This window comes from Corapipo altera, unplaced genomic scaffold (genome assembly GCF_003945725.1).
Source record: "Corapipo altera isolate COAL_440 unplaced genomic scaffold, ASM394572v1 61411, whole genome shotgun sequence".
Classification (NCBI taxonomy): Eukaryota; Metazoa; Chordata; class Aves; order Passeriformes; family Pipridae; genus Corapipo; species Corapipo altera.
Window position 1 is genome coordinate 11,702,691 of NW_020884875.1, and position 113,051 is coordinate 11,815,741.

General features: G+C 40.8%; 3 protein-coding genes, 2 long non-coding RNA genes and 1 other non-coding gene across 7 annotated transcripts; 3 read left to right on the forward strand and 3 right to left on the reverse strand.

Annotated features, from left to right (window-relative positions):
• Positions 1-88: 88 nt before the first annotated feature.
• On the forward strand, positions 89-3,775 carry LOC113943077. The gene is made up of 2 exons (XR_003526189.1): positions 89-268; positions 2,204-3,775. It is a non-coding gene; the product is annotated as an uncharacterized LOC113943077 (long non-coding RNA).
• A 19,198-nt stretch (positions 3,776-22,973) lies between these two features.
• Positions 22,974-25,083, forward strand: LOC113943104. The gene is made up of 2 exons (XR_003526199.1): positions 22,974-23,274; positions 24,297-25,083. It is a non-coding gene; the product is annotated as an uncharacterized LOC113943104 (long non-coding RNA).
• LOC113943541 lies at positions 23,955-24,083 on the forward strand. The gene has a single exon (XR_003526378.1). It is a non-coding gene; the product is annotated as a small nucleolar RNA SNORA47 (small nucleolar RNA).
• Positions 25,084-25,461: 378 nt separating the features above from the next.
• Positions 25,462-48,960, reverse strand: AGGF1 (angiogenic factor with G-patch and FHA domains 1). Of its 2 annotated transcripts, none has more exons than XM_027634429.1 (14): positions 48,622-48,960; positions 47,547-47,643; positions 46,898-47,103; positions 46,023-46,169; positions 44,096-44,284; positions 40,027-40,096; positions 33,690-33,801; positions 32,421-32,472; positions 30,180-30,281; positions 29,662-29,827; positions 29,340-29,422; positions 28,200-28,327; positions 27,186-27,285; positions 25,462-26,369 (listed from the first exon to the last, which is right to left on the reverse strand). In XM_027634429.1, the coding sequence occupies exons 1-14, from the start codon at positions 48,793-48,795 to the stop codon at positions 26,169-26,171; spliced, it is 1,827 nt and encodes a 608-aa protein (XP_027490230.1). In that variant the 5' UTR covers positions 48,796-48,960; the 3' UTR covers positions 25,462-26,168. The 2 variants fall into 2 exon arrangements, with proteins under 2 accessions (XP_027490230.1, XP_027490229.1); XM_027634428.1 differs by lacking the exon at positions 40,027-40,096 and adding an exon at positions 35,338-35,689 and having other exon boundaries at positions 48,622-48,958.
• Positions 48,961-81,838: 32,878 nt separating this feature from the next.
• Positions 81,839-90,690, reverse strand: CRHBP (corticotropin releasing hormone binding protein). The gene is made up of 7 exons (XM_027635340.1): positions 90,507-90,690; positions 89,975-90,068; positions 89,199-89,356; positions 86,955-87,165; positions 85,365-85,513; positions 83,978-84,095; positions 81,839-82,562 (listed from the first exon to the last, which is right to left on the reverse strand). The coding sequence occupies exons 1-7, from the start codon at positions 90,585-90,587 to the stop codon at positions 82,405-82,407; spliced, it is 969 nt and encodes a 322-aa protein (XP_027491141.1). The 5' UTR covers positions 90,588-90,690; the 3' UTR covers positions 81,839-82,404.
• Positions 90,691-103,137: 12,447 nt separating this feature from the next.
• On the reverse strand, positions 103,138-104,739 carry S100Z (S100 calcium binding protein Z). The gene is made up of 2 exons (XM_027635072.1): positions 104,590-104,739; positions 103,138-103,450 (listed from the first exon to the last, which is right to left on the reverse strand). Exons 1-2 carry the CDS (start codon positions 104,728-104,730, stop codon positions 103,292-103,294), a joined length of 300 nt encoding a protein of 99 aa, XP_027490873.1. The 5' UTR covers positions 104,731-104,739; the 3' UTR covers positions 103,138-103,291.
• Between the last annotated feature and the right edge of the window lie 8,312 nt (positions 104,740-113,051).

The window sequence follows — 113,051 nt, forward strand, 5'->3', positions numbered from 1 at the left end:
CCCCCCGCCAGCGCTGCCCCGGCCGCTCCCGCCCCTCCGGCGCCTCCCCGGCACCCCCGCCCGGCTCTCCGCGCCGCCTCTGGGGATCCCAGACCCACTAAGCCCCTTCCCCTCCTCGGCAGCGTCTTACGAAGCGCTGGCGGCCACCGAGTCTGCACCCAGTCAGGAGGGAAGAGGAGGGGGAGGAGGAGGGGGAGGAGGAGAAGCATCACCATCGGCGATGCAGCTTTCTCGCGACCCGGGCAGAGAGTCTACTTTCAAGCCTTGGGTATGTACGACATTTCTCTCTCTCTCTCTCTCTCTCTCTCTCTCTCTCTCTCTCTCTCTCTCTCAACTTATTTTGACAGTCAAAATGTGCCTTAGTCATGGGTGAGCAAATGTCAGTTGGTTGGGGGTATTGCAGGGAGCAGTTTGGAGCCACATAGCACTCACTGCAAGTTAGGAAAAAAGGCCACAATTGTTCTACAACTCTTAATGCTGGTTTTCAATTAAGCCAATATTCAATGACACAAGTTGCCATTTTACCCTAGATGTCTGATAGCTGCCAATCCCTGTTTTCAGTCCCTGGGGAGATAATCAAGCAAAATATTTAATGCTGCAGAGATTTACACACCTTCTTAGCTTTCCACAGTGAATAGTTTCATTGACCTCAGTGAAACTATGTAGGAGGTGTAAAACTAAACATGTGGGTTTTAAGTCTTTGCAAGATTTTAGTTTAAATCTCTCTGTTTTCAATGGCACATAATAAATCCTTCAGGAATTGGTAATGTCATCCAAGCAGTATGCTGCCTGCCTAAGAAAGTATTTTATCTGACACTCAGTTACCAATGAACACTAGTGTATACACCTTTTCTTCCTCTTGGAGTGTTAGTGATGTGTGATTGCTTTTTCTCCACCTCGTTTTTAATGAGTGATGTAAAAATACTAGAAATGTGAAGCATGGTTGGTGCAAAGTTTGTAATGTTGAATGATAAAGTGGTTTGAACATGTTATTTGTGCTCTTAATGCTCCTGAAGTGCTTTCATGGATTAGATATCAGTTTATTCAGAAGTTTATTCAGAAGTTTCACAGCTAAAATGCCTCAGTTTAGAGAGACTTTACGCATTTAGACTCTGTCTCTGCTGATCTAGTTCATGGTTCATTGCAATTATGGAAATATAGACTGGCACTCAGCCATTAGAAACTAGACTGAGATCACCAACATGTTTGACATAGTATTTTACCTTTTCCAGTTACCACAGAGAGCCCCTGTTGCCCTGGTAATCAAATTTTTCTAGGTAATTGTTTTCCCTGCTAGTTGTCAATGTTCACAAATCAAGTTGTGGCTCACATCCTGCACGTGTTTGCATGTTTGCCTGCTGCCACACTGCTCTGCTGGTGGCTGTCTTTGAGGACCACTTTGAAGACAGGCTCAGTGTAAGTAAAATGAAGCAGACTGTGCTTCATCACCCAACCATGCAGCCTTTCTTGCTGCTCAGTCTGCAGTTCTGCATGAGACCTTACAGTCTCTCAGAGCATAATGCACCTAGTTGGAGATGAATGTGTCCTAAAAGCTCATTTAATAACAAAAGAGCAGCCACTTATGTCTCTCTTCTTTTCTACTATTGGTTGGGAAATTAAAGTTGGGGATTTGCTGAAGACTACATCTGAGATTTGCACTAGAGTAGGAGCTCAAGAATGCCACTCAAACCCCATATACTAGTGTAAACAATGTTCCCCAAAAGATATCTAAGAGTTGTTGACTATATAGTTTGAGACTTTGTTCATGGGAATTTAACCACCCCAGGAATCAACAGCATTTAGAATTTTAGTAAAGGATGTGAACATAAAACATATTTTGACTTTGCAGACAGAGCTTGGTGAAAATGTTGTCACACCCTAAACTGTGTTGCTGGCTATTCACAGTCCATTTTTCTGAACTGATATCAGTTATCAATATTTCATCAGTCACTCCATATCCAGGTTTCCTTAACATCTCAGTATTCCAGTTTCTGCCCTGTTCCTACTGAATTCTGTGACAACTTTGCAATTGATTTCAGATAGCATTGCAGGTACCTGCCCATTCTCACATGCATTTCCCTTGCTTAGGTATAACATTTGAGTTTATGTCAGAAAATAAGTTGTAGGAATAAGAAGTCACAACTCTTGAGAAGCTTTGCTAAATGCAGTCCTCAAGTAGCTCTCCCTGTACTGTTTATTTTAGGGTAATGGGCATCACTAAAGAAGATGAGCTTGCCTGTGCAAAGTGCCAGAGCGCTCGAGAGGAGTGAAGGCTGCAGGATGGGGAACTGTGCGGACTGCTGAAAAGCAACAGAAGAGTGGGTAGAGTAACAATGCTTTGCCTGACATCAGAATCACAGGATGGCTGAGTTTGGAAGAGTCATCCAGCCCAACTCTCACAGCACAAGAAGGGCCACCTCAATTGTTTTGCTCGGGATGGGCATATCTGGATGTTTCTTAATATCTCCAAGGATGAAGACCACCCCTCTGGACTAATTATTCCAGTACTCAGTCACCTTCACAGTTCCCTGATGATGTTCAGAGAAAACCTCCCATGTTCTAAATTGTTCCATGTCCATTGCCTTTGGACCTCTCACTTGGCACCACTGAAAAGAGCCTGGCTTTGTCCTCTTTGCACATTTCCTTCAGTTAAACATGGATGAGATATGCTCTGAGTCTTCTCTTCTCCAGGCTGAGCAATCCCAACTCTCCCAGTCTCTCCTCAGAAACACGGGGCTCAGAAGGAACTTAGAGAGACAAACAAGTGAACAAACTTAGAGAACAAACAAGCAACAATTAGTGTGAGCAGAAACAGAAGTGGAACTGAGCGAGTGGGTGCAGAGGAGAAGGATGACTGTCTCTTGCTGAAGTAGGAACTGAAGAAATGGAAAGTTAAAGATTATTTTTCCTAACATTAGTACTCTTCCTGGATCTTGCCTGTGAGAAGACAACCATGAATTTACTGAACAAGGAGAAAGAGGAAATACTTAAAACACATGCATGCACACTTGCACCACCTCTTGTAGCACACTCAAGTCATGCTCCTGCAGTCATCTTGCTGCAGGATGCTTTGACAGATGTCCACTAAAGCAGAAGGCTTTACTGTGAGCAGCACGTGCTAATTCAACCAACGACTTATACAAGGAACAGCTGATGTAGTACCCTCAGAAATGCATATTTAGTATGGCCCTAGAATGAAGTCAGTACATCCAGACACTGGAAAATATTCATATGTATCAGTTTTTTCACTACTAAAGAGTGTTCACTGGCTTTAACTGCAATTTTATAAATCCTAACAAATTTTATGCTCACAGAAAACCAATTTCTTACACATGACTAATTTCAGCATGATGAATTTAAGCATATGATGGAATGTGGCAGTGGAACCCTGAAATATCTTGTATGTTTTTTTCTAGCAGAAAACAGTGGGTATACATTCTCTATGGTGTTTATACCTGCAAATCCCTCCAAAACGAGGAATATATGCTCCTCCAAACTTTATATCCCTTCCAAAGCCAGGCATAGGTTTCTCTCTGACCTCAATATTAAGTCTTTATGCTACGAGGAGATTGCTAAGTTTATATTGGCATTATTGGAAGTAACATCTCTAAATCTCAGTTCATTGCAGTTAAGAATATACTACTTCAGAGGTTGCATTTTACAGAGACATGAAAATCTGGTACTTGACAACCAGCTATAGACGACAGTTACCTCTATTCATGGTTCATTTACTGTAAAACCAGTTTAAGAATGTATAAATAAGCCTGTACCAAAAGAAAAAAAAAATAAAAATCACTAGGCTCTTAGGAAGCTCAACAGTTAGGAGGCTCAGTCCTTTTGTATTGGTCCAAAAAATTTCTAAACTACAGTAAAAACTAACATGCTGCATACCCAGATTAGAGCAAAGTAAATTATCCAGACTACATGCTGTGTTTTAAGTAAAACTAGATATGAGAAAAATAATAGCCACAACAGCTAGAATAGAATTCTTTTCTGCATACCTCTGTTTTGTTAAAAAATCCCCACCTTTACAGTATTTGATAATCTATATTATACAATGTTAATCTCATGTTTTACTCATCAAAAATACAATAAATGATAGCACTTGCAAAACAAAAAGATGGTGAAGGTTATTTCTTTTGCCTGAGAAAGAGCAAAATGTGTTTTTCAGTTCACAAATCCAATGACTCTCTAAACAATGAAATAAAGAGCAACATCACTGAAAGCAATGACCTTTCTCCAGCTCAACAAAACCATCCTATTTTTTTAATTCCTACCCAAAACTTTAATTTCATAACTTTGAAAAATTACTTGTTGCAGCAAAACTGTTTTAATTTACCATGGGTTTGTTACACTGTGTCTGTGACTGCTACAAATAACAGCTTCCTATTAGCAACATCCTACAATAAGATACCATCAGGTAGGAATTGTTCAGTCAGAATGAGTTTGCTGGGATTGGTTGCCAAACTCACTATAGGACTTGCCTTTGGCCTTCCTTTGTCACTCAGATTATGACTGGCTTGGACAATGCCAGTTATTTCAGTTTTCCCCAGAAGTTTATAAAATCCTTTACATTATTTTGCAAGTGGGGAAACTGACTCATGGAGAAGTTTGTTTCAAGGGAGCAAAGCTGAAGAGGGAACTCAGTCTGGTTCCCTTTCCATGAGCAGCCCTTGCCACTGAAAATGTTGTGAGGCACAAACTGTGCTGAGAGTGCACAGAGAGGCAGGAGGCCTTCCTTCACTCTCTACCTTCTCCACCCCTTTGTGTGTGAGCAAGGAAGAGCATTGGTTCCTGCTCTCCTCTGTCGACAGCTATTTCTCCCTCTCTAAGGATAGGGAAAGACGCAGTCTTGGGCTTTTGCTCCTCACTGCTGACAAGTGATGAGCTGCCCCAGGGATGAAGATTCCCTCCTGGGGATGGACATCTGCAGTCATTTTCTTTAGAATGAGCCAAGCTGGTGTTGTTCTTAGTATCAGTGTTATATTGAGAGACACAGTATACCTTTACTACACTGCTTAGAAGAAGAAGAGTAACATATAGAAACACATAGCAACGACAGTCTTCAGCCACCAGCAGTAGCAATTGGTATTAGCATTATTACCCTGGAGGAGCTTAACTTTTCCCAGCACAGTGGTCAGATACTTCTAGTTACAAGCAAATTTTCTAGGACAATAGTGATTACATTTAAAAGGCTGAGGCTGCTGCTCTCCAGCAAACCCTTTGGTTTGGATGGAATCAAGTACTTCACAGTGCTCAAAGTTAAGAAAAGCAACTGTAGCTCTCCTGCAAGCACTGAACAGTCCCCATAGCAGCACTTCAGTGGTCGCTTCCTTACTCTTCACTCTTTATTACTTTAACAACACAACTCTGCTCCCTTGATTGATTCTGCTCCGGGAATATTTGAATATCTACACAGCAAATCCCTCTCGAGTGGTCACCGCACCAACGGGAACGATGACCCTCAGGCTCTGGGGCTCCGGCCACCGCTGAGCACAGCTCTTGCCAAGCCGAGCCGCGCTGAGCGGGGCCGGGCAGACGCCGCGGCGGCACTGGCCATAGGACACATCCCCTCCGACCCCGCCGCGCCGCCCGCAGCGTGCCAGCACCCGACGCCACCGTGTCCCGGCTTCGGGCGCCCCGGAGCAGGGGTCAGCCCCGGGGATCGCCCCTCCACCCCCTGACCCACCTGGCTTCCCCTTACCTTCCTCCCCGGCCCGTTCATCCTCCGAGGAGCGGAAGGGAGCAGAGCCGGCGCTCCGTCCCGGCTGCCCAGGTGAGAGGGGCGGGCGTCGCCGCCACCGCCTTCCCCGGGGCTGACCCGCCTTCCGGAGCTCCTGCGCCCGCCCGACCCTGCTTTGCTGGAAGCGCTCCAGGAAGATGAGTTTCGCCACCGAGGCTCCAGTGGGGAAGGAGCGCCAAAGGGCTTTCCCGAGTTATCCTGACCACCCGGCGCATCCCTTCGCCCTGTACATATCAATGTTTATCCTGATCGGGAACATTTAGTAACGGGGAAAAGCTCTCGGGAAAGTCTGGCGAACAAAGTGCTCTGAGCCTGGCATGGTTCTGTATGCTAAGAGTTACATAGCCTTTGGGAGATAGCAGAGTTGATAGCCCGTTGCTAGTGCTTTGCAGGATCCTCCTGTAAACTCCAACCCCTCGGTCGAGGAAAGGGGAGACAAACTGCCTGGCGTTGAGAGAGAGCAGCATGACCATGATCTGGAGCAAATCTCAACTGCCAGAGGTGGGACCAAAAACATACTTCAAGCAGCTTATTTTCATCTTTGAGATATTGTATTTTACAGCAAGTACCATGTAGGTGGAAAACATCATCTTGGGAATGACATCTTTGCACTTGTCTTGATGCTCTCACTTCGGTACTCTTTTCCCTCATGTCTTAAAAACAGCTAATGGCTGTTTTCCCTTTTGCAGTATTGCTATTTCTGCAATATTGTCATTAATATTGTCAATGCTCTGTAGTGGTATGCAAGGCCTCAGTCAGGGAACTCCAAAGGATATTCAGATAACACCACAAAAAGCAATCTCTACTCAGAAAAAGTCAAAGGCTTGCACGTGAGGCAGTGGAGAGCACGTGAATGTCACAAAAGCAAAGCAACATTAAAGATGACTAGGAGCTGTGGGATAAGTAGTGGTCAAGTCACAACAACTGTCTAGCCAAAACCACAAAAAATCCCCCCCTGACCACAACACAGAATAAACTCAACACACTGAACCTGTGCAGAAAATTGGTTCTAGAGAGGAGAAGCAGAACCAGTGTGGGTTAGCAAGTTATGTCAGATTGAGGTTAGGGACTGTGAAGAGCTGCCCTACTTCTAGGGGAAAAGACACACAGTCAGCAAATACAATCCTTGAGCTCCCCAGAAACCCTAGACAATGCATATATGGAAATGTCCTCAAAAGCAGGTCAGAACGCCACCCCCCCCTTCTGTGGCTGTACCTCTGCAAGATCTATTGTCAGGGAGCTCATGTCCTTGGCCCTCTCTCAAAGGTCCTAGTCCTGCACGGATGAGGTGGACGAGAGGTTTGCTACAGCCTCAGCTGCACACACCCATGTTCTTGGATACATGGGACTGCAGCCCCGATATGGTCTCAGAGGAGGTATAACCTTTCTTCTTCAGCACCCCTGTACAAGCACCAGGTGTCAACCAGCCAGCTGGAAATCTCAGAATCAGCTTTGCCCAGTAATTTCAAATGACTGTCAGAGAGGTAAGCATCACAGTCTGCTCTGGGACCCTGCTTTCCCCAGGTGGACAAATTAGGTACTATTTACTACTTCTGCCATGCTGTGCAGCCATGCTGTCTTTGCAACAGAGACTCAGGAGAAGGAAGAAGGATCTTACCCAAAAACAGCATCACAATCAGGGCAGGGTGCTCATCTGGACACAGGGGCTCAACATTGTCCACAACACTACATTTTGGATACAGCAAGGTAGAATTTTTGTAGTTTCCTCACAGTCCTTTCCCTGCATTTCTCATTCATTAATTTTTTTTAATCTAGTCCTTACATGCTAGATTGGATTTAATCTCTCTTCAGGTTTTCAGGTCATCACAAGGACAAACAGAAAAAAAAATCATTGACAGGTGATGTTAGAGGCTGAGGCAAATACCTATCTAACAACAGTCTCTGGTAGAGCACAGCTGGATGAACAGACACTGCCTGACAGAGATTTGTCATGTGATATGTAATCAAAAAAGTATTGCTTGTGGCACTGGCTAAGAAACAATAATTTTTCAGAGAGGAAGTATCATTCGATAATAGTAATAATAATAACGTTAATAAATAATAGTAACAATAGTAATAGATTTTCATTCCTGAACAATTCACTGCCATTTTATATAAAAGATAAAGCTGACAAAGCTGTGGGCTTTATAGCTGCATTTCAGTGCCTGATTCTTGGACACACATTGTACTGCCAAGCTTTTCCACTGCTTAGTGCTGTCTCAAAAGCTTTCAGAGGAAATGAAGGGCTGATTTGATCCCATACTGCTACATCTCCATAGACTTTCTGACCAAAAACAACAACAACAAAAAAAGGCATGAATTGTTGAATCACTCTGAGTCCTACTTCTTGAGCCTGACCTGCAGAAACAAAGGGATGGAATGGAATGGTCGCACTTCAGAGCAAGGGGTCTCAGTTCAAAGTTTTTCCAGCAGACTTCAGAGAGTGCTGATAGCATTTGACTTTGATGGCACTGCTAGCATGAGTAAAAGACTCCAGGAGCCTTCATCAGTCCTCTTATCTATAGGTTTCAGAGTGTATCAATTATTTAATTTACCCTAGTTAATCTTTTACAGTGTAATCTTTGTATGCAGTCAATGCCATAATATTTTAAGTACATATCAGCTGATGGTAAAAATTGCATCAGTTGATATGTACAGTAGCTTCTTGTCTTGCCTTGGAGTGGTTCATTGGCTGACAGACAAACAATTTATTGTTGATGTGCCCTCAACTGACGGTCTGATCGGATTATTTTATGTTCTTATGAAGTAAATAAAAAGTAATTAAATATAAAATTAGGATAAAAATAGCACAGCAAAATTTGTAAACTACAAGCCAGAAAGCCTCAAACATCACACGAGGCAAATACTCACATGGGGTATCACTTCTCTCTAGACTTACTGCAAATCAGAAGAGAACACTACACAACACTATGAAGAAGAGCTATAGATATTGAAAACCCAATTCAAGGAGCCAGTCTAGCAGAATTAAGCATTCTAAGCTATTTTTGTCTAGAATAGGGAACATACACTTCACCATGTATTTCAGATGAGATTTGCTTGCTCTCAAGTATATTTAGGACACGTAATGACAGGTCTTTTTCTCAGTGAAGTTCACATGAAGACAATGTTTTGTTCTACCACTATCCAGCACAAAGCTTTTGTGGACCATATGGTCCACTCCTGGCTCTGTAATAAACTGTGCCACTAGGAGAATCAGAGGAAGGAAACATTCTCTAATTCAGAAAATTAATTTCAGAAAATCTAATTTCAGTTGAAAGAAACTCAGTAAATTCCTCAGTAAATTCAGTAAACTCAGTAAATTACTGCTGTGTTCTTCAAAAAATAAGGCATTGCAGAGCAAACTCATGTTAAAAGTAGCATCAAATAAACATTTTCTCTAGCTCAAGCAAAGTTCTTGACACTTTTTACTGTCTCCCATGAACAAACAGTAACTAATAACTTTGGGAATTTGCTGTTGAGTATTCACTGACATAAATTTTGCTATGAAATAGTATTAGCAATATTCATCTTAGCCATTGTAGGGAAATTCTTCTTCTCATCTTGGCAGGCTGCATACTTACTGAAGATACTTCTGTCCTGGAAAGACATGAGCATGGCTTTCAAGAACTACAAATACTTGGCAGAATCCTGTTACTTGGATGGAGCACAAAAAAAGAAAGCAGCATGAATCATTCTGTGCCTATAATCTCTCAGGGTAATGCTTCAAACACACAAATGCGAATTCCACTATTTTAGAGCATTCCACAGCAGGACTGTGTTGTAAGAAATCCTTTGTCAAAGATGATGATTACGTCACAGATTGTGTACTTGTGTGACATCCATGCATGGATGGACAGGCACAGGGCTCATGCCAAGATAACTATGATGAATACAAACTTCATGTGAGTCACTGACATTTTTAAAACTCATTAGTTCTGGGACAAAAGACAATATACCTGTGCAAAACATGTTAATGCAATGTTTACAAAGGAACGCTTTGGCACCTGCTAGAATACAAATATTTTAACAGGTGCATTTGAAACCTCTCCAGTATTATTGCTCTAAGAAATCACTACCCAGCCCATTGTACAGAAATAATCTGATTTTTTGATCTCTTTGCAATAATGCAACGATCTTGCACAAACACAATCACTTCTGAACAACTACTGAGACAAACGCAGCAGAAGAATCCTTCCTTTGCATGTTATAATGTCTAACCCAGAGCCATTCCACCAAAAAATGGTATTCAGATGTGAAAGTCATGGCTATCTACAAACAGACTCAATTTAGAAAGTTCAACCCTCTTCTTGGCATTTTGCTTTCTATTATACATATGGATGAACTAGTGTAAACACACACAAGAAAGAGTTACTCTAGGAATGGCTGAAGTGAATTAATTTTAGAAATATCATGAAGATTTTCTAGTCCAGCAGTTGGCAGAAAAAAAAGTCACCGAACCATTCTACTTCATGTCACATTAAAATTGTATATCCTTTATATATATTTGTCTCAATGGTTTCTACAAAGTCAGCTGTAGTTACGTCAGGCTTGGAGAAAAACAATTTCCAGAGTAGAGGAATTGAAGAGCAGCAACACTTCAAAAAATCATAAAGAGCATAATAAAATATACTGGTTTTTGAAGGATCTGGTGGCAGAACTATACATTCTTCTCTGAGCTGCATGGTGCTGTCTTTAGTACAACAGCTGCAATCCGTTTATTTCCACAAGCACCAAAGATAATTTGTGTTGTCCTCCAAGAAGCATCCAAGAGTCTTCGCTACAGCTTAGTCTCTCTTTCCAGCTGTGGTAGCAGGTGTGCTAAAATTATATCTGCACAAAGGGCAGAGAAGTCTTTTGCACATGGCAAAACCACCACAGGCTGTGGTGGGTTCAACACATAATGCTGGGAGGGCAGCAACAAAGAGGTGCAGTGACCCCATGCACAGCACCTTGGTGCCTCTGTCCTGAAAGCAGTCTGAAACTGATAAAACTGCGGGACATGAGTCATTGAACGGCTTGCTGCATATCAACAGTTCTACTCACAAAGTGGCAACATGATTATCTACAAGCCAAGGACTCCCAGTCTGGTTGCAGCCTGCAGCTCATCCAGACTGTAGACTTCAGAGGGGTATGGATGAATTGCTGGAGTGGTGGTAACCAGCTCCTCCCTATCTTCCCGTGTTCTGCCATGGTGCTGGGTTGCTGTACATGCTTGGCATGGCTGTGTAGTAGGGGTATGTATCTGCTTCCTTCTTGGGAAGATGTCTGAGCACCCTGGGCTCAGCACCTAGGAGGCACAGACTGACTGATTGATTTGCTTACAGGCCCCTGAGGATGAAAAATCACACCACACAGACTATGAGGTCTCCAAAAGCAAGGCACTATCTGCAAAAGTCACAAAGGCAAAGGCACTACTCAATTGAGTGACAACTTCTGATGCAAGGACAAAGAGTGTGAAAGCTGCCACTCTTCCTCAACTCGTTTCTGGTAATAGAATGAGCACATGAGATTGCAGGTCAGAGGGCAGTCCTACCTACTTGAGAACAACATCTTCTAGAAAAATCTAGGATGCAAGACCATTTGCAACCGCATACAACTATTTGCAACTTGTTTGCTGACCCAGGCCATTTTCACCCACAACTCAGGTAAAATATTCTTTATTTGCAGTCAGAAATCACTGTGTGCAATGTTTTCAGGCTCATATCAATAAACCAAATTCGAATCCATTTTCAAATCTGACCTTTAAAATGACATAATGGATTTCTCAGTGCCTTCTATGAGAGTGATTATTTTTCCATAGTGGGTAATTTCAGATAATAATGAATACCACAACTTCAGCTAAAGAAAGAAACAAACTCCAGGAAAAAAATTGTGCTGCCTTAGACTTATGACAGTACCTGTTAATTTTCATTAAAATGTGCTTTTGCAGAGACTATTCTGCCTCAGTTTCCCTTCAAATTTCTAAATTCATCTCATTACTTCTCTCTTCCCTGTATCTTTTTCCTCTTCTCTCTTTGAGTATTTTCTCTCTTGCAGTTTTTGCCCTTTTGCCCTACCTGTCTACAGGGACACACCTTGGCTTTCCATTCCAAATAATAATTTTCCTGAGCAATAACAGTTTTTCAAACTACTGCCTTCCGTCTCTATCTTTCTCTCACCTCCAAGATTGTGGACTATGCTGTTTGCTTTGTCTACCTAATTTTCCTGTAATTAAGTGGTGATCCCTTAAATCAGGTTTCTGCTTTATGCTTTTTCCTTATTCCATCAAACAGTTCTTTTAAAGGCTGATGATGTTCCCTTCTCTCCGAGTCACCCATACTGCTGGAACAGTAAATCATGACAGTGATCTTTCACTCACAGGGCAATCACAATTGCTCAGTTGACTGAGCTCAACCAGTATATGATTCCTGGAGAGTATGAAAGAGTCTACACACAAAGTTCTCAACAGGCTCCCACCTGTTGGAGGTTTTTAACACAGGATGGTGACATTACATAGCGCAGTGAAATGTACTTACAGGAAGAACTGCAACACTCATCATGCATGAGGCTTATGCGAGTTCTGTATATTTGCTTAGGCTTTTTAGTATGGGTGACAATGTGAATAGTTTTAGGACATGGAATATCTCCTTGCACGGGAAATAGAAGTCGGCAAGTTTGGAGAAGACAAATATGCTTATGTCTGGTAGTGGACAGAGGAGGGCATGAACCAAGTACTACAAGTTTCCCTACCCTGAAGTGGTCCTCGATTCTACCACATCTATTTTAATCACCTGGAAGCTGTTGTTTAATGCTGAATTTACATTTGTGGAGTAGTAAGTCATGTTTGGCCATGATGTGAGGAGCTACACAGTGAGACTATTTGTGCTGTGCTGACAAACGTCATTAAAATAACGTCAAGGTGATGAAGCATTAACTCGTTCAGCAAGAATCTCTCACCTTGAAGAAGCTCTAAATAAAGAGACAAAGGGAAAACAAGCAAGCAAACAAACCAGCCAAAACAAGCAGGAACTTGAGAATTAAAGCCACGGCTAGCTCCACAGAAGCCAAAAATCCCTGAAACGATTATTCATAAATTCTCGGTAATATTGCTATCAGGGCACCCTCTGGTGGCTGAGAATAAACAGTTCCAGAGATGGAAATGCGATCCTACAGGGAAAAACTGAGCAGAAGACGTACTGTCTCATTGACTTTGTTCGGACAATTAATCACTATATGCCTGTTTTCATTTGGAAGACAGGGAAATAACTCAACATTCAAACCCAATTTCATTATTTATCTTTTGGCACTGTGTTCCCAGCATTTCCTTAATTTTCATGTCATCTGACTGGTTACAGACTTCTGTTCATTTAAAACCATTCTACCAATTTGTTGTAAATTACTTTTCTTTGGAATGGGAGATTAGAATCAAATGAAAAATAATAAGAGAGAATAGTGGTACAGAGGAAGATATGATGGGGACAGAAGTAAAATCTGAACTGATTTCCAATACCTGTGGCATCAAGGTATATTTTAACTTAATTGCAGAAACATACTGGGGTTTTTTGGTTTAAAGACCAGACCATTCACTATTTTGCACTTGTATTTAACCTGTAAAAAGAATTGAGTCTGGTCTAACCTGTAGTGATCATATATCACAGCTTTAGAGTACCATATTTTTCAGGAAAAATGTAATTTTACATATGTACAGAATATGCTTCATGTTGTCTCTTTTCCACAATTATTTTACTTACAGTCTGTTATCAGCTGCGTTCAATGTGTAAGAAGTGCACACTACTAAGAATATGGTTCTACAATTATTAATTATTCTTACTGTTAAAAAAAAGAATTAAATTCATCCCAGATAGCATGAGAACTCTTATTCATATGGAAATCTCCTATAGAAATTTCTAGATCCACCAGACACTACTTCTGGAGACTTTGTCTTAGTAAAGGCACTTGTAGTTAGGAAGAGTTGAACTGGTTCTGCCAGACAGAAGTTCAGCTCTTGTATTCTTTTATCTCACTACAGCTTACATAACTGAGCTTCCCACACCAGGGAGAAAATTAAAGAGTATATTGTTGTTGGTTCCTATGGAAAATAAATATGTTCTCAGGCTTATGAATGGAGAAGAGAAAATGCAAAATATGTGGATGAAAACCATGGAAGACAATAACTCTCCCAAATAATTAAAAAATCCAACCTGGAAGGTGGAGATCTAAATTCTAGAGTATTTCAGACAGTTCACAATATCTTTTGACCTGTCCTTGCTGAATACAACCATGATAGTCCACTAAAAATACATATTCCATCTTAACCAGACAACTACTGAGGAAAAAATCAAAGTCAGAATCCCAGCAAATATGTCTAGTTACCAATTATCCTATTACTCTCCTTATATACATGAGAGAAATAATTTCTACCTTGATCATGATATGTAGTCAGAGGGGTCATTTAAAATCTTTGGTGAAGCACCTATTTGAGGAATACAAGTAGGAAAAAAAATCTTCATTACAGTTAATTACAGTTAAAATGGATTTGGAGGAGAAACCACTCATATTTTAGAGGCAGCCATGAAAAATGTAATGAGAGTCAGACCCTGATCTGCACTTACCACAGTTGCATTGGTGTAACTCTGCTACCCTTGAAAGACTTTATACTTCTCCCAGTGAGATGAGAATCAGGTCTGCAGCCTACTTGCCCACCCTTGCCATGATGATGATGATAACGATAATGAAAAAATTAATGGACCTGGAGTCAGTATTAAAAATTGCTTGTACCTAATACTAATTTTCCTCATGGCTGTGAAGCCCTCTTTTTGTTGAGAAGAAAAACAGAACAGTTACCAGCTGTTCACATAATGGCTAACACCAATAAGGGAAGACATGCATGTTAATGAGCTGGGGGAAGGGAATCAGAAGGGGCACTCATCAGTGTGCAGCTGTAAGTGCAAATCCTTCCTCCGAGTATTTTTGAAATCTGACATCACGTTATGCTGGCAAATAGATATGAGACAGAAATCAGCCCCAAACAAGGAAAACAGCACTTGCAGAGTCTACTTTCAGCCCTGACCAGGTGAACAGCCTGTCTTTCACCATGCTGTTAACAGTATTAGTACAGGTATTTTCACCACATGTGGCATCTTCTAAAAAATTATTATTGCAGTCACAAATGACCAGTCAAACTGAGATGACCTCACAGGTCCAGCAGAGAATAACAAGTGAAGAAAGAGATGTGTGGATTAGAGCTGGTGAGAGAATAATGATGTCCTTTGTTCTGCCTAGTCTGTACATCACACAAACAAGTTGAAGCTTAAAGGCTTGCCTGCATGTAGAGTTGGTCTTCTTTCCAAGTTGATTTAAAATGTGATGTAGTTGTTTCAAGTTCAAAAGCCAGCAAAAACCAGTTCTCCCTTATTTTAAACCCTGCTTATTGTCATCAGGTTTGGGTCAGAGAAGCACAGACTTTTGCTGAAATATGCCATTCAGCACAAAGTATTGTCTGCATCTAGGTTTACAGTACTCTTAACTAAGCCACCTCAATTTTGTGAAAACAGGACAGGAACTGCTCCCAGGTCTCGTAGATGCAACAGACATCAGGTAAATTCCCTGCTTGTAATTCGCTTCCTCTGAATTTTCTGCAAGCAGTCTGAAGAGGCTTTAGGTCCTTGGAGGACCTCAGCAACATGAGTCCTAGCAGCTTTATCAGAAGGTACGTTTGTTCAGCTTATTCACACTTAATGATCTTGGGAGGCTAAATCATCAGAACTGAGCAATGTGGTCTGCTTGAAAGAAAAGCCACATCCACAGGTGCCAATCTACAGATCTATGGATCAGACGTAAAATTGCCAATATGAAAGGCAGTTTTGCAGGTGATGCAAAACTGCATAGATAGGAGTGTCTGATTTACATCTAAATCTACATTTACACACTAAAAATGCCTTTGAGTTTTTAGATGTGTAAACAGGTCTTTACAAAAGGGTTAAGATTTTATGGAGGGATGCTCACTTACTAGGTTTTTATTTCTCAGTAACAGATGTGGTACCTAAATCAGTACTGCAAGTTTTTATATCAACTTCCATATCGGGCTGATTGAACAGGGGCTGCCAGGGACACGTTCTCTCCTGATTAATATGAAGATAGTATTTTTCTTTTTTTCTTTTTTTTCTACTATTCTAGCTGTGTTTCTACAAGAAAAATGTATGCTGCACAGCAGTCAGCACTTCTCAGCAGGAAAAACTAAGACCAAGAACACAGAGATATATGAAATCAGAGAAGAAATGGAAAACATGAACAAGAGACATAAATTAGAAAAATAATTTAGAAAAAATCAATTTTCTAATAAGTTCTACTTAGTCTCACAGAACACACTGAAATGAAATACAAAACAGGGAGTCCAACTTCATCAAGATGCAAAGGTTGCACTGTATGAAAGCCAGTGGCATTGCATGAATTCATTTAATTCTGAAAAAGTGTTCAGAAAAATAATTTCAGAAAAGTAAAGGTTTCTGTTGCTTTTGCAAATGTCTGTAGCAGCTGAGTCTGAGAGATGGACCATTAACAGGATGAGGTGTATGCTTAAAAAAAGCCCACCCAAACACAAGTGCTCTAAAACTTACAGTTAAAGGCAGAGAGCACTTCAAGAGGCAAACTGATCTGACCTGATCTGACTGACTAGCTGATCCCTACCTAAGTGTTTCAACAACATAACTAGGTTGCTCCTGTACATGCTTCTTGCAGCACACAACAGCAGCTAGAACAGGGCAGGAAGAAGCTCCCGAACATCTATCCTGGATGCCTTCTTGGAGGTAGGACCTTGCACAAAGCAAGAACTCACTGCGAACAGCTGTCCAACTTGCTGTTATAAACGTGCACTCAGCCTGGAGGTTTCATGACATTGACCCATGGAGGGGGAAAGTTTTTCAAATCCAGTTATCTTATGTTGTACATTAGGCTGATTTATACTTGTTTCTCCCGTCATAGATTTCATAGATAACCGCTTACCATCCTCTTCAACATCATGCCTGCAAACACTGTCCATGTAGTCTTCTTTTTTTTAAGGACTAACAAATCAAATTCTTTAGCTTGACATCCCAGCCATGTTTTCCAGTCCTCCAGTCATTCTTGCTATGGTCCTCCAGACTACTTTCAGCTTCTGTCACACTCCAAGTTGGTGGTGGGGATAAACAGAAAAAGAGGTTTCTAAAGGCCAAACGAATGCTCAGGCTGTTTAGACGAAGCTGTAAATAATCAGGAAAACCATGGCCATTTACTTGAGGAAATCAACCTTTGCAGAATTTCTAGCACTCTTCCTACATGCAGATCAAGGACTTTCATTCTGCAGAGGCATGAGGGCAGAGGTGTGTAATTCACTCTTCCAATCTGAGGAAACCCAGTCCTCTTGTTCCTCTGATCATCAGCCAGATAGGCAACCGAATTTTCAGCTGTGACTTCAGTTATAAAGGGAGTTGAAGCCACCAGCTTGGTAATAACAGATTCTCTGCACACCTTCATCTTCTTCTGCCTCAGCTCCCAGTAACAGCCCATGCCGGGCCAGAGCAGAAATATTTTCTGCACCTGGGAGATGTTGTGCATGTGTGCTCCTCTGTGCCATTACTCTGATCATAATCCCCACTGATGTGGAAATAAAAGTCTCCACCTTTTCCACTCCTGGTGATAGTGTTGGTGCCCTATAGGAATGAAGCAATTGTGTGCCAGTGCATAGCTGCTGCATGATCCCTTTTGACATGAAGCAACAAGGAAAAGCACAGAGAACATTCAGTGCAGGGGAAATCTATCCAATGGGAGTTGCATTTCTCAAGTTTGGAATTTGGTCAAAATATATCCATGTGTCCTGAAAACCTTATGGAAACTTTAACAGCCCAAAGAAGTTAAAATCTTGGATTTTCACCTCTTCTGGAAAGACTACAGCACAGTAAGACACTGGTCATTTATTGATCAGAGCCTTCAAAGATTGGTTTTGTACATCAAAGCACTAAATTGAGTTCACTGATTTTAAACACATGAAGAACTAACAGGATGGTCAACTGGGCTTCATTAAGGGCATATCATGCCTGGCAGATTTGATGGCCTCCTATGATGAGTTTACAGCATCGGTGGGTAAAGGAACATCACTGGACTTGTGCAAAGCATTTCATATTTTCCTACACATCCTTGACTCTGAAATGGAGAGACCTGGATTTGACAGATGGACCACTCAGTGGATAAGGAATTGACTGAATGGTCCCACTGAAAGAGTTGTGGTCAATGGCTCAGTGTCCATATGGAGAGGAGTGAGGAGTGGTGCCCCTCAGGGGTCTGTATTAGGACCAGTATTATTTAACATCTTTGTCAGGGACATGGACAGTGGGATCAGGTGCATCATCAGCAAGCTGGCTGATGACACCAAGATTTGTGGGGTGGTTGACACGCTGGACGGGCCCCAGCATAAGAAAGACATGAACCTGTTGGAGGAGGGCCAGAGGAGGGCACAGAGATGACCAGAGGGCTGCAGCACCTCTCCCATGTGGAAAAGATGAGAGAGCTGAGGTTGTTCAGCCTGGAGGAGAGAAGGCTGTGGATACAGTTCCAGTTCCTAATGGAGGCCTCCAGGAGAGATAGGGAGGTTTTTTTAATCAGGGAGTATAGTGACAGCACAAGGGGGAATGGCTTTGAACTGAAAGAGGGTAGGTTTATACCAGATATAAGAAAGAAATTTTTTTACTGTGAGGGTGGGGAGGCACTGGCATAGGTTGTGAAGTTGTGGCTGCCCCATCCCTGGAAGTGTTCAAGGCCAGGTTGGATGAGGCTTTAAGCAACCTAGTCTAGTGGAATGTGTCTTTGCCTATGGCAGAGGCAATGGAACTAGGTGATCTTTAAGGTCCCTTCAACCCAAATGTTGTCACCAATTGCTGCAGCTTCTTCAGCCTCACGTTCGCACACTAGTTGTAACTGTAGCAAGGGTGATGCAGTGCAAATAGCATGGGAATCCCAGTCAAGAAAAGGGCTGGTCCAAGGAACAGCATGGGAGTTTTGATGCAGGCCAGAAGATGTGAATAGGAGTTGTGAGTGGGAAAAGTGAAGACAAAGAATCTGATCCAGTTGCTTGCTAGCTGAGGACATTCCCTCCTGTGAAAGGAGGGAAAAGCTAGGGACTGGAAATAAAGAGGGTACGAGAATATTATGATACATTAAATCAGGAAGCATGAAAACTTCACTGAAACAACACCGTTAGCATCACACAGTTAAGCATTCAACAACTGGAAACTATAGTTCTTGCACTTCTGCAGCACTTGAGAGCCTTATTGTAATGTTAACAACATACTCTTCATGTTGATTTTGTACGTGATGTAGCAGTGTGCTCAGCCACGTTTTGGTCTTGGTTACTATATCCCATTCTGAGAATCTAGGGCTGGGGACTTATTTCTTTTCTTCTTAATGCTACCATAAATTCCATAGCATTAAACTCAAAGAGGAGTCATCATAAAAAATGCCAAAAACCAAAACCAAACAGATACAAGCATCAATGAAATAATATCCCGTTCTTATAAAATTGGGAGAAACTTAAAAGTGGCAAGTAGCTGGGAAAGCTTAAAGTGAAGACTGCTATCTTCACTTTGAAGAAAATGATTTTTTTATTCTAAATAAGCCTTGTGGATTCCAAAATATACTTTGTAAAATCATTGCTAACTGTCAGACGATTGAGTCATTCCAACTGAATCCAGTCAAATAATAATTGTGGCACTGCAGCTGATGACAAGAGTCAGGTATTTCAAGGCTCCAGACTATTTTTAACAGTATGTAAAAGAATGTAAAACACGTAATTATTCAAATGAAAAATACACAATCCGAAATACGCAGTGTTTTGAAAATAAGCAAGTAACCTGACACCTGTAACATTGCTGCAATTTGGTTGGTACTATGATTATGCCAAGTATTAGTGCAGCTGTCACCTGAAATGCTGAATACAAACAGTGGGTAAATGCTTAGTTTAGGTGAGCAAACATAGTGGGGCTTCTAAATCAATGACAACAGAAAGATCTTCCTTGGCTAGTTGCTGCGGTGTCACACAAATAGTTTGGCAGGAGGATGGTGCTGTGAAGGAGGAACACATTTCTCAGTTTGGGATCATGTTGTTCCTGGAAAATCTGACACAACCATTTTAATTTCTCCTCCAGCTTGAAGAGTTAGGGAACGTGTATATGTGTGTAGACTTCTGTACCAACACCCATGCCATTATCTATTTAGTAACACTGGCCTATGAGCATCAGAGGCCGCAGGCACTCATTGAAATCATGGTGACATCCCAGTTGAGACTCCTATCCTTACATTCCAAAATTTGTAGGCTGCTCCTTCAAGCTGTCAAACTGAGGCACACTGTCTATATCCACGTCTCAATAACAGAAGCTTCTTTCTTTCAAAGAAAAACAAATAAAAACTATGGTGAACCAAATGACATGACTCATTAGTTAAAATCCCCCAAGAAAACACACTCTACCTAAATCAGTTGTGACAGCTATTAATAATCCTGCCAGCTGCTACAGGAGGCCTTTGAAATGTACTGAGATCTCAACTTAAAGGTCTCCTGATAATGCATCCACTGCAGCATTTTAGAAATGAGCCTTACACTCAGTTAAGCCTTTTTAATCTTTATTTGTAATGACTAAAGTGATTTATCTAGGCTTCAACAGTTCATTAGTTTTAATGGTGGATATTGGGAACTGGCATATTACCACAGCCAGGTGTCAGCAGTATCTAGGGGAAAGAAAATACTTTACTGAATGCAAGTCACAGGACAGTGAGGAAAGAGATGAGTATCATGTCACTTGTTGTAGACAGTTGTTGAAACATTTTTGCAATGTTCCACCACCACTTGAATAACTCCAAATAAACAGTTTTGGAGGAACCAGCTAACCTTGGTTTTTTCAGAAGACCTGAGGAAGAACAAGTGGCGGCTTGTTTGCACTTTCAAAGTGTGAAGATTACATGCTTAAAACCAGGTTCAGTTTTCACTCAGCTCTGGCTATGGCAAAATTCAATGTAAATGGGCATTCAAACAAGCAAGGTGCAGATTTCAATCATCATCCCAGTGGCAGGGTCTCTGCAGGGTGTCACATGTAGACGAGTGAAAGAAGATAAAGCTGAAACTCACAGTCATCTTTCACATGTACTTCTCTATCAAGTCAAAACATACAGAGAACCTCTCAGTTTGTAATAAAGCCCCACATATTGCAAATTCACCAGAAAATATATCCTTCTTTAAATATCTCCCAAGTCTGACACTAAAGACATGCAGTGGATAAAGCTATTTTAAGGAACTTGTGATTTTTCTCCTCACGGGTACTGTGAGCACATTCTAAGTCGAGTCTTTACTGTATAAAGGCACGTCTCAAATGATGCATTTATATGGCAAAATGAAAAATGGAGCTACTGTGCAAAAAAAAAAAAAAAAAAAATCATTCTTTTCAAGAACATTCCAGTTGTAGTCTCCTTCTTGTCAAGCACTTTAAACAAGCTCTAAAATGTTGGGAAACATACCTCAGATACACCTCAGAGTTTTTCCTGCCACTGTCTTTGTGGAGGATCAGTGTACCTACAACACACTAAGCAATTGCCTATGTTGCATGCAAACCTGTTTCTGAGCAAGAATTTGGGGACATCAGGACTTTGTACAACAGAGAATACCTCTTTAAAAATCATGTGACAAGATGTCAAAAAGCCAAAATGGTCCACTGCTGTGCCACTTACTGACTGTATCACTTTTCTTTTTAACCTATTGTTTCTTTGTTATGCTCCATAAAGAAATGCTGGACTTGTAAGATTGCCACCATGCCAAGTTTCCAAAACTCTTGTTTAATATTTACCATTCAGACTCATCACATGTTTGCAGTTTTCCTTGCAACTTAACCTCTGTTGGGTCACGATTCCCAGCCTCAAGGATAGCTGGTGGAGGGTAGAGTAGATTTGGACAGCAGATTTTTCCTTGCTGGCAAGTCTTAAACTGCCCACTGTTCTTGGGCTTTTTGTTGGTTTTCTTGCTATTGTGAGTTCAAGACTTCTTTCTGCCTGCCTAGATGTGCCTATGGCCTCCATCCCTGTAACATCCAAATGTCAATCAGTTCTTCACCACACCTTCTGTGGTTTGCAGAGCAGCCGAGGTTGTAAAGAACCTCTTGAACTCATCTTGTCCAGTACCCTGCTCAAGCAGAGCCACATAGAGCTAGTCGTTTTTTGAATATTTCTAAACAGGGAGAGAAAATAAATATTATTATTTCCATTGTGTAGCTAAAGAATCAAACAGAAATATAAGGGATTTGCCAAGGAAGTTACAGAACTGAAATTCTACAATTTTGATTCACAATAAGCCTTATTCAACATCACTGGGCACTTATGACTATTCTTGCCTACTGGTGGTATGGCCTGAATAAAAAGGATAAAAGGCTGATAAAACAAACAAACCCAAAACAACAACCACCAGTGAGCAGTGTGATAACTCAGATACACATCACAGTTTTACTTAACTAGCACTTTGTTTGTTTGCTTTTTGATGGGTATAAAGTAGCCAGGGAAAACAAAAAAAGGCAAATAAGGTGAAGAACTGTAGGGGAAAATACTGAAGATGCACAGGTGTTAGCGCAAGACTCAAGGTGCTACAAAATCTAGGCTGACAGTCTGTGCAGGCTTTTTAATCTCACAAAGTCCAGCAGTTGAGGGTTGGCCAAAGCACAGGGTTTGCAGAACCAACCAGGCTAGTCTGAAGACTGCCAAGACAAGGCCAGTCCACCACTGTCCTTGGATAGGAAAGGGAGTGCAGAGGAAGGGGGTGAAAAGGAAGGGAGAGCAGGGGGAGGCTGAGGAGCAGGGTCTGTAGGGCATTTCCAACAGTTTAGTAGGAGTCAGTTCTTCGTGGGATGAGGTCCTCTGAGGCTACTGCTGGGCAGGCTCCTCCTGGCATGCCTTTCTCGGCGTCACTCTCGAGACGCCACTCGTTCATTCTTAGGATCATTTCTGACCCTAAACGTTAAAAAGTCATGTGGGTGTATTTTTAAGCTAGTATCTATGGCTCTCGTTTTCTTTTGTGTCTCCTGAGCCTCTGGTCACTGATGGACTGCCTACTTCTTCCGCTCCTCCTGAGCTGCAGCGTAATTACATCCGCAGCCACCTCCGGGCCACACGCCCATTCCGTGCCCTCTTCCAGCCCGCGAGCCGAGGGCACAGCGGGGCGGCCCGGGGGAGGCGGTGCCGGGCTGCGCGGGCCCCACTCCTCCCTCACCGCCCCCGCGCCGTGAGACGACACAAGATGGCGGCGGTCGGGCCCAGGCCGGGGGAGCGGCAGCGGGCTGGGCTGCCCGGTGTCGCGCAGGGAGCCGTAACCCGCATGTCTTCCCTGCTTTATTAACCACGGAGCTCGAGGAGCAGCAGAAGAGGCAGCGTGCGCCCTGTTTTCAGCCCTGAAATGACACCGAGATACTTGAACGCGGGCGGACGGGAGAGAATGGTGCCCTGATGCGCTGAAGGGCTGTACCAGGATCAGTGCTACAGAAAGCAGCACGCAGGTATGTGCATCAACAGAGAGGCAGTGTTGGATTAAAGTAAGACGCAGATGAAACTCGTTTATAAAGCAGAAACTTGATGAGAAGAAACACCCACATTCAGTGGTCATGGCACTTAGAAATACAGAGAAGAAAAAGAAAGTCCGTTGGTAGACACCTTTCAGTACCTCTTGTTCGTAACAGGATTCTGTTTTTGTCATCTCTTCCTGCTGCTGTGGATTTGTTACTAGTTGGCAGAAAGCCCCAGTCGGGTACCCTTCTTACAACCACCTACAGCAGCAAAGGGCCTGTTCTTGCTCAGACAAACTCCAGTTTCATGTACAGTGTTTTGTAGTAGTTCCCATGTATATAGTTCAGCGCCCCCACAGGCATACGTTTAGTCAAATGGCTGTCATACAACAATAACTGTGCTCCCTGTTTGTATGTGCCAGCTGGATTTTTCAGCACTTAAGATAAGAATGTGCCTACTCTTCTTAGTTTACTTTAAACTTCAGAAAAATGTTTGGTAAGTTGGCAAAATTGACTGTTAGGACTACAGCAAACTGTTTATATAAACTTCAGAACTGTTAAGATTATATACATTAGTAATATTTATATATAAAGCAAACTGCTAAAACTTTTGACTTTGGATGTATCAAAAAGCAAGTCTAAGTATCGTAAGTTAGAAAAAACAACAGGACGGTTGGAGGACTGAGAAGGTAAGACAGCTAAACTTCATGCTGTATTTTACTGGTTATAGCCTCCAAAATTAAAATAGTGCAATGGCAACTCATGTTCCCCTCCTGACATGAGGGAAAGCAGTACTGCATTTGCACATAAGGCTTGTGCACAACACTGGTAGATTTCACCTCACTTGTTTAAAACTTTCTAAGAGGTCACTAAGGTAAGAGATGAAAAACCTGTTTAGCTCAATACATGTCTTCCTACTCAGTAAAGGCAACAAGTCATTGATTACGGTTAGTAAAATTTTCAGTTGTTTTGTTAACAATCTGTGTATTAATGGCACTGCTTTTTCCACTTTCTAGGCAGCAGCAGGAGAGAAAGGGATTTATCATAGCAACACTGAACCAAGACTACGCCTCAGCTCTTCATATGGAACTGATGACAGAGGAAGCTGCAGAACTGAAAGCAGTCAGTCCTTGACTGCATGAGACCATGCTTCTCACAGAAGGCAAATGATGTCTTACTTAAAAAATTTTATGAAATGCAAACTTAATGATTCACTTTTCTTAGAGCTGTTACACTTGAATAACTGCGCAAGGTTAAGGTTCCTACTCACTTCAAATTAAGATTTATAGTTTGATTTGCTGTGAAGACTATGGAGGTCAAATTAAAAAAAAAAACAGCAAAAACTCTTCTTTTAGCATACAGGGTTTTTCTTTCTCCTACTACAGGAGAGCCTTTTTAGATACATGGTGAACTAAAACTTAACAAGTACAGAACAAAACATACACAACAACATTTTTTCACAGAAAAAAGTAGCCTCTGAAAACGTGAAGTTGTCAGTAAAAAGGAATACAACAGCAAAGTACATAATATAGCAATACTTTTATATTATTGCAACAGCAATAATACTATCAGTAAGTACTATCACTAAATCAGTAGAAAAGTAACTGCTTACAAATGCAAATACTGACCTAATATTAATTAATCAATACTGCTGCAGGCATTGAGTGTGGATAACTGTATTTTCAGCTTTGTAGTGCAGAACTTCTGGTTGTAAACTTGTGTGCTTTAATGATTTAAATAACAGTTTGGACCTTTTGCTTTATACTGTTTGTGTCTAGCTTAAAGATAAATGTCTGGTAACTTATCCTGGGTTTACTCCACAGTGCTTGAGAGTTGCCTGTGTGATCCAGTAAGATAGTGGGACTACCAAGTTTCCTTTATTTGAACAAGTATTGGAATTTTTGACCAAAGTGAGATTAAGTTCTACTCACGTTAGAAGAGCACTCCTGTCCAATATACGCACAAGAAACTATCAAGAAGCACACTTCTTAAATTGACACTGGTTTATTGTGTTTAGGAACATTTAATAAATACCAATCTTTTGGCTTCAGTTTGGCAATCCTTTCCCACCAAAAATCCATTGTGTTGGGGTTTTTTTCTGGCATAAACTCCATTGCCAGCAATGGATGTATCAGAAAAAGAAGTTAATAAATACAGACAGCAGTTCTCTAGACATACGTCTTCGTTTAAAGGCATGATACAGATTTACTGAACAAATGTCAAACAAGTTCTTCACAGAAGAAAATTTTACTACAAGCTGTCTCTGAACATTGTTTTCTTCACTAATGCTGGTAGTTTATTTCATTGAGTACAATATTTTTGAACAGTACTGTTGAATCATTTAAAAACAAGCTTTTTCCCCCTTTTCCTCAGCTTAAGGTAAGATGAGACATGTAATTAGTACTGAACTGTATGAATTTAAGACTGGTGTACCTCTTCCTGAGCATTTCATGACAATCATGAAGAAACAGCAATATAAGACTTTGTTAGTATGGGCCTGGGGAATTTTTTTCAGTTGTTTCAGCTTGCTTTTAAACCACTGTTCAAATGTTAAAAGTATCATATTTAAATTTAACAGATGTTTTGTGTAAATTTTTGTGAAGTTTAAAAACATGATGGAAGATTCCTGCTTGTGATGAGAATCACTTTCAAGTACTTAAATTTGAATATCCCACAAAACTCCATTGCTTATTAAAAATGTGTTTTTATAAAAGCATGAAGACTACAGAAAACCAATTAACATAACAGAGTTAATCTTGAATAAATTTTTTCACAACTGTATTTTACATATAACCAAACTCCTGCTTTAGCAAAAGCAAAAAGAATAAAAATAAATTCTCTTCCAACTATTTACACTCAGGAATTACCTTTCTGAGGGACTACATACTTTACTCTACAGTCCCTCTAACCCAAGATGTATTCTTAGGTGTATCCCCTTGTAATTTTGGGTCTTGGAAGTTTTCAGCAAACCTCTCTCTTGCTTTGTCCCAGTTCTTTTTATTCTTGCTCTGGATGAGTTGAACATCTTCAATTGAGACTGGTCTCCTAATACCGAAACCTGCATGCTTCTGATGTAACTCAAGTTGGATCTGTCAAATGCATTAAATGTTTTGTAACTGCAAGTTAGGTATTTTAAATACTTCATATTTTTCTAATACAAATTCCATCCCCCACTCCCAAGCACTTCTCTCTCAGTTTCTAATACACCTAGACCATACATGAACAGTACCATGGAAATGATGTGTCAAATCACCACCTCTAGAACCATGATTTAGAGTGCTGATAGATGTCACCTGCCCCTAACATTACTGTGAAATACACCTGAGTGAGCAGCATATGATCCTGTGCTGGCTAGTTTGACAGTTCAGGGCATGCTGTGGCTCTGAGCAGCACCAAAAGCAACATGTATCTGGTGACAAAAATGAGGCTAACATGCCTGCCACAGAGGCCTGCAACTTGGTGGCTACAGTGACATCAGCTAGCTTTTCCTCTCTTCTGGCCCATCATCTGATTTTTGTGCTACAGCAGCCTCAGAGAGAGTGAAGAGCTCTACCCTAAGCTCATCTGGAATTCACATCACTTAAATGATTTCAATCTTCCTCCTGACTATTGTATTCAAATATGACGTTATTAATTCAATGGCTAGAAGCTGTCTGTCCTCCTTTGCATAGTTTCCTAACAAACACAGACATTTCTGGCATTTTCTGCTGAAGGGACAACGCTATTGAAGAATTTCAAAAGGCCTCATTAGTCAAGAAAAAAATTATTTGAGATCAGTCTGACTGAGATATTCCTTCCTAACCAGGAGTTTGAAATGTTTCAAGTGAATACTGGCATACAATTAGATATTTTTCACTGCAAATAAACTATTATTTTTGTGTCAAGTGAAAACCAGAAAGACCTACCGGATTCTTCATACCACCACCATCCTTTCCCAGGCCTTCGCCCTTCCTCCATCCCATCTTCTCCAACATTTTATGTCCTTTGTTGCTGTTGCTGATTTCACTTGGAAGAAAATTTAAGGTAACTGATAACCAGGAGTTCATATAAAGAGTATGCCCTCAAATACTGAACAACAGAAATGTGTGTGCATATGCTGCTCTGGAAACCACAAATCAAATACTGTGCTGCTCCTACTTCCATCAAGAGCTATCCAGAAGACCTTTTAAAAGTTCCTCCAAGAGTATCTTTGGTTAACAAAGCCATTCCAAGCATCTGGTGACTATCAACTTTCTTAAAACTGCTTCTGAACTATTTGCTTGCTTTAGGAGCTAAAAGCTACATCATGGGTGGGTGGGAATGGACTGCACTAGGGAAAAGGGAGTATCTGTGCCAAGTCATCCTAATGCATTTATTTCATTGTCTCACACTTCCTTTTACTAATTTACCAGCATCTAGAAGGTCATGTTTCTTAAGAAAACCACCCCAACTACAACTACAGAAGCAAAGGAATAACTGAAGAGGAACATTATATTAAGTATCAAGATGTATGTAAATACATGTTCTATGACAGGCTGGATATTGACAGTGAAAGAAATTGCAGGTGAAAAATCTGCACGTGTACTATTACTGGGACTGAATAGGAAAAATAAAAATTGAGCCTCTTGAAAAACAGACACTACAGAAAATGTCAGTAATGCAGCTGGGTCTTTGATTTTTTTGAGTTGAGAAGGAAGTGATCTGAGCATCCTTACTGCCCAGTTGAATTCTGCATGGAAAGTGATGAGTTAAGAAAAAGACTATGTGAAATGGTATGTATGAATAGCTTACAATTTTCTAGCTCGCCTAACACATTATATACAGGTAATTTGTAATCTAAAAAAACTATATGCTAGTAACAAATTGATACTTTATCATATTTTTTTTAAGATTCACAAGAAAAGGACATGGGGGATACCTCCCCTGCCTTTCCAACTTACATATGAACGGAAGCTGAACTGTCATCTCTCTGGAAGGTTCCTTCACTTCCAACAGTCTCTCTGCGTTTTCCTGCTCTGTCTTTGTACTTTGGATTCTTCACTGCTTTGTTGTCTTCATACTCTGTGTTCTTTACAAGCAGATTAAATTCCATCAAGACAAAGAAAGTGGGCTTTAAATTCTTTATTTTTGATAACTGTACTTCTTCCCTCCAAAGCAAGGCAGCTTCAGCCTACTTCATTAATTCTAAACCTTATAACAAAAAACGACAGTCCTCACCTAGTTTACAGCCATACCCTGTAAGGCATATTATTGCCATCATCACATAATGATGTAATATTGCCAATTTCAATAATTTCACAGAAGCTGTAAATAAAATAACAGGTTTTCTTGAATCTTCTCTTGGTATGAAGAATCAATCTCTTCATATCAAGCAGAAAACCAAGTGGCCATGGCACTGGCTTTTTGTATAAACATTTAGCCTGTTCCTCAGCAACTGTTTTTTTCAGAATAGATGACAGAACTAAGCATGTCTACAGATTCTCTATTAATATTATTTTGGTAGCTGAAGAATCTGAAAGAAACAATGGCATTCTGATTTGTACATGAATATTTAACTACAAATGCTGGATAACTATGCCCCATAGTTAAAGTTATATCTAAAACAGAAGTAACTTGAATACATATATACTATATTGCCTGTATGTTCACGATGGCATTTTTCTACGGACTTAAAAACTTGAGAAAAATTCCTTCCACCATTTTTTTCAGTTGCTCATTATTTTTCCTTTCCAAATAAAAGATAGCACTGCAATTCAGTGAAAATTTAATCTGCAGAAATAAAAATGTCTTGCAAAATCTTAACCTCAAAAGGATTAAGAATCTTGTACCCATTGGAAAGACCTTCTTTTCCTAAACTTTAAACAGAATTTTCATGCCCCCTTACATCATCTCTCTCAGTACAGGTTTGTTAAGAATTATTATTTAGGGTACAAAAGACAAGCTTGAGTTAAACTACCAGGCTCAAGTTTGAGCACATTTGCAAACTTCTCTTAAAACTTAAAATAGGAATCACAAAGCATTAAAAAAATAGAAACCAGAAGATTAAAAAAAACTTAATGAACTTCCTACTCTAAACTCACCTGTAAACCATATTTTACCCGTATTTGTTTTAATGCTTTTCTTCTGACTAACTCTCTCTCTTCTTTGCTAAGTGCTGGGCAAACTAAAAGGAAGAACACAGGATTGAGTTTCTAATTAGTGTAACAATGTTTTGAAACATGAGAAGTGTGAGAATTTTTGTTCTAACATTATTATAGACACACATACCAAGAAGAAAATACATCATGTACAACTACTTCCAGTTGATAAGAAAATTGTAAGAAAACTAATTACTATGTTTATATTATAAACAGCTATAATAAAGCCATAATAATAAACATCTCCTGTGATAACCTGACTAACCAGAGGATTCCTTTTTCCTGTCCAGGCGAAGATGTGCTCTGACTTGTCCTGGTTCACACCCATCACAAGTATCACTGCCAGGATGTATATGAAAAGAAAGCACAGTTTCACCAATCTTCACTTCATCTCCATGCTCCAAGATGTAGGGATCACATATAGTTTTAGGCTACAGCAAAAGAAAGTTTTGGCAGTCATGTTAGTTACTCATGAAGGACACAAACTCTATTTCATGCATGCTGCTTACAATTCAGTAATTCAGTCTGGTCTCACAAATGCAGGCAAGTACTTAACTACAGTAGGGATCTCACTCTAGCAACTGCAAACACAGTGGATTTTTCTTAGTATAACCAAACATTATGTACTGTAAGTGGCCCTAAAACCAGAAGGGAACCAAGGCAGACATTAATGTATGAAAGAAGCCATACAATGGCATTGTTAGTGATTTGCCATAACACATTTAAAATGACAAGACTACAGTTTTCTGCAGTGTACAGAGCCTTAAAACAATAGGTACTCACCTGGAGAATCTGATTTCCATTAACAACTGTTCCATTCTGACTGCCTTGATCCACCAGAACATAATTTTGCAAATCGTGGTCAAAATATACTTCCGCATGAAACTGATAAACAGAAGCTTAGGTTAAATGTTCTTGTTAAGCAAATACTTCACAATTTAAAGGCTACTTAAAGGTAAGTTTTTGGAATATATTTTGAGACCTTTAAAATGAGTGCTTTGGTACTCTAAGTTAATAGAATATTCCATACCTTATGATTTCATTCAAGTGAAATGTAACTCAATGGGCCACAACACCAAGAGCTAAAGTATACTATTAATAATGTAACCTTTTTGACCATAAACTGATTCAATACAGAAAAACTATATACTTCTAGTGTGGGAACTATGCTTTATTTAAAGAACTGTGAGATTCAGTAATACAGCATTTTTAACTGTATAAATAAGAGGCTTTTTGCTTTTAAGGTAAGTTAAAACACTCTCAATTAAAAAAAAAAATCTGATCTCGTTCTACTGCTTTAGGTTACTTGGTCTTTCATATCTAAAATACCTCGCTAAATGCCATGCTTTTGTAGCATTCACATAATTCACCTTCACCTGCATCTTAATACCCAGGACACAATGACTAGCCATCATTCTTTTTGATATTGAGACTAACAATCTATTTATGGCTTTGTTTGTGCTGTTGTTACCACTCTTTATCGGTATTTCCATGCCCACACAGAACACAGAAGACACAACTCCTGGCCAAACTCACAAAGATATACACTACCTCCAAAAAAGGCCACTGAACAAACCAAAGTACCAAATTCTCCAACCTACTAAGGCTTCCAGTAACAGCAGTAAGTCTAAAAAGGTGACTGTTTCAAATATGACAAGCGAATATCCCTTTTGCAATAGTAGAAAAAAAAAGTCATAAGAGTCAATCTGAGAAGAAAAGTATTAACTTGAAACCAAATCTGTTCTCTTCTTTGAGCAACAGCAGTTGTTACATTCAGTTAAAAAAAAAAATATTCTGAAGACTGGTTAGCATTTCCAACAGGAATACTCTTGCAATGATGGAGACCAACTGTTAATTCAATAGATAGTTTAATTTCTACCTCTGTTCTATTGAGCAGAACTAACCCAAACTTCTTCTAAAGAGGCTAAATCTGCAGGGTGTAGCATTTTTTTAAATCTCACTTTCCACTCAAGAAAAGCAAATGGGAAAGTTGTCCACAGCTATAAACTGTGAATAGTGAGGAAAACAAACTGGTACATAACTTTTTTTTCCTGCAGATATGTCATTTATGTTTCTGCCTTTCACTCCTTATCTGAAAAGTGAAGTAACTTCTTATTAAACTGTCAGTTCCCGTGAAGTACTAAAATGGTAACATTACAGAAAAATAAAGCCTTTTGACTTCTTTATTCACCCAGTTTCAAATACATGCCTCCAAAAGTCATTAGTAGCAGGAAATTACTCTGGAAATTATTTAGTATGAAATATGGTACATGGTTGATTAATCAGAACTATAATATGAAACAGACATAGTAAAGCGTGTTTCATGAGACACTTGCATTTAGAGATGTTTTTAGCAAACTTTTTGTTTGGATGACATGTCTTTGTCAATCTACATTTTTCTTTTATTAACAGTGCTGCATTTAGGGTCTGTGCTAAAGTATTTAGCAAAACAGAGCACAAAATTTATCCTTAATCTTTCTAAACCAGAACAAAAAATTTCCATTCAATCTACCATTGAAAGGCATTCTGTTAATTTTTCAAACTCCCTGTACATCACATTTATACAGTTGCCTTGATGAAAAATAAAATAAACCCTTTTGCTCTGAGCATAACAGTGAGGATTGCATTACTTTGTGACAAGATTCTTACTAGCTGACATCAGGATTTTATATACCGTTAAGTACTTAACAGAGTAGTAAGTTTTCCTCAAGTTCAATAAATTAAAGATTCAAAATACAGGTTTTTTACTGTGCATTACAATGTAGATTAGTAAAACTCCCCTTTAAAAAAAGTACTTAGCTTTTCTAGACTTTGAAAACACACTGTTGTTTAAGTTCCCATTCAGTAAAAAACTGAAAGTTTTTTCCTTTTTCTAAATTCAAATGTGGCTAAACCCACATCTTATTCTGAAAGTTCTTCCAAAAATTAACATGATTTTCCAAATTTAAAGCTATAAAACTTAAAGCTTCATTCATACATTTATGTCTGCTCATCTACCTTTCAGCAGACATAAACAAGAGTTACCTTACTGACTCCAACTTCAGGAATCTGAAGTGTATGTCCAACATCTTTTTCTCTGTAAAAGCAAATTAATATATAAATTACAATGAAGTAGAAATAGGTCTATAAGTGGCTTACAAAAGGTGCATAGTTGAAACCTTAATGCCATGTCTCTCTTGTAAGCTATTAGGAATCTTTACAGATACAAAACACAAGGTCCCTTCTCCCATTTTTATACACTATACGAAGTAGACAATGCATAAATGATAAAACAGTACCATTAAATTCTTACCTATAAACCTGACATTTCTACCTGAACTTTACTCATGCAACGCCTGTAAATAACAGTCTAAACTCTGCATCCTTCAGGCTCTTCAGTGCGTCTTGGCATCAGTCTTCAATGCTGAAGTTGAATTCTTGATAGCATTAGGTAGGTAATACAAGCAAAGAAAGAGTGATCTGTACAGGGTGTTCTTTGGTTTGTTTTGGTTTTTTTGTTAAAAACATCACAGTTGGACAAAGGGATTTGTGTATTACATTCTTATCCTTAAGTGATGAAGAAGCAATGCAGCTAGCAAAGGACCTATATGCTAATTCCAAGTAGAACTGTCTTCTGTTGATCTTCACATAAACGTACACAGAAAACCCCAGCTCTAAGAGCAAATCAAAATCTATTACTGTTAGATAGAAGCAGCTTTTCAGGGGTGAAGTCTTCAGTAAGCTTGCATGAAAACATTAAGTCATCATTAAATTCATCCTCTACAATGAACCAATCAGATTTAGAACTGTAAGAATGCATACAGTCTAGTACAACCCCCAACTTATTATCTAAAACCAATGAACAAACCCTACTGAAATGCGAAAGTGTGAGGAAGTCTGCGATATGCTTCCTTGTGATCCTGAATTTCTGAAGGGTGTTCTTCCCTTTCTGAAAAAGTTACTTTAGTTGCCAAGAACAAAGTTTACTTACTTTATAAAAAAACAAGTTTTCAAAGAAGGACTTGCAGCTATGCTGCCACTAGGGCTCAGACACAAGATCAAGTTATCACTAACATATTTTGAGGGCTGCTGAGCTGCATTAACTATGTATGCTGTTACATTATCACAGGACATGCTGTTACATAACCTGATTTGAACCTCTTATTGTGGACTAACCTAACTCAGTACCTCACAACTGCTGCAGGCTAGGAAGACAAGCATGAAGAGTAGGGACAAGCAATCCAAAGTGCTTTCCATAGCTTTCAAAGCAAGGTACTTTTAGATATATATATAGAATATTTCATTTGGTTTTACCTTCCAATTGTAGCAGGTTTCACAGCTGTGATAATATAAAGTGATCCAGTCTGTAGAACTGGTGATCTTATTACAATTACTCTGATACAAGGAGGCCATATCTTTTCTTCATCTATAATTATACAGAAAAAACCACCACCATTATTACCAATAAATTACAGTTTTACCCCCACAGTCCACAGTTTTCAAAAAACTGATATGCATTCAGCCATTACTTGGCTGAATAATATGCAACTTTCATAAAAAGAAATGCACAACTGCATATGAGAGAAAACTTTGATGACATTACTGTTTCAAAGGCTTTCTGACTGCACACTGAAGTGTTAAAAACGTTTTCCTAATGCTGCTTATTTACATGTGCACTACTCTTTATAGCAATAAAATATAAATACATTCACAGAATTTGCTAGAATATTATAAATGTATGGATCATTAATTGTAATATATTAGGATAAAATTTACTTTGAGAAAAGGCAATACCTTTTTGTTCATATCACAGACCTAGTGTATACAGAACATACAGCTGTTATTAGCACTATGCATCAACACAGATAAGAAAAATAATAGACAGAGCCTACAGATGCATATGCTTTTTTATCTCATTATATTTTATTATATTCTAACAGATGTATGAATTCTGTACTTGGCTGTATATTTGCAGAAACATCTCCAAAAATCTTAGCTAGGAATAGACATAAGATGAGAAGACACTACCTTAAGAGGTACTAGGGGAAAAGAAACTGTCTTCAGTTTTTATTACTCCATCATTACTGCAGAATTGAATAGTAAAAGAAGGAAATTTAATCTGAAAGTCTGATGATAGCAAGGACATTTTGACTGGCATTAATCACTTACGGTCTGAGTAGTTAAGTAAAGTAATGAAAACATAAGAAACAAACTATTTAACTGTGAGTAGGGCACAGGCTACAGTACAGTCTTCATTCAGGCTGTATTTCTTTCTGGGATTTGGAATATCCTTTGCATACTAGTTGCATTAAGCTTTTCACAGGTTACCTTTATTTTTTTTATTGGCAAAAGACCGTTCACTTCTTGAGGAGTTCTTAAGGACCTTAAGGACCTAGGAGAACATTTTCTTTGGTACAAAACAGTATACAGGTTTCCTCTCTATACCCATTTCTTACAAGTTGTCACTGGAATACACACAAAACAGCATTTCAACCAGTACTGACTACTCCACATTCCTTTTCATGACTGTGGACTCATCTTGAATTGAATTGTACGTGATAGTTTATGAACAGTATCAGAAATACTATTATATTAATTTGGGAGAGTTAATACACTGAATTATTGTGTGTTCTGTTCTACAATCTCTATTTTAGCAACAGACTTTCTTTTCTCGTTTCACTGTCTTAATCTAACCAAATTTTATTCAATCACTGAGGTTTCTACAGAAGCACAGGATGTTATACTGGGAAACAGCTTTTTATAAAAACACTACTACTTACATCTGACTACTGTGCAAGTGAAGAAAAGAAAAGAAATCCTGGTAACATACAGCACTTTTTAACTGGAAGTATCTCAAGTCACACGCTTTATTATATTTTTAAAAATTATCCAAACTGTCATTTGTTCTTAACAGGCTCCTGGAAAAATACAGCAATACCACATATAATCCACAATAATTCACCTTCATTTTCTGAGTCTTCTGAATCATGAGTTTCTTCACTCGTTAATTCCTCCTCACTGTAGGTTTCACACTCAGAATCTGTAATTTCACCTTCTTCTGGCTCACTCTCTGTGTCTGCTGTTCTACTGTCATCTGTACATGCTGCAGTGTCTGGTGTACTTTTGCATGAATGTGAATTTATACTCTCTGTAGAAACCGATTCTTTGGCTGTTAGACTGTTTCGTGGTTTTGTGTCCATTTTAGTCTTCTTTCTTATATTTGAAGATTCATCTTCTTCAGTAGAACTTACTTGCTCAGTAGTGGAAAAGCAATTCAGACTGTTAGATGATTTCTGCTCTTCTGTGTCCAAATCCTGGAGGGGAGTTTATATAATGTTACAGTATTTACAGATCGAGTTTTTCTAAAGAATGCTGTCATCCTGGAAGTAAATTCTTCACTAGGAAGAATTATTTTTACCATTATCAAGAATTGGTCAAATTTTCAGAAACTTTTGCACAGGTAGTCAACAGAACATTTGAGTAAAACCATTTTCACATTCTAAAAAACATGACTGAGACGGTCATCTATTTGGGAAAGTGTGACTGCCCTCCTCTTCTAAACTTCACTTATTCCTTCCTCTTTTCTCACTTAAGAAACTTGTACTCACTTCCAAACTTGTACAACACCATCTTGAATATTTTCATATTTTGCTTTTATGACACTCACTTCTGTCCCTCTCTTACTCAACTCTTGCAACTTCCTTAGAAGTTCTTTAGTTTATCTTCATCGTATCTTCCTCCTGTTTTTGTCTTCTCATTTTTTTTCTACCATGGTCCAGAATATCTGGAATGCTCACTTATGCTTGCCTAATGACCTGTTCTTTCTCCTTTCAAAACTGCATCTTTACCAAAACCTTTAATCAAGACAGGAGATAAAGACTATAAGCTTAATTAATGCTATGTAAAACAGTTCTAATGAAAATCAATTTTCTACTGCAAAAAAAGTTCTCAAATTCTTTACTGAATATCAGACAGATTGGATCATTACAGGTGCTTCCACTGCCACTTTTTCATCAGCAGAAAGAAACAGCCTGACAACTACCTCAAAAAAAAAAAGAAATAAAAAAGAAAAAATGGGGAAAAAAAAGAAAAAAAGAACACAAGTGGCTTTAAAAGCTAAATAAAATCTCAAATTTTAAGTTATGTGACATTTTGAGTCCAGAATGAATACATTCAATTACCCTGAATTGTATCAAATATTGCAACACAGCAGTTAAAAAATACATCCTTGATCTTTTCATGTATTTCCACGAAAGAGCATTTTTCATTCCAAGATACATGAAATAATGTGAATGCCAACATTATGGAAATTAAAGCACTTTCAGAACTGTAAAAACCCATCAGTGCCACAGACGTAAGACGAACACAAGAATTCGCCTCAGCTGTTGGATAGGACAGTGTGCTTTTGAAACATGTTTAGTAAGACAGCAGATTCTCAGGAAAAATCAGCAATTTTAAAAATATTTCATGTTTTAACTGAGAGACTATTTGATTAGAGTTTCTCCATACTGCAGTGGCCCTTTTCCCTGAATTCTCTAAGTCCTGGAATAGGAAGGAATAGGATTACAATGCCACTGTGTAACATTGTTTATTTTAAATAAAAGATGTAGTAATCCTGCCAAAAGTAAGACTACACAGTTCATTCATGTCAAACACATAAATTCCATTAGAAATATTTTTGGAAAATTTGATTTTTCCTTTTATGAATTATATTTTTCAGTATATCAATATTTGTCTATATTTATGTTTGGTATGGATATTGGATTGATACCAAACATACCAAAGTGTTCTGCAATCCTAAATGTAAACTAACAAAGTAATTTAGAGTATTCTAATCTAATCTAATAACAGAAAAACTAAATGGTCCACTCAAATCACAACCAAGGCAAAACAACAGACGACTGTGATGCACTAATGCCCAAGAACAATGCTCCAACCACTCAGCTCCTTCTCCACAGTGAATCCAGTGATACTCATTTTTGGCATCACTTCAGATATTTTAAATTATAAAGTAAAAAGGTGCAGTTTCAAAGCCTGGCTACTAAAAAGAAGACTCTCAGTTCTCTGTTGAAAACAGTAATTTTTAAAAACACTCTAATAAACAGACCACAGATTCCATACGTACATTCATTCTATGATTTTGCCAATATGACCATTAAGCCTATTCTCAGCAGTTTTTGTATTTTTCCACAATTGCTACGTTCAACTATGTTTCTTGAACTACGTTCAAGAAAGCAAATAAATTAAACAGTTCTGTTAAGTAGTGATAAAAATGCAATCTTTACATTTAGAAATCCTTGTACAAAACTCAGGATTTTAAAATTGGATTTTGAATTGAATACGGATTTTGAGCACTTCACGATTTCATAGATCTGCATTAAAATACACATCCTGATGAAGTTTATAAACTGATACTGAATGTATCTTAAAGCATTTGAGAGGGCCTTTACTTGTGGTGAAGAAATCCTTTTCCATTATGAATGACTATGTACTGGTTTTGGCTAGGGTAGAGCTAATTTTCTTCACAGTGGCTACTGTGGGGCTGTGTTTTGGATTTGCGCAGGAAACAGCACTGATAACATAGATATGTTTTTGTTATTGCTCCACCCTGACAGAATGGAGACTGGGAGGCGACACAGCTGGGATAGCTGACCCAAACTATCCACAGGGATATCCCATGCCATTTGGCATCATGCTGAGCAATAAAAGCTGGGAAAAGGAGAAGGAACTGGGAGGATGTTCAGAATTAAAGCCTTTGTTCTCCCCAGTAACCATTATCAGTGCAGAAGCCCAGCTTTCCTGGGATGGCTAAACACCTGCCTGCTCAAGAGAAGCAGTGAATTAATTTCTTATTTTCCTTTGCTTGTGTCCACAGCTTCTGCTGTATCTCAACCCATAAATTTTCTTACTTCTACCTTTCCAAGTCTCTCTGCAATCCTGCTAGTGGTGGACTGAGCGAGCAGCTGCCTGGGGTCAAACCACAACAGAGTGGTAACTAGTACTAACATTGAACACATGTAGCATATATTAAAGTGTGACTATGCAAACAGCACCTAATACCTTGCTTCCATATAGTCACTGCTTCAAAATCAGGAACTGGCAGTAAACACTGAACAACGCAATACATTCTAGCAATGCACTTCATTTCTCGATTACTTTAACTCTTCATCCCAAACTTATAGGACACAAAGGATGCAAGTACATGCTCATTATAACCACGTTTGTTACACCATGATATTAGGCACATATGTTCCTTTGCATGTTGCTTTGTCTAATATACCTAAATAGTAGACTGATACCAATAGTCACATGTTGGACATGGACTGACTTTACATGATCCAGGTTTGAAAAACTTTCTATCTACTGGGTATATGATCTCTGGGATTTTTCTCACTAAGGCTGAGTAAAGTTGAAGGGTGCAATCAATTTGATTGATAATAAACTATTTTTTAACTACAGAGTTAAGTCAATTCATATTTCTGCATCCCTGGCAATGTCAGCCAAGGGTACGAGTGAAATCAGGAATTTTATGTATCCCATGAGAAGCAATCTTACAAAAATAACAAATCATGCTTGTGCAAGTGGAATTGATGGGTTTGCTTTATAAAGAATAGGCCACAAACTACTGATTACCTTTTGAAACGCAGACTGTCCTACTTAGAATATAATGTCAGTATTATTGAAGTGTTTTTAATGAAAAATTCAAAATATTTTAAGCATTTAACTATACTTTTTGCTTTACTGTGACAGAGCAATACATTTTGTCTCTTAAAACTTCAGTTTTTCTATATTAAGCCTGATCAGCATCCACCTTCGTGCAATTCTTGAGCACATCTACAAATTAGAACAATTCTGAGAAATGCACTGTTTAAACTATTTTTTTTCTCAATTTGTTTTATACAAAAACATAGAAATATGTACAAATACAATTTTTTACAAACATGTAGTCTGTTGCTTTTTGGTTTGCTCCAAGTTCAGTAGCTGACTGAACAGAATCATCGGCACTCAACGCTCATCTACAGGGATGAATAGTAGATGTTTAGCATTGACTCTCTCAATTTGAAATATTAATGTGACATTCAGTATTTCACTAAAAAAACATTTTCAAACAGTTAAAAATCGCTCTTTCACTCAGATGATTAAGCTTTCACTTGCTAACACCATTTCACTAGTACTTCAGTTACTCTCTTCCACCCTACACAATACTTGATCTTCCAATGCAAAAAATCCAATTAAATGCCAGAAAAAAACGTGTAAAGCTCTTCCTACATCATACAGAAGCCATGTTATACACTGGTGGACTGCTCTGAAATACAGGAAACAGAAATCTGCCTTACCTAAAGAACGTGTAGTTTGTTTAGTCCAGATGCTTTATGTTATACAGTGATGCTAAATACTTCTCTTCCCAAATATTCTAGAATGCCATCAAAGTTTTCTTCAGATGTTTATCTTACACAGAATTTCAAATATATTTCAAAGTTAGTTCGCAGGCGAATGGATTTTGATCAAATAGCTTAAAAAAACTTATTAATTCCTTCAGAAAAAAAGGTATCTAACCATCAATTTCTAGTTATTTTTTTTTCCTTTAATAAAAATATCAAGGTTAAAGGTAAACATCCATTGACTAATGTGTTTGTTGTCTCAACTCTACCTTTACCAGAAGCTGCCAATCCAAAAGAAGAAATCTTCAGATTAGCCGTGGTTTCTGTCAACTGACGTACCTAAAGATGGGATGAATATCAGCAAAAAGTAAACTAGATGTGATAAAAAAAAAGTAAAAACCACTGCTTCAAGAGTTCTATGGGAAATACTACTAAAAAAGCTTTGCCTCTCCTACAGAAGGAGCTAGGATGCATCTATAATGGAAAAGAACATGGCAGAAGTTAATTTTTTGGAGCACCATACTGAAATAAAATGTAGTAGGTGGTAGTTTAAAAACAAACAATTTTTAAATTTAAAAACAATTTATGGAAAAAATGGCATGTGTCAGTCCCTGCTTCTAAATTTTGCTATGTATTTCTAATGGCCTCAATACAGCAAGTAGAACTGCATGAGCACTATTGCATACAGTCTATTCTCCAATTTGTATGGAAGCCCTGGATATAGATATTGGGCCAGGGATCACATTATCATTTATGCCACTTTTTTTTTTTAACTTTTCCAAATTTACTTATTCAAAGGTTTTCTTCATAAAGAAGAAAATACAGTGTTTCTTGACCCAGATTTTTTTTGGCCTACCCCTAAAAAAGACATCAGAACTGAACTATATGCCCAGAAGTTTCAAAGTATTCTACCAATCCTTTTATGTGAGCTGCACAGAGGCTATGTAATAATTCATCCTGGCGAAAAAAATTCCTGATTGTCTACTAAAAGCAAGCAAGCAGACAGCATACTTTGTTTCACAAGTCAGAAGAAAACTATTTGTAATAGAGAAGCTTGGTGATTGAGAAGAAAGGATCTCTTTAAAGAAAGTTCTTGTATAGATTAGGAACTTCTTTCCCCAGGTGATAGTAAGCACATGAATTCCCCTCCACTTTTTTTTTTTTTTTTTGCAATTAGAGGTACGTTCATTTTAGCAGATGCCTATGAGTATTTGCTTGTTTGGTAATTCAGCCTGTTAAAAATACAATAGCACTTTAACAGATTAATTTTATCCTTTACATTTGCAGAATTATATAGGGTTTTTTTTAAGAATGCTGCGATATTTGTGGACAATTCACCTGCCAGTTCTGTAGTGTTAGGTATCCCAATTTACTACTTATAAATAGATACTATATGTAAGACAGCTGAGAACATCAAATTCTTCACAACAGCTAGAAATTAAACCACAACTAAAAACCCCTACTGTGACCAGAAACAGAAAGTTAACAGACTGTAACTGGAACAATCTTTTTTAAATTAAAAAGGTATTAACTCTGGTATAAATTAAGTCATTCAAAAAATCAGATGCAATTTGATTGCAATCAGTACCATCTACATAGAAATATATGCTGTGATGATCTACACAGACAGTTGCTATTGCTTTTTTAACACTACCAGTGGTCCACAGACCAGGCACTAAAACAAACCTTTCTCCTACCTGTACCAGCTGTAGAAAAAGAAAGTTGAGTAAAACCTACTTTGGTCAAGAAATGCAGCAATGTTTGGAGGCCTTTTTCACGCTAGCAGCACAATTTAATAACTGACTGGGAAAAGCAATAATGAAGTACTAGTCTTGAAAAGAACTGTCACGTTAATAATTTAAATGGTATTCAGGGAAAGAAAAGAGAGGAGGTTGGATACAAGTGTGGAGAAATGCATTTCAATAGACAACGTTTCAACTATGAAGTGCTACTTAAAACCAGACATTTTTAGTTTTGTTCTAGCATGAACTAATTACTGCCTTTGTCTACGTCAGACTAAACTGAACAATTATACTGCCAAAAAAATATCATGCATCTACAAACGTGGCTGTGCAGCTTATAAACTATTTTTTCAGTTTTATAGCAGAAAAATATAATCTTTTATTCTGGTAAATCTTAATCTTTTATACTAATGTAACATACATTTTTTTTTAAATAATCAAGGAATTCCTTATGTGATTAATAACCACACTACAAAAATAAAGTATTTTAACTCAGCTATGTAAAATCTGACTGTAAGGTACTTTGGTTTTTCTAAATCTAACAGTGCATTTACAAATAAGTGCACTGACAAAAGGCATTCTTTTATTTTTGAAGTCTGAAATGGAAAATATTTAATGTTTGACTTTGTATTCTCCATTTTTTTAAAAATTAAAAAAGGCCTTGTTTTCTTCTATGACATCAACGTTCACTTCCTGTTCACAGATGCAAAGATCTGCGCACTACAGAACACTTTAGATGTTTTTCCTATTATCTTATTTGTCAAACAAATTAGCTCAAAAATAAAGTATTCAGTTCACCATCAATAAAACACAAGCAGAAATGGATGTTTACCTTCTACCTTGGGACTATGAAACGCTCACACAAAAGATTTGTTAACAACACCATCTAAATAAAAATACGTTATTGATATAAAATAAGCTAAAAACAAATCAGAGGACAGAAGCAGACTGTGATGGGACCCCAAACAGTAGTCAACATTACTTGCTAGGTCAGAGCTATAGATGCCTCAGAACTTTCAGAAAGACACTTGTCAATATCTAACAGTTCATCACAGAACTAAATTTAAGAGACCTATTAATTAGTTTATCATGAAGACTTATTCCTACAAGTGTTTCATGATCCTTTCCTGACACATGATGAATAAAGTTCTGTGTTAACAATGCCTTTGGAGTGTGGCAGAATATTTGCACACAGCATGCCCAGAACCTGGATGGTGTAAAACTGCACTTCCAATGCATTAGCTCCCTTCTCTTAATTCTAAAGGATCCTTATACTTAGTGTTGCTCAAGTGTCCAGCTCAAGCTTTCAGAATGGAATGGTTCATGTGAAGTTCTCTCAAGGAGTAGAAATTTCTGCATTAGCCACAATCTGTTTATAAAAGGTGTAATCCATCAACAACCACTATCCATTTAACATAACTGCACTTGTTCTTAAATGTAAATAGTTTCCATTTTCAAATATTTCAGAAGACCTCAATCCTGATTACAATTTTTTAACCGTGCACAGACGCTGCATAATAACTATTATGTAAGAGTACCTGTACCATAATGTAATTAGTTCAGATTTCAACCAATATGCGTGTCTAAGGCCTACATAATGAAACTATGCAATGATTTAAGCAATAGCTTTAAAAAATATAAACCAAGTAGCACTGCAAACTAGAGAAATCAATATATTCAATTATATCTTAAATAATAAAACAAATTTGCAGAATAGCACTCAACATGAGTAAGAGTGTTCATGAAGGAAATACTTCTTGAGGTTTAATAACTGTGTTATAATAGAACTTCCTGATGTCTAGGAGTGAGTAAAGTTTCTCAAGGCACTCACTAAGTACATACTATATGGTATGCTTTCTTAGCACTCAGAAAAACAACAGAAAGGAAGTCATGCTTTTTATAACTTAAAATACAAATTAATTGCAATGGGCATTTATTAAGCTTATCCACACCCTAAGGACAATGAAAATGTATTGACCAAGCAGACTATCAATAGCAAAGCATAGTATGCAACAAATTAGAACTTTAAAGACATTTCCTCAATCCCAAATTATAGTAGCGATACAGTAATATGCCAATGGAATGAACTTTGGAATACAGTCACAGAAAAAGGGTTGTTTAAGTCAATGGATTTTCAAAATTTACATTTTTTGATTCATCATGTGAACCTGAAAAAAACCACAACCAAACAAAAAGAGCAAACCACAAGCCAAGACCCCAAAACCAAGACACTGAAGTTAACACTGAATTTTTGATGTAAATCCAGCCCACCCAGCACCTTGAACTCATTCTAGTGTGCTTGCTTATCAGAAAACTTCACTGACGCTCGATATTAGACTTCTTTACAGTTGCATTGCAATAAGTCTTGAAAAACTGAGAGGATCCAAGTTAAAAGTTTCATCCTTAATCACTCGAGGAGAAAGTTATTTGAATGCTAACTACACGTTAGCAACCTGCTATATGTAGTTTAAATACATTTAAACAGTTTGAAAATAAGCACACACCTTCTGCACAAAACCAAGCCCCTTAACCTATAAATTATGTAATGGAAAAAAACCCAAGTTTTGCATTTTCTGTCTGTCAGTTCTGAAGTTACCTTATATTCATCTGCAGTAATCCTCTCTGGTTCTTTTCTCTTCTTTTTCCCTTTTTTATCCTTGGTGTGCTTAGTACCAGAGGTGTGGTAAGACTGCAGATCCACTCGTGAATGAAACTGGTATCGTCCGCTTTCCACATCACAGTAGTAATAAATTCCAGTTGTTGGGTCATAATACAGTTGATTTTCCTTTAAAAGAAATGAAGAACAGTGTAATCATCACTTCAATAAATACACTGTTCAAAGAAACACCTTGTTAAGAAAGAACCACATTTGCAGTTTAATAAAATGTACTAAAATGTACTGAAGAACTGTAGGGGCTTGATCCTGGATGGCTACCAGGTGCCCCTCCAACCACTCGGTCAATCTCCCTTCTTAACAACACTGGGAAAGAAAATAAGATGAAAAGCTCATAGGTCAAGACAGAGATCACTATCATGGGCAAGCCAGATTCAACTTGGTGAAAACAGGTTATTTACTGCCAGTTAAAACAGAGCTGGAAGATGAGGAGCAAAAAAAAAACATCTCTCCCTGTTTCTTTTTACACTACTTCTACTAAGCCCTTTCATTCCCAGGTCCTCTACCACATGCATGGTGTGGGGAAATGAGGAGTGGGGGGCTGAGATCAGCTCCAAAAAGTCCCTCTCTACTGCTACTTCCTGCTTCAAGTATGGGTCCTCCACAGGCCACAGCTCCTGCCAGGGAAACCTGCTCTGGGCTCTGGTATGGGCTCTCCACAGGCCGCAGTCCCTTAAGGAGCTGCTTCTGTGTCGAGTTCTCCATGGACTGCAGTGTGAATATCTGCTCCAGTGTGGTTCTCTTCTACAGAGGAAGAGGAGAATCCTTATTCTTTGACCTTGGTGTTTGCAGGATCGTTTTTCACACTCATCCTCCCCATACACACCCCACCATGTTTTGCCCTTTCTTACACATGCTTTCAGAGAGGCACCTCTAAAGGCTCAGCTGTGCCCTGCAGTGCAACCAGCCGTGTCCAGGCAGTCCTTGGCCTCTTCTCACACAGGCTGCCTCTGCAGTCCCAAGCCTCACTATCAAAACCTTGCCAGTAAACCCAATACAAGAACATTTCCCGTAATTCAGAACAGTTACTGAACAAGAACTGCCTTGTGTCATTGTACCACCGTAATCTATAGTCCCAAACACTTATGTATCTAACTAAATCCACAAACTATTTCAAAAGCAATGGTATAATTTAAAACCTTAACATTAAATCCAGAAGTGTTCCTGAAAACAAGTAGTTGTGTATCACATGCATTTTTTAAAACTTAGTTGAATGCAGTGCTGCAAACAAATCCTCTGTTTTAAGCACAGCAGCTCCCTAGAATTTTTGACAGTATATGTATCTATCTAGATGTGTACACATATACACACACCTTATAGGACAGAAAGAAAACATCCTCAAAGGCTTTTATGAAAAACATATAGCAGAAAGTAACCATTAAGAAATTCTGATCCATCATCTATCTCCTTTTTTTAAAGAAGTATTTTCTTTCCTATAACATTAAACTAGTTGGTAACGCTGTACAAGTAAAAGTACAAGCATTTGGTGTATCTTCTCTCAGCACTCTTTTCACTGTGGAGGAGCCACTTAGTTCACCAACCTGTCTTTTTCTAAACAAGTCATCTTTTAACTGAAGCTTTTGAGAGAGTTACAGGTCATCTTTATAGTAAAAAATTTCTACAATGCTAAGTAACTTAAAGATCTAAGGAGATCTTAGCCTGCTATCTTTAATTTGACTGAAATAATTAAAAAATTAATTAACAAACAGCCAATACTATTAATCCTCAAAAACCTGTTTTTCAAAACATAAAAGCACTTTGGATCTTAGTTTTTTGCTCACATCAACTTTTACTAATAAAACTTTTGCAATAGAGAAAAAATGTCAAGGATTTTGGAAATGATCCTTACCGAATTATAATAGAATCCAGTGCTGTGGTCATAATACAATCCTGTATTTTCATCATAAATAAATCCAGTTTGTGAAACAGCTGCCTCTGCAGCAGCTCTCAAGCTCTCTGCCAAAGAACCCTCTGGTACTGAAGTATCTTCTGCCTCCTGACACCAGAAAATAAGAGATTAAATTTTCTTTAAGAAAGAAACTGCTCTGTGAACCTGGGACTGTTTCAGAAGGCAAAAATTTGGCTGCGATTTACTGATAAGCTCCTACTGATTTCAACAGGACCGAGACTTTATCCCGTGTCTTTCATTTTCCCCCATCTTTATTCAGAGTGGTTCACATAAAAAATACACACAGTGAGTATCTTTCAGTGCATTCCTAAAACAGATTTCTGCTCTCTGTCTCACTTCTGTTGCTAGATGCTAAGGCACAAACTCAGTTGAGTGACCTAAGAGAAGGCTGTATAGCAGGGAAGAAAGCCAACCCACAGCAAAATAAATAAATAAACTCCATCCACAACTTACTTCTCCTTAAATGTTGCCTCCTCATGTCAATGGAAGAAAAAATAAAAAGTACTATTTAAGAAAGTCAGCATGGCCATATTGAACATACTCTGCTTCCAGGTCCTGCTTCCAGGCTATGTAGGATATATATGCCTTTTTAAAAAAATAAACCAAACACCAAATCCCAACTCTAGGAATATGCTACACTTGGAACATACAACAAAAAGAACTAGTTTTGAAGTACAAGTCTCCTAACACCAGGACCAGACTATCATGAAAAACTGTTTCATAAAAAGACATCAGGACCAAAAGGACATCTTTTAGATGGAATAGTAACAGAGTGCTGACTTCAAAACTGGTAAAACCCCAGACAGCTCAAAAACCTGTAAATTCTGGATGAAATTTGCCTCTTCTCCATCTTCAGCAACTTTGGTGCTATCCACTCTTAGAGGAATATTAAGACCTGTCCCCGATTCCTCTGTGGCATTATCCTCATTGCCTTCAGTCCCAGGATTGTGCTGCACTGGTAGTTCAGATGCAAAATCTTGAGTATCGGTGTGATTGTAAAAATTTTCATAGTAGTAATAATCTGGGGGGAGGGGAGAAGGAAAAGTTGAAATTGCATAAACTAGCAAAGCAGTATTTTACTAATGCAGTTTAAGGATGCTAAATCTTAAACTGGAGATTTACACAAGTAAGTAATCTAATGAAAATTAAATATTAGATAGTGCCTTTGCTTTGAATTTATTCTACTCCTAGTGAACAAATTATGTCTTATTTTATTGTACTTTAAAAATTGGTAAAACACCTATGTTTGTAACATATAAGATTACTACATAACAGATTATTATGGCATGAATTCTGCTAGTCCATGCTACATTTTATCCTGAACAAATGGCTTGAAAAAACAGGAACTGGTCTGAAAGATAATGCCAGGTTACTGAGTGTAATTCAGCAGAAGATACAGACTTGAAATGTATTAAGATGCTGTTCCAGATCCCTGTTTAAATAGGCACCAGCCAGCCTCTCTACCTGCTTGTGACCACACAGCATAGTCCTCTGTCTGTACTTCTACGCTAGATGTATCTTTCTCCTTCCTATTATGGATTTCCTCAGTGAGTTCTTCTACCTGAAAGAAAAACAGTATGTTACAGAACCCAATACTGCATTTTAGTGCACCAGAAAAGAGCATCAGCCTATTCTGCATTCCATAATCCAACCAAAACATAACAGCAGAGCAGGCATTTCAACTGATTTTGTTTGGTAGGAGACAATTTTGTACTTGAATAGTTGGCATAATGGAAAACTTAGTTTCTGATCACAAAGGGAGCAGAGAAACTTAACCAAAGTTACTCCTACGATACCCACTCTGTAAAGTCATATTTCAAGCAATAGCCACTGTTTGGTGTCGATGTACTGTGGCATTTACAAATCCCAGACTTGCAGAATATTCTGAACTGGAAGGGACCCACAAGGATCATCGAGTCCAACTCCTGACCCTGCACAGAACCATCCCCAAGAATCACACCATGTGCCTGAGACCATTGTCCAAATGCTTCTTGAACTCTGTCAGGCTTGGTGCTGTGACCACTTCCTTGGGGAGCCTGTTCCAGTGCCCAACCACCGTCTGGGTGAAAAATCTTTTCCTGATATCCAATCTAAACCTCCCCTGACACAATTTCAGGCCATTCCCTCAAGTCCTGTCACTGGTCACACACAGAGGAGAGATCAGTGCCTGCCCATCCTCTCTGGACGGAAGCTGTAGGCTGTGATATGAGTCTCTTCCAAACTTGCCTATTTGGCCGTAAGAATCCGTGGGGTAGTCTTCCCACTCTACCTCACACCTTCTTTAATAAACATGTTTCCTTCTGCTAAATGTAGTTTTTCCTTCTGACTGAGAAGCCAACTCTGTGGCAGAGAAGGCAATACCGTTCTCCCCACCACCGCCGCCGCTGACTCGGGACCCCACCGTGGCATTGGTCTCCCGCGAGCCGGGAGAGCCCGGCGGGCTCCGGGAAGCCCGGGACCGGGCAGGTGGAGAGGAGGCCGAGGGGTCGCAGAGGACGGCAGAGCCGGGGGCTGTGGTTCCGGGGCGTGGGGGCCCTACCCGTCTCTGCAAGGCCTCGTTGTCCTCCCGTGCCCGGCGGTACAGGCGCTGGGTGCGGCGCAGCCGCCGCCGCGCCCGCTCCAGCTGTGCCCGGCACTCGCCCAGCTCTGCCTGCAGCGCCGCCGCCTGCTCGCCCGAGTCCGCCTGGCACTCGCCGGCCGGCGGGGAGGCCATGACCGCCCTCCCGCCCGCCGCTCAGCGCCCCCCGCTCAGCGCTCGCCCGCCACCCGTCCCGCGGCGCTGTGGCAGTGGCTGTACTGGCCCGTCCCGCCGGCCCCGGCCATGGCCCCCCGGGCGCGGGGCGGAAGCGGCGGAGGGCGTGCACCGCACGCGCACCGAACGCTGTCCCGCCGGGCACGCGAGGGACCGGCCCGCGCGGCGGGAGCGCGCGCGCGACCCGGAACGCGACCGGTGGCGGCCGGAAACGGCACGCCGCGGCAGCGGAAGTGCGTGTGCGCGCGGCACAGGCGGGAGGGGCCGGGGTCGGAGTCGGCGGTGCCGGGACTGTTGTGCCGGGGAGGCAACGCCGAAGGAAAGCTTAAGGGAGAGCAGCAGCCCCCAAAGAGAGTCAGGCTGTGAGCTCAGGGCCCGAAGCGCTCCAGTCTCTTACCGACCTCCGCTAGTGCCTGCACTTGGTCGCACCAGGCGGAGTTTGCTGGTGGTGGTGGGCCTCAAGGCCTCACCTGTAGAATGTAACAGAGCGAAGAGTAATTGTAGCATGTACTTTTATAAAAAACTTTAGAGTACGTCACTTTTTTGTTTTGTTTTTTGATGCTTTTATTTGGGGGGGTGGGGACGGAGAAGAAGCTTTTTGAGAGTGGCAAAGTACATCATATCCTAGCTGGAAATGGCCGTGGGCGTTGCAGTTGGAACCATTTAAGCAGCATTCGAGGCTGCTGTCAGTGCTGAGAACTGCAGCGCTGCAGCCCTGTGTAAATTTCTGTTGCTGGGATTTCTGGAGGCAGCTGCTGAAGTTTTCGGGGTTTTCCCCCACAGCCCCATCTCAGTATCATAATTTTTAACCCTTCATCTCGCAGGCTTCTTTTTCTGAAGTGAACTTTGTCTCTGATGACCACAATGCTTTTCAGTTGTTAACTGTGTGACATGCTCTGTCACTGTCATGCTTGGCTCCGGAAATGAGAAATACATCATAGAAGGTTGTAGTTTTTAGATCTGACAGTAGTGAATGTATTGCATACGTGGGCATCTATGTCTGCTGGCAGGTATGTCCTGAATGGTGCACCACCTTTAGAGGAGGTTTTCACCTGATTGCTAGAAGTGATGTATATATTTCATATACATGCATATATTTTGAATATATTTCACATATACATATATATATATGAAATGCAGGTTTTTAATTATTATTTTGACTTTTCCTTGTTTGCAGTTGCTTGCTATGCTGAAAGAGTCTCCAAAGGCAGGAGGCTTTAAAGTGTACAGTGTGTCATGGTGCAGACACAAAAGTTGTACCTGTACTTCTGTGGCCTGAGTTTTGGCTGCCAAAAACAAGGGGTTGGCTTATTTCCTGTCAAACTTTAGTCTCAGCATCAAATTAGTGATTATTTTTGTCACTGCAATCTATCTAGGTCTTTCAGAATGTTTTTAGTTTGGCCTCATGCTGTTATTTACTAAAACTTGGCAGCAACATGGGAGTACAAATAGGTTTTGGGTTAGACCTCCGTCAGCACAAGCTTGAACCTTGTGTAGCTGTTGCAGAGAACTGATAATATACCACTTTCAATCTGGGAATTAGAATCTGGGGTAGTGCTATCTTTATCTTCCTTGTAGCCACTGAAATAATGACCCACTTCCAGTAAAAAGGAAGTCCAAAGACAAGTGAATTCAAAAATCACAGTAAGTTGCAGTGTTAATTTAGCAGGAATGCTACTGTTTACTGCAAAGTCATGCACTTATGCGCCGCTCATTAATTACTGTTCTGATTGGAAACTGCCAGAATCAAATGCCTGAACTCTGGAGGGGGGCCTATGTGAGCAGGCAAGAGGCAAATCTTCATCTGTTGCTGTCTGAAAGGAAATGGACAAAAAATACATGCAGTTTGTCTTCTTTAAGCATTTGGTAAAAGAGAGTAAAGCTGTAGTGTGGACTCGGGGTTCTAAGAGATATTACAACAAATAATACAAATAATTTTGCTCCTATGTAGTTTCTCATTGGAAAGATACATCTCATCAATTGAGACAGTGTATTGTCTGTATCAAAAAGTGTTTCACTTTGGGTCATGCTTCTATTTGAATGAAGACAGTTTTACTTAATGTGTATAAGTAAACAAAGACCTGAGTTTGAGGAAGATACTTCTTGAAAGAGCGAAGATTTCATCAACTGCCTTGTATTAACTTCAGGGAATCACTCTCTTCTTTTTAAAAGATTGGCCTAATCTGAGGCCTTTGGCCTACAAGTTTAATATTCAATTGTAAAAGTAATGGATTTTAGAGCTTAAGCAGGGAAAAGAGGGTGAAAAAGGATGCCAGCACTTCAAACACTACATGTTCCTAAAGGTTTGCAGCAGATGAAAATGGAGAGGATGGAGGTGATGGGTATCCCTGCCACCAACCTGTCAGTGCCTCTGAATATACCCCTTTCCTGCCCGTGTTCTTGGTGGGCCCTCGACATGGTCTGATCAGCTGCTGTTGCACTACCCTGTGCATACTCTTCCTTGATCCTCTGGGGTGGGGTAGTTACTCTTGCAAGTATAGGTGGCATCACAATCCAGCTAGACAAAAGCAGATGCCTAGCTCCTGCACCTTCTGTACTAAAAGGAGGGGAGGACTTTGATTGCAGGAGCATTTGTCACCAAAGGACGGAGGATCGTAGAAGGAAGATGAAATGGCTTGTAGGAAGTGTGGACAGCAAGGGTGTTGAAACACAGACTGTCTGGCTAAGGGCATTGTCTCTAGGAGAGCTCTCCTCACCACGCAGCTATCATAAGCCCAAACCTGCATGAAAGAAATGTAGAAAGGGTGAGGAGGCAGAGGTCTATTACTGCCTGGTGTTTTGCCAGGCTGCTGTCATGCAGGAACAACCATGAGTTGCAGGGACATTTGCCAGCCCAGCGTGCCTGGCTCTCCCTGCCTCATTCCTCTACCCCAGTGGAGGATGTGGTCCTCATCTATGGCTTTTTCCAGGTTCCTCCTTCTCCTGAGAGACAGTGCAAAGAGATGGAGGGGTGCTTGAAGCCATCTTTGCCATCACAGTCTTCATGGTCTTGTGAAAATTGCTTTGTCCCACCTCTGAGATGTTAAAGGCTTCTGTGAGTGTGATTACATGTGTGTAAAAGTGAGCTTAAACATGGTGATTTCAGATTCCTCGTGATTTGTAAGCTGGATGCTGATAATCCTATATACTTTATATAGAATCAGTCAACTATATCTGAGTGCTTTGCTTGGTACTGCTTGCTACAATCCTGCTGCAGCAACTTTGAACCAGTTTTAAGATAGCAGTATTAAGATGGCTTTAAAGTTTCTGCATGTGAGAGTCCTTTCGTCCCTGCACCATGGGTAGCCATCTCCCTTCCCAGCATCCCAAGGCTTCCGGCATCACTCAGAGACCAACTGCATGTAATAGACTTACCTATTGTCCTACTGCAACTTGCAGTAGGTTCCTCAACTTGCAGCTAGGGATCCTGCTCCCATGTTGAGGCACTGGAAAGTGAGACATCAACAGCACACAGCGCTGCAGAGTTTGAGCCCTGTGAACATATTTCCAATATTCTAAAGCTCTTGACCTTGAGACATTCAAGGGTAAGAATGTGAAATCAGAAAATCCAAGTAGGTCTAACTATGACTTCACACAGTGGTCCTTTTCCACTTGTGTTTCTCTGTAAAGCAAAAATGTTAAAAGAAACTAGCTTTTACCACTAGGTGGCGTTTAAGGATTATAGGTATGGTTGGTTTTTCTTTTTTTTTAATGTCTTGAAACACAGTGCTGAAAATTGCCTAAGTTGGCAAAATGGATAGCTAACCTAATTTTCTTCCTCTCTCCTGCTGTTGTAGACAGACACTGAAAATGGCTTGTGGCTGTTCCTTGGGATGGTCTGATCTGAAGGCTGCCAGCACAGTAAAAGAGCAAGGCTTGCCTGTTGCATCTACAGTAATTGGTGCCCCAGAGAGAGTCACCTGCTTCTAAGAGATAGTCAGCTTCTTTCTACTCTGCTCCTTATGAATCACAACTACTGGGAAATACCTGTGTCCTTGCTGATACAGAGTGAACAGACGCCTTAATACAGAGACCCAAGTTGCTCCAAAGTTGGGATGTTCTTCTCTGAACTTATTATGCAGTAGAATAAACATGGGTGCCCCTTTCTTGCTGTGCAAGAGATAGCATTGCCTGCTTTTTATCATTACCCCCTGAGCAGCTTGCCTCAAACAGCACATGCATGTACAGAGCTGTTGCTGTGAGTCACCATCCACCTGCCAGCAGGGATAGGTCATGGAGACAGCATCAACCTAAACTCTTTGGTTTTGATACTAACTTTGCTTCCATGTTTTATCAAGCCTATTCAACTCTTTTTTTTTTTTTTTCAGTGGCATAAAGCTGCCAAACATCTGACATCTTCGCTTACTGATTGCAAATAAACTCTTAACAACTTTGCTCAGTTGCAAAGGCAAAAACAGGTTACTGCAAGTAAGAGTCAAAGTAGTAAATATAGGCTGTTCTCTGAAGACAGCAGAGTTTGGTATCTGGGTTCAGGCTGAAGATCCCAGAAAGAACAACATCTGATGCTAATGATACCAAGATAGTTGCAGCTAACCCTCTGCTGCATTCTACTCCAACAAGGATCCCACTGGCATAACATTGAGGGTGGATTTATTAGCTTGTGTCATGCGTGCCCCAGTGTCGGTGCAAGAGCAGGAGAGTTCTTTCCTTTCTTGGGGTGTGCTGTTATGGTGTCCATTGCCTGTCATATGCTTGCACCCAAGTAGTGTGCCTTCCCACTCTGCTCTTTACAGGTACCTATGTGTGATCCCACTTCATCCTCTCCATCTACACTTCTGCACCAGCCCTGCTGACATTCCTCCTGATCCTCACTCTGGCCTCTGGCAAACCTTAAGCTCACAACGGCCAGGCAATGACACAGAAGTATATGGTTTACCTGCACACTGTGTACAGGGTCTTTCCCTGTCTGTAGCATGCCCCAGAAATCAAAGATGACTGGTTGCTGCAGGCAGTCGAACAGTTACACAGGCCCACAGAGAAGCAGATGGCTCAAAAGAAAGAAAATTGCCTCTGGCTTAGTTATCATGAGATAGCAGAGGAGAAAAGTGTGACCACCTCTCCCTGACCAATCATACAGCAGAACCATGCGGCTTTTAGGCCTATTTGATCTGCAATACTTAAATATTAGTAATTTCTAGCAATAAATGTTATTACTTATAATATTTCTTGTTATAAATAGTTGTGCAAGTTGCAATCTTCCCACTTCCTCTCGTCATGGTCATGCTACAGGTTGCATAATTTTTAAGTTCTGGTTTTAATAAAGAATCAAAAGGAACACAAATATTGGATTATGTGCAGGTGTGAATTTGCAACACATTGTAAACAAACTGCTGACAATTAAAAGGCTCTCTTTAAAGGAATTTTTCTTGCAAATGCAGTCCTTTTCTATCTGGGTCATTGTGGGGGGAGTCAAAAAAAAAAAAGAAAAAGCAGAAGAGGTGGTTTTGTGAGGGAAAATAGGAAGCAAAGAAAGCAACCTCATCACCGGCTTAATAAATTGGCAGCTTTGTTCACCTAACTTATATTTCATGAGAAATTCTATAGGTGTATTACCGTCTAAAAAATAGCTGGAGAAGTGATCACAAAACTGCTGTAGTCATTTATAGCCATGGACAGATGCATGTAACTTTTCCTATTGCAATGCATTACATTGAGACTCCAATTAAGAGCAAATCAGGTGTGACCTGTTTTAATAAGTATGTCATATGAATTACCCAACATTCCACTGGAAGCCTGATGAATTAAAATGATCTAAGTACCTTTATTATCTGAATCATAGCCAAATGGAATTTAATCTAGTTAAAACAAATTTTTTTTAAGTTTTAATATCAATTATTAGATAATCAAATGAGAACCAAATGCAACTCAATGTCCAGGCTATCAGCGGTTTTGATATGAAGCCAAATGTTTAATTTTTACATTTCTTTGTGCTGAGACATAGGCAATACATCTGATTTTTATTTAGTATATGCTTTTTTTTCCTGAAAAAAATACTGTCTTTTCTATCCTGTGATAAAATAACATTTAAGATTCTGGTGTTTTAGCTCTTTTTTCATTCTCAGCAGCCCCTTGAGTCTGATTCATTCCTCACATCCAGAAGAGCCTCCATCTCTTTGGAATGGAACAAAAGTTGTGTCAGATAAGCAATGTTCAACATGATATCCTGTTCCCAATTATGCATCTATGATTTTCTTGTGCTTTCTCCTTCTGGGGGCTAGTGTGTCCTGGGAGAGAACATTCAGGCTGTAGTATTTTCAGTTTTCTGTCTGAAACAGGTCCTTCAGTATAAACTTTAAAAGGGTATTTGTGGATATTCTGTAGGAGTCTGTATCTGCATTTAACTTGTATTTTCATGTTACATACACACATTTGATTTGAAGAGAGTTTAGAACTTTTATTATGCAAAATGTAATTTTTTGGAGTCACTATATTTAAAGGGACATACTTTATTTCCCCACTTAATCCTCATTAGAAATATCTGTATCTTCTTTCCAATATATTCCATCAAGTTCTAAAACAGATCAGGAAGAATATTTATTGCAAGGAGGACACACACTATGAAGGCTGTGCTCTTGAAGGGACATGCTGTACTTTGGGTCAATACCTAAAGTTCAACTCAATTCCAAAAATGCTGCTGAAAAGCCAGAGAAGGGAGGTGTAGCAGGTATTTCAGAGGGTTCATTCTGCATTGTGGTGAAATTTGTTGTGTCTTTCTTTTCTCACCATTGTGCTTAATTGGCTTCCCAAACATCAATAAATCACAAAAATCAGTGTTTCTTTAGTATGAGCAGAGCCCTGAAAAAGTTATTTTCTTGCTGTGTGTTAGAGAAGTGCAGCAAGTAAGCAGGAATGCACCTGTGTTTTGAAAGCAGGAAGGTTAACAGTGAAAATTCCACCAAGACCATGGTCTCAAAGCAGTTCTCAACTCAAATGGTTTGTCTTCATCAGTAGCTATTACAGTGGTTTCTTTCAACATGGAGATTCTTCCTGCAAACCATCTGCTTTGAAACCTTTGGGTTAACCAGGCCCTTCTCTTTAGTTGGCAACTCAGGATGAGTGTGAATAAAAACATGTAGGAGAAAGTTGTTCCTCGGGTTGTAATGGCCACTTTTGTCTCTGTTCAAACACAGATAACACTAAATTCCTTTCTTAGAATTATTTTGATATTTAACAGCCTATACTGCTTGTTTGATACTATATTATTCCCTTAAATCTCTGTTGCTATTTACATGTGCATATACACACACAAGTCACCACAAAATTTTTGTTTAGATCCCCATCAGTTGCAGAGCATTACAGCTGCCTCTTGTTATTAATCACACCAAACCTCACTATTTGGACTTTTGTTCCAACTCCAGAGTGCTGTTTTGCACACGGAGTTTTTAAAGAGTATGAGACTGGCTACAAGTGAAACCGACAGAAATGAAACTTCTCACTGTTACTGCAGTGTTTGATACCTGATCCAACAACTGAATTAGTGATGACAAAATAACTTCGAAATAGTAACAAAACCGAATGAAGGCCTAAATTATATCCGATGCTGCCTCTTTCTCCCCTGTTCCCTGCTGCTGGTATTGTCTGTGCCGAGTCATTCAGCAGCCGTCTTTTTCACTGCAGATGGAGCATAAACATTTCTAAATGTTTCTGGTTGTGTCCATAATGATGTTCAGAACCCACCTACTCATATCAGCAATGCTGTAATATGAAAGTGTAATGCTACTCACTCTCATGCCTCTGTTCAGGTGACTTCTTGGTATTAATTAGTCCCAGCATCATAATTGTGGCACAAACATCTAGATTTTTCCTGTGCATAATGAGAGGGTTAAGGACAGAATTTCTTACTACATTACCAATATAAACTAATCACCTCTACCTGAGGAACATACTGATAGCATTCGAGATAAGAGGAAAAAAAAAATCTGTCCTGTGCTGGCTAGATTTTTCAAGATGTTTTATCATAAAATAATTTAACTTTTACCAGTGTAGCCAGGAGGGACAGAGATATAAAAATACTTCTTAAGCCTGGGTAAATTTGAATGTGAAACTGGGCAAGAATTGGGAACTTAACAGCTATGATGTACTGAGAAATTAATGTATTCTCAAGCCATTAAAATTCCCAGAGGGGCTGGATGGCTGCCAGTGACAAGGGTCTGCAACTTTGATACAGGAACCCTTGTTTAATGGCTCTTCAGAGAAAACTGGAAAATTTCACAACACAAAAATTCATCCTTATAATCAATCATTTCAGACCACTTTGTGCCATGGGGTAGTGAAATTTCCCCTCACCACTTTGATTCTTTTTCTCTCTTCAGTTTTTCTGAAACGCAACAGGGTTATGTGAAGGATCGGGAAGATGGACTGCCAGGCCCGACTATGGGTGGTTACAACTAACAGAAAAGATCTCTGAAATGCTCAGGGCTGACACCTGGGACCAGAGGCTAGCTCTTTCAAAAGTCATCATCCGGAACTAGGAATCTGGGCCCTCAAGCCAGGATTTGGTGAATAAAAACTGAACAGAAAGTAAGTCCCTCTTGCAGCAGGAATGGAGAACTGACAGAGGAGACGAAGGCCACACCCTACGTGGCTCCAACCCTCAGTCTCTGCAGAGTTCTGTGACTGCCTCTTGTGTATGTAGAAATTAAATGGGGAAGGGAAAAGCAGATCCTCGGTGGTTCTATGACTCTTGTGCTTGCACCTCTGTCACGACCAGAGCCAAGAGGCACCCTCTCCTCTGCCATCTGCCCACCACCCCAGGACAAGGGTGGCCAGTATGGTTCTTCCCTTCTGCACAGGAGCAGTGGGGCCACAGGCATTGTCAGTGTGATGTGCAGAGGTACTGTCCTGGGGAATTGTGCACAGGGCTGTCCACCAGGTGTGCTTGAATTTATTAGTGTTGATGCAACTGTACTGTGTCACTCTTCAGCCCCTCACAGCTTCTGCTCAGATTCTGGAGTTACACAAGCAAGCCTGCTCCTTTCCTCCCCTTGCATAACCATATTCAAATACTGAAGATATATGAGGGGACTCTTCAAGACCCTTGCGACTCTCCCTTCTTGAGACCCACTGTCTTGAGATGTCGTTGTAAAGTTTTGAGATTTATGAGGGATTTTTTCAGGGATTTCTAACAAAATTTGTAAAAGGGGAGTATTTGAATACTCACATGGGCTGCTGAGATGCTCTGTCAGAGGAAAGTATATTGCTCCTTAAAGCTGCAAAATCTCAGCATTAGGCTGGTGTGTAGGATCACAGCTAAGGTCTGAGCACAGTAAGGTTGTATGCTTGGACTGAGGGAGTATCTTGTCTCTCTGCTTCATCCTTCATCTGTTACCAATCTCCAGCTTTTAAGTGAAGAACTACAGTTCTCCCTAACTTTTTAACCTCAAAATATTACAGACAAACCAGAGACTAACTTGCTTTAAATAATTAACATATTCTTGTATGCATATATTGCAGGTCTTCATCAGGGAAAACCAATAAATTACCTATAGTTGGACTTCAAATCCCTTAGTGACAGATTTAAGGAAGAGCTAGGTCTTGCTGCCTGCAATGTGCTTGGATCTGGTCCATGCACAGAAATGTAATTTTGCTTGTGCAAGTATCACAGTACTATAGCTGAACCACTCCTAAAACTGGTAACAGACACCACCAGGGCTAGCCCTGTGCTTTGTTAGTAAACCTGTTTGCTAGCAACCACTGTATAAATTGCCAATGCAAGTCACACTGCGCAGCATGGATAAAGCTTCAGAGGCAGATCTTACAAAGCATCCAACACTCACAGGGAACAGGTGCAATACCTCTTCAGTTGCTCCCCTAACCAGACTAGAAGACCCATTCTAAAGTATTGAAGACATGTGATGGACTGTGTCTGTCCTCTGCCTTTGCCTGCTAGTTTAATCACATCATGGAATGTTCTGCATACTTCTTTTCAAAACAGCAGATGAAGTATGAAGTATGAAGTTACATATATGAATCTTATTTAAGTTATCTCTAACAGAACTGATATGTAAAAATGGTGATATTCACAAAGGATTGGCATTCAGAGTTGTCCTGTAAATAAAATAGAAACTTTTTTAGTATGTAAGCACACGGCAGTTCTTAAGATTCAGAGATACCTGACTACAGTGGTTGAAAATATGGTTTTTAGAGTCTGTCCAAAATGGTTCTGTTCTGTTGGGTGCTGGTAGACTGCAGTTTAAGCATGTGCTGCCGACAGCATGATTTTCCAAGGTGATGTGAGCTTACTTAGCTGCTCTGGACGAACACTAGCCCCTGGCCTGTGAGCCCAAGTAGGACTGCAGCAGTTCTAATGGGTTCACAACATGGTGAGTCATTTGGTAGTCAGGCTTGCATTTTCTATGGTAGCCAGAAAGTCTTGCAGTTACTGACTGAGAGAGGAAAAGAGGAAGCTGGGACAGGGTTTGGAAGGAAAAGAAGTTTTCTATTTGTATGATCGGCGGCCTTTGCTGTGCAAAGATCTTTCAGGGTTTCTTCACAAGAAATCAGAAGGAACAGTTCCTCTGAAATGCCCCCCACACGCAGGAGATTGGCAAAAACCCAACACAACAATATGTGGAAGAACACATCAGTGCTGGGCAAAGGTGCCACTAGCTGAGAGAAGGAATGCTCTACACATGTAGGGCATGACCAGTCACTGCAAACTTTGTACAGGACGACATGAGCCAATGGAAACAGTTCTGTGTGTACTAAGTTCACTGAAAACATTTTTCTCCATTATGTAAGATTTCAGCTCCAGGTTGTGGAGTTTTTTTCAAAATAAAAATGCAGGGCAGCTTGAAATTCATCTTAACTAAAGGACGCTGCAAATCTTTAATGTTCAGTGCTCTATGCAGAAGTTATCAGTGCCTGTAACTCATCTTTTCAGCCACTGTGGTAATGGGTCATGGTAATGTCCCAAGTTATGTATTCTTTCCTATAGTTGAGAAGAGGATGTCAGTAACTTTGCTAATAAACGCTTCATAGATATCCTGGAAAATCCCAATCAAGTAGACATGTACAAAGCCTTTTTTTCCAGTGATCTCTCTGTGAAATCCTTTGAAATAATTTTTTTTAAAATTTAGAGCCTTGGGGTGTTCTTTAGATGATGTTTCTTTTTGGAATCCAGTAAGGCAGCATCTGCATTTTTCTGAAAAGGTTTTCAGGTGAAGTGAACCATAAGATTGCTCCCAAGTAAACATTCATCTCCACCTAGAAATGGCCTCATTACTCAGCAGGTCATATGTTCATTACTGGTTCTTGTCTCAAGAGCTTGCAGAGTCACCTGGAGTCTCGTCTAAGTGTTTTAGCACTGGCAGAAATGGGTATTAGTGATTGTGCCTAATAGGGCCACATTGTAAGATTTGACTTGAATGCCACAGAGTAAGTGGGCCACCTGGATCTGACCTGCCCAAAAATGTCAGCACAGCATGTGACTATTGAGAGGGCTAGGTGCTGCTGTTTCGATTAGTCATTTTATTACTCTGTCCCTAAATCCATCCATTCAGCTTTCTTTGGGCTTAAAGCCAACCCCAGCTGCTCAGGCTGAGAACGGCTTTCTCTTAGGAAGACCAAAGAAAATGATTTGTGCTGTGTCTATTTGAACCAAAGATCAGCGGGGAAGACTTTCTTCCCATCACAAGTGAATTCAAGGCTATGGTGACAAGTAGGCCACCAGTGTAGTTTATAATGACTCTAGTTAAATCCCCAGCTGCATACTTTAATTGCAAGTTAAATTAGGATATTGTACATTCTAGATGTAGGTGTCTTCCTTTCTTAAAATAATCCTTAAAAAGCAGTCACATGTCTAATACTCCATGGTAAAACTTTTCTGTCATGCCGTGACAGGTGCCAATGGGTTATGCAGTATTTGAATGCAAATCTGACTCCAGCTCTAATATTTGAAAGATGCTGTCTTTTGAGATAGCCATCTCTGGACTCATCACTCTTACTTGGAAGTATAGTTAAATATAGAGATCAAAATTATAAGGAAAGTGATTTGTGTGGCTAGAGTAAAGCCAATTATAGTGACTGATTTCAAAAAAATGTGGTGGTCTCCACTTTTCAGCAGTAATACTTATATAGTCTGTGTCTGATCATGGTGATTGAAGGATAATTCAAGTCATAAAGTCTTCAGAGGTTGTTAGTACAACCTCCTGCCTGAAGCAGAGTCAGCTATGAGATCAAAGCCAGTTATGCAGGACTTGTCATGTTACTTCAATGTGCATCAGTTTCTGCAAGAGTTTTGTGCAGCTCATCCTCAGTTTTGATCCTTGCCTTCACCTTCTTTCCTCCTGCATAGTCTGGGGATCACATACAGGTGTCACATTCAGCAAGATGGTTAGACTTGATGATCTCAGAGGTCTTTTCTAACCTTAATGATTCCATGATTCTAAGACAGTCTCCTAAGTTTGCACTAAATTTTTTAGTATACATGTTAGCAAAATATTGGAAAACAGAACCTAAAATGCCTCTGTGCTCATTCATACCTAGTTAAGTTAGTTCAGCTCATCCTCAGTTTTGATTCTGGCCTCACCGCCTTTCTTCAGCCTTAAACAGGATCTCACAGAATAATTTTCAGTTTCTGCATTAAAAAGTGTTCAGAAAAATGTGCTGTATTTTTTGGCATGTAGTTGTCACTATAATATGAGTGCCTCAAAAGAATTCTATTTCTGAGCTGCACAGTAGCAGCAGGTCTGCATTAATTGCCTTGACAGCTCTTTCACATATCTCTTTTTTGTGTTGTCAGATACAATTTCTGTGTGATCAGAGATGTCTGTTGTTGATACCACAGTCCAGCTTGGCGGTTGATTACAAGGTTGTATGAACTTGCTACCCTATTTCACTATGTTATTAATTTTCCTTGGAAAGATCTTAAACAGATGTTCTTACACTTTTAGGTGCCTTGGAGAGATATCTCCATTTATTAATCTATGAATGGTATGTATTTAAGGTAATACCAGCAGAAACATTTCCAAATCAACACCAGTCCTTCCTGTCTGTGTGGGAGCTGATCTTTGAACAAAATGGGGAAGGAGCTCCAAATTGGATGCCCTCCACTGGGAGCCAATTGCTTGGCTCCCAGCTGCCTGCAAGTAGTAGTGCTAATGCTGGAAGTTACCAATGTTGGAAGTTATGAGAAAGCAGTCCCACGATTTCTTTTGCTTGTTCTTCAGTTTCTATATACCAAGCACGCTTCTCCTCTTGGACTTGAAGCATGACTCAGACCTACGTGCGTAAATATTTCAAGAAACTCATGAGTCTTAATTGTTATCCTCCAGCAGATGTCAGGGAGCTCTCAAAGTTTTTCAGAGGCAAAACTCCAGTTCTTATCCATCTGCTCAGAGCTAATTAAAATATGGTCTGGACAAGACCAAAATGTACATTGAATGAGTTAGCACAGGAAGAAGAAGTGATAGCAAGACAACTTCTGTGAAACAATTACCGTTTTGTAGGCGACAAACATTCAGAGCTGTTGTTGCCATCCTTTTGCACAGTAACTTTAGTAACCAATCCTTTTGCCTCTGTGCCTATGAGGAATGTCTTTAAATGATACAATTACCTTTATTATCTATCTACGGGCCCAACAAAACCATTTTGGACAACCAAGGCTAAACTGAGCTGTGTTGGTGATTTTTGCATAACTTTGCTCCATCGTGGTGCAGGCTATGATAGTGTGCAGGCTAGTGTGATAGGTTGGTCATTGAGCAAATGAAGACTGCGTTTGTCATCGTTCCCTATTGTCATCATTCCTTAGAGTCAGGAAATGTAGAAACACCATCCAGGAAAAGGGGAACAATTGCTGAAACAATTAATCTATAGGAATTGCATTCAACAACAGAGTCACAAAGTTTTTCTCTAACCAGAGTTAAAGAAGAGGCTTTTGTCTTTATTTGTTAGTGAGAAATAAAAAAAAAAAACAACACAAACACAAAACCCAAACATTTTTGTGGATACCTGAGAGACTAAGTAGTCACAATAGAAATCCTTACAAAAAATCCAGCTTCTAAGTACAGAAATGTAGAAAGAGTTGTTTACCCTGGAGAAAAGAAGGCTCAGAGGAGGCCTTATCACTCCCTAGAACTACCTAAGATGAGATTGTAGCAAGGTGAGGGTTGGCCTCTTCTCCCAAATAACAAGCACTAGGACTAGAGGAAATGGCCTCATGGTTCACCAGAGGAGGTTTAACTGGATATTAGGAAAAATTTCTTCATGGAAAGGGTTGTAAAATATTAAAATAGGCTTCCCAGGGAAGGGGTGTAGTCGCCGTCCCTGAAAGTATTTAAAAGACGTGTAGATGTGATGCTTGGGATGTGGTTTAGTGGCGGACTTGGCAGTGCTTAAGATTTCATCATCTTGAGGGTCTTTTTCAACCTAAACAATTCTATTATTCTAAATAACTATTAAACAACTAAATAACTAATCAAAGTGAAAACAATCTGCATTTTTCCATACAGTGGGCTAAGAAGAAAAATATAAATCATAGAGGATTCATGCTGAAATCTCATTCTGGTAGATAGTTGTTTCTGGAAGAAGCCCCTACATAAAATATATGATAAGAGAAACATAACTAATCACTTTTAAAACCTGTGAATTGTAGAGACTCATTTCCCCTCCCTCTTGTTATCTGCTTCACCAATGCCATCACAAAGTTATCACCTAGCCAGCAGAGGAGGTAGCACTGCAGAAAATATGTGCAAGGAACTGGGAAGCAGGTACTTTGAAAAAATGTAATTATACTGGAGGCATTCATATTAAAGATCTCTTTAGAGACATTCATATTAAAGTGACAGCTACATCCCAAGAAATGCAGTACATTTTTCCAAAAGTTTTTCTAATGTGGAAGTTGAAAGTTTTTGTGCAAGATTCTATCTAAACCTGACGAAAACAGGCTTGATTTCCAGACTAGCTGATGAGTGTATTGTACCAGTTTTCCAATTTGTTCTGTGGAATGGTAAGGCTCTGGTATAAAAGAGCGAACATGAAAGATGTATTCAGTAGTTCTTGGGAGAAGCTGGTGTGAGGGCCAAAAAAGGGAAATGAGGGATAATCTCTGCATTCCTGATGTGAGCCCTAGGCCCTTTTCTTTGGATTCTCACTGATCAAGTTTCATACTTTCTACACGATCTTTCCTCTTAAGGTACAAGTTTTTAAACCCAAAGGCTTCACAAGGCAATAGGTAAGTAAATTATGTTTTCAGCTGTAGAACTGATGTGATATATTTAATTATGTGAAGTTACAGCCTTAGCTAGTTAGTTGACAAAATACAATTTTTAAGGCCTTTCATCTGGATTTTTTCATGGAACCGAGGATGTTTGTTCCTTTTTTCTTTAGTTGCCTATTAATAAAAGGCTTTAGAAAATGTTCACCAAGAGAATAATGACTATTTGGAATTTGCATATTTCCTTTTGAGTGATCTTTTCAAGGAAGACTTACTTCCCCTAATTTCTCTTGGGGAAAGGTTCACTGCTGCATGTGCTGCCTGAACACATTTGTTTGTGTTTGACTCTTTGGGGAACTAAAACTGAATAGACCAGTTTCAAGGATACCTTGATGACTGATAATGCATGAATAACAGTAAATACTGTTCTGATTAATTTTTTTGTCTTAACACCTGAGAAAAAGGCAGATATGTAAAAACCCACACACTATGAACTTATGAACATTTGGGTGCATTCAGGAGAGGATACTGGAGAGGTGGACCTATATTATATTTGCAGGATGTTATTTCATGTCAGTTCTCATCTTTTCTTGACTCTTCAGAGAACACATCAGCTGGGATCTGAAGGCTTTGTCATACCTATAGCTAAGTGATTAATTTGAATTTTGGAAGGACTTTCTGGTTGAGTCATAACTTCTAATGACACCTCTTCTGCAATGCCAGCATAAAGCATTTCTAGTTTCTACATGCAGCTACATATTACCATAACATTACGAATCTCCTGTTTGAGTCTGTCCAACATTTTCTGGCAATAGCTGGGAAAAAACCCGTTGCTTTTATTCTGCCCCATTTTCTTGTTCTACTGTACAGTGTCACCCCACGAAAACCTGTGTTAGCACATCTGGGTGGTGGAAAGTAACCAGATGAGATCTCCAGTACCCAATCACAGGGGATAAACTCAGTCAAGCCCTCCTTCAGCAGAAAAAATGGATTTCAAAATGTTTTTCCCTAACAGCTGCTACTGCTGTGATGCAGCTAGGCAGGAGCTTAGATAGGTTGCTGGACCAGTTACCAGAGGCAAGGATTGCAGGAAGTCTCAGCATGTGCCTGTGTTCCCCAGGAGGGGATTTGGATTTACATCCATAGTCAAGTAGAATGCAGGGGCAGGTGCAGTGGCTTTTAGCTCAGGGGACCATGCTGATTGTGATGGGACTGGAGCCAGAGGCCTGCCTTGCTTGCCAAGGGTAGGCAGAGAACTCCTTTGGATCTAGTAAGGCTGGGAAGAAGCTGGAAAGTGCAGTGGTTCTCAGCTCTCAGCAGCTGCCTTCAAATATCATCCCTAATTTCTTAAGCCTTGACAGTCTGCCTATTCATTAAACCAATTTTATTTAGCCTTAAAATGTAACTAATATTAACATCCATTTCATGTGCAGAAGGTAGCAGGTCCCAAAAGCTACCTTAACTAGAGAAGCACAATTCTGACACAGAAAAGCTAGTTTCTCTCCATCACCAAGGGCTCCTTGCTGCATACAAAGTTTAGTTTGCAACCCAGGAAGATGAGATGTTGGTCAGAAACAGGATAAAATGGCTGCATTCCCATCACTAATGACAAGGTCGCAGTTAACATTTCCTTTTCCACGAGTACCCCTTATTCATGTTCTGTTTCTTTTCTATGTCAGCTCTGTAACTATTATAATGGTGATTTCTGTTACTTGATTAGTGACTCAGTGTCTTTAAAATGAGAATTGTAACTATAGTTCATGCTATACTATATGCTATACAGTTAATGCTATACTATACTAATACAATGATGCTATACTACTATCTAATTCAAAATGTTTTAATTGAGACTTGAATTGTGTTGACTTTTTAACTTTACCTCTGACTCAAATAATTAATACAATAAATGGGCATTGAAATATCATGAATAGCCAATTTAGAAGTAAAGTATTTTAAATTGAATAAAAGTTAGAGCTAGTGGAACATAACATGTTTTAAGCAACTTGAAGTAACAGTTCAGATGCACTGAATACCAACCCCCTTCCTCTTCCCGAACAGAAAAAGTGTTTGTTTCTTTTAAAGATCAAAATGTCATGAAATGTGCCTTTCAAACACATTTGTTAAGAAACTCATGGAGGAGTGTTTAGAAGTAAACATGAGTTTTAAATATTCTTAATTGTTTATCCTTTTCATTGTACAGTCTCGGAGCTTATTCACCCCACTCAAGAAAATAAAAACCAGTTATTTCCATGACTCACAAGCACTGAAAAATATGGAGTGTTTAGGTACTAACCTGAGATTTGCTTGCCCCTTTAAAGTAAAAACGCATTCACAGCTAGTAAAAAACCACTTTGGTCATAGCTCTAATCATAAAGGAGTAGTAGTAATTGCGTTCAGGAAGTCAAAATGTTGATGCTACCATCAGCTCTTTCTCTTCTTGAATCTCAGTCCTGATCTTCGCCACATGATGGACAAGACATAATCAAGTCTTTCAGTAAGATCAATTAGCCTGACTTGATCTCCTCCTTTGAAAGTTAAGTAAGATTTAGGGGGTTGAGTAGAGACCTTTACCAGCTTTGTAGTTACAAAACAATTGCCATTAATGAACAGCTTTCTTATGAAACACACAAAGCACTTTTCATTCCCATTGCCTATTCCTACAGTACAGTAAAAGGCATCTAAAATGTCAAGAAGGTTTCATTTTATCAACATTAATACTGATTCATCAGTTGAGAGATTTAGCAAGGAGTTGTCTCTAGAGAAAAGATGAGGGAGGCAGCTGATGTATCCTTTTGTGAAGTCTGAGACAAGACAAACATACAGAGAGTATGAGAAGAAACAACAGAAAAGACAAAAACCCTAGCTCCATTTCTGGTGATAAGTCTCTTATTCTCATCTTCATTGCAAGTAAAATTCAGGTGTAAAACACTTAAACCTGTTAGATTTTCTGTGGTCTCACAAGGTCATATGGAGCTTTTGAGGTCACCCATCTTATGGGTTTCTGGGTCACAGGCTCCCAGCTCATTGGCAAAAGATACAGACTAATGCAGAAGAAGAAGAGAACCCACTAACATGATAAAGGAAAAAGATCTGAGGAGGGAACAGATCTCCCACCCCACTGAGGACATAGCTGTCTCTACAGGAGCTGTCAGCATCTTCCTGACCACAGTGGCCAGTTCTGGGTACTTCTGTAAGGTCACTGAAGCCATCCCAGTCTGGGAGCCCCCAGGTCACCTGGGTCTCCAGATCTTGGGGCTCAGTGACTTCTCCAGAGTGTACCAGGTACCCCCCCCCATATTTTACATACTTGCCTCAACATGTGACATCAACTGCTTCAGCATTCTCAGCAAGGCTGGTATAAAGGGAACAGTATTGAGGTAGCACCTCTTACTGACCTTAGCTGGATGAGGTCTTTCAGCCACATATTTGCTTTCTGTTTTACTACTGGAAATGTTAGTTTGACCTGCAATCATAACATGTTTTTACAGCTCTGTGTCCCTTGCATCTGTGAAATGTCTGAGGGTACAAATCCTGCTGGAGCCTGATTTTTGGCAGAATAAGCAAGTCCCATGCAGGCTGGTCCATGCTACTTTGGGGGGATGGGTCCCTGGAACAAACTACTCTCTAAAACATACCCAGGTTTTGTACTGAAGAGATCTAGTCCAGAACAGATGCACATGGTCCCTAGCATCCTCTTATTAGATGATATTTTCAGTGAATCCCAAGAGTCAGCATCCAGGATAGCAAATCTATGCTATTCCTTTCACATATCCTCATGCTTTATTCACTTAACTGAATTACCCAAAAAATGGGAAATTACTTCTCTGTGTTTTGCCCACCAAAACATAGCTGTATTTCAGCATATGGTTTTGGCCCATAGATTTTTCCATCTTGCGATTACCTCATTTAGGGGATGCAAACTCAGGCTTTGATTTAGAATAATTCTATATTATCTTCCTGAAGCATCTTTGCTATTAAAATCCTGTATCATTGGACTCCAGTTCCTACATACATCTTAAAGTACTATCTCCTTCCACTTTATTCAGGTATCAGCAAAAATAAATGGACGGAAAAACCTAATACCATTACAGCTAAAAGGTATCCTATGTATCCCTGGAATCATTCTCTTCAAGTCAGTGTGGAGGGAATAAGAGTGGGAGATTTTGAACCCTTGCCAGGGTTGTTATTAAAGACCAATTTGTTTTTCATTATTTAACAGACAATGTTGAAAACACAAATACCAGTGGGATAAAAAATGGTTTATGTAAGTAGCAGTGGGAAAACTCTGTGGTAAACCAAAGGTGGAACTAATCCCTTAACAGAGAGGAGTGAGTAATAGCAGCTGAGTCAGACAGAGCAAGGTTTCACTGGGTGCTAAGTGCGTCCGTGAGGAGCTGAGCGTTTCTACTCCCATGAGAGTGGTCGCTACGGGCAAGGCAAGCCCTGGTGAGCAGAGAGTCCTTTGTGCGCCAGAACACTTTGGAGAGGACAAGTGAAAAGACTGCTTGAATTTCTAATGAAACCTGGCCAACTTTTTAACTATCTATGTAATGAGAATTATCACTGAACAATATATTACTGGCATTAAAAATACTCCATGTCAGTCTTGCAAAAAAGCAAAAAGAAAGATCATTACTGTGCATTTCTTTAAAAAGGTCAGATAACCTGTTCAAGAGTGTTATTAACCCAGAAACAGCATTATCTAGGACAAAAGACATATTTCCAGTGCTCAGCTAAGACCATGACACTCTATAGCTCGTGTTAAAAGTGTGCAACATCACAACAGAATTTCGTATGCTATTTCTCAGGGTAGCCATTTGCCCTTTGATATCTGCAGCTTGCAGGGTCATGCTAATCCTTATTTCCCAAGCTTTCCTGAGAAGGTCATGTAAATAGAGGATGAGAAGGATGTTGGTTCTGTGTCTTTTCCCTAGGTATTAATATCAAAGAAAACAAAATGGATGGCTAAGGCCCAGAGTGTACTCTGAAGGTCACAAAGGGAAATCGTCTCCTTAAACATATTCCATTTACAATCTTCTGTCTCATGGGTTATCACTGGAAAGCAAAAATTTGATCCAAAGCACTATCAGATCCTTAGTTAGTTGTTGTTCTGTGTTCTTTCCAACCAACTGGGAAGGGCTCAGGCTGTTCCAGCAACTTTTCACTGCCAGAAAGGGCATTATTTTCCACCCTCTCATAGCCTCAGCTATTTGTGCCTGGCCCTGACTTGTACTGGCTCACTGAGTTCTTTGCAAAACTGAACTATCTCCCTTGCTTGGCAGGGACTGATGTGACAGCTGAGTGTCACAGGGGAGGGTCAGACACACTGGAAAAGCCAGAAAAGGAAGAGGAGGACACAAGCGATGTGACTCCAGTGTTAGTCACTAGCATGCTCTGACATCTCAGCAGAGCAGATAAAACCTACTCTTTTCCTGTTTTTTTTTATTTTTAGAGGAGAAGTAAACAGCTTTATGCCCATCCTTCCTCTCTGTTTCTGCCATCATGAGATGATGATGAAATGAACACACTTTATCTGCTGGCCTCATTTGCTGGTGTGTTTGTCTAGGTTCCTAGCATCTCCCGTTGGGTAGTTTAGGGTCTCTGTGCTCCCCAGTGGAGTCCTGATGCTCACCTACCTTCACACTGCTCCTGAGCCTTTTCCAATGTCAGGGAAAAAAGCAAAAAGGTGACAATAAACCATGCTACACATTCCAGTCAGATGTTCCCCTCTGAACGCAGGCTTGACAAATAATACTCTATCAGTATCAATGCACATCAGTGCCCATATTGTTCAGTCTTGCACTTGGGAGTGCTTTCCAATTAAAAGCAAACTGCTGAAAGAGACTTTCAAATTGGTTTCATTGAAGAAGAAGAAATGAAGGGAAGCTACTTGAGATCTGACAATAGCCGAAGTGATTTGTAAGCATGAAGCACACAAGATAACGTTTAATTAACAGCGGCAAAAATAGAACATGGTTTTGAATTTACGCAAGTTCTCTTGTTCTACATATGAGCAATGCCCTTTCTTTAAGCTTCTCTTCTCAGAAAACTATATTAACCCTCCATTCCTGTAGATGATGTACCAGTCACAGGTTGGGCAGCATCTCCTTTCCCTTTTTCAAAGATTTCCATACTCACTTGTGGGGTTTGACCCAGACAGTATTTTCCAAAAAACCTGAATCTGAAATCTTTTTCCCTGAAGCAATGAAAGTTACTGTTTATACAGTAGACATTACAAATAAATCCTTATATCTATTATGGCTGTGCACAAACATGCTTATCAACTGTTGCCTGAATTTGAAACATCTCTGTGGATTAATCAAGTATTTTGTCCCAGAGCACATGGAGAAACTGGGATGCTTGTAACTCAGGTGGCAATCTTGGGTCCCCTGGTCAGTGGAGTGAAACAAACAGTTTTTTGGTGTCGGTCATGTGATCCATTTTGTATCTTTACTTCAGAGAGACTTGAACCGCAGTTCCCAAACACTGTTTCTGCTGAACAGCTAGAGGGCCCTGATACTGCAGATGACTCCAGTTACACAGATCTTTTAATGATCTTGAGAAGGTCTTGGCTCAGAGCACACCTCCCAGCCCCATTATTATTCCAGTGCTCACTACAGATGGGAAACCCCTTTCCACAGCCACTGCTCAGCACACGACGTGACCGTATCACTGTCTGCACTCAGTTCCCATCCTGCATCAGAATGTCAGTGTTACACCACTGAAATAGTTATTTGGTTTGCAATAGAACCCTCTCCAACCCCTCTGGCAGGCAGCCTCTTCCTTTGCAGTGAAGCTGGGCAAATTGCCTCTCCCAAGGACACCATTGGTGCCCACCTGGTTTCAGACTCTATGATGCTACACTGATGACAGAATGGAAGCTGTCTAGTGGGATATATGGTGTTGGACAGGGTGCCTGCCTTATTCACTGCTCCTCCAATTTCCTTGTGATGGAGAGGGTGTTTTAGACCTAGGAAACAATTGAAGGGACCACATAATGCTGAGTAGCCAGCTTATGGCCTTCTGTTCATGGGGAACTCCATGCGTCACTGACTAAGCCCCTGAGAAACTTGGGGCAAACATGGAGCAGGCACTCAGATGATCTGCTGAAGTACTCTTCAAACAGAACAGTTCTGAGGGACTGGGCACAGCAGTGAGCACACAGCTCACTGGCATTTGACCCCATTTAGTTTTGCTCCAGTTTTGAGTTTTGCAAGCTTATTGCATACTATACTATACCTCTGTAAATTAGAAAACATCAAAGAAACCATAACCCAATATGAAGAATAGCAGTAACTAGTAGTAATAGTAAGTTGTATAGGAATTAGTACTTAACCCACTAGTAATCAATAGCTACTTATGCATGGCAATTAATCAATTCTACAAGAAACGTGAGCATATGTGGGATCTATTTGTGTGATCTTATTATTCAGAGTTAAGCCATGCTCCAGTTTTTGTGACAGTTGTTTTAAAGCCACTGGCAGAACTGATGGCTTTTCAATAATGGGGTCTCCTTCATCTGTGTAGTAATATAATCATACTCCTGGGTTATGGTGAACCAGTTTGGCCTTTTCCAACTGATTTGCCTTTTGCAATGCAGGCTCCAAAGTCTACTTGACTTCAATGTGTCCTCTGTAAAGTATGCAAATACACACTTGTCAGAACTTTCCTCTCCTCCTCCACTTTTCCTCACTAACATAGCAAGAACCACTGTCCAAAACAGCCAAGAGATGGGAACAAACTCTGATGGATCCTGTTCCTCAATTAAGCTGGTTTTGTCTAAGAACAACCCACAACTACTGGGACAAATCCCCCAGGATTCAGACTAGCTCATTCTTCATTTTAGATTAGATCATCTAAACAGCATTTCCACTGCATCCTCAGCTCCCCAGAAAATTGTTTCATCCACTGGCTGTAGAGATTGACAGCTCAGATGGGCTGATTATAAGCAGGTTTCTTATTATTGTAATCCCCATTATCTGTGTTCAATCCAACCAAATTATGATAGTACACACACAGCAATTTCCATGTTTTGTGAAGAATTTATTTCTAACATTAAAAATATTATATCCGGACAGGTAAGGCTGATACTGCTGCAGTGACAAATGTATCAACCAAAACCAATCTCCTTCCAAAGATAGCTACTTATTTTGATGTAATGAGATGATAAATGTGGGTGTCAGCTGCATTAAGAACGGACCTTATTATGCAGAGATGGCTCTGTAAAGCTTCCCAGATTTACTTTGTTTCTGCCTCTTATTTTGAGGATCCAGCTCTTCCTGCCTCTAAGCAGGTCTTTCCTATTTTTCATCATCTCCTCTACTTAAAGGAACACAATGTACTTTAACAAGAGTCTTTCTTTCACTAGTAGAACTAGGAATGTTGCTTCTTCCCAAAGCTTCAGTTCAACCCAGCAGCTTGCAGCAGCATGAAGATAAAAGATCTTTTGTACAATAAGAAACTGCTTACACATTCCCAAAGGTGGGGCTCAAACTTGACTGATTAAACAGTCAGAGACCCCATTTGGTTATCACTTCATTTGGGACACTTCATTTTAGCTTCCAGTTAATTGTTATATCTAGCAGACCTGAAAGAGTGTTTACTGTAGTTCAAATTAAATTATGGCAGAGTAAGGAGCATGTTATCAATCTCATTTGCCTTGCAAAAAGGCCAGATTTCCAAACCAAAATATTTTTAAGAGAAACCCGAAACTTGGCTCTGTGTTTGGACCTCCTCCAAAAGGTAATCAGTTTAATGCTTAGTTTACTACAGCACCTAAATTTGAGGGGGATTGAAACCAAGAGCTACTTAGAGATGTTGCTGATTTTGTCAGGTTTTGTAGTATCCTCACAGAAGCTACAACAAAGTAGCTTTGAACCCACTTGTGCTATCTGCTGGGTGCAGTCTTTGGACACACAAAACTCGTCAAAAGACTATCTTGTAAATACAGACTTCCTAATTGAAAAGTTTCTGAAACCTTTCCAGACAGTCTAGGTTTAAATTGCATCCCCACACACCCACATCCATACTGAAGAGCTTTTTGGGATCTACAGAATAATCCATGTGCAGCTGCTTCGATATCAGGAGGTGCCTGGTCTAGTTTGCAGTAGGGGTCAGCTGCACTCTGGGGAGCTGAATGTCTGGGCCAGGCACGTTGTGCGACTTCACAGTGCTAGGAGGAGTTTTGGACTGCGGTAGCCAGGTACGATCAGGTGAGACTCTCAGCAGATACCCCCACCAGCCTAATTGAAGCTCTGACATCTGAACAAGATGCCAAGAGTCGTCATCACTCTGCTTTTATGTCGCAGTTCAGCCAGTTTTACTGTGCTGTAGGTATTTGCCAGTATCTGTCAGTTAATTAAAGCTGAGTTTTCCAAAGACACGATAATTGTTCTTCAGACAAATTATTGTGATTTTTTATCATCTGCCATTATGATGATTCTGTAATTTTTGTTTTTCTTGTGTGATAAGTACTTAGTCATCCCCTCTACTATTGCCTCAGATTGTTTAAATAACTGAGCTTTACATAATGTTTTATTTAAATACATGTCAGTGCCTGCCTGTAGCTGCACATATCCAAGGTATGTGCAGTGGCTAGTGGGCCCTGATGGTCAGACTGAATGATAGAACAGCTTCCTGCTGCTCTCTTCCGCATAGAAGAGCCCTCCCCAAGCACCTCCTCCTCACCAGCAGTGGGAAACATCCCAGCATCCCAGTGCAGAAGACTCAACCTGGACATCTCCTTCAGGAGAAGAGCCAAGATCATCCTTACTTGACAACAGTTTGCATGGACTCCTGGGAGCACTGGGAAGCAGGAGTCTGTAATGCTGTGGTCCTCTTCCATGGGGCTCTAGGACCCCAGGCAAGGCAGAGCCAGGGATGAGACCAGAGGGAAGGAGGGGAGAGGGGGAACTGTGCCTGTGAGCTTAAAACTCAGAAGATGTTTCTCCTCCAGCTTTGGTGGGGTGTCAGCTCCTGGCTGGAGGAATCAGCCACTTCTCATATGCCTTCCCCTCTAGGCACTTCACCATGCTAGTGGCCCTCCTTTGGACACTCTCTAACAGCCTTATATCCTTCTTGTACTGTAGTGCCCAAAACTGCACACAATATTCAAAGTGAGGCCACCCCAGTGCAGAGCAGACCAGGACATACCCCTCCCTTGACTGGCTGGTGATGCTTTGCCTGATGCCATCCAGGACACGGTTGGCCCTCCTGGCTGCCAGGGCCATCTGTGGGCAATATGCACATCATGAAACAAGCATCATGTACTTGACCTGAAGGACATACTTGGGGTCTACAAAATGCTATGTGAATCCTGATGAGGGACACTGAGTACCAGTGTATAGATAAAAGGCAAATTTTGGTTATAAATTTGCTTGCTTTCCTGTTGTGGGGCAAAGTTATAAAAAAATCCTATTAGTCAACACTGTAATTGATGGTTTGATGGTAATTTGCAGCAGCACAGTACCATGAATATCAATTTTATTCAAAAGAACAGATAATGAAAACTTTTCATTTTGTAGTGACTCACGTGTAATACACTGCATTTCCTTTAATAGGAAATGATGTGCGTACAAAATCCATAGTTGCTATGATTAGTTGTTGCTGATCTTTAAAGATAAGAAGCAAAGTGGGGAAAAAAAGTGAAAACTGTGTCAATTTATCAACAAGAAAGTTACTCAGATACCAGAAGTAATGAGTCTCTGAATAAAAATGATGATAATGAATCACTTCCTTGAAGTATAATTTAGCTGTGTTTAGAACTGAGTAAGTACAGCTTGGAAGTCCTGAGAAGTGAGCCTTTCATGATGGCAAGTGAAATTTCTTAGAGCCATTAAAAATTAGTTTTGTCTCTGTAACATAATTGGTACTACATATATTCCAGTGCTGGATAATGGAGCTCAGTGCCTTCTGTACCCTATGTGCAAAAATTAATGTAATCCCTACAGGTAACATAAAATCTACTTGGCATGTAAAGATAATGCAGTGTGATGGCAGTGGAGATGTACTTTGCATTTGCAGCAGTAAGTAGGAAGCAGGTTATACGATGAAGCACCTAATGTGTTCTGCAAATCTGCTTTCCTTACTATTCAGCTTCCAGGAACTCCTTCCTAAATATTGATCAAAACTTGACCACAGAGAAATGAGGGCATAATTTCATAGACTCAATGCTAGCGGAGCAGATGTTTAGAAGATGTTTTAAAAGTTGTTTAGACTTCTATTCAGAAAGACCAGACCTGTCTTGCTCTGAGTGCTTATTTTCATTATCAATTGTGCAAGATAAAGATCAACATAATTTTAGCAGAAAAAAATCTAAATTCAAAAAATTGCGTATTATAGCAGTGTGTAGCACTTTATTGCCAATACATCTATGAATTTTTGTCACTGCTTTAAGAAGAAGGAATCTAATTTTGGGAACAGATGGTTACTTCACAAAGCAAGAAATCATTGTAATATCTCACTATCATCTGCCATTCTAAGTTATAATTGTTCTGCTGAGTTTTTACCTCCAAGGACAGAAATTAATAGAATCAAAGAATTATGTAATATTCTGAGTTGGAAGGGACCCAGAAGGATCAAAGTCCGTGTCCTGGTTCTGTACAGGACACCCACACCATGTACCTGAGAGCATTGTCCAAACATTTCTTGAACTTTGTCAGGCTTGGTGCTGTGACCACTTCCCTGGGAAGCCTGTTCCAGTGCCCAACTGGATGAAGAACCTTTTTCTGATATTCAACCTAAACTTCCTGTGGTGGTTTGGGCTAGGCCTTCCTTGGTGACCAGTTTGTAACCACGGAAGGGTCCAGACTTACCCAGTATTCCCTATGATTTTTACATAAGCCAGATTATAAGAAGAAAGGAGGAGAGGCCTTTGCTCTCTTTCCTTCCGGCGGCTTGGAGGTGCAGGTTCCCTGCTGTTGAGTCTGCCGTGTTGGGGAGCGAGGCCTGGTAAGGCCTTGTCAACCTTGGGAGACGGAGGTTGCCGGCGATCGTCCCGGAGCGACTCTCGGTTGTCCCAAGGAGAGTGGTGGGATATTTTCTTTGCTAACTCTTTAGTTACTAGATCTCGGGCTACTGATTGGGAGATGTATATATATATATATTTTATTTTGGTTTTGTTCCCTTTCCCTTCCCCCTTCCCCTTCCCTTGTAAAATTGTATATATTTTAAATTGTATATGTATTTCAATTGTAACATAAGTGTAAATATATTTATATATATCACTTTAGCTGTCTCTCTCTCATTTCGGGTTTTCTTAGTTGGTTGTTTTTCTCCCTCTTCTCCCTGAGGTTTGGTGGGGGGGGGGCCACTTCTGGTGGTAAGGTTTGGAGACTTGGCAGGGAGCCAGCTTCAAACCATATCACTTCCCCTGACTCAGCTTCATGCTGTTACCTTGAATCCTGTCACTCGTCACCAGGGTGAAGAGATCAGTGCCTGTCCTTTCACTTCCCCCATGAGGAAGCTGTAGACAGTGATGAGGTCTTCCGTCTTCTTCTCCAGGCTGAACAGACCAAGTGACCCCAACTGCTCCTCGTATGGCTTCCCCTCAAGGGCCTTCACCATCCTCGTTGCCCTCCTTTGGACACTCTCTAAGAGCTCAATATCTTCCTTATGTTGCACAGTATTCAAGGTGAGGCTGCCCCAGTGCAGAGTAGAGCAGGACAATCCCCTCCCTTTACTGGCTGGCGATGCTTTGCCTGATGCCCCCCAGGACACAGTTGGCTGTCCTGGCTGCCAGGGCACTGCTGACTCATATTGAACTTGCTGTCAACCAGGACCCCCAGGACCCTTTCTGCAGCACTGCTCTCCAGCCTCTTGTTCTCCAGTCTGTGCATCCAGGTTGCCCTGTCCCAGGTTCAGAATCCGGCACTTGTCTTTGTTAAACTTCACACAGCTGGTGATTGCCCTTCTCTCTCATTTGTCCCTCAGGGCCTCTCTGCCCTTGAGGAAGTGAATTAGCTCCTCCTTATTTAATGTCATAGGTCCAATTTTGATAAACAATTTTTTAATACACCTTTAGTTATTGAAAATAACCCTTAATTTCTGATCAGTATTTTTTTTTCTCTTAAAAATCTCAAAGAGCTTGAACAAGTCTGTATCTGCTCCTTTTTCAAGTCCTATTTTACAATGTTCCCCTTTCTATTGCCAGAAAACTCTTGACAAACATATTTCAGCTGACTGATTGTTTCAAATGCCTAGGGACACTACAGAAGCTATTATTTTCCCTCTGCCTTCAGAGTATTTCTGTCTTCTCTTCTGGACAATTTTAACAACAAAGTCTTAGTTAGCACCCTCTATTAAATTTCTGCAGTTTTTATTATTTTATTTCATTTATACGTGGTATAGACGGAACCCCCTCCCCCAGCATTTAAGCTGAAGATTTATTGCATGGTTTGAAGTAGAAGACTTTTAATTGTGAAATCTTAATTAAAGTGGGAAATTCAGCTTCCCTCTGGGCAACTCACTGCATTATTTTTTCTGAACAACCACCCTGGATTTCATGTTAGTACAGCAATGCAGGAGCTGATTCATATACTGTATCCCTCTGTCTTCCATGAGTTTTTTGCAGCAAAACCGGTTGATTTCACTGCAAACAAAAATTTTTAACCATAGGATCCTTCGTTGTTTTTGTGATGCTGAAGAGTTTTCCAATCATTACTTGACTGTTGACTAACCCATCAGTTCAAGTCCTGTGGTTTTTTTCTAAATCTAGCACAGTGCTCTTGTGTCATGTAGTACTGTTGTGTTATCATAACACCTTTTACATCACTTCTCTAAGGGAAAGTCAGTAGTTATGGCAAATAAAAAAGACAAAGAAAAGTGGTTTATTCTCAGATATCAGAGTCTGCACTAAGTCTGTCACTCACACCTCCTCCTGATGATTTTGTGAGTTTTAACATTAAGTGTGAGTTTTGATGACTTTGCCTACAGTGACGGATGTCAGGGTGTCTGAATCCTGGACATACAATTTCTTCACAAAGCAAAAATTTCCACACATTGCCTCTTCAAAGACTTTCATTACCTTTTTATTTTTAGAGGCTTGATTTCTTTTTTAATTCTTAGAAGGCTTTCCGACTCCTACCAGATTCCAGGTTGCAACCTTGCTAATTGATAAATTATTTTCTTGCTTCTCTCAGCAGATGTTCATGTTATTCACGTATTTCTTATCCTGCTTCCCCCCCCCCCCCCCCCCCCCCCCATTTTAAAAACTTTCAGTTGCCTTTTTCATTTTTTTTCTTGCAGTGTTTTCTTTGCTTTGTACTTTACTCCCGCCCTTCCTGCTCAGGAGAATACTTATTTCCTTACTTCTCCAGTACTACACCCTGGAGGATTTACAACATTTGACATCTAAGAGCTGGCTTCTTGTGACTGAAGTTCTGCAACTCCTGAAATGACAAGGACCTTCATAAATACAGGTACACAGACTGAAGTGACTTGATTTTCTGTATGAGGTAGAACTTAAATCACAGACCAGAGAATGCCTAGCTGTCTGAGGTCCAGGTTTTTCCAAGACAGCCATCAGAGAAGAGTGGTATCACTGATGGTGCTGCCTAAGTTCCACAGGGTGAGGGGTGGAGAATGTTGTGGTTTGAAAAAGCTTTTCTCTGACGTAGTAATGGTTTGCCCCACTGATAACATTAGACCAATCAATAGTCCACATGCGCCCTACGAAAATTACATACCCACAGAAACGGAAGAGAAGGTGGTGAAGATAGTTTAGAAAATAGGTAACCATGATCTCAACCATGAGGATGCAGGAGGGCCAGTGAGCCCCTCTGGGGGCCAAGGGCCCCAGCCCCCAGCTGAGGCTTAGGGAGACCCGGTATAGTGTCAAAGCTGGACAGGGTCCTGTAATCAAGAGCTGGAAGAGTTTCCTTACTGTCAACAACAGCAGAAGACACTGAAAGCAGCAGCAGAGCAGTCCTGAACAGAGACAATGATGGCTAAAAGCCAAAAAGATAGCCAGTAGCAACGGGATAACATGAAGCTGGCTGAAAGACGCAGAGATGTTCCTGCAGGAGGGAGAGCTGGCAACAAAACAGAGGAAACTTCAACAGAGCTGTTTTGGGGTAAGACTGTATTACTTTCCCAAAACCCATAGACTTTCTGAAGAGGGGTGGACTTCCAAACTGTTAGAGAGTCCCGAAATGCAGCAGCAGCTAGAGAGAGGGAGAAAGGAGCTGAAAAACCCAGAGACGTTCTGAGAGCTGAGCCAGGATGGAATGAGGAGGAGGTGGCCATGCTCTCTGCTGCTGCTGCTGCTGCTTCTATTGTGCTGGCGAGCTGAGACAGAGCAAAGAGCTTTGGTAAGACTGAACTGAAAGCTACCTTCAATGTTCTAACCCAAGAGGAGTGAAGATCTACAAGGAAGTCCCCCGAAGGCTTGGGCCTTTGGGAATTTCCACAAAGTAAGAACAAAAATCCTGACTGCCATACTTAAGTCTGCTGCCTCAGGAAAATGAAGGACACTAACCAGTGCCACAAAAAACTGAAATGAAGGAACTGTGGCCTGAGAAGTGACAGGAAGACTTTTCTCTTTTCTTCTTGGACTTTTATTGAAGAAAAGGAGAAATTTAATTTAATGTAAATATATATGTGGGTGTGAATAAACCTTTGTAAATATTTTCCCCTTCCCCCAATATTGAATGGTTATGTTTTGTCTGAAAATTCTCCACATGAGGTGAAAAAGTTATCAAGTCCATACCATCACTAAACCCTCTCACAGGGGCAAACTGTGGGAGGGGGGCTTGAACTTAAAAATTAGATTCTTGGGAGTTTCAAACCACCACAGTTGATTAAAAGGAATGAAGTGACAACAAGTTCTGAGAAAACCACCAGGTACTTGAGTATTATGCATGGAACCATATCAATAGATGGTACTCTGCTATGCAGAGTGTTGTTTTTCGTTCTCCTTCATCTATAACAGTAACTTTTCTTAGTAATAGAGTCCACTTCTGTATACTATGCAATGTGAAATCTCAAATCTCTGAGCATTAAGAATCTTTTCTGTAAGGCCTTGGTGTTTTGGAGCATTTGACCCATCCATGTCAGTTCTGAAAAAAAAGTACAACATAAAGTTGAAAGGTGGAAAATCCCACCATGAAACTTTATGAAGTAAAAGATTGTGAGTTTATCTTCACTGGTGATTTAGTTCTGAGCTGTTGGACCTGAGATCTGCTGTTGATGTTTCAACTCCTGTGTTTCTCAATGACCAAGGAGTAGCATTTTAAAGACCTCTACCTCTTCCCAGTTTGAAAGTAGGTATGTGAATGGGAACAGTTTGACATAGGGGCTTGTTCCCAAATGGTGCAACCCAGAAACATGCCTTGGTTCACCAAAGGGTGCACAGTAGAGGGTGGTGGGGCTAGTTGCAGTTAGGGCCACTCTGACAGTGACAGGCACCAGAAAGGACGAGCTGAGTGAGGTATCTGTGGACAGAGATGCTCTTTCACTGCAAGTTTTCTCAGGAAAAAAGCTATTTAATTGAGCCCTAATTTTTTTCTCCCTCATTGACCAACCTAGTGGCCTTCTGTGATAGAGTGACTACATCAGTGAACAAGGCAAGGGCTTACAGATGTCATTTATCTGGACTTCTGTAAAGGACACAGTCCCCCACAACATCCTTCTCTCTAAATTGGATTTGGTGGGTGGACTGTTAGGTAGATAAGAAATTGGTTGGATGGTTTTATCCACAGAGAAGGGTTAATGACTCAGAGTCCTGATGAACACCAGTGACAAGTGGTGTCCCTCAGGGGTCTGTATTGGGACAGCTAGATGGAGCTCTGAGAAATCTGATATAGTGAAAGGTGTCCCTGTGTCCCTGTTTGGAACTAGATGACTGTTCCAACCCAGGCCATTCTATGATTTTACGGCTCTAGGATTCAATGTCTCTGGTGCTGGGTGGCTGCACCAGCACTGCCAACAGGGCTCAGAAAGCCCAAGTGGGTTGCATGGGGCTGGAACAGGGATGTAGTGGCCAAAGACCCCTCACTGAGATCTGAGTCACAGCTGCTCCATGTCTTGGGGTAGCCAGCAGCAGTTTTGTCTGATTACTTTGTAAGAAAGTGAAACATTCTCACATTCCACACTTTATCCATAAACACAGCCCTGTAGGGTGGATATGGCCACCTGAGTCTGATCTATCCACCAAACACATCCCTGTGTTCATGAGTCAGTCACAAAAATTGGGCTCCCAAAACCCAAAGGAAGGAGAGTTTGAAGCATTCTATAGTTTTTACACACTTCAGTCAGGGGGATTAATTTCAGAGCTGCTGAATAATCAAGACACTTGATTTTGGGTGAATGACTGTGAGAATAAGAGCCATAAATCAGAGTGGGAGATTTCAGGAATGCAGCTGGATTAATTAGGTTTGCACATTAATTGAGCACTGAAGGAGGAACAGTTTGCTCCCATTACTGCCAGGTACCACCCTGAGAAAACATAACAATCACACCCTGTGCCTCTCTCTGAGCTAGGACACAGCTTTGGTCCTCTGCTGTGCTTGTGCTTCCTAGAGCTTGTCAGGCTAACATTCCTCTTCTGGGTCACCAAAGGCCTGGAAAAAATTATTGTATATTTGTGTATCCCTGCCTCCACATATCAGGAGGACATCTGAACAAAAACTCCAGAAGAGTGTACTGCAGGAAATTCCTCCATGTGGAGGTGTAAGCAACCTTGGAAAACCAAATTTCTGCCCGTAATAGTCCATGGTTTTACAGCAACATGTGTCCAAAATTTTAATTTCCAGAAAACTGTGCATGACTTAGGAAGTTTAACCAGAATGTTAAAAGAGCTCTTCAGAAAAAAATACACATACAAATTTTTTGCCAACTCTTCGAATGTATTTATTTATGTTTGGATTTGTGTACGGAAGTCTCATGCTATAATTTTTTATTAAAAACATGTCATTAGAAATAAATAGTACATTTATAGTCATAAATAAACCAGTAGTTTTTAAGCACACTAATGCTGGACTTCCTCTTACAAAACTGGAAGTGTATTTCACCATCTAATTTTTTTTGTTTATACCCGATAGAAGTATAGGATAAAGTTGCTGCCTGAAGTTTGTAGTTATTGTGGGTTTCATACCTCCTCAGACTAGGGCTTGTGCCTATTTTCCTAAAAATATTTATATGGGAAACATACCCTTCTATTCTTTCTATTGATTTTGGATGTGGTAAATGAGCACATAAAGAATATAATGATAATAGCAAAGATTAATATATTTGTTGCTTTTTCCTGCTTGCTTATGGGAATGACTGATTTGTATGAAAAAAGAAATATGCTTATAGAAAGGCTCAATAATACTAGCTGGTTAAAGGAAAAAATAAACTGTTTTAATTCCCCAGAACCTTATTTTCATTAGCTATGTGAAAATACATGGCCTGGTTTCTCAGATACTAGGAAAGCAGAATTCCTCAATGCTGTTCTCCTTTCTCGTTTCTGTTTCCTGTAGATCAAGTTGATGATACTCAAATGTCACACGGTTGATGTGTTTGCCGCTGGAGACCATTCGCAGCACGGTGTTGTCACAGCCAATCTTCATTTGGGCTAATTAGGAAAGCAAGATATAAAGGAGATATAAAGATACACTTACATGAGAGAGAGCACAGGAAAAGAGATCTATAAATTGGGAATTATAAAGCACTGATGCATGCAATTTCAGAAATACAGCAAATTTGTGTGTAGTAATGACCTGCCAGTCGTGACATTGCTGATTAATTTTTGTATTTGTTAGTTCTGCTTTACAGTGCTTGGGTTTTTCGTAAAGCACTGTAACCTTCACTCGTGCAAATGCCTCTCCACATCTATGTGCTACTGTTAGACGCCATGAGTGATGGGTAAGGATAATGGCACTCTATCCCAGGGATAACCAAAATTAGCAATATTGAAATGTTTCCTATTAGAGGGATGAGTGTGTTTGTTCATAAGGACGTTCTTCACACTCACAAAGGCATGTGAGAGTCCCATAAAGACAAATTCAAATGGAAGTGCCCAGCATATTGTCTCTGAGAGAAAACAAGTACCACTAACCACTGCTTTAGATGAGCCATTTGAGTAGGGGCTTGGCAAAGCCCGTTTCATTTGGGGAACTTGGAGCTCTTTCCTCATGGCTGGAGAAATCTGGTGTGTCAGTGAAAAAGCAGGGGCTCTTGAGATGGAATTTCATTTCCTTCACAAAACATTTTAATCTCATCTCAGTGCTCAGCATTTGCTCAGCACCAGCACTTGCCAGTTAAGTCTTTGAACAGTGCCTGGACTGTTAAGTTGTGATGTGATGAAAGGCAAGGGAGACCACAGGGGTGAAGTACCAGGCATGTTCCTGCTCTCTAACTCTGTGTAAATGCCACTTGTCTGGTGCCCCACTGATACTCCTGAGGTATGAAAGGTGTGCCACAGGGGTTTGTCTATCACATCACTGCCACACTTTGTAGTCTGCTGTTGAATATTATAGAAACTGGGAATTCTTATTTTCATGGGGAGAAAGAAGTCACTGACCTGTCATGATAGTGAAACAGATTCAGAGCTCCTACAGGGTTCAAAGCAGAGAATGAGAGCTCTGAGGCTTTTGGAGTATGTGTTACACCTGTAGCAGAAAAGAAGGCTCTGGAAACACTGAGTAAGTTAGAGAAAAGCTCCTTAAATGAGAATGTAACCACTCTTCCCTCCTTTGTTGTGAATTTCCAGACTCATTTATGTGCTGACATTCTAATAATCATATTTGTCGTAGGAGAAGCATTTTTAAAATATGTATAATTTAACCTTATAATCATTACAGCAGGGCAAGGTGGTCATGGTAAAACACAGTCAAACCACAGATTTGAATAGCTTTAGATCACATGTTCTGCTAGATGTGAAGTTCACCAGTCTAGCAGGAAATCCAGGTTGCAGGGTTGGGATGGGGGTTGGGGTGGGTGTCTGCATATCTTATTCTGGTTAATTATTTTATCATGTGGAGTTCTTACCAGACCCATGAAAGGAGTGACAGAGGTCAGCTAGTGGAAACATCTTGGATGGGTCTAAGCCAGCTCCTCCTAGAAGCTCTACAAAATCTCCCACTCCTGCACAGCCTACTGATGGTTTCTAAAAAGGCAAAGGCTAAAAGTTATTTATCATTTTTCTTCAAAATGTAGCAGTTTTCTAGACATGATTGCAGCCAACAGTATGTTATAAAAATCCCCTTTGTTAAAACCTGTGTGAAATCAGTTTCTCATCCTGAGCAATACTCTTTTGATTTGACATTAGTAAGTTAATTTCCTTAATTAATTCCAAAGAAAGACTAAGTAGGCTCCCAAAATTACTGATGAATAGTTAAGGTGGTAATTCAACTGCTTTTAGTGCAGATAAGCAATCTGATTCTGGATGTAATCGAATTAATGCAGTTAAGGGTTGCATGCGAACACACACTCAGCTGGCAGATAGGAACCTCAGTTCCACTATGCCATACTCATTCCTGAGCAATAAGTCTTCTAAAATGCACCGTTGTGGCAAAGGTTAATTAAAGTAGGAATTAACCAAAAGGGTAGTTTAGCATGAAAACAGGAGCTCACTGTATATTGGACCCACAAGTTCATGGACACCTCGAGCACCTTTGGGCTGTCACCTGCTATTTAGGTGCCTGATTTCTTTACCTTCCTTTGCAGTTGTCCCATTTCTGCCCTTCTCTGAATAATTCAACTAATTCTCTTGCCCATCTCTCAAAGCCCCGTTTGCTCATACATTGGCAGTCCCCATGAAGGACCTAGGCTGCCAGACTCACTGGCAGGACAAAACAAACCTTCTTGCTCTATTCTTCTGGATATTTTGGAATTGGCACATTCTTAGACCTCCCAGGCACAGAGTATCACCAACAGCTCTTGTCCTCTCCTCTGTATTCTTCACCAAGAACCAAATGTTGTGGCCGAACCCCAGATCAGAGCAAATGGAGCAGAGGCTGCTCAGCATGCTGAGCAGACAGTCAGTTCTGAGCACATTTGTATTTTCTCCATGCTAATACCTTACTATCTAATTTGTGTCTCCTTTCTCTCTTTAGAGTAGTTGCTGCTTTCATTAGTTTAAATACAGACATGCTCCTTTCTTTATAATGAAATTCTTACCCTTTGTTAGGCAAGCAGTAGTTACATGCACTAATGGTACTTTGCATAATTTGTTTGCCACTGCAAGATTACAGAGACAATAGAGATAGAGGCAGACCCAACTCTCATCTCTGGGGCAAACCAGAGCCCTCAGCGCGCATCCAAGTGAGCACACATGCCTTAGGAACCAGTGCCACAGGCACTGCTTAACGCTCTCCCTCTCCTGCACCCAGAAGATTGCACATGGTAGTAACTTATTAGGAAATAAAGAACTCACCTTTAAAAAGAGGCCATTTAAATGTCCTAGGATAAGATCAGATATTTTTATCACAACTGGGTAGATTATTGAGAAGCTGCAGTTTCTGTGCTGGTGAGGAATGACCATGGTAAACCTTCCTGAAGGAGTCTGAGAGATGACATTGCAAGCTGGGACACAGAAGAAGGCACAAGAATTACACTGAGTGCAGCAAAATAATGTACTTACAGTACAAAAAAACCAGAGGTGATTTAATTACTGAGAGTTAAAACCAAGTGCTGAAAAATATGCATATAGCATTTTATGGGGTTCTTGCATAAAATTTGTTCCTTAAAACTTCCCTTCCCATTTTTCACTCTGTAACATGAAGTCTGACAGAACTTGACGGTGAAGCAATCAATGGGAGAGCTCACACCGCAAATCCATATGTCAGGGGCTCGTGCTGTCAAGGGCTCATACAGTTTGCCAATTTGAAGGAGGCTAAATGTGAGTGGAGGGCTTTGTTTAGCTTTGACAGGTTATTGCCTGATATTGTCAGCAACCCCCTAACTCCAATACGGCTCCTCTTAACTGGAGCTCCTTACCCTGCAAAATACATCACTGAAACAAGAGTGTAACTTTATCTTTAGGTTCAAACTTAATAAGGGAGTAACTTATCATCTATGTACGTAACCCAAGGGATCCTTGACAGAGATCTGAGGGCCTGCAGCTGCTTCAGCAGGACAGTCAAGGACACCTGCCACTGTACAATGATCATATCCACCAGACTGGGGACCCAGCTTGCAGGCTCATGTCTGAATAACCTGGATTAAGGAGAGAGCAGACATGCTGTCACCTTTTGTCTTTTTTTTTTTTTTTGTCACTTTGCATAGTAAGGCAAATAAATCAGACTAGTCTGAACAATAATTTTTAAATGTCCTATCTCCTCTTGAAAAAACAATGCACGTGAAGCACCAAAACAGGTTGCCCAGACAAGTTGTGGGTGCCCCAATGCTGGAGGAGTTAAAAGCCAGGTTGGATGCAACTCTGGACAACCTGGTCTAGGGGGTGGCATCTCTGGCCATGGTTGTAACAAGATGATCTTTAAGGTCTCTTTCAACCCAAGCCATTCTATTATTCTATGATTATTTGTGCCTTTTCAGCTCACAGGCTTGTGGAACATGAAAATAAATCCTTGTGATCATATATCACTCATAACTATCACATAATTATTTGATACATTTTTTTACTGTTGACCTTTTTCAAATATTTTTACTATGCTGTTCACCCAGATCTAGAAATTGCTTAACTCTCTAAATTAATACTATTTGTTCTGCCCAAATGTATTGGAACATGCCAATATTAGATCGGGAGAGATCTTATTTGAAAGAAAGAGCCTTATGGTCCTGTATATCAAAGCCATGCCTGTGTTATCTCTTAAGCTTTTTTTCTTTTTCTTGCTACACACACTGAGCCTGAGTCAAATCTGCAGGTATGTGTGGCTCTGCTGGGCTTAATGGAGCTGTGTTAGTGCAGATAATGACAGTGAGAGAATTCAGTGCAAACCAACACATTCATTTTCCTTCCAGCCCCAAATGCAAGCCCCTTTGATGATATAAAATGCAGACTTACGAAAGAGATTGGTATTTTTCTTGATCGTGACAGTAAATCCATTGCCTGGCTGATGAATCCTGAAGAAGATCATTGCTACGTTCTGTGATGACCTGATGCTCCGCTGAATGTTTCCACTTTCACAAAAGTCTACATATCTTTGAGAAGTAGTGAGGGGGTGGTCCAAGGAACTTGGAAATTTCTCTCCTTTGAGTATCCAGCCATCAAATACCTACAGGGATTCAATAATTGAAAACAATGCTTTTGCTTATTGCTCTGTTAGCAGAGGATAAAAACATTAAGTATGACAGACACTTTTATTTTGACACCAAGATAGCCTCTTCAAAGCCACCAGCTGAAAACAAAAAGTCTTTGTATTTATTGATTTTCTAGCATTTAACTAATTATTCATGCTTCAATTGGTATTTAGGAAAGGGATACATAAAACTTTTAATGCTATGTTTATTTCCTTCGAGTAACAATTTTAGTTATCTTTTTTTTCAGGGAAGTATCTCTTCTTGCTTCAGCATCATCACATTTTTTTATTTTTTACTATTGCAATTTCATTGTTACTATGAAAAGTGTTTGACGAGCTTGATTTGGAAGCCACAAGAAATATGTCACCCTGTCAAACTGTGAGCATTATATCTACTGATCTGGCCTGTAATTTTCCACAATCCGTGTTTGACAGCTTGTCATTAATGGTCCCAGGGGCATTCCAGAGGTATTAGAGTACAATAAAACCTTGCAGAGGAATTATTGGCAGAGGTATTGTTCTTATCTGCATCTGCTCTTTCACCTCATGCTAACCACTAGAAAGCAGAACAAATGCTGCATACTTGGCTGGATGCTAAGCATTGACCTCTACAAATCTTTCCTTCACAACAAAACAGTAGCAATTTCCCCTCACCATGCTCAGAGAAAGGTGTAGAAATATGTCTTAGCTCTAGCATAGTTACACAGTTGCCTGCCTTGCTGTTTCAATTTCCTCCTAGCTGCATAGAAGAATGGTAATTCCTTCTATGTGCCAGTCAACAGTTCCAAAACTCAAGAACCGGATTCTGCCATGGCTTCAGTCAGTAGTCCTAGTGTGAGTATGTGGGACTTCCTGATGAAAAAAATGTCAGGATCAGTCTCTGAATTTGCCAGCACTGTAAATTTCTGAAGAAGTGCAGGTGCTCAAATCACACCAGACATAAGCTGCCTGTATAAATACAGAAACTTGGGACACCATGGCCAAAGAAAGGAAACCTCAACATAGTGTCAAAGATCTCAGCCTTTTTTTAGCCTCCATGAGAGATCATAAGTCTGGGTACAAAAGCCTTGGACCTCAAGAGGCTGAAGTCAGCCTTCCTGTAGCCATGTGGGGAGAGGAGTAGGATTTCCCAGGGAAAAGTGAGCAGGGGAACAGTACTTCTCCAAGAGCAGAAGACCAGTAAAGGGCTAAAGGGAAGGTTTCCTCCTCCTCCTCCCCACCCTGGAGCTTAGCTCACCACTAGATGGGATGGGGTCTATGCTGTGCCTGGCCACTGCAGAGCAAAGGGCAAAGTGCAAGGTGAGGGGAGCAGCTGGGGACCATTGAGCCTTCCCTTCTCTCCCAGACTGAGTTCAGATCTTGGACAACACTCCTGCATGCCAGAAAAATGGGCTGGTAAAGTTTTTTGATACTCTGAGTCATGGGCCTCTTTCTGTTCAGAGTACACCTCCTGAAAAGCTCTAGCAGGTGAATTTTAAGCCTGCAATGATCCACTCTCTAATAATGTGATGCTAAGTGACCTGTGAGCAGAGGTCCCAGAGCAGTAAGGGCTGTTCAGAGAACTGTATCATTATCTCCAGGGCTTCTGTGATTCACAGTGCAGTGAGAAAACTCTCCTAATAGGGCTGGCAGGCTTGGCTCGTACTGATCAAACCTTTCAGCCAGTCTGCCATGTATGGACACTCAGGAGAGGTTCTTCTGGAAAAGTTCAGAAGAGCTGGTGCTGCAGTTTGGAGAGGTATCCTCATCCTGCATCTGACTTGGCTTTAGAGGGATGGTGATGAGAGGACACATACTCTGAGTGGCTCAGAGAGGAGAAGGAACCATCCCAGGATGGCTGCTTTATGGCAGCCTGTTCTGCACACACAAACACACATACACACACACACACACGCACACACACACACATGTATGCATACATATTTGCCTGCCCCTTGCGCACAGCAAACATCTCACGAGCCAGATGATAGCAAGGAAGAGGAAGCACAGCGAAACTTGCAGATTCTTACCTTCAGGAAGTCACCCCCTTGGCAGTCAATGTTCACAAAGTCGTACTCTACTGTGATGAGCTCCTCGGGCTCCCCGATGAAGAAGGTTGCGCAGTGCAGCTGTGGTTGGTCTGCAGTGAAGGTGAACTGCCCCTCTATACTCAGCATGTCAATGCACCCTGGAGAAGCAGGGACATGGGGCTGCTGCCTCTGCCTGCTCCGGAGGGAGACTCAGTGACAGCTCCCATAGTTCAGGGAAGGAGAGGGATAGCCGAGACCCCCCGACACTGAGACCTAGCTGGCAGCAAGGATAGGGAGAGCCAGCTGAAACAATTAGGACCCTGCCCAGCATCAGAGGATAAATAGTAACTTGCATGTGTGAGCACAAGTTTGTGCAGGATGAAGGGGGAGTGACACGTCAAAGCATTCTCTGAGCAGAAAACTCTGTTTGTGTATGTGCACAAGTGCACAAACACTCTATTCCTTTAGATTTCTCACTTATCATGGCTGTTACATCTGCCCCATCCCTTGGCAATGTGACCCTGCCCAGGGACATGGATGTAGAATCCCCATTCAGCTCCCATTATTTGGAACCATTAACTGTGAGCCTCAACCCTCTGCCTCAACCACAGGTTTTCTGAGATTTTAACACTTTGTCCTTCTTTTCCCTGGCCTTGCAAAAAGCTCCTGCACCTTTGTCACTCCCAATTAGCCCCCTTCCCCTCCCTGAGTCCTGAAGTCCCTCCAGGACTCTCCTACCCACCAATGGTTCCTACCAGAGCATCAAGAAAACTCACGGAGTGACCGTCGGTAGATCTGTCCTGCAGACAGCTCTCGCTTCAGATCTTCACTGAGGAGTAGGAAGGGCTCATCTTCACCACCATCCCTCACCTGGTGAAAGATGGAGGGCAAAAAGAGTATGGGGCAAAGTGAAATGCAGCCCCCTCCCTGCACCTTTGAAGAACAGGCACAGCACATTAAATCCCTTCTCCAGAAGCAGTGCTGCTATGAAAGAGCTCAGTCAGAAAGCTGCCAACCTGCAGCAGAGGAGAAATAAACCTGGCACCTTAGAGGTGAGCCCAGCAGCTAAGTGCACAGTGAGTCTCTTAAATTCTCAGCAAAAATGCTGATGATAAACAAATGGAGAGGGAGTGCAGGACACATGGGACTGTTGCATTAAATGTTACCCAGGTGTAGGTTTAATGCAGGAGAGGTGGGATTAGGAGGGGAGAGAGAAAAAACCACAATGCTTGAAAGCCGAGAGTACAAGTTAGAAGACAGCAGTTAAAAGCGCAGAAAGGTGTTTTAGTCATCAGCTGTATTGCTCACCTCTAGGTATCTGGTTTCCCCCTTGGAGGCTGCCAGGAAGATGAGAACGAGGTGGCACTGAAACTGGAAAGCAGACGGCATGCTGACACCTCTTCTGGCGGCCCTCCCTCTCTCCGTGGCCAAATTTCTCCCTGTTTGTGCCGGTAGGCAGGAGCCGCTGGGGTGTCTTGGAGTGACTCTTTTTATAGAGCTGTTGGGAGGGGAGGCACTTGGTCCCCGTACTGATAGGGTAACCCATGGTAACTGAATTCCTCCTGCAGTGACACAGTACGTGGGCATGACGAGGGTCCAAATCGCAGCCACAAATTTTCAAGCCAGTCAAATTCCCCTCTCTGACAGATGTCTTTTCTACTATACTGTCTGGTGGAGCTGAAAAGCTCTGCGGAGGAGAGCCCATCCCCAGGCAGACAGGGACTCATGCAGTGTGTTTATTTGTGGTTACTCCAAAGTGATGAATGAGGAGCATTCTTCCCTTCTTCTATTCTCCTGCTTCCCAGTTCCAGGGCATTTCAGACGTGCAGGGCTCCCTGTCTCTCTCCTGCTGCTCCATGACATGCAGCTCTCTGCAGCCCCCATGTCAGGTGCTTCCCACTGGCCAGGCCTGGGTGGGCACCCCTGCATCCCAGGCAGGTTTGCAGCCTGGGCCAGCATCCCTCCAGGGCTCTGCAGCTAGTACACAAGCAAAACCAGACAACTCTCTTGGTCAGAGATGGCTTTCATACAGAAATTAGGAAAACTTGGGGCTCCCAAGGGCATATTTACCACAGAACACCTGATACTGCTTCAGCCCTGATCCTCAAGGGAAACCTTAGGAAGACCTTTAAATGATGAATATGGGAGTCAAAACTCGTAACCCTGCAGAGTACTAAAGATCAGGAACTCAGCAGAGGTAGTACATGTACAGTATATTCTTGTTTTCCTCTCATCAGATGAACCATCTCTGAACCAACACTCTGCAGAGGGTAATAACCTTTTCCCACCTTAGGCTTCTGGCTAATATCTTTTTCTAATCTGTGATTCTGTGTCAAATTGTCACTTTGGTTCACCGAAACTTAGAAATAATACGAGCCAGACTTGCAAAGTCTAAAGTTTCTTGCTCCTGATTTCATTGCGACAACTTACGGACAGAAAAATTGGCTTGCTGTTTCACCCAATTTGTTAGTTGAAAAATAACTAAATAAATACTATTCTGTCTACACCCCTATGGCTCTGAACTTATTATGCTGTAATTCTTATCTTATGGATTACTTTAATGTAAACTATAATACTCTTGCATACTGCATGAAACTTCTGTGAAATTGCTGTATCTGTGTGGGTTTCAAGAGTATAAAAATCACTAAGAAAATGGAAAACATTATTTTTGAACTTTGGTATCAGGTTGCATTCAAAAGTTGGTAACACTGTATTGGGCAACTGAGTAGTTAATTACCCCATGAACCAAGACTGAATCCATTTATTTTCATGTGCTTACGTTGGATTGTTTAAATACTGTCATTTTATGCAAGGATTATCAGAAGGGAGTTTGGAATCTGAAATCCATTCAATTTCTTTGGGAATGACAAGTTTAGTTGGAAAACTGCATGGTTTAGTCCCAGTTTGCATTAGAGACAGCTGGGAGGTTAATTAGGGAGTTGTGAGGTGCCCTGGAGACCATCAGGATCCTGCGGGGCCAGAAGGGGCTGCAGGGGAGCCCAGCCTTACTTTTCTTATGTTCACTCTCTGAAAAGACGAATAAGGTTAGAATTACTGCTTGGCCCCTCCACTCCCCGTCTTCCAGGCATTTTGCAGAATCTAGTCCCAATTCTAGCTGGGGTGTCTCAGTTTGCCCTGCTAGCCCCAGCCTAGATCTCAGATACTGAGTGTTGAGGAATACATTCAGCTCAGTGTGCAGCTGCAGTGTGAGCTGCAAGTTGAGCTCTGGGGGGTAGAGCCTGAGCCTGAGGGAAGAAGCCGTGAACTGCCAATACTTTGAATTCCAAAAGGCCCGGGGACCTGTGGCACCAGCCAGGTGACTGAACTCTTAGAGACACAGTAGGAGCCGAGGACTCAGCTGAAAGATCCCAGACTTTCAGATGCATAGACTGTGAGAGTATAAAAGCCCAGGGGTTCCTTCGTTCAAGGTCCCTCCTCAGAGGCACCATCTCAAGCTTTTTGGGAGGGTGCTGCACCATGATAAAATTACTTAAAGGAACCAGAGGTCTGAGACTCTGCAATAGGAAACCTGAGGTCAAGCTGGTAAGGAAACCTGGTCTGACTGTGTGAATGTGTGGTGCATAGGGAGTCAAATGGGAACCCATCAGCTCACTGGAGCAGCCTGCTGTGAAGGGCTTCGGTCACCGGAGTTAAAAGTCTCTGGTGGTGGGAGTGTGACTTCCAGAATGCCTGCTGAATGGTCAGGCAGGAAAGTTTTCTTAACGTGAGTCCTTGAAAATCTTCAGTAAAGGAGGGAGAGATCAATTTGTGTGAATTTGACCAGTTACTGAAGATTTGGTTAAATTCAGCTCCAAAAATGAGTGAAGGACATATGCCACTGTAGCTAAATCAATATGACAAATTAAACCAGATGTGAGGTGATCTACTCAGAATGAAACATACCAGCAGTGATGCCAGTGTATTTTAAATTCTTGCCTATGAATAACGGGGCAAGTTATGAGGCCTGGGCTTAGCACAACGTTCACTGATGGTGGTGCCCAGATAAGCAGAAAGCCATCTGCAAGAGAGGGAACAGGATTGTCCTTCTCTAACGAACAAAGTGGTGAGAGGGAAGATAGGAGCCACTTTCACATCTGTTGTAATTTATTACTCACATAGGACCTATGGTGACTTTAAAATTCCTATGCAAACACCTGTAGGAGTTTGAGTGTACAAATATTCTGTATAACATTAGTGCAAAAACTAAACTTAAACACCCCTTGCTGTTGATGTGGATCAGAGGTGCTGAGGTGTTTTTTTCCATTTTGTTTTCCAGCTCTAGGCTCAGCGGGAGCTGACAAAGCACTATGACATTCTGCCTAGCCTTGTTGCAAAGTCTCCGCGTGCCTGGGATAATTCCCTTTGTCCTCAAACACAGGGCCGTCCTCAGCCCCCAAACATATGTTTCCCTTTGTGCAGCTCTGATGCCAGAGGAAGGCAAGAATTTGGGATGGGGATAGGAAGTCACACGCAGAGAGGTGCAGCTGCTGCTGCTGCTGGCAGGAGCTCTGCCCTGCAGTGCCTCTGTACCTGATTCAGGCAAAGAGATCCCAAAAGGGACCAGTCGAAGGGGAAAGATGGGGTTCATCCCCCAACCTTACATGCCAGATGTCAGAGGATGAGAGAGAATGGAAGGCCATCTTCTCAACTCTTCTGCCTCCTCACAGGGTATCACAGGTCCGCTTCGCCTCTATCCTCCCTTTGCCTGCTAAAGCACTGCTTTTGTTAAAACCAATGATGGAAACTGAGCTTTTCAAGAGATGAGAACAAAGCTGACAAAGTGAAGAAAAATCATTTTATACAGGGTTCAAAACATCCCTGCAGCATTTCTGAAGGGAAAAGCACCTTCAATGTGATACAAACCCCTGAGCGAATGAGGAGAGCATCATTTTTCTTTCATGGGGTTGAGTCGTGTTAAAACTCTGTAGAACAATTTTTTTGGTTAATAACAAATTATTTAACACAGTAAAATGCATTCCCAGTCACACCCTGCTACAAGCTAGATAATCCAGTTGCTCTCACGCTCTGACACCTTGATCTGCTAACTGTAACTTACCCTGGGAGCAGCCCCTTTCCCTGGCAGAAGCGATGGGATGGCATTGTGCAGGTGAGAGGCTGGGCTGAGTGCAGGGTGTCACATACCAAGTTCTGCTGGAGCTCAGGATGGTGTTGCAGAGCCTCAGGTTGTTAAACCAGTATTTTGGGTGGGTTTTTTATGCCATTCAACTACATGCTTTGGAGGACCAGCCTGCCCCACAGTGGAAATCATCCTTGTACTCAAAGCTTGCAGGTGTCTTGTGAGCTACTATAGCAGAGAAGAGATCGCAGATGTGGTAAGAGGTGGAGAAAATAAAGTTGAATAAAGACAGTACAGAAATAAAGTCCATTTTACCCTCCTCCATGGTGACTGCGGTAATGTTCAGTGCTATAATACAGGTGGTAAATGCAGTTTCTCCTCCTAAAAGGTAAAGTAGTTGCTACAGGAAGAATGTGGATGATATGCTTGATACTGAGATTTCTTAGTGAGAAGTGCCTGAGCTACAAACACTTCTTAGGAATCCCTCCCTGAAGTAAAGAAGGGCCAGGTGTTATGAACCCTTTCCAAAAGTGTCCCTTGCATCCCCAGCTCACTAACACAGCACTCCTCACTCCTCACCTGCAACCTGACTGCTGGCATAGCAGCTGTAGCGGACCAAACCTCCCTCTAACACTGGAACCTTAAACATGAGTTAATGTTTCCTGTATAGACACAATCCCAAAAAAGCTCTGGCTCCATTCCACAGGGATCAGCCTGGCTGCTGCATGTCCCACAGGGCTCTTCTGCTTGTCTGTGACTTGTGGTTTCTTGAACTGAGAGGAACAGCAGTGAGACTACAGTGTGAGTGCTCCAGCAAAGAGGATTTCTCCTGCCTTGGGCACTCCATCCTTGGGCACTCCATCATGCTGATTTCTCACTACTGCTCAGTGCGGGGTGAAGGGATGCCACGTGGGGTGATACACAATATGAGACATCTGAACTTTAAACTTCGTATCATGTCAGCTGCTAAACATTGTGCTGAGCTATGTTTATTGCCCTTGTGCTCTTTCTCACTGTAACTCATAATTCATTCAGGGACTAGCTTTTCATTTCCCTCATGGTGTCTCGGAGATGTAGTACTGGTCAGTCCTTGCTTTTTGTCTTGCAGCTGCAGGTCTCACACCAATGTCTGTGTCTTTGAAGAGTAGGGAATTGCTACACATTATTTGTAGTTTATTATACACATGCAACTGATTGTAAATCCTTCAGTACATTATTTCTGAACAGTGGGGTCAGTTAGCCTAAATAATTGTGAGAAAGAAATTTAGTGGCTCTAAAGTGTCACAAATGCTACAGCAAGGGCTAAATTTTTGGTCCCATCTTTGCTTAATTGCATGTGAGCCATCAGTTACCGCTTTGACATAGCTCCACAGAGAACACAAAGGGAAGACTGTATGGCAAATCACAGCCCTGAAGGCCATTAGGAAACCATGTCCTTGATACAGTCTCACACAAGATTTCACTTCAAAAACTGTCTGTGCCAAAGCTGAGCACACAAGGAGCTTCTGCTTCTGGTCCAGTTCCCTCATACCAAAAGTCACTACAGAAAACACTGGAGTAACTAAACCCATACTCAGTATTTGCAAACCGTTAGTGAATACTTCATGTCAGACCTGAGGAACTTATCAGCCACACCCTGTAGTATCTATCAGGTGTTCTCTCCGCTAAGAGGTTACATCATGCTTCACGTTATCATTCTTGATAAGGGCAAATTGTCAAGACACCCAGCACATCCACTCACCATTGTATCGCATTGCAGTGGTCACTGCCCTGCCCAGGACCGGGCCAGGAGGCAACCCAGAGTGGAGACCCAGAAAAATAAATGTGGAGTTCATTAACAGATCCAAAGCCCTCGTTGTCTACAGGGTCTGAAGTGACTGCCCGATCACTCAGGATGGTAACTGTGGCTGTGGTCATGACTGACTACATTTGGGGACCGTTTTCAAGGCTGTATGAGAAACGAGTTTGCTTGTTGCCATGGTAGTTATCAATGGATAACCACCTATTCTACAAAATGCATCAGCAAACTACTGGAAACTTCATTTAAGCACCTGGACTATGGACATATAATAGGAAAGGTAGAATTCAATTTCAATAAATTAAGGAAATTGGCCCTGTCAATGACTTGATATGTCCTTTTTGCAAGAACCCAGTCAGAGCTGCAATGACAGCTGAAGGAGAGCATTCCCAGCAGCAGAAGCATCAAGTCTGAGATCACATTTTGTGCTTCGTTCCTTTACTCTTGTGTTGGTTTCAGCGTCGGGCAGGTGTCCCAACAGTCTGTGATCCAGCCTAGCCCAGGACTCCTCCCTCTGCAGTCATCTCCATCTGTGAGCACCTCCATCGCTGACTTCTGTTACTACCTATCTGCCTCAGGTCCGTGCTGGGTATAACAAGCCTCTTCCAAGACTCACCATACATCTCTGTGTAACACCACTTCTATTACTTCTATGTGTCTAAACTGGCTTTAAATAGAGCTGAACTTTCCATAAGGTGAAGTAAGCATAGCTTGTTAATTCTGGGCAGTTTGACACAAGAGATGTGTGATTTGTCATGTTGAGTGGTTTAGAAGGATGACAAATGCATGTGATTTATGAACTGAAAGCCTATCAGCAGCACACAGGCTTGACGATAAGTGTTGCATTACCTCTATTTATGGCATCAACTAAGAGCAAAGATTGTGAAACTTGCAGTTTAGCGGGTTACAAATAATCAAGTAAACATTATATTCAGACACTGAGATTACCCTGAGGGCAGTTATCACTACCAGCTCTGCCTGTGACTCAACCCAGCATATACACAAAGCTGTCAGGGCCAAAAAGTGGGAGAAAAGTTTTTTCCCAGGAAAGAGATAAGGGATATGGGAGGAGGAAACCAGTGAAGGTACATGCCATTACTCTGGTGTTAGGAGAGGTGCTGGACATTTGCTGAGCTTTTTAATTTTTGCCTGGACCCACATACTCTGTGGATCCTCCAATAGCACCTCTGCTCTTGAGGGCTGATGTAAGAAGACATTGACCCCAAAGCCACATGCAGGTGTCAGTATAGCTCCCAGGCAGCCTCTTTGGTTCATGTCTATGAATCCAAGTGTTTGCCTTTGCCAGCTGCAGCAGCTTCTCTGAAAAATCCCAGTGGTCTTGCAGAACAACAGTTTCCTTTCCAAAACATTGCAAAGTTACTGAGGCTTACTTTGCTTGGAGGTGTAACCCTTGTGGCTCAGGTCAGTCCCATGCCAGATCTGCAGAGGACATGATACTGCAGCCTCCCCGACAGCTGCAATGTTCTCCCAGTGACCCTCCCCAAGCAACAGCTCCTTTTCCTCCTCTCCCAAATTTCCTGTTCAACTCAGGGTTACTAGAACATTTGTCACTTTATTTTCAATGCTGAGGTTTATTTTGCAGAATGTAATTTCAGATGTATTGAGAAATCTTAGTCATATTCCAAAATTTGTTTAATCTGTGAATTACAAACTTTATCTTTGACAAAGCAACACCACTTTCATAAGTGATATTTTGAAGATGTTTTTCTTATCCAAGAAGGATAAGTATTTCTCAGCTGAAGTGAATCTCCTTGACTGAGCCTTTCTCTTCCAGGAAAAACCTGTAATTCAACACAATTGTCTCTGGTAGTGTCACAGTAATGGACTCACTTCAGAAACGCTGTGGAGTGTTACACGATGCAACTAGTCAATATGAGTCAGATAAGAGATGTCAGCATACGCAGCATAATAGTATATTTATCCTGTCAACTCCTCCCTCCATATTTTTCACATGTATGTGATTCCTTACCCATTATCCTTAGTACCGTACAGGCTGCAGTGCCAATTTGATCAATTACACTCCAAATGCTTTTAGGTGAAAGTACAGTGTAAAAATCATATATGTTGAAGGACCTTGAGATCATCTTGTCACGATTTTTCAACTTCCTGAAGTATAAAGGCAGCTAAACCTTTGATAGCAATATCAGAGACCATCTTTACCTTGGGTGCACTAATGGGCTTTTTAATTTCAGACAGAAACTGTACTTGACTTGCTGATGGTGATGGTTCTCCTTGTAATACTACTCCTGGGGCACCAAAAATTGAAAAAAAAAAATTCCCTGAGCGAAAACTGTAGACTTAGGTCATTAGTGCACAGGTAAAAACAGTTTTGCTTTCACCTAGCCAAGGTATCAATAGTTTAATGGGATGGAGCTCTCCAGCCCTGCATCTTGCTCAGCCACAGGGATCTCTTTGCTTCTACCACTTGACATCTCCAGTCAGAGCTTTTACATTTTTCTGCAGCATTCTCAACTTCTTGCCATATTCCAGCTCCCAAAACACAACCTTAATTAATGCTCCATGTGGTTCAGCTGCTTTTCTGCTCTTTGCAACTTTTTCTACACTGAGGTGTTTTTCCTTTCGTAACTTTATTCTGTAGTGCTTTTCTGGGTTCATGTAACTGGTGGGAATGTCAAAGCAATACGTGGAGTTTTAAAGCAGAGTCCCTTGGTAGATATTTAAAAGCTATACTACGACAATTTGCTTTGCAACCCATGAAGTCAACCAGGACCTCAGAGAACAGCTTAGAATTTAAAGCAAATATAGGAACATTTCCATTAATTTTCCCCAAATACCTGTGCTCAGAGTAACTGCTTCTTCTGTCTTCCTCTTAACTGTCTTGTAGCAAAATCGGCAATTTTACAGACATGTCCTTATTTAGCCAACTAGCTTACAGAAACACAGCTTTCCATTGAAGACTAATTTAAAGTCTCAAGAACATGTCCTCAGCTGTTACAAAATTATATAAGTGCAATAGGCTCTGTCATTTTACATCAGCTGAGAATCTACTTGCAAGGGCAAAATAAGTAGCTGCAGCTGCAGTTCTCTTCCTTGGAAGTTGCCCCTCATACACAAATGATTGCAGGTGGATGAGAGTTGGTATTTAAAAAGGGCAAGTTTTTGTCTTTTTTTTTTTTCTTTAATATTTCTGGTAAAGTCATTCATGTGCTCTCTGATGGCTGCCCAGAGCCTGTAACCCACCATACTCCAGCTCAGAGGAAAGGATGTGGATGGACTTAGTTTGGAAAACAGATTACTAGATAATAAAACATTCTCTCTCATATCATAATATGTGGAAGAAGAAAGATAAAATTGAAAATGTGACCCCTTTTTTCTTCAAGTAATAGAGTACCATTCAACAGACTTAATTATCCCTAAAGACACATCTAATAATTGTTGGCCTGTCAATCAAAAACCTTATTAGACATGCGCATGACGTCACACTACAGTCTAACAAATCTTCCTGCCAGTCAAAAACCTTTATATAGATTAATCTAATTTCAGATACAAGTTTTGTGCTTGACCTTTTACCCAACCTTTTCAAGGCTGTGATTAGAGAGGAGTTGGATCTTTCCTGTGTGCTACTGAGCTGGAATGATGGACGCTGAGCTATCCCTGAGAGTTTCCCTCCTGGTAATGCTCTGCCTTATGCTGTAGCATGGAGCCTTGAAAAGGAGTATGCCTTGGGTGGCTGAGTGACCTGGGGTAGAATTGGTGGAAAGCAGATAATGACACTGCTGGCTACTGGACAACCACATGTTCCGTTGGGGTCTCCTAGAGTCACTTCTCTTTCCTTCCCACAACCCAGACAAACTTTGTTTCTCACCTTTACAAGCAGGAAGTGGTGTTGTAGGAAGGCAATTATTCCACGGCGCTTGACACCCTCTACACTGCTGAAGACTGGGAAAGGTAGTGCCTTCCTACTGGACATGGCTGGTAAATCAAAACTTGGATGCACAGCTCCATTACAAACCACTTATCTTGATGGTCATGAGATTGGCAGTTGGATATCGCATCTGAAGAAGCAATAAATTTATTAACAGATATTGCATCAAGCTTTGTGTACCCAGTTGCACTGGCACTTGTAGTCTTATTCGAACTGAAATAAAAGCAAATGGCAAGGGCTGAGGCTTTCAAGATAATATGATTTATCTTCTGGAAATCTACTATTTAGATGTCAAGCAAAACAATTTCACAATATATAGAAAAGATCTTGTCTGGCATTGCTGTATTTTTATTGGTCTTCGATGTAACTTGAAAATATTAGGCCATATTATGGTGTTCAATTTTCTATAGATTTTTCAGACGGACTGATAACACAATGGAAAAAATGTCTGTAATTAGACATAATTCCCAAAGCTGAGGGACTTTGGAGAAAGCCACACAGCAAGCTTTCTTTGCATGTACAACTTCAAAGTTCTTCCTAGATTCATGAACTACAGGAAGACTTGAAATCTTGAAGACTTGAAGCAGGGTGTCAGTAAACAATGAGAAAAAAATTCTGCCTTCATGTCTGAAGGAGACATTTTTCCCTTCTGAGAGAAGCTAAACCTGAAATGCTCACATCTGCAGGACAAAGTGGCCATAGCAAGGTTGGCCTTGCAAGCACCATCTCACACAGCCAGTGTAAGTGGCTTCAGTGCAGTTCTCCTTCTTGAGGAGTGCTTACAGAACAGGGGATTGCTCACAGTTTTTTCTGGTTCAGAGGCACTTTGAAAACTTTCAGGTAATCTTCAGGTGTGTTTCTTACAAGATATATCTACTAATGCAACATTAGTTGGCTCCAGTGGGAAAGGAATGAGAGAGGACCATCTATGGGTCAGCCCATAGATACCCCTAAAATAGGATGGCAAGTCTTAGCACAGGACCCCAGTTGTGCCAAGGCTTTGTGGTTTTGAGCATTTAAATGTGTTTTGTGCATTTTCTTGTTTTTCTGCTTGGTTTCCAGTCTTTGTACAAAAATGTTTCATCTTTAAAGCTGACAGAGTTTAACATTTGTCCTTGCAGTTAAAACAGCAACAAGAAAAACCTAACCAGCCCAAAAGGGAGGTTTTATAAAACTTTGTTGGAACAAAGATCATTTGAGTCATTCTCCTCTGATTCACCCACAGCTCATGTACAAGCAAGCCCCTTTCACAGAGGAATTAGGATGCACACAATTCCTAGTAAATTCAGCTGATGAGATGGCTCCACTGAGCCTCTCCATCACAGCAGTGACTCTTGCTGCCTGACCCCAGGACACATAGCTGATGCCAGCTGTGACCTAGCATAATTCTGCTCTGCACATGGGCTGCTACATGTCCAGGAGCTCATCAGGGATGAGTAGAGGGTTTATGAATGTTCGGGAGCTTGTTTCCAAAAAGCGTCTTGCTCAAAAGTCATAAAGAAGAAATTGGTCCTTACTAGAACCAATTAAAACTTTAGGCTGCTCCTCTTTCACTTCCTCTTGGAGGAAGGTGAAAGGCTTGTAGATTAGCAACAGTCTTCAGGACCTATGGGGAATCATAAAAGCAGTCTTATGTTTTCTGGCTGATACTTCTGCCATCCTGGTCCAACACTTGCAGTTATATTGATGTACATGACATTAAAGGGGACAAAAAGTTGCCCAGTTTTTGCCAGTTTTACTTTAATACTTTCTGCTGTGCTGGTCTAAAGATCTTCTGTGAATCCTATATAACTTTGTTACTGAATGGTTAAAGAGGCAGGACAGGGTGGCTCTGTCATCACTGCCAAATCTGCTTTTTTCCTGGAATGACATCATTTGGTGGTGGCCTCTTTCTTAGGATGATGTCTGCCCCTTTTTATATTTATTACACCCTATAGAACACCCTTCTTATAATAAGTCACATATTCTTAATAATATATAATTTCATAAAAATATAGTCTTTACTGAATGATGTTTGGTGGTCTGGGAAGTAGAGGTAAGTGAACTGCATTCCTCAAATGTTGCCTAGCAGGGCACATGTTCACTGGGGGATCATTTTTACTAACCTCTTACACAAACAAAAAATCTTCATTTAATTCAGATGCCTTTTATTATAGTTTGAAGTCACCAACAAAATAACAAAGAAATAAGAGAGCTCTCCATGCAAGAAAAAAGCCACAACACCCTGCCTCTAAGGATTTGCAGGGCCTTGGAAATATGCTTAATTTAAACAGAAGTCTAGAAGTACTCTTAATTCAACCCTAGAGCAAGTTAGCTCTGAAAGGGATTATCTTACTCTCTCTTTTCCTGGCCATGGGGTCCCACTGCCCCTTTTGGGCAGTTTCCATGCAGTGGGTTGGATTGGTGTGAGATGAAATCATTATTCCATAAGACCATTCACATTACAAAGCTGTACCCTGGGATTCCATCATTAAAACCCCCACAAGCCATCCTCTAAAAGCCCTGCATTTAACCATGCCAGAGTAGTGAAAGAAGGCATTTACACATTTTCCCCAAAGACCCAGTCCTTCCATCAGTCCTCAGAGCAGTTTGCTGACTAAATCTTCTATGTATTTAAATAATTTATTGTATGAATAAATACATTTATGCTGAGGGAAGAGGTTGACTGTTGGGATGCAGTAATGCCAACACAACAAAATTGAAGCTGGGGAGTTGGAGGAAATGAACCTGTAACAATGGTAAGTGGTATCGTCTGCTCAGGCAGCAAGAGACAGCTGTGACCGCATCTGAAATGCGAGTGTGGGGACACACAGAGCAACATCTAAAAAGGGCTTTAGAATTAGCAGAGCTGAGCAAAAAAGAACTTGCTGGTTTTGAGCTGCAAAAATATGGTTGTTATAAAATGACTGAAAATGAAATTGCAAGTTTTATGTGTCATTCCAAATTTTTCCGTTTGGAAAGTATATAAGGAACATTCCTGTGCCTTTTACTTTCCGCTGACATTTAAGAAACAGAAGTCTCAACTTCTGCCAAACAGTCTGTCACCCCAAGCCCTTGACCTGGGCAACAGATGAAGGCATGTTACAGATGCATGGAGCGCAAAGAGTGAAAATATTAAAAGCCAGGTCTCAAGTAGTGTAAGCTGGCTATGGTCCAGCTTATACCAGCTGCTGATCAGCTCCATAAAGATCTTACAGCAGTAACAGTTGGGGGAACGGTGGTTTGCATGCGGTGAGCACCGATGAGGGTTACCTAACTAGACGTGCTTTGCTTGCATTTGTGGACAGGAGATTGATTATATAGAGGATTTTTTAAAATCCCTCTTTCTTTAGCTGTTCTTCAAAGAAATCATTACATGCCACAGTCAAAGCAGCAACCAGAATGACAAATTCATTAAAATCCAATTCGTTGTCATCATTGGAGTCCAGATCTTTCATAATCTTATCGACCAGGAGTGGGTCCTTTTGGCCCTAAAGAGAAAGAAAATTGACTTAGCTGTGCAGATATTGAATGCGTAATTCTGACACACCCAGCAGTACAGCCCACTGCTATGTGATGAGGCTTGTGCTATTAAATAAAACACAGCATCAAATATGCACCTGAACAGTAAAACAGCATCAGAAACTGAAGACAGTGCAGCTCTTAGAAGGAATACAGGTACTAAATAGGCGCTGAAATGAATTAAACAGATTTTAGGAGATGCTGAACATGGATTCCTTTTGACAAAATAGATCTATAATGTGCATTTCTCTACCATCCTTTAACAAAAAGTACTTAGATTTTCAACAAGCTATTCCTAAGTGGTCATTTTATACATCCATTCATCACATTCAGAAGATCTCTTCTTGACAAAAAACACATCCTATTCAGGGGGAGTAAGAACATTGAATCTCAGGATAATAGCCAAGATTAAAAGAAAATTCAATTCAAGAAAACAGATATGATGTAAAGAAAAATCCTACTGGTGGTCATAGTGTCTACAATAATTTTACAATTAAGAGGATACATAAAAACATTATTATTAATGCTTTTGATTCCATAAAAGCATCCATACGTAATGTAAAACACAAATGTGCAAAGAGATATTCAGATTAGCAGCTTGTCACTGAAAGGCTTTTCTCAGCATCCCTCTGCAAGGCACACAAGCGGCTGTACTGTGTGGCCAGTGTGCACAAGCTACTTTCCTGTCTCGTGAGAACTGGTTGCTGTATTTAATTCTTCAAGGATTTATCTATGCCCTATTATTGAAAATGAAACAAACAAACAAACTAATTAAAGCCTTATTGAGCACTGATTTTGTTGCTGCTTCTAGGCTGGCCTCAACCTCCTGCTCAAAAGTGCTGAGGAACATGCAGAGCACGGCTACCCACCTCTGCTGCTGTTGGTACATGGCAAGGCACTGGGGCTCGACTACTCTCTGAAAACACACTTCTTAAATGGGACATTTGACCTCATATCCTTCTGTACAGCTCCAGGAAGAACTGCCATCTGAGAAGCTGTGGCAGGATGGGCCTTGCAGAAGGAGATGCTATCCCTACCCAAATACTTGGATAGCTGCTTATCCCACTCATGAAACAGTAATCCAGGAGGTTCAGAAGATGCATCTTACTGAAAGGAAGTCAGTGAGCTCACTGGTGAGAAGCTCCTTGAGTTCTCCTTTACTGAGCTTGTATCTGTCTCCTTCTTTGCCAGAGTAGTGATGGAAAATCTTGATCAAGGTGTCCATTGCATCCTTCAGTGGTGTAGTCATAGCAGTGAGTGGGAGAGCTGTGGGGCAAAGATACAGAGTCACTGACATTGCAGAGGAACCAAACCAAGTGCCAGTCTCTGGGAAGGAATGGAGGGCCAGCTAAAGAGAGAAATTGTTACCCAGACTGAAAAGCTGGGCTTTCAGTTGGTCCATCCCCTTATATGCATCTGAGCAAGGATGGACTGTAATAAAATAAAACATTGTCCTGAACTCACAATCAATTATTTCAAAAAGTTGATGGAAAGGAAGGTTTTTATTTCAGAAAGTGATCTACTGTGCATCTATTTTGCAAAGCTACTGTAAAGGGAAATCTTTTGCACCTATAAGTGAAAACATGGGGAAAATGAAGGCTTACCCCCTACCTGCTCATTTAAAAGTTTTCTCAAGAAAATGAGTTCAACAAATACCTGCAGCCAAAGTGAGTGTACATTGATAAAGAAAGCTCCACATCAGTTTAGAGATGGTTAGAGGAAGACCACCAGTAATAAAGATGAAAGTGTCAGCTTTCAATTTACTCTGTTGTTTGCTTGGGCTGACCCTTTTTCATGTAAATTGCCTGCAATATAAATAAATGTGAGCTGGGCACCGCAAGGTTTGCCTCATCGAGCATGCAGTCAGAAGGTACACAGAGAAGAAACACCAAGAAAAAAAAAGATGGAAATATAATTGCTTGCAGAGTATCTGACTTAAAAAGTAACTAAAAGTAGAAATCAGGTATAAGGGAAACACTGTTGATTAGGCCCCAGGAGAAAGTTAAAAAAGCGAGAATGCACTTCAAAGTAAGACTGGAGTCCTGAACAATAACACTGTGCAAAGGCTAAGACTTACCTGCTCTACAGCCTAGCTGAGGTGTATGCAAGAAAATACTCAGATCACAGAAGGTGGTGGTCACTTTCCTTTCAAAATGCATGCACAGGCTCTTGTTTATCAGGCTGAAAGGGTAGATTACACAAATAGAGACAGACGTATAATTGTCACAGGATGGTGGGTCTTCTGTTTCCACGTGCATTTGCCTACTCTCTTCAATAAAAGCCTTTTGCTGTAACTGGGTCACTAAAATATGCACTAGGTAGATCAGAGAGGTGTGTTTGGAATGTAGGAGATATTTTTTAACATATGACCTTTCACAAATATGCCCATTCAGGGGCCTAAAGGTCAAAATTAGAAAATGTTAACAATCACCAAGTCAGTATAAAATAACTTCCCATAATTTTCAAAAGAACACTTTCTAATCTGTCATTCAATACTTTTACAGTCTAAGTACCACATATCCCTTGAGACATCTACCTTAATTGTCAGATATCTCCGTAAGCCTAAAACATTGCCTCTTTCTGAATGAAATTCGTGCTGTATCCTCAGGAGAAAATGAGGGAACCGGTTTCAGAGGAAGGTGTCCCTGGAATTCCACTGTGCCCTGATCAACAGGCTTAGCTTTATTTTTATAGTTCTGCACAACAACTGCAGTTCAGCATCTCTCTCTGAATAAACGACCTTGCCACCAGAGGGCTTTGTCTGTCTCAACCCCAGGGACTCATTGACCCTGGGATTGATGGTTGGGGGATGCAGGAAACAGCAGCTTCCCCATGGTGGGTCCTACTTATCACCCAAGATACCAGATAACCACAGTTTTCATGACAGACACATGTAATGTAAAACTGCTTGCGCTGGGTTTGGTTTCCCTCAGCAAAGCCTTCTTCTACCTGTTGCACACACATGTCCAGGAAGCACAACTGTCCAGATGAACAGGGCACAGAGTTGCAACTCATTCTCTGTTTCATTCCAGCCAGAGGGAAAGACAATGAGGTGGGCTCTTGTCTTGGCCTCTGGGAAAAAAGGGAGGGAAGAAGGGAGCCAGGCACATAAAAATACTGGATTCCAGTGATATGGGAAGTGACCATGTGTAAAGTGTTATTTTTGAAACAGGCAGGCTGTTCTGTCTGGAGCTGCCTGCAGACGCACACAGTGCTGTGCACAGGGCAGACACCTTCACTCTCCATTGCTGTGGTTGTGAGTGCTCACCAGGGAAGGGGAGATCCAGTGCCCAGGTACATTTTAGAAATGGTCCAGGTGCAAACGAGAGGAACAAGAGGAACCAAATCTCTCCCTGAGTCAGAGGAGAGTTGGGGAGGAGAGCTGCTTTCCATACCTCTCCTGTATTTGACAATAGCTCATGGGTGCTTGGTTTTGTGTAGGGAAGTCCCTATGCTACAGTAAGCACTGGGACCTAGCTGGACCATATGCAGCACGTGGGAGAAGAACATTGGTGATATCAGGCACAGCACATTTCTTCCACTCAGTCCGGGGAATTCTCTGTATCTGCAGATGCAGAAGAAAAAGCATGGAGCCCTGCATGTAGCTACAGCCACAGGGTCCTGTCTTGCCTGTGATTCACTAAGGCTTGTAACTATTGTTCAGAAATATTAACCAGATAAAGATAAAAATCCTTGGTTTGGGGTTTGGGTGTGGTGTTTTTTGTTTTGTTTTGTTCCCCTCCTTCCCCCATTTATCCAACAACAGTTTCACCCACAAAGAGAAAAAAACCCACAGCTGAGTTAATACATAAGTCTGAAATCCTTCTGTTTGTCTATATATTATTACACTGATCCTCTGGTTAATGAATATTGCAAATTAATTATCTAAGCAGAGTCTACAGGAGGTACAACTTCCAGGAAGTGGGTGTAAACTTTCAGAGCTGCCATCCTCAGGACAGAAGAAAGAAAGACATCAGCTTAATAATTTATACAGTGATATAATATGTGCAGTCTCTTTCAATAGCTCCTTTCACTCCAGCTAATTGTGTAAGAAACTTTCTTTTCCACACTAGTTGATGACATGTGCACAGTGAACAGCTGCACTGAGCTGCACTTGTTTGTTAAGAGGTCCATGCCATTTACTGTGTCCAGTCCTTTCCTCTCTGGCTAGTGAAATCCTGCCAGTGGCTCGAGTGACAGCAGAGGTCTCACAGCTTCTGTGAAGGCAAGTCCAAGTGCCTACTCAAAATTCATGATTATCAGTCAACTGTTTTTAATCCCTCATCTGACATTCCAGCAAAATCTGGTTTACTAGGATAGCTAATGGGCACTGGAGATAAATAAAGTCAGACTGTGAAGCAGTTCTGTACCAGGCTAAGACCTGACTTCATGTCACCAATCACCATTCCCTCATCAATCCTCACCCTGCACTCTGTTTTCCATCAGACTAAACACAGGAGCAGCACCAGGTGTGTGGCTGAGAGAGAGAGTGGAACTGCAGCATGGGCGGAGACATGGTGAAGATCAGTGCCTTCCTCATTCATGATCAAACTTTGTCCTTCACAACCTGCCAGATCACACAGTGCTGGTGAGAAGGCACATCTGACATGCCTAGTCCCACTGCCTGCTCAAAAGTGGATGATCTCCAGCATCAGTAGGCAGCCACAGCTTTGTTTAGTTAAATTCTGAAAACCTCCCAGAAAAGAGATTTAACAATGGCTTCAAACTGACAGTGTTGGTTTAGATTAGATATAAGGAAGAAATTCTTTACTGTGAGGATGGTGACACTAGAGCAGGTTGCCCAAAGAAGGTGTGGCTGCCCCATCCCTTGAAGTGTTCAAGGCCAGGTGAATGGGGCTCTGAGCAACATGGCTAGTGAAAGGTGTCCCTGGCCATGGCAGGGACAGATAGATGATCTTTAAGGTCCCTTCCAAACCAAACCTTTCTATGATTCCACTGGAGAATGCTGAGAGAGGCGGAGGTTGTTCCTTGCCCTGTAAATCTGAGAAAGGACCCAACCAACAGTGACTGCTTCCTTTAATTTTAGATGGGGTAATGTAAACGTGCACTCAGCTGGGAGGCTCTATGGGACTGCTTTTCCCCTCCTGCGTGGAGACGGGGCAGTCAGACCACAGGCAGAAAATCTTACTGGTGGTCTCTGCTCCCCAGAAAAATTAGCAGAGTTCTGCCTTGTGTGAAATCAGTCAATCATTGATATAGGTCAGCAGTCTTCTTCCTCCACAGCTGGGAAGGAGAAGCTTTGGCTTGTTCACCAGGATTTTTCCATGATATCTTCTTGGGACAACATGACACAAACTGCCTTTAAGCCAGAGCAGTTTATAAAGTGCCATTCTAAGCCACAGTAAAATACTAGTCAGCTTAAGTGTGAGAATCTTGTACTTGGGGCATCTGGCTTTCAACATTTGCCAGAATGCATATGGGGAATATTTTCTCACAAGTAATTATTGTGCTGGGGAAGGCAAGTCGGCCTCCCACCTATATCCTATCATTATTTATTTTTCCCAAACTCACACTTGTGTTCTTTGTTCCCTTCCTCCCCCAAGAACATATGTTCTTGGTATGAACATATTTTGAATCAATATTGTACCCTCAAAGTGGGAAAAGGTGGAATGGGAAGTAACAAAGAACACTGCAAGGCTCAGAAGGATGTTTATACTACGCACTAAAAAGCCTGTGATAGATCAGACCCTAGATCAGACCGAAGAGTGTATTAAATAGGTTAAGGAGTTTATAAGAGACTTACCTTTGAACCAGCATTTCTTGTTAAATTATAATGTGTACTGTCACATTTTTAGGATTGTTAGCATTTTCATTAGTGGTTTGTTTCCATATCTGGGTGGCTGATTGATTTATTCATTTATATCAGGTATGTCTCTCTCAGGTTCTGGTTCACATCTTCAAGACTGTTTTAACTGCTGTGATCCCACAGAAAGCAGAATAGCAAAGAACTGTTAAATCTCTTGCTAATAGCTTTTATCACACAAATTTGGTGGTTTATTCCGTAGGCATCTTTTTAATGGGTTACACTTCAAAGGCTGCCCAACTAAAGCATATCCTGATATTCTCTGCTGAGTGCTGAGTTTTGGACAAGCTTATACATTTCTTTTCCAAATACATAACTTACTTTTTCACTGAACCATCCAGATCACTGAACTCTGTTCCCGTAGCGGTCATTTCTCTTGTGATACCCACTTGGCATTGTCTGTACTTGAGGTACTGACTCCAGTTACCACCTACTGCTTTCTTCTCCTCCTCAGAGGAAATTGGTCACCATTTCATTCCTCTGTCAGCAACCACTCATTATTAGCTTGTGAAGGCAACATCAAATTGTATATGAATGTGCTGTTATCTGTAAAATAGAGTAGAAAGTTTTCATTAACCCTAAACTGGAGTTCTGAAATATTTCTGGCTACAGTTCTTTCTTCTTCATAAGCCTCTGAAGCAGATGTATCTATGCAGCAATTTATGATTTTAATGCAGTCTATCTACACCCAGGAAGGATGTCAAAGTAATGTAAAATATCCTGGTGTAAACACAGAGTCTGAGATAGCTCTGCCTCAGGTAGTGGCAGGGGATCCCGTGACAGAACATCTCTCCACCCAGTAATCAGAGACCACGGACCCAGTGACAGGCTGGCTTTGGTAGCTCACATTACAGCTTGAACTTGGCAATACTTCACCCTTTGAACAAAGCCAGGACAGTAATTCCCTTTGCATCAGATCCACTAATCAGTAAGGCAAATCCACCCCTTGGACACATGCTAGTTCTGACTGACTCATGTTTTTTCCTAATTCAAATTCATATCGACATGCAATAGCCCTTATCCTAATTCACTCCAATGATCAGTTCCTTCCACAAGGCTTTTGCAGCTAGGCTCGGGTTATGTTTCACAATTAAAGGAACATCTTGCAGGGGGTGTTCCTGTGTCACAGCATGGTGGCCAACTCACCTACCAGGTTGTAGTGGTAAGAAAAGCTTTACACAGATTTTCTATGGTCCTAGGAGGGCTGCCTCAGTTCCTGCTTCCTGGTTTCCAACTATTCATGCAGCAGCTGTTACTTTGGGAATGGGACTTCTGAGGCTTGTACCACTAGCTCTCTGCTGGCAAGGAGTACCTCTGAGCAGTGAAGGCCCCTGGCCTATACAACTACACGCTTGTACACGTGCTTGGCCATGCCATAATGTGTGGGGTGGCCACCAAGACTCCTGAAGCAGAGCTCACCATATCTTTTCCATCCTCTCTACTCTGTCTGTGAGCCCAAGTGGGTCCATTTGCAGCTGACTGGCAAATAAACTCACACCTTCTTCATCACCAGTGCCAAAATAAATTCTTACCAAAAGATGCAACAAGAAAAAACCACTCCAGACCGACTTGATTTAACATTCTTGGCCACTGTTGACGTTAAATCAATATAGAAAAATGAGGCAAATACGGTTTTCTCTTAGTTTGTATGTATATAAAAACCGAGGAATATTCTTTTGGTCTGGGGCTGCCCCTTAGTGTCCTACTGAAGAACTGCTGCTTCCAGATCTCAGGCTAGTAGCAACTCCCACAAGTTGCGGGTCCCAAAGAAGACAGGCTCCCACCTGTCTGCTCTAAGATACATGTTTCACCACTGCATTACTATGGTAAGATCCATACAAAGGTCAGCATAATCAACACCAAGCAACACGAGAAGTAGTATCATTAAAAACTACAGAGAAAAGACATACCCATTGCCCATAGCTTGTTAGCTGGAGGTATAAACACTGCAGAGAATTTAGTTCTTAACACAGGTCAAGGAAAGAAACTAGGCTGCCAACAGATACCATGAAAAGAGTCACATAGAAAATGGCTAACTGAAAGACAGGAAATAAAAAATAAATTACTGAGTTTTACAAGTGAATGGCATAATCAGTGGGGACACCACAGGCACCTGTTCTAGAGCCGGTGCTATTCAATATATTCACTGGTGATCTGGGAAAGAGAGTAGAATAAAGGGATACTTTTTTTTTTGTTGGTACAACAGTTATGCAGAGACAGTAAGTTAAGGTCCAGCTGTGAAGAATGCAGAAGGACCTCATGAAAGTAAATGACATAGTGTCAGATAAATTAAACACAGAATAAACACAAAATGGTATGGGGAAAATCAATTCTTTTGTACATACCTATGCGTTCTGAGTTGACTATGAGAATTCATGAAAGAGGTCTTGGGGTTACTGCAGGTGAAAATGTTGGTCTAGTAAGAGTCTGAGAACAAACAGGATTAGGAAAGAAGTGGAACACAGAAAATCAGGAGTGCTTTTATGCCACTAAGTAAGTCCAAAGGTAGCCCACTTATTCAAAATCATGGTGGTCCTCCTACCTCCTACCTTCCTCTTACACTCAATACAGCAGGATTAAAAGAGACAAGGAGAAGAGCAGCAAAGAGACAGCTTCTGTTTTAGACACATAAGGCATCTCAATCTACAGAAGGGTGTAACTGGGAATGTGAAAGAATTACTTATATTTGAGAGCGGCATGGAGAAGGCAAAAAGTTCATCTTTTTTTCCAATACAAAATTATGGAGGGCAAAACCCCCTAACAACCTAACTCAAAACCAGCAGAAGAAACCACTTTTAAGCTGTTAAAATGCTGCTGTGAGAATTTTCTGGGAAATACTTACTGAGAGCTTGGGTCTTACAAAAGCTTGTGTCACCGACACTTCTCTGAAACATAAATCACAGGACACGGTTAGTATTCCAGATAAGTGCTAGCCTTGCCTCTTTCCTACAGACCCGTATCAGCTACTATTCCTAGTAGATTTCCACATGAGAACTTGCTTTTCCTTGACATGAAAAGCCAGTTATATTCTTATGTTGCCTGGAAAAAAAAAATGTCCTGACAATAATGTGGGATAATCACTAGTTCTGACAAAAAGTCTCTGCATTCCAGAAGAACTGTGTGGTTTAAACAGATATCCCAGTAATATTGGAATAGGGAGAAAATTCATTAAACAGACCGAGGTAGACAAAATATTAATTTCTGGGGCAAGGTTATAGCAAAAACTGTGAAACCAGGACTTTCAGGATGTTCTCACAGACATTACAGCTACAGTTGCTCTGAGGGATCTGCTCTAGAAAAGTGAATTTTTGATGGTACTAGGAAAGGAGCTGGACCAACACTGCAGGAGCAATATGTGTCTCAGCAGGAGCCAGCCTGAGTGCTATAGGTTGATGTAAACTAAGAGTCAGAGGCAGATGTTGTTAATATACAATTGATATAATTGTCTTTAAAAGACAGGGAAATTAGACGGTTGTTCCCAGTTTAATGAACACCATAAATAGCCCAGAGATATGTTGCATGCATGTGCAAACCAGGAACAGCTGAGATGGTGGAAGGTACAGAGAAAGCCGACAAGCATAATTTCCTCTTCACATATAGAGTTTACTTAGAATGTGGGGCTGCATGTTTCCTCTCCATTTAGAGGAGAAACTGAGAATAACTGTGCTGTGCAGATACCCTCAAGTGTATCAGCAAGACTCCCTGCCCTGCTGTTGTGCCTCCATCCCTCCCCTTTGCAGGGCAGT

Excerpts from the sequence above, each read along its gene's own strand:
- AGGF1 (XM_027634428.1), bottom strand. The coding sequence starts at position 48,795 with ATGGCCTCCCCGCCGGCCGGCGAGTGCCAGGCGGACTCGGGCGAGCAG. Across the intron at positions 47,644-48,621 it reads ACGAGGCCTTGCAGAGACGG|GTAGAAGAACTCACTGAGGA; the intron begins GTAGGGCCCCCA and ends TTTTTCTTTCAG. Across the intron at positions 46,170-46,897 it reads ATTTCATCCAGAATTTACAG|GAGGCAGAAGATACTTCAGT; the intron begins GTTTTTGAGCTG and ends TTCTGGTGTCAG.
- CRHBP (XM_027635340.1), bottom strand. The coding sequence starts at position 90,587 with ATGCCGTCTGCTTTCCAGTTTCAGTGCCACCTCGTTCTCATCTTCCTG. Across the intron at positions 90,069-90,506 it reads GGGAAACCAGATACCTAGAG|GTGAGGGATGGTGGTGAAGA; the intron begins GTGAGCAATACA and ends ATCTTTCACCAG. Across the intron at positions 85,514-86,954 it reads GAAAAATACCAATCTCTTTC|CTTGCAATGTCATCTCTCAG; the intron begins GTAAGTCTGCAT and ends TCTGTGTCCCAG.
- S100Z (XM_027635072.1), bottom strand. The coding sequence starts at position 104,730 with ATGACTACACCACTGAAGGATGCAATGGACACCTTGATCAAGATTTTC. Across the intron at positions 103,451-104,589 it reads AGCTCACTGACTTCCTTTCA|GGCCAAAAGGACCCACTCCT; the intron begins GTAAGATGCATC and ends CTTTCTCTTTAG.